This window comes from Camelus bactrianus, chromosome 3 (genome assembly GCF_048773025.1).
Source record: "Camelus bactrianus isolate YW-2024 breed Bactrian camel chromosome 3, ASM4877302v1, whole genome shotgun sequence".
Taxonomy (NCBI): domain Eukaryota; kingdom Metazoa; phylum Chordata; class Mammalia; order Artiodactyla; family Camelidae; genus Camelus; species Camelus bactrianus.
In genome coordinates, this window is record NC_133541.1 from 12422841 (window position 1) to 12567019 (window position 144179).

At 40.4% G+C, this 144179-nt stretch overlaps 1 long non-coding RNA gene across 17 annotated transcripts; it reads left to right on the forward strand.

Annotated features, from left to right (window-relative positions):
* Positions 1-12949: 12949 nt before the first annotated feature.
* On the forward strand, positions 12950-80113 carry LOC123617468 (uncharacterized). Of its 17 annotated transcripts, none has more exons than XR_012503680.1 (11): positions 12953-13554; positions 31371-34262; positions 37290-37337; positions 40194-40387; positions 45625-51050; positions 63106-65113; positions 67473-67706; positions 68279-68429; positions 69940-70230; positions 73318-73413; positions 74634-80113. It is a non-coding gene; the product is annotated as an uncharacterized LOC123617468 (long non-coding RNA). The 17 variants fall into 17 exon arrangements; XR_012503681.1 differs by having other exon boundaries at positions 78047-80113; XR_012503682.1 differs by having other exon boundaries at positions 78277-80113.
* Positions 80114-144179: the final 64066 nt, after the last annotated feature.

The window sequence follows — 144179 nt, forward strand, 5'->3', positions numbered from 1 at the left end:
TTGCAATATACTGTTTATCTGTGTCGTCCTTTTCTTTTTTCTTTTTTCATTGAAGTACAGCCGATTTGCAATATAATTTCTGGTGCATAGCAGTTACACCTGTATACATATATTCCTTTTCATATTCTTTTTCATCATAGGTTACTACAAGATATCGAATATAGTTCCCTGGGCGATGCAGTAAGATCTTGTTTATTTATCTATTTTATATATAGTACTTAGTATCTGCTAATCCCGAACTCCCAACCTCCACCCCCCTGAGTCATTATTGTTTGATGTCTATCTCTCCTATTTGTCTTTTGTGCTCCACAGGCAAAGAGGTGGCTTTTCTTACCACTGGAAGTATGATGGCCAGCACAACGTGGGGTAGACAGGTGCTGAATGACTGCTTGTCAAATGAATAAATGGAGGCCGACATCACACTGCTGATGGCTTGGTTGGTTAGTGCAGTGGCTGAGTATCCCCATTGTCAGTTTCCTTGCAAGGGGATGAACTATTTCTTATACTATAGAAGACAGCCACTCAGGGTAGAGCCTTTAAGATGAATGGGCAGGTTTTCTCACCTGCTTTTTTACCTGTTAGTGATGGGACCTTGTTCCTACTTTTGCCTCAGTCTCATTTAAGTATGGGGACAATATCTTCACTTTTCTTCCATCCTAAGATACCATTATTGAATAACATCATTTAATAATAACTTTTCACTGGAAAAACCCAAATATACTGGAAAAAAAAAAAAAGCAGCATTGTTCCCACATTAAGTATATAAGTATAAAACTCAATCCTGGATTCGTTAACATGTTAAAAAAAAAGACATCTTTTAGAATTTAGACGAAATTTGGCAATCCTACCACACAGGCTAGTTAAGACTATTAAAATAGATGAATACATGTTAAGTGTATTGCTAAGTGTCTGGCACATGGTTCAATAAAATATTATAATAATTATAATATAATATATAATATAAAATACATAACATAATATGAAATAATATAATATTATAACATAATATTATATGTAACATATTATATATAATACATATTATATTATGCATTATATTCTACATAATACATATATTACATAGAATATCATATTATAAATAATATGACATTATATATATATAATATTATAAAGTTTCTTACTATTTTTATTGTCATTTTACTTTGAGAGGATTAACTTGATTTTAGCCTGTGGCTTGTATATCTTCAAGGACATTGAAGGGCCCATGTCTTTGTCTGGGAGGAAGAAATTTCCTTTACCCTTCTAAGGTTCTTCTGTCTGGCCTAAGAATTAAATTGGCATGAGACAGATTAACAGGAGAGAATCAAACAAAATTTAATAACATGTATATAAGGGAGAGACTTGGGAAAACTAACTCACTGAAACAGCCAAGTCCCTCACCTTAAATACCATCCTCAGCTACAAGCAAAGGAGGATGTTGCAGGTGCGGAGAGCCAGGGACAGCACAGTCAACGAGGGTGGGGTTGCTATGCAGATCTGTCTCTAGAGATCGGGTCATTCTTCTCTTCTGCTAGCAGTGAGGGAGACACCCTGCCACATGGAGAGTTCCCTTACAAAGGTAAATATTTCTTATAAAACAGTAACTTCGACTCGGTTTGCAGGGTTTTCCCCATGTTTGCTGTTTCTTAGAAAATAACCAAAGAGACATATTTAAGGGTGGCAAATTCTGCTTGCCTATGCCATCTATTTCTTTATGAATTCAATTTGCCCTAGCATTTGGTAAGGCACCCTGAACACACAGCAGACAGGCATCAACAGTGTAGATAACAGAGGAATTCAAACCATGAAGACCAAAGCTGTTTCCGACCTTGCCTCCTACGGGATCTTGAATGAAGGGAAAGCAGTGTGGGCCTCTGGTCTTCCTCTGGCTGCAGGCACTCAGAACCCAGCTCCTTTCTTAAAGAAAAGCTCCTGTTGGGCGGGCCTGCATCTGCTGTTGTGGTCAGGATGTTACTGTTGTCTTTTCTGTGTTTTCACAAAATAACATCGGGGCATGTCTATTCCAAGAAATCACTGTTGGGCATTTCCGGTCCCACGGCCACCCCCTGGCCCAGGCCTTCATTACCTCTTGCTTGTCCCCTCGTAGTCACCTCCCACCAACCTCCAGACTTTCCTCCCTGCAACCCATCCAGGTTAACTCAGTTCAGCACCAACAAGCGACCTGCTGTCCCTGGAGTCATCCGTCTCAGTTAGGGATGTGCTCTTCTCACTCCCCGTGAGTGTCTGGCTAAGCAGGAAAAGCTCATGGTCATGTAAAGCGTTATTCTTACTAACATTTGGGGAATAAAGTCACCCCTCTTGGTTAGCCTGGTGTACGAAGCTGTCACAAGTCAGTGCCTTCTAACTTCCCAGACTTTCTTCTGCTCAGCCCTGCTTTGTTCCTGATTCCCTGCCAATCGCATCCGTCAGTATCCTCCGCTTTCTGGCCTAATCTCCCTCACTGACCTCCCTGAGCACAGCCTGGGCTTATCCTGCAGGACTCGACTCCAAGTTTCTAGCTGGGGGTGTAGTCAGACATGCACGCATCTGGTTTCCCTTCTAGACTGGAAACTCCTTGAAAGTAGGAACTCCACCTTACTTCTCCTTATACTGTAGTTTTTACAAATAGTACACATAAAATAAGTAAATTATTTTTTGGTTACTGAAACATCAAAAGTAATTAGATGTCCTGTATGTGTCACAGTAACTCTGCCTGCAAGAGAGAAAAGGTGCCCAGTGAAGGCATCTTTCTTTTGCAAGTAATTTTCTTCTTTCGTGTGTTCTTCCTCTGAACTAATGTGATGGTGCAGAGGGGCTTTTCCTTTCTTTGACGTGCAGAGAGAGGTCTAAGCTGACAGATGATATTTTAGCTATGCATTCATTCATGCATGGATCCCCTGCTCAAAATGCAGCCAGTATACATTGTTAAACTGACACCAGTGCTTTACTGTATGAATGGTGGGTTGAATTCAGATAGGAGTGTTACCCAACCAAACTTGGGTCTGCTTGGCCACGCAGTAAAGCTAATCCACCGACACCGGGTTATGGCAAAGGAAAGGGCAGCATTTACTGTGAAGCTCCAGGCAAGGAATCTGGGCAGCATTAATGCTCAAAAACCCAAACTCTCTGATGGGTTTCAGGAAAGCATTTTTAAAGGCCAGGTGAGGGAAGGAAGTCAAAGGGTATGTGATCAGCTAGGGCACGTCTCTGATTGGTTGATGGTGAGATAACAGGGTGGGGGTCACAGGGGCTGACGTTATCAATCCTTGGGCTCCAGTAGGTTTGGGGACTATGCGCTCATGGTCATCAAGTAGTTAACATCTTCCATTTGGTGGCGGTTTTAGCATCTGTAAAACAACTCAGGAAATGTGCATTGGGTACTGTTACCTACTTCAGAGAGGAACTAAAGCAGAGGACATGGGGGCAGGGGTCTGTCCCAGGAAGCCCCCATAGAGTCCTGCTCAGTTACCTGAGGACCAGGAGCTGAAGATGGGATCAGTGACCTGGATTGAAGGCACAGCTGGGCAAGGTCACCCCTCCCCCCATCTGCCCGCTCCTTAGCTGCGGCTCCCAGAGCAGAGTAGCCACTGAACATTCTCATCCTTAAGAGCTGGGCTGATGCTACCAGCTTTCAAGAAACAGGTGTCACAGAGAATTATTCTAAGCCAACGACACTGTGATACCTAATGATGGATTCTTGATGGCATAGGGCACCCCACCAAAATAATTCTGTACACAACGTAGCCTATTGGTTTTCCATATCGTGTTTTATGGCTCCCTTGACTTTTAGGTGTTCTTTTGCAAGTAATGACTTGTTGCCTGTGTGGACTGAAAAACACACACACACAATGTGAGAGCAGTGAGTTTCAGTTTTATTCAGGGACCTAACTGAGAACTACAACACAGGAGACAGCCTCTCAGATAGCTCTGAGGAACTGCTCCAGAGAACTAGGGGAAGAGTCAGTGTAAATATGATTTTTTTTTTTTTTTTGGGAAGCACATGTAGTCAAACATCAAATGAAGACTGCTAGTCACAAAGAACAGATATCTCAATGAATGATTTTCGTGTTTTTCTGTGTATGGGAAGATGCAAAAATCTGAGGTTATTGAAATTCTTCCTTAGAGGTGCATCTTGACTACCTAGGGGCCCATTTATCCAAAGCACAGAGGGGTTCATCCTGTTTTTTTCCACCTTGAATTCCCCTTAGAGAGCACACTGTCCTGGGTGATGCAATGGGTTGCAACTTAAGCTTTTGTAATAAGGGGCTGATGAGTGGCACTCTTTGTTTTTTTGTTTTTATTTTAAATTGTCTACATATTTTACAATTGTGTGCAGGATATAATTTCTAAATCCAGTTTCTTTTCTTTTTCAGTCACTGATGACATTCATGTCTTTATTGTATGGCAGATATGTCCGTATCAACAGGCTCTGAACAATAAAGTCAACAAGATGGTTTTCCAGATGGACAGATGATTTTCTGGTTGCTTTTAATTACTGAAGAGTTAAAACAGCAATTCTGAATGAGCCAAAAAAGAGCTGAAAAGCCCCAGTAAATGTTAGAATAGGCTCAGGCGTCCAAGAATGTGGATTCCAAGCTCCATCGGAGTTGACTGAACTTGGTGATCTTGAGCACACAATTTCTTCTCTCGTTACTGGACTCTCCAGCTATAGAACAGAGACATTGCTGACAGTACCCTCCCCCACACCTCATCCCTCAAGGATGTGAACACAATGTATGGAAATATATCCTCAGACTAAAAGGTCACACGTATGTTTGAATTAAGTAGTGAGCCTAAGATGTTTTTAGGTGCTGGTATTTCTATGTAGATCCCTTATAAAAAAGGTGCATCTCGGTGACAGGTGGCAAGTTGCTCATCTGTCATAAACTAGTCCATAAAAACCATTTATCTTTCCCTCCTTCTCTGCATTATCATCTTTATTTTCAGGTGCTGCTGAAATGCCTTGTTTTCAATAACAGACATAATCTGAGAGGTCATTCTGTCTGTGTGTTCCATGTCACCCCACCCCCTTTGAGCTACGAGCCAGTCCCCAGTGTTGAGGGTGAGCCTCCCTCCACAGTGCTGGCCTCCTGGGTAACGGTCAACCACAGAACTGTTCCAGGGCATGAGTTACTGAGGCAAGGTGCCCCTGAATCTCATTTTTCTTGCTTTATTTTAACCAGATGTTAATAGCAACTGATGGGAGAGTGACCTGTCATCAAGCTTTGGGAAATTTCTTAGGTAGAAGATGTTCAATGAGAAATGTCACTCTCCAGCAATTTCAGAGTCTTGTGATTTTTATTTTGCCTTAAGGATTTTTATAAACCCATTACTTTCCTATAAAAGACTTTCAACTGAAATAATACATTTTTCATCATATCGTTACTTTCATTGCTGCAGACTCTAAAATACTTGAAAAAATATTTTAAACTCCTATTCAAGGACCATTTTCACCATTGTGAAATTGACATAGGGTGATATACAGTGACAATTTTAATACCTTACTGCCATAGTAATAAAATCTTGATGTAGTAAGAAAAGAAAAGATCCTGTTATTTTAATAATATGACAATGCTCTTTTAGAAATGCTGAATAATCACTCTGGCTGGAGTTGGGAGAGGCAAGGGCATTCCATTATTTGAAGAGCATCACATGGTGCCTAATGACTTACTTAGAGAAAGTGTGAGCGTACTTTCTGTCTTATTGAAAAGGTACGCCTCCTTCAGATTGGCTTTGTGAGAATGATCCTTTCTCATCATTTTCATGAAAGACACCGGCTTTAGGGTGGCTATCACATAATCACTGGTGGCGTATTACATATGAATCCCTTACCCCTAGATGGTGAAGCTCATCTTTGAAGGCTTGCAACCTTAGCTACTCAAAGGTCTCTTAATCCATTGGAACTGCCAATGTTGGCAGTGATCTGCAGGCTTATATAGCTTTGCGCTTTGCATACTGCTCTAGTCTGGATAAAATGCTACCATCACTCAAAATAATACTTTGTAGAATTTCAGAATCTTTTATGAAAAGTTTCGTAGGAGGTAATTTTTTAGTCTTACTTGTAAAATGAGAAAACTACATTGTTAAAAAAAAGTCTCCATAAAGGATTGTTCCAGCAAAATGAGATTTCCTAGAACTGATGTATTTTTACTTCAAAATAGTTGATAAGCTTATGTTTAATTTTTCCTTCTCCCCTTCACAGGAAGGACTTCCTGAATATTAATCATATTTTAGGCACACATGGTTATTTTATTCCTAAGGTGTCAGTGTCTGAAACAATCCGTTTCAATATATAAAGGAAATTTCCTCCAGCTGGAGAAAATAGGGTTAAGTTATTTGCTTTAGATTCTAGTAAATTTCATGGTAATTGTGTCACCGAAATGCTTAGAGTCTTACGTTTTTATCACATATTTTAGCAAAGGATTCACATTTGTCTTGGTATTATTGCCCAACTGGTACATGTTCTGCCCTGCTAGTAAGGTATTTGGTGGCTAATGGGTCAGGAGAACACCTTGAAATTCCTTTGCAAGTTGCCTCTCTGCATGCGGTGGGGAGGGCTGGGAGAGCCCAATGCTCTCACCACAGGAAACATGCCCGCCATCTGGAACCGACACGGAATGCCTGTCAGCATCCATTGCGTCACAGATGTGTTGCCACTTTTGAAAACAAATACACAAAGAAACACTGTGACACACATGTAATGGAATATAGGTGTGTCAAGCGGGACACACCTTTCAAAGATTCCTGGGTTCATATTTCTAGTTGTATTACAACTTATTTTTTTGAGGTATGGGGATGAACAGTTATTGAGTGACAGAAAAATTATCCTGTGAATGACATCATTCATACGAAAGCTTGCTAACACCTGGTGATAACTTCTTTAGGTTTCTTCACTTTTTAAAGATCCCTTTCTTACCAATATTCTGCATTTGTGAGACAGCAAGACTTCTAGGAGTCTAGTCTGTGGCAGCATTTCCTTAACTGATTCTTCTTCTTGGAACTTGAATGTCTCACAAAATTCAATAGTTATTTCATGAAAAAATGGATTTTCCTGGGTAGGTTAGTCAGGGTTCTCCAGAGAAACAGAAGTGATGGATGTGTATATAAATAGAAAGAGATTTATTGGCTCACGTGATTAAGGAGACTGACAAGCCCCAAATCTGCAATGTGGACCGGCAGACTTGAGACCCACGTGAGCTGATGGTGCAGGTGAAGTGTGAAGGCATTTTGCTGGAAAATTCCCTCTTGCTTGCTGAGGAATGCTGGTCTTTTTTGTTCTATTCAGACCTTCAACTGATTGGATGAGGCCCACCCACATTGTGGAGGTGAATCTGCTCTGTTCAAAATTTACCAGTTTAACTACTAACCTCTTCCAAAACACCCTCCAAGCTGACAAATAAACTTAACCATCACACGTCCACCCCTTGTCAACCTGGCACCCATGTGCATCTCTAAATCACAGATAAGGAGATAAGAGAGGAGAATGCAGACATTTGCTTTTACAAACACACACACACACACACACACATTAATAACAAAATAATGTGAACAACTCATGACATTTGCAGCTCTCATTTCTGTAACTGGCCACATACGTGGTAGATGTTCGTATTCATAACTACTTTCCCCCGCTACCCATCCTGTATTCCCTCTGCCTTCAGCGAGTGCCTCTGTTGGTTGTGGTTCTGTCTCTGGTGGGGGTGAGCCAAAGCTCCACTCCTGAAGGATCTAGGCCATTAGGAGTTCTACCTTAATTGGGATGCTACAGATTTTCAGTGACCTTAATCACAGGGTGTGGTTAAACTAAGAGAAACCTTAAGAAATCTCCTTCATTCCAGGCATCCTCTTCCTTAGCAGCCCAATTTCTTCTGGCAGTCAGGATCAATCACTCTAGATGGCAGACTAATTCCCTTCTTTGCCTATTGATTCAGAGGCATGAAGAGCCCAAAGGGGCGGGTGGCAGTCTTCACTTCCGGTTCAGTGGAATCATTCCTGTGCCTTCTGGTGGAAGCATTCCTCTCTTTGGAACTGAGGCCTCTAGGCATGCTCGCCTAGAGTATAAGGTCATGAAGACAGGATGCAAAAACTTCCCAAGTGGGTTGCAAGTGGTAATAGTGGTAATAGTGAGTGATGCCACTCCAGTTTCTACCCATTGATTCCTGGACCCATGAATCTTATCAGAGAAATAGCACCGTATGTTGGATACTGACTCAAAGCAAATTCAGTACAGCCTCCTGGAGAACCTTGCCCCAGCCCTGCAAGGTGTTGCCAACTAGCTGGCACTGTAACTAGGTATTTTTTTAAATTGAGATATAGTTGATTTATAATATTAATTTCAGGTATACAACATAGTAATTCAAATTTTTAAATGATTATACTCCATTTAAAGTTTTTATAAAATATTGGCTATATTCCCTGTACTGCACAATATATCCCTGTAGCTTATTTACTTTATACACAGAAGTTTGTACCCCTTAATCCCCTCTCCCTTCCCTCTCTCCACTAGTAACCACTAATTTTTCTCTTGTAACTGAGCCTTCAAAAGGCCATCCCACCATTCTATTAAGCCATCTGCTTCAGGATGATGGGGAACATGGTAAGGCCAGTGAATTCTACAAGCATGAGCCCATTACCTCACTTCATTTGCTGTGAAGTGAGTTCCTCGATCAGAAGTGATGCTGTGTGGATATCACACTGGCAGATAAAGCACTGTGTAAGTTCATGGATGGTAGTATTGGCAGAAGCACTGCATGCCAGGATGACAAATCCATATCCAGAGAAAGTGTCTATTTCACTAAGAAAAAAATGCTGCCCCTTCCATGGTGGAATCGGTCCAATGTAACCAACTTGCCACTAGTGGCTGGCTTATCACTCTGATTCTGGTACCATAATTTGTATTAGTTGGAGGAATACAGTTGATAGAATGGAGAGAGAGAGAGACAGAGAGAGATTTGTGATAGGAATGAGCTCATGTAATTATAAAGGCTGACAGGTCCAAAATCTACATTATGGCCTGGCAGCCTGAGATCCAGGAGAACAGATGATGCAGTTGCAGTCTGAAGGCTGGAGACTAAGGAGAGCCAATGATGCAGATGAATCCTGAAGGCATTCTGCTAGAGAGTTCCTTCTTGCTCAGAGAGGCCAGTCTTTTTCTTCTATTCAGGCCATCAACTGATTGGATGAGGCCCACCATATTATTGAGGGCAATCTGCTTTACTCGAAGTTCAACAATTTAAATGTTAATCTCATCCAAAAATACCCTCCAACTTAACCATCACGCTGGAAAAAAAGTGGGAGGAAGGAACCCTGCATGTTACAGCTCCCCTGTGGAGGGAGAATCACAATACCCATGAACAGAAACACCCTGAGAAGTCCTGCAGTGAAGGTGCTTTTTCACATTTGTATAACCCTGTCTTGCTTAAACTTATTTGCTAATAGGAACTAACCTCCCCCTCTACTTCTTTTTGTGTGAAAGTGTATTGTCATCTTGCTGGATACCAGTGTCTAGAGAAACACAATTAGGTAAAATGCTAGTCTATAGAATGGTGTCAATTTAAGTTAACTAGCTCATTTGGGGATTAAATTGGTGATTTCCACTTCACTACCTGGCTTCATTAACTGACTCTGGTAACCTAAAAGGGTATTTATGCATTTGATTTGTTGGGAGATTAACATAGCTCTGTTGGCTAAAGCATGGTGCCAATGGATGGGAAGTGAGGGATAGGAATGGACGTGGGAGAGTGTCCTGTCAAGATCGTGGACATACACGGTAATGTCTAAGCAGATCAGGAGAAGGGGTCCTACTGCTAGTTTTGCCTCATTCCTTATGAAAAGCCCAGTTGAGGTAAAGAACAGTGAGGGCAGAGAGGGCATGATGGTTGTCCCCAACTCAGTCTGTAAAGACGGTCCCCTGTGTGGGGACCGTGAAACACCTGGTGCACTTAAAACCGTCGTCAGCACTAACACAGAGCCACCATCCGAGAAAGATATGAAAAGAAGGCGAATCATAAGGAAAAGAAAACAGCCATTATTTTTTTTCCACTTGCATATTCATAGGCTTGTGATTTCTTTCTTAACTCAAGGAAAGAATGAAGCATCCTTAATCCTATCATCCTGGAAAGCTTGATGAGTAAGCGTCTGAGTGTTGAAAGGCATGGAAATGTGATGTTATTTGATAAAAAATTTCCCTAAGTCTGCATTCAGAAATGTGAAATCCTAGGTCAGTCACAGGAAACTGTCAAGCTGTATAAACCAAACACTAAGTTTGTCTAGTTAATCCATTGATGATTATCACCACAAGTGTTACCCCTTTTCTCTACTGGCCCAACCTCAGCCAAACATGCCTCGTCCTCAGTGGAAAAAGTGCTACCTGGTTTCCACCCAGGTGTCTGTCTCCCTTGAATGTGATGGTCAGGTTGGGGGCAGCAACAGTGCTCAGTCTGCCCAATGGGGCAGTGCCTTGCCGCTGCCTGGGCTGAGAGTGGGAGGTATCTGGAAGACAGAAGAATTCATGTGCCTTGAGGTAAACTTTACTAAAGAAAGATAAGAGACAAAAAGAAGCTGGCAGAGACATTGCCTACCTCCCTCACCCACTCCGGGCATCCTTCCTGAGATGCCATGGTTTCCTGTGACCCAGAGTCAGGGATGTCTTTGTGATGCTGCGGCCATTTTGGTAAGAATCTTAATTTTTCTCCCCCTCCTTTACTGATTCATTTTCCTTTTCCCTTCACTTGCAACCCCTGCACTCAGTAAGCTTTGTTCCCAGGGCTCTGTTTTCCAGAGAAGTCAGCCAAGACACTGCCAGCATACCAACATGGAAGTCACTCTGGGTCACTCCTGATTATTCCTGCAGAAGAGAAGCCAGCATAGACAACGGGAGAGGAATTACAGCCTTCATCGGGTAGCCGGAAGGCCTTCAGCTCAGCTGCTGGGGCCCAACACCAAGAGCCCTTTGGCAGCATTTTAAGGGGCTCAAAATACGTGCCTGTGTCTGGGGCTCCCTCCCTCAAAAGACACAAGCTGGCTGCGTGTGACTCTGGGCTGGGTCAGGTTGCCGTGTTTCCTGGGCTCGTCTTCACGCATCCCTTCCAGCTCAGCGCTCCCCTCCCATCAGCCCTGTTCGTGCCCCAGCTCTACTCTAACCAGCGTGCTGCTAACATTTTCACCCTGATGTTTCTGGGCATTTTTTAATGGCCCAGTGGCAGCCTCCAGCCAGGCTGAGCCGCCTACCTGCTCTGTTCAAGTTATCTCCCCAGAAACCAGTGAGTGGTTTTTGTAAGAACTCAGGTTACAAAGTTGCACAGGTTTGGTGTGGTCTGCCCAACCCGATTTTTCTCATAAACTCTGTCATTTTAGTGCCTGATTTTAGAGAATGTGAGGTGTGTTCAGGTATGTCTATGTTGCAATCAAGCAGACGTGTCAGTGTCTCTTTTCAAGTAGACATGAACTAAAGACTTGTTGAATGAATAAAATGCATGAAAGTATTTCTAGGGATGTAGAAAGTGACATTCATATCACAGTTTTTTTTTTTGTTTGTTTGTTTTTTTTTACTTTTTTGTTTATGTCAAGGAGGATTTAAAGCTCTCACATTATAGCTGATTTAAAAACAGACTTTCCCATGGCCCCTCGCTGGCCTGGCCCTGATCAAGTCTCCGGATGGGGCGGGGAGGGTCAGCTCCTTCAAGCAATTACTTTATTTTTCTTCTTTTTAATTTTAACCCTAGTGCACATACCAAGGAATGTGTCTTTAAAAACAAAAATAAGCCCTGAAATGTGTATTTGGGATTATGATAAGGCAACCAAAGAAATGAAACCTCAGGCATCCTGCTTTAAGTTGATGACTCCTCCTCCCCAGGAGACGGAGAACCGCTCTAGTGGGTCAGTGTACAGATTGCATACAGTCTCATTTTTACGGAAACCCTTTTGGTGTGCATAGGAATCACTGTGTACAAATTGGCCAAGTGCTTCTGTAGATAATGTCAGTGGAGTAAATATTCGACAGACCATTAAAAAAACAAAACAAAACAAAACCAAACAGACTTTCCCCACGGCAACAGTGTTACCTGCAGATAATGCGATAAGCATGCTATGCTGAGTCTTCTCTACCGTCTGAACCTACGCCTCTTCCTTCTCCATCAGGTTCTGCGCCCCGGGAGGCTGGACTTCTTAGGCTACATCGGTTGTGATTCTCCTGCTCTCTGGCCTCCTGTTGGGTCCAGCCAGTGAGATGCAGAGGAGGGGAAGGGTGGGTGGGAGAAGAGGTGGGGAACCCACATCTTTGTTAATACTCTCAGTTTATGGGTGCCACCTAGTTCCTGCTGTGATCCTGATGGCTAAACAACTTTCTCTGAAGGTTTGTGTATTTTCCAATCTTTAGTAGGTGAATGAGTGAGGCAACTCATTAACTCCTTGTTATATTCATCCTTGACTAAGAAGAAATTCACAAGAGATTTCACTTATGTCTTTAACTAAAAGTGAAGAGTATCTCTTCCTTGGCAAATCTGTATCTGAAAAAAGGGACACATAAAATACATTTGGAAAAGTGCCATTTCACACAATTCCATCTGTTTTTTTTTTTTTTGATGATTCAGAAGTTATTTCAGTAGACAGCAGTGTCTCAAGAGCAATGATTATGTAAAAATTATAACAGTACTAAAGTATGTATGGGAAGTCTGGTTAATAGAAAACCAGACAGTAGAATTTACTACACTTTGGGTAAAATAATCGTGTATGTGTCTGCTATAAAATTTCCCTGTGAACATGGCTGAGTTACTAACAAAACAGAGACCCAGAAAAATGACTCCAGGGTAGGTTTTACGTTTTTAAAATAGCATTAGAAATATTTGTTGATTTTCCCCTATGTTCAGACACCATTATGGCATGTGTATCATATTTCCTTTCATCCTCAGGGCAACCCAATGAATTGGGTTTTGTTTTATAGATGCTCAGAGAAGTTAAGTTACCAGCTCGAGATCACATACCTGGGAAGGGTCAAAGCCTGGATTAGAGGCCAGGTCTGTTTGATTCCAAAGTCCAAACTCTTACACTAGACCAACTGTCATTTCACGGATCGTTGAACGGGAGTTCGAGAATCCACAGCTTGGCTTTTCTGAGCCTTCATGGAGGTGGAAGTTCATCCCAGTCGGCGATGGCAACTAGTGCTTTGCTTTTGTGTTTTTCCCTGCGAGGTGGGACTGATTCTTATGATTTAGGCATCGCTGTGTGTCATTACCCACTGCAACAGCAAAAGGCGCCAACATAGGCCAGCAAGACCATCCTTCATGGTAACGGCAGCAGTCACCACGCCGGGAGATCCTGGGACTGAACTCTTTTTCACCTAAGGAAACAGTAGGAAGCCATGCTTTCAGGCAGTCACGTTCAGCACCGTGCATTAAATCATAGCATTTTAGAGCTGGAGGGGAATGCTTATAATGAAAGCAATAATTTTTACTTACTCTTGAAGACCTGTCTGAAAATAGTAGACTATCCTCGGCAGGCAAAAAGGCAATCTTTATTTTTCATGTCCTGTAAACAAGGCCACAAACGCTGCATGAGAAGGTAAGATAAAGGCTTATTTTTCAATAATTTATGTGTTATCTCCGAGTATGTGTTAAATCCCGAAGGGTGACCCAGACCACTGGACCGGGGTGGTCCGGTGGCCGGGGCGGGCAGTGGTGGAGGGGGAGGAAGGCCCGGCAGGGGGAGGTGTGTTGGTGGGGTCTACACATCCTTTGCTTGGTGAGCAGCTGCCCTGAGTTTCTTTGGCAAATTAGTTACATAGGGTGTAAAATGAATGGGCAGAATATTCATTGAGGAGGGGAGGGCTTGGGGTCATATTTCCTGATTATCATCCCAACTCCACCTTCCTAAGGGAGGAGAGATTTTTGTCCTTACTTAGTCTGGATCAGAAGTGTCATGGCGTTGGTGCATGATGGGTACTTCTGACCTGCAAGGCTAATTTTATTGAAATGAGGGCATAATGAGCAAAAGGTTACCTTCAGACCCTGGAAATTCCTGCCTTTTCTGACCTTTCTTTGTTGGTCTCCAGGCCAAAAGGTGTGGCCCCTTATCAGCCCAAAGATTCCTGCTTTTCTTTCTTTGCCCAGGGGCCCCTGGTGCTTACGTAGGTTTCCTGCATTTGGCCTGTGCCCCTCCTTTTTGCCCAACTCCTGCCATTTGGTCTGTGTCCCCCTTTCTCTGCTCATATCTAGCTATCTGCCTGCTCTAACAGAGTCAACCCTGCAAACCAGACCCATCTGAGAGCCCACTCAAGAGAATTCTGCCGACATGTGGCTTCATTGCAGGACGATTTTGGAATACTCTTCCTTTCTGGGTCTGTCATTCTCGCGTTTAAGGTGTTTAGGAATTTGCTCTGCGGAGAAATTTGTGGGTCCTGGCGGTGGGCTATGAAGGATAAAGACGTTCACAATCTCTTCGATATGATATTTGCTGTGTTTTATCTCTAGCTCCTAGAACAGTGCCTGGACCATATGTGGTGCTCACTGAATATTTATTAAATGAATGGATGAATAGATGGAGGGAAGGAAGAAGAGAGACGAATTCTTGAACAAACTTTTTGCATGATGAAGGAGAGCAGAGAGGAGCTTTCATGAGCCCCACCCAGTGTCCTTCTCCAGGCTGGGGCCAAATGGGAGCCTCAAGGCAGTTGGCGGGGAGACTAAAGCAGGCTGTGTGAAAGGGCGAGGGCTCTACACGCCTCTGCACACTTGCCCTTTGCCTTCTCCCCGTTGGGCACGAATCCACCCACGGGAGGACCACAGGGGCTTTCAGGACACACAAGTGTGAGCCCCTGGCATATCCATTTTTCACTTTCTTGGTCAGAGTGACTCCTAGAGGGTTAATGAAAACCACATGGCGCGCCCATCTGGAGACGTGGGTGGAGGAGTGAGCTTGGCACCAGAAGACTGGTTGTGAGGCGGTTTTACTAATTCAGGTGAGGCCTGTGAGGGCTCGAATTCAAACACAGGTGGTGAGAATGGCCTGGAGGTGATGTGTTCTGGAAATATTTGTCGGGAGGATCAGCATTACTTATTGGACTCATCATATCCTGCCCCGAGGCCTTAGATGTCCCCAAATAAAGTGACTTTATAGTTTCCAGCTGAGAATGTTGGCCAGCCACCAGCTATTGCTAGGAGCTGGCTTTTTCAGAATGGCCACTATATTCATTGTTTTTGAATTTCCGAGTCCCATCTGTTTGGTTCTGCAGTGTGTTTCTTTCCATACTTAATAAAGACCTGTTGAAATGGCATTTAATTCAGATTTTTTTTGCACCAATGAAGTCAGTGTGGCTTTTCTCACCACCCTAGCATTTCAGCCTCTCTCTGTCTCTGTCACTCTGCCTGTCCCCCCCAGTCCCCTCTTATCTCTCATCTTTCCGCTTTAGCCACGACTGGCTCCGACTTCATGACTTCTGATCTGTGCCTCCCAGCTTACCTGGACTCCTGGGTGCTGGCTTCTGGGACTCAGCTTTACCCACGCTCAGACCTACCACTCACTTCCCAGCTTGGACTTCCGATGCCATCCTCTGACTCGGAACCGTCTCTGTGCCCTCTGGTTTGGTCTGGGGACCCAAATGTTCATCTTGCCATTGCCCTTTCCCAGTTGGTCCTGTCCTGTGGCACTTCATGTCCCCGGGTGGCATGAAGCTTTTGGCCTGGCTGTCCCCACTGGAGAGTCTGTTTGGCTAAAAGAGTTTGCGCCCTATTTCCCGGCATTGTTAGCAGGACACCCCTTCTGGACACCTTTCAGTCATTCCATATTTGGACCTGAGATTTCTCAGCTCTACCTCTTCCCATCCTTCACCAAAATTTGAAACTCAGACTTCTTACACAGAAATTTCATTCAACGAATCCCATCACTTTGATCACCCGTCTTAGATTTAAGCAGTGCTCGTTGGTCTGTGTTTAAGAAACGCATCATCTTCTGTCCTGGAGGGCAGGGGTTAACTGTTTGCTTAAGCAGCTTTATAATGTAACAAAGGCCACCACTTATGTTGTAATGCAACCGAGAATAAGTTTAGAAAAAATTAATGCTATTAGTGATTACTGAAAGATGACTTCTTTGTGAAATGGAAGTAATATTAGGGAAAATATTAACGCGCTTTATCTTCTGCACTTTCGGGTATGTTACCTTATCCCTGATCACCCCGAGGAATCCGTCTTCTTCACGAGTGTGGTGCTGGGGTTCTCATAGGGATTTGTTGACATTACAATGGAAATGTCAGGGGAAATTAAAAAAATTAATAGTCAGTTTCTGACATTCAAAATAGGCTTTCGCTGCCAAGCAGTAGGCTTGAGGTTTTTGCTGCGAGAGGTTTCCCAAATTAGCATGTCAAGTTCAGAAGCCCAGCCCTTGGTGCTTGAAGGAATAAGACGCGTAGTCTTTTTCTCCCCTGATTCCTGCTTTATTGAGGAATAATTGACAATTATATGTTGTATATATTTAAGGTATACAATTGATGATTGGATATATGTAGACATTGTAAAATGATCACCATAATCAAAGTAGTTAACGTATCCCTTACTTTATATAATTTTTTTTTTGTGGTGAGAACCTTTAAGATCTGCCTTCCTAGCAAATTTCAAGTTACATGACAGTATTGTTAACTATGGTCGCATTGTTGTACATTAGATCTCCAGAGCTTACTCATCTTACACAACTGAAACTTTGTATGCCTTGATCACCACCTCCCCATTTCTCCCTGCCCCCAGCTCCTGTATCATTCTACACTCCGATGATTTTAGATTCCACGTATAAGTGAGCTCATGCAGAATTTGTCTTTCTGAGTCTGGCTTATTTCACTTAGGATAATGTTTTCTAGGTTTACCTATGACCTCATAAATGGCAGGATTTCCTTCTCTTTTTTTTAAAGACTGAACAGTATTCCACTGCATATACATACCATCCATTTATCCGTCAGTGGACACTTAGGTGTTTCTGTATCGTGACTACTGTGAATAATGCTGGCGGTGAATATGGGGTGCAGATATCTCTCTAAGATCCTAATTTCAATTGTTTTGGGTATATGCCTGGAAGTGGGATTGCTGGGTCATGTGACAGTTCAATTTTTAATTTGGGGGGAACTTCCATCCTGTTTTCTATAGTGACTGCACCAGTTTACATTCCTACCAACAGGGCACAGGGGCTCCCTTTTCTCCACATTGTCTTGATCACATCTTCCTGGGAGAGACTCCAGAGAAAGGAGGGGTGCTGTATAAGCTGAGGAGATGCTGAGAGTGTGGGTCTTTTACTCCAGCTTTCTGTCTGGAGCTCCAGGAGGAGGCTGTCTTGCAGACTGCTCCCTTGTGAACCTGGGGACACCCCCATCGAAGTAAGCTAGGAAGCACAGAGTGGGCTGGGATTCATTAGCTTGAGTTGCTTTTGCTTCTGGAGGGGCATGAATGGAACCTAGAATTTCCTTCTTGTTCCTGGTGTTTGGGGTGGGGTGGGAGACACAGAAGGTAGCTGCGTTTCGGGCCCTCGGGTCAGCTAAGGTCTCCCTGAGGTGAGGGGAAGGTGGAACTTGAGCAGAGACCGGGATGGACCACTTAGGCCAAGAGCTGAAGGAGGGTGTGCTGGAGACCCGAGCCCTCCACCACCTGGGGGGCGGGGGGCAGGTCAGCGAGGGGGGAACGCCCGACCAGGTGTTATTAATGATTCATTTTGACCTGATAAAGGAAGATGGGCGTATAGTGCACGTGATCACATTTTCCTTAACAACAAAACCTGGAAGGTTGCGCTTCAGGACTTGATGGTGGTCGCATTGGTTGTTAGAGTTAGAATCTTGACTTTCTCTCTTCTGCTTCTCTCATTTTGAAACATATTTTGTTAAGAGAAAGGGTAAATTTTATACAAAGAAAAAAATAAAGCTATCTCTAGAAATTAAAAAAAAAAAAAAAAGGGAATCTTGCTGGACACGTTACCCTGCAACTTTTCTTTCAATATTCCGAAGCCATCCCTGTATGTCTGTAGACATAAATCTCTCTTTTTGAAATTTTTCCTGAACACACATATATAATTTTACACAAACTGAATCATATTTTTTCTCGATTCAATCTCCTTTTTCCTTTACCTTCTACCCTTTCCCCTCCCCGCTACCACCCCCACTGTCTACTTCCCCAGGTAGTGTCAGCAACCTGATGTGTGTGGTTTTGTACTTTTTTCTGTATAAACATACAAATACGTATAAATATGTAGACATGTGCACATGTAAATGCATTTGCAGGTGTTCCATTTCTGCATTGTCTTTTGTACTCACCTCTACCTCCTGGAAAACCCTGCCAGCCAACTGGCATAACTCCAATGCATTTTTTAAATGGTTCCACAATATTCTATGGTGTTGCCATATTATAAGTCGTTCATCCACCTGTGAGATTTCTGAGCATTTCTTTTTTCTTGATTCTTGGAGGTGGTGGCTATTTGGCTACTGTCATTTAAAGGCTTATAATAATAATTTTTTTCTCCATTTTTTAATTGAAGCATAGTTGATTTACAATGTTGTATTAGTTTCTGGTGTACAGTACAGCACAGTGATTCAGTTATATGCACGCATATATATATGCATATTCTTTTTCACATTCTTTTTCATTACAGGTTACTACAAGCCATTGAACAGAGTTCCCTGTGCTATACAGCAGGAGTGTTTGTCTATTCTGTACGTAGTAGTTGTATCTATGCTACTATGAAAGCTTATTATAGTTTCTATATTTCAAGTAAGTTTAGCAGTTAAGTTTTATTACTCTGATAACATTAACACACCTAGATTTTTATCCACTTACTTCTAATGACGTTCAAATGTGTTACTCTATTTTAAGGCCAAGACAATAGTCCTTGGTGAATGTAGGTGCTATGGAGTAAGATGATAGGACAATGAATGAATAAATGTTTGAGAATCTCTATTACGTAAGATACAGATTTCGAGCTCATTAGTGGGTTGCCACAAAACTCTTTAATAGAACGTGTGCAAGGGATTTCTGTGGAGGGGTTAAAGCCGGGCCCAAATCAAGGTGGTGACTTTTATTTGAATTAACCAGCTGTTGAAAAATGGGCTGGATCTTCAGAAGGCCATAAGGTTTTTACAGTTTTATTGGAATTTTCATTGCAATTATTGCATATGGTATCTTGCATTCAGGCGTAGGTCACACTGATTTTCAGAGGTTAGTAAGATAATGTTAGCTTCTTATTGTCGACTCTCCTTGACCTTTCTAGCATTATCTTATGCCCAGAAGATTTGTTACAGAGTCCCAATATTTACCCAAGGTAATGCTTCTTTATATATCTAGGTCCAAAGTTTCAAAAAGTTATAGACATCTAAACCCTCATTTAATTTTTGTTGTTGTTGCCTTTTTTGGGTTGTGAATCTCGCTCACAGTGGGTGAAGATGATAATTTTTATTTTCGTCTGCCAAGAGTTTTAAATCATGCCGACTAAATGAGGTAAAAGCCAACATTGCTTAGCTGAGTTACCTCTGATGACAGTGTGTAAATCACTTCCTATCATTTTACCTGCAGGAAGGGGAGGTTGTTATTCTGTTACACTTGCTTTAAATGTCTAACTGTGGCTTCTATTACCAACAGAAATTTGGAAACATATTGGCCCACTGCCATAAACTTTTGACTAATAAAAAACAAACACATAGTACAAGTTTTTCTCTGAAGCTTAAATTTAAAACCAGGTGTGAGGGCAAAGAGGTTTGCTAATGCTGAGCATGTCTTTGGTCACGTGGACACCATGTAGTGTATGATGAATAAGGTTGATTTTTAAAAAAAATTTTTACTTTCTTCTTTGTAGGAAATAGAACCAGAATTACCTGAAAATCTGCCCAGTGTTCTCGTTACTGTCTCAGTCATTTGACTGTGGATGGAAGTCAGGGCATCCTTAATACACAGTCCAGAGACTTAATAAGTAAAAGGGAAATTGAAGGGCAGATAAATCTAACTTAGAGAGTGGCAGAATCCCTTCTGTAATAACAGCGCTTAATCACCACTTCTGTCTTCAGGATGTTTTTGCACTGTTGCGTCTCATCGCCAAGGATGGCAGAGAAGGTGGGATGCAGGCAGCTGTGGTGAGAGATCTGGGGTGAGAGAGCTCTCTCCACCACCCACACATCCTTCCCAGTGTGGGCTGAGTTCCGGCCAGCCAGCCATTCTTAACCTCCAGGCTGACTCACTCAGGGCTTGTAACCCAGTCATAACCCCTGACTCTGCATTGTGTCCCACAGGCTGGGCTGGGCTGGGCCCCTGCTTAGCAGGACTGGACCAGGCACCACCGTCCTCTTGGGGTCTTCAGGTGTTAGAATTAGCAGAGACCTTGGCACCATCCCCTCACCCTCCTTGCTTTGCTGATGATGGGACTGAGGCCCAAAGAAGTTGAGTGTGTTGTGGTTAAGTCCTAAGGGGGTCCACATTCCCTACCCTCCCGATCTGTGGGGCTCTCTGTCTTCACTGTCAGGCACCTGTCTTTTTAGGGAAGATGGCTGTGCGTCAGGATGCTGAGGGTACGGGGCTGCTGTTGAATGGGATGACAAGATTTCCGCTGGGGCATGAGGCACTGGCCTGGGGCGCTGCTGAGAGCATGAGGGTGGGGGCTGCAAGCCAAAAGCAGTCCATTTTCCTATATCACTGTTTCTTCGATGGCATCCCTACCTCCAAATCTGTCCTCATTGTCAGCCTTCTCCACCTGAAACCCTGTGCATTTCAAGTCTGTGCATTTCAAGAACGCTGGTATCTCTGACTACATTCAGCCTTGAGCTTCTTGGCTGAGAGATGTTCCCTAGAGACAAAACATTAGTGTTGATATTTTTGGATCATTAAGATGTCCAGCTGCGTCAGCTGCTCAACTTCTTTTAGCCTCTCTTGTCCTGCAAGATCTTCATTACCCGAGTGAAGGAAAACTGGCTTCTAATTCTGGATAATGTCAGATTGTCACAACTCCATCAGGATTTAGGTAGAATTAAATTTCTTTGTATTTTTAATTTAATTTATTTTAATTTTGTTTTTTAAATTGAGGTTTTTTATTGGCTTTTTTAAAAAAATGGAGGTACTAGTGATTAAGCCAGGACCTTGCGCATGCTAAGCATGTGCTCTACAACTGAGCTGTACCCCTACCCTCTAAATTTCTTTTTAAATAGTTTAAATTCTGAATGGGCCTAAATGACTTCCTCAAGCTTTTTCTTTACTTCAAAAAAAAAAAAAAAAAATCAGAAAGCGAGCAACCTTTTTTACCTTCTTTTCCTGGAGCTTCCTGAAGAAAATTGGCAGAGCGGCCCACCAGGTACAGGTAGTGAGTGAAATAATGGATCTTTTGGAAATATACAGCCCTTATCGTGAGACTCAATAGCGATGTTTTAAATGGAAGGTGTAAGCAAATCTTAGCTGGAGGCAGCATCTGAACTCCCTTTTCACCAGTGTTACTCACTGATGGCTTCTCATCAAAGAGAATTATAATTCAAATTACTTTCAAGATTTCCCTATTGGATTCCATGAGATGCCACAGGTTTTTCTGTAAAAGGAAATACTAGCCGTAGATTTTTTTTTGCCCTTTAAATTGTATTTGAAAATTAGATATAAGAAGACTGTTGAACACATATGACATTCCATCCATCACTGACATGGAGACAGGCTTTTATCGACTGTCTCTCAAGTTGACACGAGAGCTCTTTGCAGATCACTGATCTGTGCTGCATATTCGGCCTCTCAATTTCAATACATATCAGTCCTGTTACTTCATGCGTTAAGGGTACGAACCAACATCGTTACTCAGACTCACTTCCCAAGATCTATTACTGACAGGGGAAGTTGAAACAGAAAAGGGAAAAACTGTGGTACTCAAACTGTGTCTACTGTAAGTGAGCTGAAACAGGACTACTTTACAGAAAATATTAATAACCACAGTCTTTGTTTTCTATAAAAATTACTCAAGATAAGCTACACATTTTAAAACAGTCTAATTCAGGATTACCCAAAAACTGTAACATCAGCAGTTCACATCTCTGCCTTTGCAATGGTGTAAATAGGATTTTTAAATCCTGCAAGCAACAGGAGTTTTCAAATTACAGCACTGCAGTGAAAACAGAATATGCAAACCTGGAGTACTGCACAGGTGCTGGGATCCTGGGAGTCAGAATAACAAAATGAAGTTCAAATCCGGACTCCTGCTACTCACTCTTACTTTGAGCATTATTTACTCTCACTAAGCTTTTTTTTCTCATTTATAGAATGAAAAAATCTGCCGCGGATATACAGAAGGGTTGTTTTGAGAGTAAATGTGAAGTGTTTAGGGCAATGTCTCGTGTGGGATAATAGTCAGAGCAGATCAGCTATTTTTATTAGTTATTATTCATGCTGCCTCTTACATCAAGATTGGCTAGAAAAACATCATTCTTCCTTCTAGCAGCATATTTAAAAATTAAAAAAATATTTCCCAATTTATTTTTGGTTCTTTTACAAAGTTTACAAATTGCAGTTAAATTTGGGATCATTGCTGGTAGCAACTCAAGCTAGTATTTTATCTCAACTCCTGTTAGGATTTAAGAGTGTTTCTTGGTCAAATGATCTCGGGAAGTGGTGCCATAGCCTACCATTTATCTATACTAAAATGAAAAAATTACTAAGTGCAGTAAGAAGATTGGACAGTGGCTTTTCTAAGCCATTATATACCATATTTGATTGAAACAGCCTCATGTAGTTGGGCATTCAAGTTGTTTCTCACATTTTGCTATTGTAAATAGTGCAGAACCTGCATCATTGGTAGACAACAAAATTTAAAAATAATATTGGTTGAAAACCCTTTCATATAGATGACTATAAAATAGACCCCAAAACTTAGAGACATAGAAAGTGTGATGCATACATGACTAGTGGGAACATAAAAGGGTTCAGCCACTATGGAAAACAGTGTGGTGATTCCTCAGTAAGTTAAACACAGAATCACCACACGATCCAGCAATTTCACTCCGAGGGATATGCTCCCCCAGATTGGAAACAAATGTTCAGACAAAAACTTGTACATCAATGTTCATAGCAGCACTATTCACCGTCGCCAAAAGGTAGAAACAACCCAAATGTCCATAAGGGGATCAGTGGATAAACAAATGTGGTATATCCATACAATGGAGTATTATTTAGCCATAAAAAGGAATGAAGTACTGATGTATGCTACAACAGTGATGCACCTTGAAAACATGCTACGTAGAGGATGCCGGACACAAATGTTCACATACTGTATGATTCCATTTATAAGAAATATCCAAAATAGGTAAATCTATAGAGACAAAAAGCAGGTTAATGGTTGTCCAGGGCTAAGGGGAAGCAAAGAAGGTGTGACTGTTTAATGAGTAGGGGGGTTCCTTTTGAGGTGATGAAAATGCTTGCTTTTGGCCAAATTATTTCCTCCTAAACTATGAGGAGCCCCTTTTTAAGGGATGGTGTTGGGCATTTTTGCTCTGTCCTCCTGGACTGGACTTGATGGAAAGGCATTTTGATCAAGATAAAAAATTTGTAGCTTAGCTAAGGGGTTGTCATCTAATAATCATCTCTCTTTTTTTTTCTTGTAACATTTTTCATTTTTTTTTTTTTGAAGGAAGGCAATTAGGTTTATTTATTTATTAATTGTTTTTTAAAATGGAGGTACTGGGGATTGAGTCCAGAACCTTGTGCATGCTAAGCACACACTCTACCACTGACCTATATCCTCCCTGTGCCATCTCTTGTTCATAGTCTTCTTTTCATCTTTTTCTTTTTCTTTCTCTTTCCATTTTTTTCTTTTTCCTATCCTTCTTTGCATCTTCCTCTTAACTGCTGCCTATATTTCAGGCTTTCCAGGAAGACTGAAGCACATTCACTTGGTGACAGAGGTGGAGGTCTTGCTTTTTTGCTAGATTTGAGACAATCAAGTCCTTAAAAACATTCACTAGACATATTGGGCTCTGCTAAAAAATTTGCCATGCTTGGATTCATGTCAATATGTGTATTGTGAACATAACTTTCTTCTTAAAACAACAGCAGGGAATTGCCTCTATTTTATCATCTATTTTTGGCTAATTCTTTTGACAAATTACTGTCAAATAGCTTTAAAAGAGACATGTTTATCACTTTTTAAATTTTTGTCCTCAAGAGTGATTTTTTTTTTAAAGCCAACATGATTGATATTTAATGTGAAAAAGTATGAGAACTAAGGACATTGGACTGGAATTTAAGAAATATGTTATTATTTACCGACAAAGCAATGGCTTTTTCCCCTTCAATTGAAGTAAAGTCCACAAGCCATACAATCAACCATTTGAAAATACACAATTCAGTGGCATTTAGTACATTCACAATGTCATGCGAACACTACGTCTCTCTAGTTTTAAAACTTTTTTTATCACTCCAGAGAACAGCCTGTACATTAAGTAACACTCCCCATTTCTCTCTCCCTCAGTCTCCTGGGAACCACTTATCTGCCTTTATGGATTTACCTATTTTGGATATTTCATATAAAAGAATCATGTTATGTGTAACCTTTTGTGCCTGGCTTCTTTCCTGGAGCATAATGTTTTCAAGGTGCATCAATGTTGCAGCATATATCAGTACTTCATTCTTTTTTTCTGGCTGAATAATATTTCATTGTGTGGACGTACCACAATTTGTTTATCCATTGATATCTATGGACATCTGGGTTGTTTCCACTTTTTGACTATTGTGAATAGAGCTGCTTTGAACATTGGTGAACACATCTTTGTTTGAACATTTGTTTTCAGTTCTTTTGGGAATTCCACCTAGGGGTGGAATTGCAAAATTATATGGTAATCTTGTGTTTAACTTTTGGAGGAGTCACCAAATTGTTCTCCACAGTGGCTGCAGCATTTAAAAATTCCCATAAAAATGTATGAATGAGGGTTCTTATTTCTCTATGTCTTTGCCAATGCTGATTATTTTTCTTTCATTTCCCCCATTATAGCCATCCTAGTAGATGTGAAGTAGTATCTCACTGTGGTTTGATTTTTACATTCTTAATAACTGATGATGTTGAAACTCTTTTCCCATTCTTGTTGGCCATTTGTATACCTTATTTGGAGAAACGTCTATTCAAATTCTTTGTCCAGTTGTTAATTGGGTTATTTGTTTTTGCTGTTGAGTTGTAATAGCTGTATATATTCTAGATACTAAGTCTTTATCAGATATATACTTTGCAAATATTTTGTCCTATTCTGTGGTTGTCTTTTTTCTTTCTTGATAACATCCTCTGATGCACAAAATATTCTAATGTTTGTAAAATTCAACTTATCTATTTTTTCCTTTTGTTGCTCATGCTTTTGGTGTCAAATTTAGGGTCCCATTACCAAATCCAAGGCCATAAAGATTTGCCCCTTTGTTTTCCTCCAGTAGTTTTTATTTTTAAATCTTATGTTTATTTAAGTCATTGATCAATTTTGAGTTCATTTTTTTTATTATGGAGTGAGGTAAGACTCCTACTTTTTTCTTTTGCGTGTGTTTATACACTTTTCCCAGAACCATTTGTTGAAGAGACTGTTCTTTTCCCATTGATTGAGCTTCGCACCCTTGTCAATAGCTATTGGTTATAATTTTTGGATTTATTTCTGGACTATCAATGCAATGCCACTGGTCTATAAGTCTGGCTTTGTGCTAGTACTACACTGTTTTGATTACTGCAGCTTTGTAGTTAATTTTGAAATCAGGAAGTGTGAGTCTTCCCACTCTTTTTTTCTTTTTCAATATTGTTTTGGCTACTCAGGGCCACTTGGAATACCATATAGATTTGAAAATAACATTTCTATTTCTCAAAAAAAAAAGCCATTAGAATTTTAATAGGAACTGAATTTAATCTGTAGAATGCTTGGGGTGTATTGCTGTTTTAGCAATATGTATAAATCTTCCTATCCAAGAATACTGGCTATTTTTTTCATTTTATAGGTCTTATTTAACCTTCTTCCATAACATTTTATAGTTTCAGATTTTGAGTCTTTCAGCTTTGTGATTAACTTTATTACTAGGCTTTTTTTTTTTTTTTGGATACTATTATAAATAGAATTATTTTCTTAATTTCCTTTGTGGATTGTTCATTGCTAATGTATAAAATCACAGCTGATTTTTGTGTGTTGGTCTTCCACTTAACTTTGCTGAATTTGTTTATTAGCTTTTGCAACTGTTTGGTGTATTCATTGGGATTTTCTGTATATAGAATCATGTCATCTGCAAATAAATATAGTTTTAATTTTTTCCTTTCCAATTTGGATGGCTTTTATTATTACTTTTTCTTGCCAAATTACTCTGGCTAGGACTTCCAGTCCAGTATTGAATAACAGTCTTGAAAATATGAATAAGACAAAGATGCCCATTTTCACTACTGCTATTCAACATTCTACTGAAAGTAATGGATTTTGTAGAACATTTTTCATTTATTCCAATTCACAAACTAAAGTCAGTGGTTTAATAATGTCCCACTTTCCTGAGGTTGTTTTTGGCAAATTTGCTATCTAGAACTTAAAAATACTGAAATAGTCCTATTAGGAGGAAGATGGTGACTACCATCTGTCTTACCTGACTAGATCTGCTTTCTGTTAAAAGCCCATTGACCAAGAATCACGTCTAAAATTAGGGCTAATGATTTAGTAAGCTTGGTGTTTTCCTTAGTGACTTGTGGTTCTTTCTAGTTTATAACACATAATGAATTAAAAGTAGTGGAGAGAGTAGGGAACTGTCAACAGCTGACACTTGGGGAAATGACAGTTGACAACAAGAGAACAGAAGAAACGCAGAGAGAGAGGGAATTCAGTTAAATGCTAAATGCTAACCACTTCAGTGACCCCACTGTGTCATCAGTGAGTTAGCAGTGAGAGACCGTATAATTTTTAGAATAACCCATTCAGTTCATTTAACAAAAAGTTTTATAAACATGAAATTAAAATGTCTTCTGAAGGGAAAGTTTCAATTTCATGGATTTTGTATTTACATTGCATATCTCCTTGTCAATGCCAGGGAAATGAGTCATTATATGAAATAATAGGACAATTTTTATATATTTTTTTTATTGAAGTATAGTTGATTCACAATATTATATTAGTTTCAGGTGTACAACATAGTGATTCAATATTTTAAAGATTATATTCCATTTAAAATTATTATAGAATATTGGCTATGTTCCTTGTGCTGTACAGTGTATCCTTGTAGCCTATTTATTTTATACATAGTAGTTTGTACCTCTTAAAAGCTTACCCCTCTCATGCCCCTTCCCCCTCCCCTCTCCCCACTGGTAACCACTAGTTTGTTCTCTGTATCTGTGAGTCTGTTTCTGTTTTGTTATATCCATTCATTTGTTTCATTTTTTTTTTTTAGATTCTACACGTAAGTGATAACATGCCATTTGTCTTTCTCTTTCTGACTTATTTCACTAAGCAAATACCCTCCAGGTCCATCCATATTGTTGCAAATGGCAAAATTTCACTCTTACAGCAGTCTTTTCCAAGTGAGTTCTCTGACATATTTCTGGTGAAGGGGATATGGAAAGGATGTGAACCATCACGGTAACTCACCCCCGTGAAAATAAATTGATAGTTTTATTCTTTGAGACCCTTCATGGGGGTATTTGAGTATAGCTCTGCCAGTAAGTATTAAGCCAATGAACGGATGGTCATTTCCTAAACAACTAGATCTATGGGGACCACGTAATTTATTGTTCAAACCAGGACCCTTTCAAGAAAAGGATGCACTATTAATTATACCAGGACAAAAGGTATAAACCGGTACTGTCTTGGGCAGACTGAGATGACTGGTCATTCTAATTAAAACCATTAGGACCACTTGAGTTTTTATTCTTAATGTTCTTGTTAATTTACCATGGGCAAAATTAGTCACAAGAGAAATTTTTATTCGTCAAAGCTACAAGCCAGATTTTCAATGGAGAGGAAAATGAGCTAAGGGCCCATTGTTATGGTGGTTGCTCTTCTAGACTGGCCTATTCTGGTGATGTGAGGCTAGACTGAAGTCAACCCATATTGGTTTGATACTGAGTGTGGCCAAGACAGACCTGTCTGGTGGGTCTGGGTCCAGGCAAAGGCTGGGGTGAAGGGGACCTCACTTCAGCCAGGATCTTTTGGGCCGTTCTTGTGCCCCTCTCAGACTTCATATCAAAACAAGGCAGCCTGGGACCACCTCGGTTGCACCAGGGCTCACACAATAGGGAGGAGTCCTAAAGTTTGGCTATAACTGGACTCATTCCAGGGATTAGCAGGAACTGAGCAAGAAAACCCTTCTCATTAGGAATAGTTAGTTTCACTCCCTGCCATTTCCTTGATAAGTAAATTTCACAGCCAAGCAATCACCACATAATAAAAGCTATTACACGAACATACTCAATCATGTGGATGTCATCTACGATTCCAAGGGCTAAAGGTAGAGATGATTGAAAACCAGAAATGATGCAGTTTAGGTAAACATGGTGAAAGTCATCTGTTGACTTCAGCAAGACCTTACGTTTAATAATTCTTCTCCAGTAAGTGAGCGTGAGTTTGTCCACCCCTACGATGAAGACTTACAGGGAAAAGGCTGTTGGAAAATGGTAAAAGTAATGCAGGCCATCTGTGAGCATTTATTACGTAGTAGGCACAAGTCGTTTGCCTAAAGCAACGTGGTTAGTAGCAGAGAGGAGCAGAGCTGGAATTAAAATCCCATGTTCGAAACTGACATAACATTGTAAACTGACTATAACTCAATAAAAAAAAAAACTCATAGTACCCTGAACTGAAAAAGAATATAAGTATGTATATGTATGACTGAACTATCATGCTGTACACCAGAAATTGACACAACATTGTAAACTGACTATACTTCAATAAAAAAAATTTAAAAAATAGCAAATAAAGTACGATCCAAAAAAAAAAAAAATCCCATGTTCTTTTCACTCTGCTGTACTGACCCCCAATTGTAGACAATGGAAAAGCGTTAAGATACAGATCAGGAACCTGGGTCCTAGTCATAGCTATGTCTTTAATAAGGGTAAGTCAGATGATTTTTCTGACTCATAGTTTCCTCGTTTGTTAAAGGAAGTTAATACAGGACCCATCTGAATTCCAGGGTGGTGGTGAACATCAAATGTGATGTGCTTTGAAAATACTTCTCATAGTATAAAGCACTGTGAAAGCAGTTATTCAGATTCTGTCTTAATCACACTTGTAGAGTGACCTTTATGAAAAATTCTTTTAGTTTTTTCTGGATCTTCTTCTCTGTACTTAGAGATGCAAAAGATAGGGAGAGAAAGGTCACCCCCACCACCTCCCACATTCATCCCAGGAATTTCTTGTAAATACTTTTCAAAATGATTTCTATGGAGGTGCCTTTGCTGGCTATTTTAGGAGTTGTTTGCAGGTAACAATTTCTACATAGATAAGCATAATTCTGAGTTATCTCCTACATCTTCAGTCCTTACTAAGAATTCCTGAGATTTTAAATGTTAAGAGATGCTGATAAGACAACTTAAGTTTTAAGTAATAGAAGTCTTCAACTCAAATTGATTCAAACATAAGGAAACACAAGGGAGTTTTCCATCTTACTTAATAAAAATTTCACAGGTAAGGCAGCTCCTGCTGTGGTATCTCAAAGCCTTAGATCTGCTTTCTGGAAATTTTATTTACTTTGACCTTCACCACGTGTTGATATCATGGCTGTGATTCCAGGTCTTAAAGCATATAGGGCATCCTCCAAAGGATAAAATGAAAACTTTCCCCCAAAGTTCTCTGGCCAGGATTGTACTGAATGCCACCTCTAAGCTAATTACCAGCAAGAGGAATGGGGTCACCATGGCTCATCATTTGAAGTGGGATGGATCTGAGGGAGTCAACCACCAGTACTACCGTAATAAGAGATTGGAAGGACTGAACCATTTGACAATAAGTAACTTTCAGGCAAACTCTTCAGAGTAGACTTTTTTTTAAACTGAAGTATAGTCAGTTACAATGTGTCAATTTCTGGTGTACAGCATAATGTTCCTGTCATACATATATATGCATATATTCCTTTTCATATTCTTTTTTCATTATGGGTTACTACAAGATATTGAATATAGCTCCCTGTGCTATACAGTAGGAACTTGTTTATCTATTTTATATATAGTAGTTAGTATCTGCAAATCTCGAACTCCCAGTTTATCCCTTCCCACCCCCTTCCCCCCTGGTAACCATAAGTTTGTTTCCTATGTCTGTCAGTCTGTTTCTGTTTTGCAGATAAGCTCATTAGTGCCTTCTTTTTTCTTTTTTTAGATTCCACGTGAGTGATGTCGTTCAGTATTTTCCTTTCTCTTTCTGGATCACTTCACTTAGAATGACGATAAGGCTGTTTCATTGATGGGGTGACAAAGCTTCTGCCATTTTGCACACATTATCACCCACACAGATCACAGCCAGTGTGAAGAAACAGATAGCATTGTACTTGTTCTGTTGCCACATTAACAGATTTCATGATTTCTTTGTGACTTCTCTGGGGAGGTATGTGAAGGATGGAGTGTACCTGTCTCTTTTTCCCAACTGGAATATCCACCACAATGCAAGTATATTCATTCCAGTAATTTTGCACACAAATTTCAAGGTAGGCCTTTTGGGAAATTCTCTCTTAGCTTCCAGAAATGTATGTGAGACTCTAATATGTTTCCAAGCATGAGTATTAACAGTATTTTGTTAATGTTGGCATCCTGGAAACTCAGAGAACGTTGATGATCACCAGGGAAGCCTCTGGAATGGCATTTTGTAGGCTCCTCTTCCTCTTCATTGATGCATTTGCTCAAAGTGGTACATCACAGCTGTGAAGAGTGGGGTGCTCTGGAGTTGGTCTACTTGGATTCAAGGCTTGGTGTTCCATTACTTACCAGCTGTGTGACCTTGAGCAAATTAATTAGCTCCATATCTCAGTTTCCTCTTTGGAAAAATAAGCAGAATAATAACACCTACCTCACAGGGCTGTGCAGCTTCAATTAGATAATGTACAAAAGGCACTCGGCCTAGCATCTAGCCAGGAGATATTAATTGATCTTTGTAATTAATCTTTCCAATCCGTGTTTGTTACTACTATAATGACTGTATTACTGCTGCCACCGCCACAACTATTACTGTGTATCAATGGCTGTATTGTCCCGAACAACAGGAAAAGGGTGAAACTGGTGTATTCTCATACTGTGATTTGGTGGGGCAGAGGCTGGAGAGAGAAAAGTGCGAGTTAGCTCAGTATCACGATCAAACGTCTTATTTCTTTGAGGAAATAAGAAGAAACTGAAGTGGAGACAAGGAATGGGAGACTTCCTTTCCTCTGGATGGGATGAAATACAGGAGTGATAGATTTTAAACCATGCACCCTGTCTCTGTTTTTCAGTTAGCTGAGCCTGCAGTTCCAACTGAAAACATTTGAGATGAAAGAAAATTAATCTTTTTGGAATGGCAGGGGACAGCTGATGTATTCCAAGAGGAGACTGGTTATCCCTTACGATGATGACTTTTGCGTGAAGAAATAAGCCTCAAGGTCTTGGCAAGGGAGAAATGGTAACTCTGAAGTCTGGCATCTCTCTCCTGAGTGATTTGTTGACTCGGTTTTAGCTGAGTGTTTTTTGTATTAGCCTGTAGTCAATCCAGCTGGAATACTATGACCTAGTGCCGAAAAGCCAACTAACTAGTTGGAGACATTCCTATCCGTTCCTTGACAAAGGAGACAATTCTCACCTGATGAAAAGAAATAATTAGCAAGACATTATGTATGTTTTGGTGGAATGGAACGTGCTCTTCTTGGTGAAAGCTTGTTGGAATAAGACATTAAATTCCTGTTTATTTTGTGTCTTCATCTACCAGTCCACAATGGCAGCTGTTTATCGTGTTCATAATCAGAGCCACCCTCGTTTGAGGAACCGCTTCTTTTATTCAATCCCCTGAAGGAAATATTTGAGAACCCTAAGCTTCTGATATCAACTGAGATAATCTGCTGATGAATTCCTGATCCGGACAACTCGCCCAAACTCTCCTGTAACTTGTTCCCCTGAATGAGTGGCATCTGTTTAATATATCGTGCGATGCTTACCCTCTGCGTTTTTTTCCTTTTCTGACTTCTGTCCCTTTTCTTACATTTGAGTGAACATTCGATGTTATGGCAGGAACAACACATTATGCTTATGATGAAGCACAAAAACTGTCTAGAAAAATATCTACTGACCATTTACCCATGAACCATGACTAATACTTATCTAAATGGAATGAAGGGTAATGACTCCAGAAGTTCATAGGAAAAAAGGGAAGGGCTCAGTGTTTCATAGCAGTAACAGTTGAATAGCTATTTCCTCTTTTTTTTACAGAATTTTTTACCCTTTAGTCTCAAATTGCTTAGCAAAAACTCTCTTACATACCCTAGAATAATTCCTTTTGAAAAGCCTTATAATACTGTCCTCAGTAATATTTAATATCATATTCTCTATAATATTAGAGAAGTAAAAAAACGCTTTGTGCTGTACACCAGAAATTGACATGTAGCTGACTATACTTTAATTTAAAAAAGCACCCTTGAGGGTGACCAAATTCATCAAAAGAGATCATTTTTAAATTCTCCTAGCGCAAGTCTGTGACGTCACTAGCTGCTCACCCCGACTCCCCGCTCACCACGTTAGGAGCAGCAGCTGTGTTATATGCTTTTGTGAAAATATTTTCTGGAATTTAAACCTCAGGGTTTCTTGCCCTTGATTTTAGTTTTTTAATATAGTCAGAGAAGGCAGAGATCTTCCATAGAGGCTGAACTTCTTTTATGCTTTGGAATTAAAAAAGGTAAAAGTGGTAGATATTCCTTTCATTGACTGCAGTCATTTCTTGAACTTAATATTTCACTTCGGGGGAAAATTAATTCCTCAGAGAGCACATTTTGGCTTCAAGGTGCAAGGCAGTGAAGCACCTGGTGTAACATCCTGACACGGGCACCTGGATGCTCTGCTTTCCCCCAACACCTCTGTGGACAAATGAAGAGAATCGTCCAGCTGAAAATCCCACCTTCTATATTTATAGACCCAGGAAGCCTCAAGCCGTGACCTGCCTTTCCTTCATTTTCTGTGGAAAACTAACCTATCAAACCACATCAAGTCAAATCAAACGTACTTTTAATCTTAGACATTATTTCTGGGTTATCTTTTCACTTCTCTGCACATACGATGGCTCAGCAGGTTAGAAACTGTGACCTTAGCTTGGTTCAGAAATAACCCTCTGAATTCATTATCCTGCTCCTGTTTAACAAGCAGGATTTGAGGAAAAATCTCATTTGATGTATTTTTATTCTCTGTTTGAATTCTATTAAGCACCAAACAAAAATAAAAATAAATCGTAGTTAAGACGAACAGAAAATCTTAAGTCTATTGGACACATCCAAATCCTTATATTCACAGAACTCTTTCTTCCTAATTTCATGGTCTCAGAGAACTGCATGATCTCTAGATATTCACAGAGACAGGCATGAGCTCCAGGATCACCTGACTTCAAATCCCAAACCTGACAGCTACTTACACTGTCATGTTAAATGTAGTTCCGTTTCTGTACCTTACTCACCGATTTGACATTTATCAAATCCTCACACAAAAGTGTAGGTTGGAGAAATGACAAGATCATATTATTTAATAGACTCTTAAAGTCAACAAATAATAATGAAGTTTAACCTTAGATATCTTTTTGTTTGTTGGGGGTTCAAATGAGTGTTGGCTAATATGCAGATATATTGCTTAGGATGGGCTTCCATTTCAGGACAGGGATTAATTGTCTGAAGTCATGTGGGGCTTGAAATAGTGTATGAAAGGGAATTGTGTCGAAGCTCAATTTTTCATAGAAATGACAAGATACCCTGTCTAATCAGCTATAAATGATGTATCTAAGGAGAAATATTACAGCCTGAAAAACACATGCATTAGACCCTGTAGCCCTATAGTTAATCATACAAGGCTGCGTTTAGAGTTATATAGTATAATGCATTGTTCAAAATTCTCATTTTCACCAGCCCTGCCTTATTTTACTGTAGCATGCGTCGAGTGAGTAAATAGATACACCGGGGTCGTGGAGCCGAGAAGGGATTTCTGGAGGAAAATTTCTCAGGCAGCTTTGATTATTCAAGCCGTTGGCTTTCATCTGATGTCATACCAAGCCTATCTGTTATCTCCATAGACTTGTTTAACTTTTGATCTCTCCTTAGGTAGCTGTTTCTTCCAAAAATCAAAACTCCCCTTCTACTTAAACGATGGCTGACTTGAAGGTACGTAGCCTTGAGCGCGAGCCTGCGTCTCCAAAGCAAGGCTTTCTGTCCAACTCAAAGGCCAGTGTTGTTTTCTGCAAAAGCACAGCTGTCAGCGGAGCTGGGTTTTTCTGCTGTTGTTTATGATTAGAGACATATATGACTTAAGTGATGGAATTGGCTTTAAACAATCATAACAATAGATGCATCTATCCACAAGGTGGGCATTAGATTGGCTCAAATAATAGAACATTTTCGGAATTCCCTTGGGAGGGTTTATTGCCCACACAAGGGAATGAGTCATTGTATTATATTGAGGGTTTGGTCCCTGGTTCTCTCATTTTCTTTCTCTGTGTCATCACCTGACTTTCATCCGGTCTTACCCTGCTTTCTTGGTCACTGTAGTTCACTGTTCATGAGTCTGTGAGCAAGCCAACCCTCTCTCTGGACCCCTCTAGAATCTGCAATCAAAAACTTCCTGGATCTCATGAATATAGAAAACAAACTATGGTTACCAAAGGGGAAAGGGCGGCGGGGGGATAACTTAAGGGTTGGGGACACACGTTACTATATATAAAATAACAAGGACCTACTGTATAGCACAGGGAACTATATTCAGTTTCTTGTAATAAGAGATAGTGGAAAAGAATCTGAAAAGAAAATATATAAATGTATATGTTTAACTGAATCACTTTGCTGTACACCTGAAACTAACATTTTAAATCAACTACACTTCAATAAAATTTTTTTAGAAAACTTCCTAGTAGTAGGGATAGATTGGGAGTTTGAGGTTTGCAGATACTAACTACTGTGTATAAAACAGGTAAACAATGTTTCCATTGTATAGCATGGGGAACTATATTCAATATCTTGTAGTAAACTATAATGAAAAAGAATATGAAAACAAATATATGTATGTCTATGTATGACTGAAACATTATGCTGTACACCAGAAATTGATGCAACATTGTAAACTGACTATACTTCCATTAAAATAACTTCCTGAGAACTAAATCAATCTTTTTCTACAACAACTCAGCCCAAATCAAAGATCCAAGAGAATGATTTCTCTCCATTCATCAAATTATCTTCTGAACTCAGTTTGTCTAAATGTCTTCGATTTCCCATATCACAGGTTTCTTTCCAGCATGTCCATCACCCACCCAGAAAGGTGATGTAGTCTCCTACCTCTGTTGTACATCTCCTCTTGTCTTCTTCAGGAAAATGGTAGCGTTTCTAACTCTCAGTTATTATTACCTGATTAACAGTCAAACTGAGAGTACTTATACTTTATACAGGATTGCTTCTCTGTGTATTGAACTTTTTCATTGACATCCTTAAATTTTTATCTAGCAGTTACCATTAATGTGTGGTGGCCTTAAATAAAATTAATAACTAACGTCCTTGGAATGATCCCTCCCCATCCCAAGTCCTTTCTATACAAAATTAATGAGATGTTTTTTTAAACTGGAAGTATTTGAACGGCTTTCACATAGTTAAACTTCATAGGGAACTTCTGCTTATCTAAGACTTTTAAAGATTGTCCTGGAGTGTTATTTCCATGAAGTCACGAGTCCTCCTGCGCACCACTGCATTTCCTGTGCTTAGAACGGTGGTGGGCACACAGTACATTCTTAATGACTATGCAGTCTGCCCTTTGGCTGTTTTGAGAAGTTCGAAGATGTTGTTGATAGCGCTGGTTTATGAATCCGAGCATGGGAGAGCAGGCATTCTGTACCTAGTCCTGAGTAACTGGGAACTTAGAATCATGTCCGTCACATCATGCTCTGAGCCAGTAACTTGGGAAGCTGTCTAATGAATTTGCACAGTGAGAAGTAAACAGGGAGAGTTTGCTTTCTAGAACACATTAATTGGATGCAGGTTTTAAATTTTGCCCAGAACAACTTTAAATGCCTCTGATTGGAAATCACATCCTGTCCAAACATTTGGGAAAATAGAAGTAAAAATTTCCTTCCTGTTTATGACCATCTAACCGGTTAGATTAAAAGAATCATGTTGTTTTTTGGCTCTGTTTTAAGAATTTTATTTGTTCCTGTGCACTGTTACATTCCCTGATATGTGAAAAAAGAAGAATCAAAAGTCGTGGGCTTAAACAGCACCATCGCCGGGTTAAGCCTCTTGCAGAGGGAATATAACCTTCAGTTCTCAAGATGCAAGTTCCTGGCTGGTAATGAATGAAGAACAGCAGTTCCAGAGTGCCCAGTTAACATTCCAGTATGTGTAATGAAGCACCAGCGTGTGCCCCTTCCCCCGGGAGGGCAACAGGACAGAGTTCCGCCCTAGAGTCCACGGTATCAAAATGGGCTTTGATTTTGTTTTGATTTGTTTTTTAATCACTTTAAAAGATTCTTCATAGTATCAAAGAGCTTTTGCTCTGTGACAGGGTTAAGTAACCATCCAATCATATATACATTTTGCAGAGACATTAAGGGCTGATAAGTTCCAAGAGCAGGCTGGCACCAGACAACTCGTTAAACACAGAGCCAGAGTTCAAATTCAGTAGCATTTTCCCAGCTACACTCTTACCTATTTCATTCTTTACTCCCTCCTCTGTGAACATGACTTATCCGGACTCTAACAGGAAAAGAACTTATTTCTGCAGTATAATCTACAGAAGCTGTGTTGGAATAACCAGGGTGAGGCAAAATTCTTCCTGTTGAGGGATTTTGCCCTGGAAGCCTTGCCCTCTGCAATGCCACAATCGGCCTCTGTGGTGTTCCACTGGGAAATGGTCAAGACGTTCACTTCCATTTCTGGGCTATTCTGGTGCTTCGCATGGCACCGAGGAAATGAGGAGGAGATTTGGGTTTAAGACTGTAATTCTTTTTGCTTAAGCCTTGATGTGGTATCAATGGGTGAGGAGCAGACAGCACAATTTGTTGACTGTATTATGCAGGTTTCTTTAGGACATTTAGAAAACAGAATGGAAAAAATGGAATGAGACATAAAGCAACAAAACATTGTAAGTGCTCAAAGAAATTGGATAATATCTTTGGAAGTAATTTTTTTTTTTTTTTTTTTTTTTAGCTTCTGTGAAGTCCTCTAGCCTTGTGAAACCCCCAATTCAAATTCCAGGTAAAGTCAATCCCTTACATAGTCCAACACCTATATATTTTTGAAAAACTAACTGTCCCCCTCCACATTTTTTGTTGTTTTCATACAATAGAAAATGTACAATTTTTTGTACATTAAAAAACAAACTTTTAATTAAATTATTACAAAAATAGAAAAAGGTATGTGTTAATTTTCATAAGGTGAACAGAAATTATAAATACCATCCACGCCAAGATAAAAAACATTACTGGTGACTCAGAAGACTTTTCCAGACCCTTCCCAGTAAACCTCCTTCTCCCCGAAAAGGTAACCAGCATCCTTATTTCAATCACTGATTGAACTTGGCTTTGCAAGTTTTTGAACCTTCTGTAAGTGAAATAATACGGTAAGTACTCTTCAGTGTCTGGTTTCTTTCATTCAACATTTTTTTTTTTTGTTACCTGTAGCCGATTTGTTCATTCTCATTGCCAAGAGTTCTCCATTACTGAATATACCTCTATCCACTTACTGCTAATGGACTTTGGAGCTGTTTCCAGTTTCTGGTTACTAAGGGGAGGCTTCTATGAGCACCTTGTGCACGGCTTTGGGTTCACATACGTGCTCGTTTCCTTTGGGGATATACTGAGGAGCAGAATTGCTGGTCATAGAGAAATCCTAGGTTCAGCTTTAGTGGGTTTGGCCCAACTGTTTTCAGTTGATTGTACTAATTTACATTATCAACCATGGTCTATGGAGAATCCAGCTGCTTAATATCCCCACCCGAAGTTGGTGCTCTGGTGGGTCCATGCTGGCATTTCACTGTGGCTTTCATTTGCATTTTCCTGATAACTAACAGTGAGCATCTGTCAATACCCTCCAGCCAAAGACCACCAGGAACACACCTGAAGTTGCACAATTTGGGTTTACTGCTGGCTAGGATGAGGGAAACTCCCCACAGTGGGACTGATGGTATCTCAGTAAGAGGGAGTTAAGAAGGATTTGCTCTAAGATTTGGTGTTTTTAGGGAGAGTTTATGGAAGTAGAACTTTGCTCCAATCATGCTGTCAGGAAGCCAGGGCACTTCTATAATTGGGGGTCTTAATCAATCTTATCCCTAAGGCAGGAGGAGTGCACTGGGGCTATTAGGCAGGGAAGGGGGTTTGGGTTTAGTCATTTTTGTGGTTTGACCGACAGACTTGGTCTTGTCTGTGTTCAGACATGATTATCTCCGTTTGTCTTGATCCATCTCTGGTTACAGGGCGAGCTTATCTGATGCTGTGGACCTGCGGACTGGTTTATGTCCCACAGGGTAGCCCCGGGGCAGGGCTGGCGGCAGCAGCCTGCTCCCAGAAGTCAGGGGCTGCTTTTTTCCTTTCTCACACCTGTTTGTCAGAGAGTGGTGTGTGGTTTTCCTTCCTATAATGTTCTTTTCAGATTTTGGTCTCCAGTTTATGCTAGCTTCATAATACGAGTCAGGAAGTGTGTGGTCTGTTCTGGTCTGTAGAAAAGTTTATATAACATTGGTGTCAATTATTCTTTAAACATTTGCAGAAAATCTGCTGGTGAAGTTGTCTGAGCCTTGACAAGACTCGCTCCTTGACCAAACTTTGGTCAGGCTCCTCTGAGCCCTTTCTCAGTGAGGCCTCTGCCTTGGCCACCAGCTTTGCTGGGCCTGCTCGGCTCAGTTACAGCGAGGATCCTGCTAAGTCAAGTTAGGAGGAACCCCCAGCCTCGATACCTGAGCACGCTGGCATGACTTCAGCAAGAATCTCGTTACGTTGGTTTAGCAGGAACCCTCCTACCCTTGATTTTCCATCCACTGACTCCTTCCTTCTACTTCTTGGCTAAAAATGCCCAGCTGTCTTTACTGTATTAGGAACGGAGCCCAGTTCTCTCCTGAGGTGTCTTTTCCCCGATTACAATCATTTCTGAATAAAATCTGTTTTTACTGCTGTAACTCTACGTCGTTCTAATTTTCTCTGACAGCCTGGAGGTGGTGCCATGAGGTTAACATTGGGGTTACGCTTCCAATGGCTTTATTAGATATCTAACTATTCAGATTTTCTGTTTATTTTAGTTTCACTTTCAGGGTTTTATTTTTTAAAAAAAAAGGAATCTGTCCTTTCATCTGTACGTTCAAAAACAGTTTTAGAATGATGTTTGCAAAAAAAAAAAAAAAAAAAAGAATGACGTTTGTAAGAGCGTCTTAAGATCTTTTACATGCCTGTAGCATTGGCAACGATATCCCATTTTCCACTCCTTATGTTTATATTTTGTAGCATTTCTCTTTCTTTTAATCAACCTTGTTAGATGTTTATGGATGTTGCTGACAGCATCATATTTACTTTTTATTTTTGTTATTGAAGTGTAGTCGATTTACAATGTTAGTTTCAGATGTGCAGCAAAGCGATTCAGTTATACATAAGCATACATACGTATATATTTTTTCAGTTCCTTTTCCATTATGGCATCATATTTAAATTTCCATAAGACATTATTATTATTACTGTTTTGTACAATTAATTTTTACTTAGGTTTACATAAATTTACGTTCCTCATTATTCCGATGTATTTTTGTGTTGCAGTCTTCTGCTGACACACTGGGGAAGACACTGCTGAGTGCTGGATTCATTCTTGGTGCCTTCTTCTTGTTGGTACCTCAGTCTCTCAAGAGCTCTTTCTTAGCCTCAAATCCCATTTTGTCTTCCTGACTCTGTAAAACCACTTAAAGCTCTGTTCGCATCTCTGCCTCCCCGACCCTAGCCTGCTATTGATGCCAGAAACCCTTCCACAAGGAACAGATTCTGTCAGTAGAGGAAGTTTAAACATTTCAGAACTCTGAGAGCCCAGGATAACACGCTGACTCTGGTGAATGACAGATATACGATTCTTCCTTAGGCACAGAACCGGGACAAGCAAGAGACAGGCTATGGCAGCGAGAAAGAGGCAGAGAAGAGAAAAACAGTCTGAAACACTTTGATGATGTCTCTGGCAGTGTCTGGAGGCCAGAGGCCAGTGATCCTTCCATTGCCGCAATAACAAGAAGCACCAGATGTCTTTATCTCCTCCTCTGACCCACCGTCCTCAGGCAGGTGTGTAGCAGAGAGGGCGTTAGCCGATGCACTTTCTGATTATCTTTACCCCCGTGCCGCTGCCTCCCGGGATGCAGTTGTGGCCCAAGGGAACACAGGTGGCAGGAAAATCGAAAATGAAAAATGTGCTCTTTTGATCTCTGGTATTTTATTTCACTAATAATCTTTCGGGGTCACAGTCCTTCTGAAAAATTGATTATTGCTAAACCTTGGTGTGCTTCTTGTGTATAAAAATTCTCTCCTCATCTGTTGTCTGTTTGCGTCAGTGTTCTATAAATACATTAATTGGTGCCGCTTTTCATTTAACTGTCACTGCTGTCTCTCTCTCTCCTTTTCTGACAAGCTTGTATGAAACTCTCTTACGATGGAACAAAATAAAACCACCCAGTCATAGGGGTCTATTTTGGCAAAAGAGGAGTGTAACAGGAAGAAAATTTGTAGTCTTTTGTGGTGAGCAAAGGGCTGTTAAACTCATCAGTGATAAGTTTGCATGAAAAATTTGGAATACAATTCTTTCCTAGATGTAGATTGAAAAAAACAAAACAAAACCCTGAAGGAAACCACTGAAATAAGGCAGGTACAACAGAATTATCAGAACATTGCACCGTGGGAAATGGGCTGAAACCAATTTCAACCTCATTTTAACATTCATCAGGTCATACTTATTTTAGATGACTTTGGCTTTAGTGGTGTTTCAAAAACCATATTCCATGTGTGCTCCCTTCTGCCTTGAAAAGCGGTAGCCATTTAACAGTGGAAACCGAATGAGCATATCCATCAATTTCAAGCATCTTTTCAACGTGATAGAAATTGGGATTAACTAGTTGCATGGTAGAGTATATTCTTACTAACTCCCATCTACAAGACACTTAAGGACACAGTAGCTAATCATTTTAAAGGTCTGCTACTCTGTGCTCTAAAGCTTATAAAACCAGTGTTTTGGAATTTGTCAACGGACTAAAATTTAGGGTATAATGAGGCCCTTTATTTTCAGATGAACTTAGATGGATGCCATCCCAGACCAGTTGACTGGAATATCAGCCAGGGTTCGACCAGAGAAACAGAATGAGTGATTGTAGGAGCTGGCAAGTCTGGTGTCACTAGGACAGGCTTTAGGATGAACTGTCTGGAAACTCTTGGGGGAACTAATGTTGCAATCTGCAGGTGAAATTTCTTCTCCCATCAAGATACCTAAGTTTGGCACTTATGGTCTTCAGTGGATTGGAGAAGGCCCCTCACATTGAGGGTAAACTCCTTTCTTTCAAGTTAATTGACTATAGACGTTAATCACATCTACAGAATACTCTGTCCTAGCCCAGTGTTTGAATGGCTGGCTACTGTATCCTTGCGACGTTGACACATAAAACCAACCATCACAACCGGTCATGCAAAAGTCTCCTCTGTTTGAAAGGAATTAACTTGAAGTGACATGCAGTGTCTTCATTATAAGCAACATATACAAGCCTGGCTTGCATGGGTTGCTTTTTGACCCCTAAATGGGGTCCTTCTTGTGGTGTGAGAAGAAGCTGTTCTGTCCTGCTCTCACAGTTCCTGATACTTTGGTAGGGGACATGTAGTCAGGACACTAGACAATCAGGCAAAGTTTTCTTATTTTTTGTGAAAGGTGCACAGAATGAAGATCCACACTCTCAGTCAACCATCTCCTTGCCTCTTTTTGCTTCTGGAGAATGGGGCAGAGGGAAAGGCCTCTGAGAATTTGTAATCAGTGTTCAGTTCTGAAGGATGCTTAATTCAAAAGATAACTAAAATGAATACAAGTTCTGTAAACATGGATTCTTTAGGAATGGAGAATGTTTCCTTTTAGGACAAAATGTGCACTTGGCCAGTCTATATTCGTTCATAGAAACTTTCATTGTGGCTTCATATTTTTAATAACTGAAGTAATGTTTCTCATGGCTCATATGGCTTCTTTAGTTTGTTCAGTAATTTTATACTTGTAAGTTCTGCTGGGCCATACTGAATGCGTGTTATGAGAAAAAATGTAACACTTTCTAATAAGAAAGAAAATGACTTTGTACTTAGGTCTCCATTCCATTCCTTGGTCACTGACAATTGACCAGGCAAATTGAAATACAAAGGGGAATAATTACCTAACACATCGGTTCAGTGTGATCTGTCACGGGATTGCAGAACTTGTCCTCCCACCAAGAGCTCTTTTGATCCTCTTATTTCTTGGCTGGCCTGGTTTCATCAAACGTAACTTTAAAATTCAGGTTCTGTTGATAGGAACGTGTTAAACACATACTAAGATGCTTTGGTGTTCTCTGAGAATGACAGATATTCCTTGTAAAGCTTTCACTTTTTATTTTTTTAAGACCTCCAAATTCTATTACTGTACATGAAGAGGGTAGGGAGGTTTACATATTTTGATTTTTATTCTCACAATATAATTATCTCAAGAGAATTCTAAGGGAAAAAAACCCAAACAGCTTGACAGTATTATTTGTTGCCTGAATAAAAAGCAACATTGTCCACATTTTGTGCAAACGGGAGGCGACTCCAGGTGTCCCAGTGCACAGCCCGCGAGCCGACGACAGCAGGACCCACAGGAGAGCCGTCCGGGGGCAGTGAGGGCGGTCAGGCTGGTGGACCAGGGCATCCTTTCAACTTGTGGTGGTGAAACTCAGGGGTTGGAACCTGCTGCATGGAAAGGAAAATTTTCCTCCCAGCCCTTTTCATCTTGATTGAGGTTAAAATATAAATGGGAGTGTTTGTGTTAGAGCCTCTTGCAACCATTTTCTTGGAGACGAACACTTAAGTGCTTTTCTAAAACATTTGAAATTGAAAATGCAGACTGTGGGCTTCGCTGGTTTGTCCATGGGTGGTCTTCAGAGGCTGGACCAAGACTGGGTGTTGGGTGTTTGCCTATACGGGGCAAGTGAGGTGCTGGTAGACCTGGGCATAGTACTTCTGAGAAACCTTGAAAAGAACCCACGTGATTTTTCTGCTTTCACCTTCCTTCAGCCCCAGAACATTTGGCCCCTCAGTATCCCAGCAAGGCCACTCTTCAAAGAGTCACAGAGCTAGGGGCCCTTGTTCAGCAAAGACAGACTTACTCTTGCCTCTGAACATTGCTCAATAAAGAGTTTTGCTGAGATGCTAAGCCAACAAGGGCAGTTCCTTCTTTATATGTGAGAAACGGGCAATCACGGGGTTTAGGTAGAGAAGTCTCATTTCTATTACAGTAGTGCTCAAACTCTTTGATTATGAAAGCTACAATTGACACTGTGACTTAGAACACAATTGCATTTGCACGCACACACACACACACCCACAAAACTTAAACAGAAATGTTGCAGACCAGTTCCCAACATTGTTACCCACGATTGGTTCTGATATTTTCTGTCCAATCCTATCCATCCTATCCTGTCCTGTCCACTCCATTCCCTCCCATCCAACCCATCCTATCCTCACTTCCCCATCCTTTCTTATCCTATCCTATCCATGCCATCCCATCCCACGCCATCTCATTCTATCCTACCCAATCTATATCCAAAACGCTAGTCATGAGACATTAAATTGATCTGATGACACTTTAACGCCAGGTGGAAAACACTTGATCTACTCCTAGAAAATAAAATCAGCGGTGATGCTGCTTCCTGCTCTTTGAAAGAAGCTCTTCTGTATCGAAAAATCTGTGGCCCACAGATACACTGATTTCTGCCCAGCCCTCCTCCTCCCCAGGAGGAGGAGGGGAAAGAGGGTAAAAAGTAGAGCTGTGTTCTTTCAGTGCGACACAGAAACATGCAGGGATGTGTGTGCTCTTCATTTTTTACCATCCTTAGTTCCCAAACCTGACTTTCCTTTCCCTGCAGTGGGATGAGAAAAAAGAAAATCAGTGTCTGTTGTAACTGGACAGGGCATGGACTGGTGCTGGGAATGGGGACTCTTTTTTCAACTCTCACACCTCATCCAAACTGGGAGTAAACAGAAGTTATTACCAGGCAGAGCTCTGAGTAGACTGATTGGTGATCTGCATTCATGTCTTGATGTGGTATGAGTTTGCTCTCTGTGGTCAATTCTGGTAGGCATTCTAAAAGCCCCCAGAAGAGAAATTAATTGCCTACTATTCCTGTGATGTTAATGGTGCTCCCTTGGGCTTTCAAAAGCAACTTTCAAAGGGGAATGTGATTTAGTCCGTAGTTATGTTTATGTTTTGGTTTTCCAGTGTCTGGAGTTCTTTATTAAAGGCTGTCAACCTAGGGTTTTAACCGCAAAGATTTAGCACCATGTTTTTAAGAAAAAGAAAGTCAAGTTTGGGGTTAATGAAAGTTAAAAATCTTTGGGTCTCCTGGTGGGTCTCCTGTACAGACACTTGTTTTGCCACCGTCTCTTGCCCGGGTACGCCAGGGCTTTGCAGACCAGCTGGGCCAGAGGGAAAACAAAGTAAACATTACCAACGGTGACTGTCAGCCTCCTTTTTTTTTTTTTTTCCTACCAGACAAACCTCTTTTTTTTCCCTTTAAAATTTTGTCTGCATTTGACATTTTGAATCACCCCAGAAAGTAGGATATTGTTTTTACTGAAGACACTGACTGGGTGAGCATCTCCTACCAACTTGTCTGGAAAAAGCACCAGACGTCCCCTTCTCATTTGCCTCTGGCCGAGGTAAATACTGCTCCTCCTGACCTCACAGGGTTGAGACTCTGAGGACTGCAGCTCGTGTGGCCCCAGGCATGGAGAAGTTCCAGTATGGAGACAAGCACCTAAGCATGATGGAGCCCGCGTGTTACAGATGGGCCTGACACCTGGTCTAGGGGGACTGTTCACCTGCAGTGGGCCTGCCTAGACTTCAAAGCTCAGAAGAAGTGAAATGTTCTAACCATGAACATATTTGTCACATACTGAGCGAAAGTACAGAGATTCTTGGAGGAGGCAGTGGTTGAAGTATTAGAAGCAGACTCGTCATAACAAAAATATTTTGTCATTGTTGCTTTGCCTAATGGACAGGTGTGTCCACACTGGGATATAACACGGAGGCTGAGTCTCTGTCTTTATATCTCAAACAGTCACCATCTACTTTCTCGTTCTCCCAAGAGTCAGCTCCAACTCTTACCTTTCGTTTTCCTATATATCCAGTCTCTTCTTTGAAAATGCTAGTTCTTCTCCCCACAGCATGCAAGCATGCTCAGAATCTCTCCCATTTTGGAAAACAAAATCCTCCCTTGATCATTCTCCTCTTCCTCTCACCAGTGGTTTTGTCTTCCTCTCTCCAGGTGTACGCTTCTCTGGGTGTCTGCATCTCTGGCACTGGCGGGCACCAGGATCATCTAGAGAGCCTGTTAAAGCATCCATGACTGGGCTTCCTCCTCAGAGTTTCCGACTCAGTGGGCTTGGGGTAGGGTCCAAGATATGCATTTTGAGAGCTGAGGACCCAGGGTGAGACTCATCTCTCTGAAGAACACTCTACATTTGCTGGCTGCACTCGGTCTTTTTTTTTTTTTCATTCGCTACGCAATCTGCTGCACCGTGGACTCTGCCACACCACCACCGACATCTATGTGTTGAATTCAGTGAACACTTTGTGTCCTGTCCTACTTGAGCCCTCTGAGACATCGGTCACCCAACTGCATCCCTCTCTTTCCTCATTTGGCTTCCATGACATCACTCTCTCCCCAGTCATCTCCTTCCTATCCACTCGTTCTTTCTGAGCTGCCTTTTCAGGAAGCTTTTCCACCCACGGTGTGTTTCAGTCTTCCTCAGAGGGCTGTCCTCGCCTGCTGTATTCTCCCTGAGATGCCTCAGCCAGCCCTGGAGCTTTGACGGCATGCCAGTAACCCCATCAACTCCTCCACCACTGGCCTCCCTTCTAGCTCCGCATCTGTACATCCAGACTCTTGATGTTCAACGTGTTCCCAAACAGGCTTATGATGTTTACCTGAGGTCTTCTCCTCTTGTTTTTCTTATCTCCTCAAGTGACACCCATTTTTCCTGAGCCAGAAATCTGTGTGCCATTCTCAGTTTTTTCTCCCTCACCCTTAATCCTGACATCCAAATCATCATCAAGGTATCTCTTACATCCTGCCTTCTTTCATTTCCCATTGGTAATGGTTCACTATGTTTGCATAAATTACTGAAACAGCCTCTCAAGTGTTGACTCCGTTTCCAGGCTGGGAGGAATATAGGGGCAGCTCATCGGATCAAAGAAGCAAAGGTAAGGATATTAGCTTTCTGGTGTCTCCAGGAGCTTTTTAAACACTGGGCATATACGGGTCACTCAAATAGTGGGCATTTTGCTATAACATAAATTCCGGTCTTGCCACTGGATGCACCAGCATTTTATACAGTGAATCACACATCTGGAGCAAATACAGCATTGCCCTTCATTTCTGGAAACCTATAATTTTTCTTTAGTACAGTGTACGCAAACTTCTGCACTGTCTGGCTATTGCTAGCTTCCCCCCCCCCCAAATGACCACTGCTGAGAGGGAAGGGGCTCAACAGGCCCTCTCCTAATTTGGATTCAATGCTAGGAACGGACTTTAAATACAGCAGTGCAGGTGGTAGGTGTTCCAAGCTCCATTTCACAAATGACACTGGGGCTCTGAGAAGGTAACAGAGTTAAAAGGCAGTGGAGCTAAAGATGCAAACTGGGTCTACAACGAAGCGTGTTGTAGGACATGAGAAACATCTAGCTCTTTCTGGGTAGAACCTGCAGTGTGTAGATTCGTCTTCTCTTTTTCTTTCAATGGAGACACTGGAGATCGAACCCAGGACCTTGCGCATGCATCCTTTTTTTTAAATTGAAGTATAGTTGATTTACAGTGTTGTATTAGTTTCGGCTGTACAGCAAAGTGATTCAGTTATACATATATATGTATATAAATTCTTTTTAAGATTCTTTTCCATTATAGATTATTATACAATATTGAATCTAGTTCTCTGTGCTGTACAGTAGGTCTTGTTGTTTATTTCAAGTGTGTGTCTGTTAATCCCAAACTCCTAATTTATCCCTCCCTCACTTTCCCCTTTGGTAACCATAGATTGTTTTCTAGGTCTGTGAGTCTGTTTCTGGTTTGTAAATTAGGTTCATCCTTTTGTTGAAGTGCTGTAATTTTAATAAACTCAAAAACTGCTATAATAAAGCACAAGTAAGAAAAGTACTAAAGCCAAATATAACCTGGTGGTCCTTTTCTATATACGACTTTGTTCTTTGTGTGTTGGTGTAGGAAAACTTAAAACTTTTTATTTGGAAATAATTATAGATTCTCAGGAACTTGCAAAAATAGTACAGAGATTCTGGGCACCCTTCATCCAGTTTCCCCCAGTGGTTACATCTTACACAACTATAGTGTGATATCAAAGCCAGCAAATTGACATTGGTACAATGCGTGTGTGTGTATTTTTTTGCCTTTTGTCATATGTGTATATTCATATAAACACCATTGCAATGAAGATACAGAATTATTCCATCACCACAAAGATGGCCCTCGTGCTTCCTTTATAATTACCTCGCCCCTCTATTTTTAACCCTTGGCAACCACTAATCTGTTCTCCATCTTTATAAACTTGTCATATTGAGAATGAGCATGAGGGGAAATCTGGGCTCCCGCTTGGCCTTAGCTGATGGAAGAAAGGGTGGGGCCATGTCTTTTCCATGGTGTTGGCTGGGGTAGGGCGGTTATTGTTGAAACTTTCTCTGTCTTGCTAGGTTATCTCTTTCCTGGTCCTTCAAATAGAGGGAGCAACCTTTTCTTTTTCGTCTGTTCCCCCTGTGGTTTCTGCATTGCTGGCCTCTCCAGGCAGCTGCCTGGGATTTGTGAGGCAAAAGGAAAGCCCAGGGCGCTAGGCATAGTGCTTCCCCCGGGGGCCCCGGGCCTCTGTAGGTTGTCCTTTCCTCTCTACTTTCTGGGCTCTACTGCCGTTTGTTTTACACACAATGTGCAGGGTTTTCAGCTGTACTTCAACTTCCTTCCTTAAGACAAGCTGTGGTTGTGCATTCTTAGGAATGCTCCCTTAACATGTACGAAGGACCAATGGGTGCTAAAATGCACGACCTCTGCTCTGGGCTTCAGACCTTCGTAAGCTTCTACCCTGGGTGTCCTACAGGCACGTAAACTCAGCAGGTGGCCCTCAAATTCCTTCTTGTTTTCACTATCTCAACTAGTGATACTACCGGCAACTCAGTCATCTGAGGCCAAAACTTGGAAGCCGGTTTAGACCCCTGCTTCACACATGTGATCATTCATCACGTCTGACTGATTCTACTTCTTAAATATCTTCTGAACTTAACATCTGCCGCCCATTCCCTCGTCTTTATCTGAGACTTCACCATCACTTGCCTGGACCATTGTTGCCGGAACCTTGTACCGTAGCTCTTTGCCTCCAAACTTTGCTCCCTCTGAGCCATCCCCTCACTGTTCTGAAATGCGTCTTGTCTTTCTAAAATGAGCATTTGGTTCTTACTTCCCCTTCAAGTCCTTTTCCTGGTTACCCAAGCCAGTTAGCCAAGGGCTCTTGTGATTAGGTCTTAATCTCCAGCCTCAGTCGTAGTCGTGCCCCTGTGGAACGTTCCGTCATTTGTACCACTTGTCCCTCCTCGTACCTGCCAAGCCGTTTCACGTCTCTATACTTTCCCCTGGGCCATCGCACACACGTTTTCTTCTCTTGAGAATGTCCCCACTTCCTCTTTCTTCCCTTGTCTATCGATCTGATCTGGAAAATTGAGCAGATGAATCACTTTATTTGTGAAGCTTTCCTCGATGCTTAATTCTATAATTGTACTTAGTACAAGGTGTTGCAGTTATTTTAGTTGACACGTCTGCCTCTCCTAGAGATGATACATGCCTTTCTGAGACCAGATCTTACCAGACAGCAGCATAATGGAATGCTTCAAAACAGGGATGCTGGAGTCTTGAGTTTAACTCCAGACTTCTAAGAATTAGTGCTGTGATCTCAGGTAAGTTACTTTACCTCTTTGTTAAGATGTTTGTCCTCTGTGAAAATTCATCGAATGTGAAATGGGGATTACTGTGAAGACTGGCCAAGATAACCTAAATTGCACAGCATAGTGCCTGGCACAAAATAAGCTCTCAGAAGCTGTTAGTTATTATGATTATTTTTACTGTAATTTACTGGACTATCCTCCTCATTGTTGAATACTTGGGTTGCTTCCATCTTTTTTCCTCTTTTTGCTATTGTAGCTAATACTGGTAGGAAATGTAAATAAATAACAAGAGATGACTAGAATTGGGATTATTTCTATGTCTTTATATCTGAAGTCAATGAAATCGACATAATTTTCCATCTGTGTTTGAAATAGTTGTTGAAAAAGTCTCCGTATTACTTGTGATCTTTTTCGTATCACACAGCTCTTTGGGTCTCCCGAAATTGATGAAATATTTCTATCCTACAAGCCTTTGGAAGAGAAAGCTGCAGAGAAAGCACGTAATGGGTGAGTTTGTACCTGTGTCCTGGGTAAGGTGACAGCCCCGTAACTTTGTTTCTCTTTGCCTTGTTCTGCTCTTAGATGGGTGTACTTGAGGTTTTGAAGAACCTTTGTTTCTGCTGTACCTTCTTTCCTCTACCCCATATAGCCTGGTTTGTAAACACAGATAGAGTGACAGGCACCATTTCTCCTAAGAAATGGGCTAAGGGAAAGCCGATTTGAGAAGCTGGGACTCTACTTTTAGCATCAAAGTGGTTTTGGCTTTAACCTCTCTGTTAGTCCATTCAGGGTGCTCCAGCAGAATGCCATAGACTGAGTGGCTTACACAACATTTATTTCTCACGTTCTGGAAGCTGAGAAGTTCAAGATCAAGGTGCTGGCCAGTTTGGTTCCTGGTGAGAGCTCTGCTTCTGCTTTACAGGTGGCTGCCTTCTTGCTGTGTTCTCACACGGTAGAGAGAGACCATCTCTCTTCATGTCTCTTCTTATAAGCGCACTACTTCCATTCATGACCTAGTTACCTTCCAAAGGCCCCACCTCTGTTCATCTTCACTTTGGGGATTAAGTGTCAACATCTGAATTTTGAAGGGACACAAAGACTCAGTCCAAGCAACCTCCTTCAGGATGTGGAGGGGAGGGTGGGGGGTCTTCTGAGACGATCATCTGAAGTGGAAATGTGGCCTCCAAAGACAACTGCATTTTTGAAGGTGATGCCAGCTGATTTCAGCTTATCCTACAAAAGCATGATATGTTTAAAATAGGAGTTTAAAAGGATCTACCAAAAAGACATGTTATATTGCTGCCCTGATGGTACTAATTAGCAGCCCCGAAGCTTTCTCATTGTTTCCTGTTCTTATTAGTGAATCATCCCCTAAGATTTTATTGTGCTTAACCAAAATCTATTCTATTATGACTTAGTGGTTTTATGTCGTGTTAGAGTGGAATGGGATGAGGATAAAGATGAATGATTCTCAGCTTTGATAGTTCCCTTAATACACTCTTTCTAGATAGTATAAAGAGAATTCTTAGAGTGTAGTTCTGGTTTTTTCCAAGGTAACTAAGCTCAGACTCGTTTCATCCATCTGCAAAATTTCAATTTTAGAACTGTGTAATGATCCATGACTCTCTCCTCTGTAGTCTACCATTTGGTCCTGGGCAGCATTTGGGATCTCTTCTTTTCTAGGTCAGGACTGCAAGTTCCACAGACTCAAAATCAGTGTGAAGAGGCATTTTCCAACTGGATGCTCCATCATGGGTAGATTATCTTTCTTTTTCTATGAATGATACTGGGAAAAGTTCCAGCTGTTTCCCCAGACCAAAGACCCTGAGATGAGGGCATTCATCTAGTGTTTAGGGACAATGAGAGGAGAGGTAATACACCTGGGGGCAGATACAGAAGGTCTAGATAAAAGCAGTCAAGGTGGTTAGTGTAAAAGTTTAAATCACCAAAATCCAAAATGTGGGATATATTTAATATCATTTACATGTGCGCTGTGCTTTTACTTCTTATTAACTCTTAATTCAGGTTAGCTCAGCTATTGGAAATCCAAAATATTTATTCACTTTTATTTTTGGCAACGGTTAACGCAGCGGATTGTATCGACTCAGCCTATTGGATTATATAATGAATAACACAGTATGGACTGTAATATTCATTATATAATATTTATAACTGTGGTATTTGTTATGAAATATTTATCACCTCACTTAAAAACACGGGAAATGATTTCTGATGAGTTCATGTTTGGATTATATGCTAATGCTTTCCAAAATTCCATACCTTAGTATGAGGAGAAATGAATCAAAATCCACTGCTTTAAACAACATGAGTTAGGTGCTTATTTATTTCTGTAAAACCTCTCAGTACTTTGAGCAGATTTCATAGCTTTATGAGAAGAGTGACTTTCTATGCTAAACTGCTATGGCCAAGGCACATTTCCCAGACTCCTTTGCAGTCACATATGGTCATGTGACTGAGTTCTAGTCCATGGACTGTGAGTGGAGGTGAAGGGTGCCATTTCCAAGCCTGAGCCCTAAAATCCCCAAGCTCCTTCCTTTTCAAAGGCAACCTTGTCACAGACATAGAAAACAAACTTATGGTTTCCAGGGGAGTGGGAAGGGATAAACTGGGAGTTTGAGATTTGCAGATACTAACTACTACATATAAAAGAGGTAAACAACAAATTTCTTCTGTGTAGCACAGGGAACTATATTCAATATCTTGTAGTAACCTATAATGAAAAAGAATATGAAAACAAATATATATATGTATATGTATAACTGAAACATTATGCTGTACACCAGAAATTGATGCAATGTTGTAAACTGACTATACTTCAAAAAAACAAAACAAACAAACAAACAAACAAAAAAACCAAAGGCAACATTGGAGGGAAAATGTGGAAGACAGTGGAATCAGAAGAGAGAAGAAGCATAGATCATTGAATAATTTCTTGAAGGAGAATCTTGATCAGAAATATCCATTTCAGAATTTTCATGAGCAGAAATAAAGCTCAGCTATGCTAATCTGCTGAGGTTTGGGGGTTTGTCTGCTTATCAGCTGGCAATCCCTCAACCAATACAATTGCCCTAGGTTTTCCGCTCAGATTTAGTTCTCCTTTTTCAGTTTTTAGGATGACACTGTTGTTAAGACCATGAGCTTTGGAATCACATAGACCTAGGATGGAATCCTCTTACTGGCTATGCAGATACTGTAATTTTCAGAACTTCAATTTCCTCATTAAATTGGGGATGTAATCCTTACTATTTGGGATTATTGTGAGGATTAAACAGAAAGTATTTTGCACAGTGCCTGGCATATCATAAATGATTTTTATATTTTTATTTTATTTTTATCTTTTTCACATTCATGGAAAAAATTGTTCTAATTAGTGAGTTTTAAATACTTTCTCTGTGATTTCTAGATTATTTATGGTCCTGTAACATGCTGCGCAGTTCCATCCACATGGTTGTGTTCTTTGCCTTCTCTCTGTCTAAACATTCCTGTCTTTATCTGGAAAAAAATTCTCATCCTTCAAGGTCTAGTTCAAAAATTACCTGCTGTGTTATATTTTACTTTTCAAAATTGGCCGCAGCAGTATTTCCGATCCTGCAAGCTCTTTTAGAACTTCACCATTTCTCCCTCAAGTGGTGGACAATATTTTGTGACCATGTCAATAAATAGAATGTGGCAAAGTTGAGGTGTGACTTCTGAGGCAGGTCATAGGTCATGTGGCTCCCACTGATTCTCTCTTTTTTTTTTTTTTTTTGAGTAAATGTAGATTTATTTAGAGAGATACATACTGCATAGAGTATAAGGCAAGAGAAAGGAAAGGAAAGAGGTGTGGGGATTGGGTGCTTAGATTAAAGTAAAAGTAGGTACACACTCCATAGACAGAGTGCGGGCCATCTCCAAAGGGGAGAGAGCAAAAAGGGCGGACTCTCTTTGAAGGAAACTCACCCTTGAAACTCAGCCCCCACGCTGTAAGAGAGCCCAGGTAGCGTGGAAATGCTATGCATAGATGTGTATTCTAGCCATCCCCAGGTAAGGTCCCAGGCAAGGATCAGCATCAGTCTCCAAAGATGTGAATGAACAAACTTCTGAGAAGGCCCAGCTGACACTGAGTGGAGCAAAGATGAGCTGTCCCCACTGAGTCCGGATCAAACTGCAGACTCGGGAGCAAAATAAATGTCATTATTGTTTTAAATGACTAAATTTTGGCGTAGTTTGTTAAACAACAATAAATAGCAGAAACACCTCCTCTAGAAAGCCATCCTTACAACCTCTTGGTTTTTCCCTTGGCCCTGAATTAGTAGCTTTTTTTCCGTGTTCTCTTAGCATTTTATTTACTTCACTAACACTTAACAATTTGTTAAAGTTTATAAAATTTTTGAGGGAAAGGTCAATGCTTGTTCTTCTTCTTTTTTTTTTTTTTTTTGGTTACTTGTAGCGTCTAATGCAGTACCTAGTACTGTGCAGGTGTTGAGCAGACGTTTTTAAAATGATGGTTGAGTTTACGTTAGTTTTCTTTGTCAGAGCTACTATGCTCCATCTAGAAATTTCCACACTATATTAACTTCTGGGGTGAAATGCATCTGGATCATAAGTAAGTTGCACAAAACTCAAGGATGGGGATGACTATCCTGGAGGTTTTCATGAGAGTGGATGGAAAAAAAAACCCAACAGAATGACATGAGAGAATGTCTAGCTGTTATTAAGCAATATTTGCTGTTTTTTCTGGGACTCTATATAGCAATTTAACTTGTGATCATTGCTGCCAGGGGTTTAAACGTCATGGAAACCTTGATTACTCTTACCAGAATATCTTTTGTAAGCTCTTGTGACTTTCAGTGATGCTCTCTTTAACTAGATGACAGAAATGTGCCACAAAATACCTCGACATGCTTAGAATGTATAAGTCGCAATTTCCATATCTGTTTTCCACATCCTATCATTAGCAGCATTGGTACAAGGAAGCATATCTAGTTCAAAAGCTTCAAGTGTGCTTATTTCTCATAAATGGAAGGAATATTCAGCTAAAAGTCTACAGACCTGATTTTTCATCCTTGTTCTGCATATGGCTGAGTGTGTGATCCTTAGGAAAATCCTTTTCTTTTCTTCAGGTTTCCATTTCCTCATTTATGAGATGAGATGAAGACTGATGTTCTCCAGGGACATGTCCAAGTCTAGCTCTAACCATTCTATGAGCAAAATGATAGCACAACATTTTTTACAGAGATACAGATGGAAACTCAACGTGCTTGATACTTCCTGACCCATAAATAAAACTGAGGTTGGAGGGAGCGTTAGGATTCTGAAATGATGACTACCTTTTCAGTGGCTGCACAAAACTAGCCTGTTCATCAGCTCTTCTTTTCATGGGTTGGAATGATACATTTTAACCCCTAAGACATGCTTATGGAGAGGTACCGTGCTGAAGAGGAAATCACAACAGTGCTTTTGGGGGCGAGTCTTTGATCTGCCATATCAGATTCCTGTCACTGTGTACATTCACTGTGCTGTAAGATTAAAGAAGCTTCTGTGACCCCTTTAAAGCTAAATCCACCTGAGGTTTGTCTTTAAGAGAGACTGTGCAGAGGTTAAAAAATCACCCTAGGGTTGCATTTTGAGACAATGAGAATACTCAGCAATATGATATAGATAAAAAGTGGCGAGCAGGATTACATTTCTTTTTCCTGGCATGTTCTTTGAAGGTAGTTTATAATAAGGCAGAATGGAATTTGTCTCTCTATGACATTTTCCAATTTTTCTGGATGGTCAATAAAAGATAACATCACCACTATCATTTCTTTTCACCTGGTCTGGGAGAATTTTCTTTCTTTCTTTCTTTTTTTATTACAGATGAGAGAGATTTATTTTGTTAAGTAATTGATTATAAAATTTTATTTTTATATTCATCACAATTTTGTATATTTTTATAACAGATGAAATATTTATATTTTACTTATAGGTACTTTATAATTCATATCATTACTTTTTGAATAATATATTTTCTTTTATATTTTCTTACTGTTTCTGGTGTATCAGAAACATACTGATTTTATCTGTGCTTTTCAAACTGAAAATAAATATATAATTTTCAGTTTTAATAAGCACTTTACTTTCTTTTTTGTTTTACTTATTTTCTTTTTCTTTTTTAAAATTTTTAAAACTTTTTTTATTGAGTTATAGTCATTTTACAACGTTGTGTCAAATTCCAGTGTAGAGCACAATTTTTCAGTTATACACGAACATACATTCATTGTCACTGTTTTTTCACTGTGAGCTACCACAAGATCTTGTATATATTTCCTTGTGCTATACAGTATAATCTTATTTAACTATTCTGCATATGCCTGTCAGTATCTACAAATTTTGAACTCCCAGTCTGTCCCTTCCTACCCCCTTCCCCGTTGGCAACCACAAGTTTGTATTCTATGTCTATGATTCTGTTTCTGTTTTGTATTTATGTTCTTCTTTTTTTTTTTTTTTTTGGAGTCCATACATGAGCAATTTCATATGGTACTTTTCTTTCTCTTTCTGGCTTACTTCACTTAGAATGACATTCTCCAGGGACATCCATGTTGCCGCAAACGGCATTATGTTGTTGTTTTTTTTATGGCTGAATAATATTCCATTGTAGAAATATACCACATCTTTATCCAGTCATGTGTTGATGGACATTTAGGCTGTTTCCATGTCTTGGCTGTTGTAAATAGTGCTGCTTTGAACATTGGGGTGCATGTATCTTTTTGAATTAGAGTTCCCTCCAGATATATGCCCAGGAGTGGGACTGGTGGATCCGATGGTAAGTCTATTTTTAGTTTTTAGAGGAACCTCCATACTGTTTTCCATAACAGCTGCACCAGATTGCATTCCCACCAGCAGTGTAGGAGGGTTCCCTTTTCTCCACAGCCTCTCCAGCATTTATCACTCATGGACTTTTGAATGATGGCCATCCTGACTGGTGTGAGGTGATACCTCATTGTAGTTTTGACTTGTATTTCTGTGATAATTAGTGATATTGAGCATTTTTTTCATGTGCCTATTGATCATTTGTATTTCTTCCTTGGAGAATTGCTTGCTTAAGTTTTTTGTCCATTTTTGGATGGGTTTGTTTGTTTTTTTCTTATTAAGTCATATGAGCTGCTTATATATTCTGGAGATCAAGCCTTTGTCAGTTTCATCATTTGCAATAATTTTCTCCCATTCCATAGGTTGTCGTTTTGTTTTATTTATGGTTTCCTTTGCTGTGCAGAAGCTTGTAAGTTTCATCAGGTCCCATTTGTTTATTCTTGCTTTTATTTCTATTGCTTGGGTAGACTGCCCTAGGAGAACATTTTTGAGATGTATGTGAGATAATGTTCTGCCTATATTTTCCTCTAGGAGGTTTATTTTATCTTGTCTTATGTTTAAGTCTTTGATCCATTTTGAGTTTATCTTTGTGTATGGTGTAAGGGAGTGTCCTAGCTTCATTGATTTATATGCTGCTGTTCAGTTTTCCCAACACCATTTGCTGAAGAGACTGTCTTTATTTCTTTATATATTCTTGCCTCCTTTGTCAAGATTAGTTGACTGAAAGTTTGTGAGTTCATTTCTGGGCTCTCTGTTCTGTTCCATTGGTCCATATGTCTGTTTTTGTACCAATACCATGCTGTTTTGATTACTTTCTTTTTTATTGAAGTATAGTCAGTTTACAATGTTGTGTCAATTTCTGGTGTATAGAATAATGTTTCAGTCATACATAGACATACATATATTTGTTTTCATATTCTTTTTCATTATAGGCTACTACAAGATATTGAATATAGTTCCCTATGCTACAGTAGAAACTTATTATTTATCTATTTTATATGTAGTAGTTAGTATCTGCAAACCTCAAACTTCCAATTTATCCCCTTCCTGCCTCCTTTTCCCCCAGGTAACCATAAGTTCATTTTTTATGGCTATGAATATGTCTCTGTTTTGTAAATAAGCTCATTTGTGTCATTTTTTAAAGATCCCACATATGAGTGATATCATATGGTATTTTTCTTTCTCTTTCTGGCTTACTTCACTTAGAATAGTGATCTCCAGGTCCATCCATGTTGCTGTAAATGGTATTATTTTATTCTTTTTTATGACTGAGTAGTATTCCATTGCATAAATATACCACAACTTCTTTATACAGTCATTTGTTGATGAAGATTTAGGTTGTTTCCATGTCTTGGTTATTGTAAATAGTGCTGCAATGAACATTAGAGTGCATGTGTCTTTTCAAATTAGAGTTCCCTCCAATATATATGCCCAGGAGTGGGATTGCTGGTAAGTCTTTTTAGTTTTTTAAAGAAGGAAATTTTTCTTTTTGTTATTTTTAATGCTTTACCCTAAAATATAAAAGTGTTTCCAGCTCTTGCATTCTGCAATTCCTAATAATAGGAAATGAACTGACAATTTGTATACAGGCCTCATAATAACAGGAAACTGATTAAATACATGGTAGATTGCATGGTATCTATTTTTGCAACATGAAACCATTTCAGGTTTCATGTTAAACCTTCAGAATCAGCTCATCTTTGCCCCATTTCTATTTCCTCATTGCTCCTGCGCTCATATATGTTTATGGAACATTGTGTGTATTTTAGCAGCAACAAGGATTAAAATAGTTCAGGCTCCAAGAACAAAACTGAAATGATGTTTTCCAGGGTGCAGAACGGCTACCTAGCTTGACAAAAGCGAGCGCAATGGGCTTTTTTGTGGTGGGCGTCGGGCCAGGCTTGTTCTGCTACTTCTTCCTACTTTATGATCTTGTTAAGATTGACCTCTACTTAGCATGTGGTATTTTTTCAACTAAAATAAAATTCATAATTGGGCTCATTTTCATGAGTGACTATAAAAGTTTTACTTTCAACCCTACCCGTTAACAGGGAAACAACCCTGCCTTCTCTACACTTGGAACAAACAAAATAAAAACAACAAACAGAATAACTACTGGAAATATTGGACTAACTAAAAAAAAAGGTATTGAGTTTAGTCTTAAATGGTGTGAAAGTCTCAAACAGTCCACAAATATAGTGCTTAATTTAATTTAAATATGCTGTGTTTCTCTAAAACCCGTCTCCCTCTTCCTCGCCCCCTCTACCACCTCTCTGGGAGGTCTTTTATAATGAGAACTTTCTGTGGCAGAATTGTCATTGCATTCGTTTCAGGCATGGGTTATTTCTGGGACAATGGCAGATTAATTGACAGGAGGCTGGGCGAGTCTTTATTATTTAGTTTTGTTATCCTTAAATACTTACTGGGTAATTTTTTGATTAAATTTGTCTATCGGATACAGTAGATTTGATCAACATTGTGCAAGGGTACAGTAATGCAATCTTTCTTATAGTACTGTATTTGATTTGAATGGATTATTTAATCAATAACGATCAGTTCGGTCCTCAGAGATCCACAGGCAATTCCCATTTTGTGTGTGTGTGTGTGTGTGTGTGTGTAAGAGAGAGAGAGAGAAAGAGAAGAGAGAAGAGTTGGGGAGAGAGGCAGTTTAGACCCTTGGATCCAGTTATATCTAAAACCATACATGCCTCCAAGCTTTTTAATTTCAGCAGCCGTTGCATTCCTTTTTTATCTGAACCAGTTTGAATTGGGTTTCTGTCATATGTTACTACCATGAGAAAAGAAATGAATAGAAGTTTTTAAAAACAATTGCATTTAGAGGGCTGAAGACAAATAAGAGTGTAGGTAATAAAAGCCTGCGGAGGCAGGAAATCCAAGGCGGGGGAGGAGACTAACAAAAAGCAGGAGAAGGTAACAGTGTCCTGTCGTCACACATCAGGGAGCAAGGGCTCTGCCCAGAAGCTTGACTTGGGGTCCAGGAAAAACTCTGAGGGAGCGTTCTTGGCAGCAGAGGGGTGGAGAGGAAGGTGCGTGGCCAGGAGCTGGGGAAAGAGTGGGCGGTTTCCTTTTTCCATAAAAGGGACTTCTAGTCACTTGGGCTGGAAACCTTGGAATCAAATCTTCCACCTCCCTTGCCGCAGCCCACACATCCAAACAGTCATCTCGTTCTGTAAATCTCCCTCCCCAGTGACTTTCAGACTCCTGCCTTCCTTCCTATTCCCACTGCCAACGGCTTGGTTCAGGTGCCCAGTATACTTTCCGGGAACCTGTAAGGACCTCTGCGCAGCTCCCGTGCCCACGGGTGTTCACCTCTGTCATCTGTGTTTTATTCTGCTGCCAGGTTATTTAGTCCTAAGTCTCGGTTCTGATTATAAAATAGCCACACAGGGTGAGGGGGCCTTGGACTAGAAACCCACAGCCAGCTCTGACTTGCTGAGGGATCTTGGGAAAGATTTGTAGAAACCTCGCTAGGTCTGAGGATCTAATCTTTGAAGTGAGGGGTTGGACCAAGCTCTCTGACATTCATTGCCTCCCTACTGTCTGTCAAAAAAAAAAAAAAAAAAAAAAATCCTGGCCCTATTCTAACTCTTTCAGCCCTAACTCCTTTAACATACACACACCTTAGCCACAGTGAAATACTTTTTGTCCCTTGGTGCCTCCACCCCTCAGCTTGTATCTTCCTACCTCTGTTCATTCCTACCTCTGTTCATTTCACCTGCAATCCTTTGTCTGTTCATAGGGCATCCTATCCAGCCTCTGAGCCCAAGTTCAAACGCTGTCTATGGACGTTCCTGGACTCCCAGCTGAGAGCCATCTTACCCCATCTTCTCTGCAGGATGCTTTGCTATGTCCTATTGTCATCTGAGCATGCACCTTGCTTCCCACCAAGTTATTCACAACTTGAGGATCGAAACATGGCAGTATTCATCCTTGTAGCCATCAAGGCATCCAGCACAGTAGTTAGTTCTCAGTAAATGTGAAATCACATCCTTTATTCTTGTGTGGCCAACTCAGGCATCTTGCAGAGCTCCCCCAGATCACTCTGATGTGTAGGTCTGCTGAATAGGGTTAGGTAATAATAATAGAAGAGCCTTTGCCATTTGTAGCAATGTGAATGGACCTGGAATTGTCATTCTAAGTGAGGTAAGCCAGAAAGAGAAAGAAAAATACCATATGATATCACTCATATGTGGAATCTTAAAAAAAGAAAAGGACACAAATGAACTTATTTACAAGACAGAGACAGACTCACAGACATAGAAAACAAACTTATGGTTACCGTGGTAAACAGGGGATGGGGAGGGATAAGTTGGGAGTTTGGGATTTGCAGATACATACTACTGTATATAAAATAGATAAACAACAAAGTCCTACTGTGTAGCACAGGGAACTATATTCAATACCTTGTAATAATCTATAATGAAAAATAATATGAAAAGGAATATATATATGTACAACTGAATCACTATGCTATACACCACAAATTAACACAATGGAAATCAACACAACATTGTAAGTCAACTATACTTCAATTTTAAAAAATTAAAAAAGAAGAAGAAATTGTGGGTGCCCTCTAGGAACCACAGCCATCCTCCAGGAGCGGAAGGTGGCCTCCAACTAACAGTGGGCATGAAGCTGGGGCCCTTAGTCCTACTTCTGCAAGGAAATCAATTCTGTCCATGACCTGAGAGAACCTGGAAATGGATTTTTTTCCTCCAGTCCAACCTCCAGATGAGATGTAGCTTCGCTGATCCTTTGAGGAGAAGGAGAAGGAGGAAAAGGAGTAGACCTTGGGCAGAGGATCCAGCTAACTCACTTCTGGATTCCTAGTCCATAGAAACAGAAGTTAAAAATACATATTTAAGCTACTAAAAATGGGAGGGCCTTTGAACTTCTTGGTAAGTCTCACTTGGAGCAAGCACTGATCTCATTCCAACCCACGCCAGGTAGGGGTCAGCAATGTGGAGTGTTGGGTGAAAGTTTCATTGAGAATCCTATAGCTTCACATTGAGGCCAGTCTCGCCAACACTCTCCTTGTTGTTTGCAAGATAAGGATGAGCGTGTTCTGGGCAGAAAAGAGTGGTCTCTGTGTGGTACAGCTCCTGATGGTGGAGTGAAAGGTGGAAAGGCTAGTCTGGAAGGATAAAGAAGAAATAAAGGGAAGGAAGAAAATCCCAGGGGAAAATAACGAACAGTGTAGACCGAGACCATGACAATGGTCCCAACATCCTTTTTATAGCAAGATTACCATCTCCAGATCTGTCAACTTGTTGACATGTTGTGGCGAGACTGAGGCTTGGCCAAGCCAGTGCCCATGCCAGTAGCTAGAATTATGTGGCTCTCTCGGACCTTACACGATGAACTTTGAGACCTTCCTCCGGAATGCCGGCTTTCCTCCAGGGCTGAGGGGAAACGGGCAGCTGTACTTGGGTGAACCTTTGCTCCCTCCTTATTGGCTTCCTCTCTCCACCCACAGCAACTGAAATCATTAAAATCCTGTATAATTAAAATTTCATCCAAGTTACACCAGTTATGTCTGCTGGCCGCAGTGAAGTGTATAAATATCTTAGAAAGACATAAAGACAGAGGCTGCTTCCTGCCCGCGGTTTCCCCTCACACAGGATGCTGTCTGCTACCCTGTCTGCTATGGACAGCCCAATGAAGCCTGAGCTCCCTGCTCCCACCAGCCTGCTCTCACAGGACCTCGGTTCCACAGGTTATTTACAGGGATAGGGTCTAAAGGCCCCAAGTTGTCAGATTTGGGAGTTTGCTCTTTCGGATCTCCCTCTTAATCTCTTTCCCTCCCCTCTTCTCTCTCTCCATTGAGATTGTGATCTCTTGGTTTTGCATATATTTACATTAAAATGGCTAAATAAATGCCTCATCCACTCATTTAACTAGAAAACTGGAGTTTATCTCCTTGCCTCCCCATCCTCTATGCCAACATCACATTAATTTGTCTGAAACAAATTTGCATTGTTATTTCGTGGCTCAAAACCTCACAGTGGTTTTGCATTACCGACAGGATGATGTTGGAAGTCTATGTAAGTTCATTCACTGAATGATGAATTCTGAGCATGTATCTCATGCCAGGCACTGTCAGGGCTCTCTTGTCATAGATTCTCCAGCAGCTGCAGGAGGCAGTGAAAAGATGATCCTGCAGCTCAGTCACTAGCATGGGGTCCTGGAGACCTGGTGTTGTGGGCAGTGTGTGCATCTCTGAGTCACGGAATACCTTACCTAGTGTGGGTATCATTGAATTGATGATGGCTTTGCTGTCACGTCACATCCACTGAGATGCTTGTGGCAGGTCTGGGATCAGCATGTGTCTTGATTTGAGTTCCCACATAATTGACTTTGAGACAGGGATTTGAGTGCAAGCAGCTTATCTGGGAGATGGTCCCAGGCAAGTGAGACAAGAAGGGGAGAAGCCCCCAAAGATGGCATCATCAAGTCAGTAACTTTAGGCAAGTGGAGCTCAACTCCCCTTGGGAAATCCTGGAGGCAGTGCAGAGCAGACCTCAGACTCATCCCAGTCGAGGCTTGGGAAGCCGGGCATCATCCGACATGAGTCCCCAGAGGTCTCTGTGGAGAGCGGTTCTGGGGTCCTGAACGCGATTTTATGTCTTGCTCACCTGCACGTGCCTGGGGTTGCTGGCGTTGCTCTAAACAGCCCTCCGCATGGAGAGGCGAGGGTTGTGGGTTATAGCAGGGGATTGATGGATTCACTACAGCCCGTAAGACCCCTGGTTCCTGCCTGAAGAGCGCCTTGTGTGGTTCATTCTCATTATTTGCGGTGATGTTCTATAAAGTCACCATGGACACCAAAGGATCCAATACTGAGCCATTACTCATAGAGGAGACAGATAGGTAGCTACGAGCTGTCAGTCAGCAGACCAACACATAACCCCATTTTATGTGTTTCTGTTTAAAGACAGCTTATTTCTATACACTGTGCATGACTGCTGGGCTCAAGGCCAACAGCACTTTGATTCGTGCTGATGAATCTTGTCGAGCACGTCTTCCTCGTTAAGGCTCATCGCAGCCTTCTTGATCTGGGACACTGGACGCTAGACAGCACTCTGCTTGGGGACCATTTTAAACAATGAAATCACCAACGATAAGTAGAAAAATGACACTAAATAGACGGTGAAAAGGACACCTATTTACAGTGCGAGAGCTGAAACAGGAAGGCAGAGCGCAACCTTCTTCGACATCACCCGGAACGTGGACATCACGGAAATCAGGTTTTTTGCTGTTCTGTACGTGTCTGTGGGTGATCGTGAAAGTGCCTCGAGTTGCACTGATTGCAGGCTGACAAATAAAATTTTTTAAGTAGACGAATTCGCAAAAGCAGAATCAGTGAATAATGAGGACAAACTGTATTTCACTGTAGGATAAATATGGTAAACACCTACCATAAGGCTTAGTGGGGTTTAGTAAATTGCATCCCATAAAATGTGGCCTGGTATTTTTGTGAGACTAAAGAGGGTGACTAGAGTAGGCCTGTGCAACTAGTCGGAAGCCTGTTAAACAGTTATCAGTTATCATTTAAAAACACCAGGAGCTTATGCTCCTTAATAAAGAATACTTTTGGATCGGAACAATTTGTCTCTGGCTAATTTGGATTTTCTTCGGGACACCAGTATCTTTCTTTGTACTGACACAGAGAAGTCAGTAGCTGAATTAGATGAATAGGCATAGAATTATTGAACTAAGCATGTTTCAGGTCACCTTCCATGCGTGTTGTACATGAAAGAAGGGTTTTAGAAATATGAACTTGTTTGTAAAATAAGAAAGGGAAGCAAGAGGTATTAATTTGTAGAAGTAAGAGAAGAAATAAGAAAATTTATGTCTGTAGGACTATATTATACATAAATTTTTATAAATGTTATATAAAATATATACTAGACAAGTATATTTTAAATGCAAGCTAAAATAATTAGGACTGATGCAGTATTTGCTGGAAGCAATGGAAAGTATTGGGCAAAAGGAACTAGATTTTGTGGCTGATCTTGGCCGTTACTGAATGGCATATTGTAGGGTAAAGTTGGATAAAAAATTAGAGAAATGAAAGTGCTCAAAATGTGTCCATTTTCTTTGGAAGGATTTTAGTTGTTTTTGTCTACCATCTCTCTGGGTTTAATTATAGTCAGTGCTTGGTTATGGCATGGGAGAAAAATGAAGAATTATTTCTGGATGGATTTTGAGGATAACATGATGATGCGTGGTAATAAACATCACCTGTGAGTTTCTGTTCATTGCATCCCACTAAGGTACAGTCTTTTACAGTGTTTCAAAATGAATGCTTGCATTCACTCATTCACTCACTCATTCATCGGTCTATACTGAATCTTCACTCGCTGGACAGCCTTCTGGGTGTTGGAGATACAGCAGTGAACTAAACCTAACTACTTCCCTCATGGAACTTACTCAGTAGTGGGGAGAGATGGACACTGAATAAATGCATATGCAAAGCAGAATTTCAGATGCTGGTAAGAGCAAGGGAGAAACACGGAGCAGGGAAGGGAGATGGGGCTCCTTTTGTGTGCTACTTCAAGTATTTGTGATCCTCCCTTTGACTCCAGATGCTCCTGCCAAGACCAGTCCCAGCAGACTTTGGCCAGCTCTGTGCGGCTCTGGGGTTTCCATACGCTGAGCCTGGGACACTCCATGGAAACCAGCTCTATATTCAGACATGCATAACCCCAAAGCGCAGGCAGGAGGGGGTCAATCAATGCTTCTCGTTTTTGTCCCCTGGAGCTTTAGTTCTGATATATATTTCCTACGCTTTCCTCAAAGGCACCGAGAAGGATCAGTCATCTCAGCGAGACAGCAGCTGGTTTGCACATCCTTGATGGCCCTTCCCTCCTTGCCTGTTTCACTCACCTGCTCCTGCCCTTCTGCTCCCTGGGATTGAATTCTCAAATAACTCCCTGCATGTAAGCCTTTGTTCAGACTCTGCTTTGGGGGATCCCATGGTAGATGGAGAATGCAGAGGTTGGAATGGTGTTGTAAGTATAAATGGGGTTTCCAGGAAAGGCATCGCTAAGAAGGCATTTTTGAGAAAAGACCTGAAGAAGGGAGGTAGGAATCATGCAGGTAACTGGGGGGACAGCATTCCAGATTCTGGGGATGACAGCAAGGACAGGGATGGGCAAGAGAGAGTGAGGAGTAAAAGGAGATGCAGCCAGAGGGATGACGGAGACCCAGATTCCATCCCATGGCACCATTGTTAGGATCTGGGTTTCAACCCAAGTGAGATAACCAATTTATTCTCAGAAATTCTGCCTGCTTTGCCCCTTTTATATTTTATTTTTAATTTTATGTTTGTTTGATACACTTGGATCCTCATTTTCTGGGCAGGTACGTTGAATCTTTTAAAAGTGAGCTTCACTTGGTGAGAGCTGCATATTCCTATTCTCAGCTTTCTTGGGTTGCTACCGAAGTGGTGACTTCTTTGAGGACAGCGCTGCAGGTGTTATTGTACTGGATCCATGCATGTTGAACCTAGAGTGTCATTCCTAACTCCATCTAGTGAGCAGATACTTACTGAGTGCTGCTCTGTGCATGACCCTGTGAGGCAGCAGGAAGATGTTTAAGACTCTAAGGAGCTGAGAATGTGATAATGCCTGATGGCATCTGAATCAGCCGGATCGCGATCCTGAAAGTCTGCTAATTAAATATGCCACGTTCATTTTTTCCCCTTGTACATCATTTCCTTTAATTTTGCTTCTTTCCCCCTCCCCCCTTTTGCTTTTACGGGAAGAACTTCTGTACATCAAACCATATCCCTACTTATTTCAAATGTCATAAATCCTATTGCTGTTTTCAACGGTCTTACATTTCTTCTCTAATTTATCCCTACTGACTAGAGATGTAATTCTTGGGACTATTTTGACAGAGAGAGAGAGAAAGAGGAGAACTAACTATAGAGTGGGAATTCTTCTTCAATGGAGAGAAATGAGTAACTGGCCATGACTGAAGAATTTGGAAATTAAAGGAATAATGTAGATTTACGCTCAGCTAACTCTTCCACTTCCTTTGCTCATTCGATGTGTCAGGGGTGAGAGGAGTTCTCTAAGCGGTGGACATGTCCCATGAATGTCTTCTTCTTGCTCCAAAGAGAGCCTCCCTTGTCGCTTTAGACGTTCTCTGGCCTCACCCTGTCTCGGCGTTGGCTCTCTGGTCTGTACTGTTTAGTATCGCACCCTTTATTGTGCAGAGATCCTTTGTGTTGTGTCGTGTGATTTTCGTTCTCACGGGCTTCTCTTCCTTCTTGAACCGTCTCGGTCGCGGGATCCTCCCTCTCCTCCCCTGGAACCTGGGGATCGGCAGCAGGTCACACATCTGAGCATGCGCAGGATTTCCCGTCTCCCGGAAGTTCCTCATTATTAACGCGAATCACATGCATAGTAGCATGTGCCTTGTCACTTCCTTTACTTTCTGAGAAGTGAAATGGTAAGGAAGGCAAGTTAAATGCAGACATTTATCAGATGACCTCCTTTCAGATGGAAATTTCCAATATTTCTAGATAACTGAACTCTTTCCTTCCATAACTTGCCAGTGTGCCAATTTAATGATCAGTTTCAAGATTAACTAATTTCTTCAGCATACTTCTATTACTGTGCCTCCTTTGGTCCTCCCTGTCTATACTATACACACCTATATGTGTATGTACATGTGTACATACCTTTTACCATTACCTAGATTTCACTACTAAAATTTTATTCTTGTATTGACAGATTTCCCCAAAGACTAGAGTGACCATATGTCCCAGTTTACCTGAAACAGTGCTGGTTTATCTGTTGTTCCTCTGGTAACTAATAATTAATACCTCCCCTTTTGTTTTCAAAACTGTGCTAATTTGGACTCTAAATTATGGGATTACCCTATCAAAGTTGTTTTTTCTTCCCCTCACATCCTGCATGCTCTCTCAAAGTCTGAATCCTAAGTTGGAAATAACGTAACTTAACAACATCTGTGCCCCCTGGACCTTTAATTTCCTGCCCCACACTTCCAGCCTGTGGGGATTTTCCCTGTCACATGCTTCTGGCAATGTCAAGTCCACATGTGGCTGGACTGTGCCATCCACCCGATGGGTTTTTTTTTTTCTTCCTGGGTCTTTGACCCCTTCGTTTCAATGTGCTGCTTCCTCTGACTCTTCCCTGTAGGATGTGTTGTTTTGGCCGACCCTCATCAGGTCATGGTTGATGGTCTGTGGGAGGATGGGCTATACCTTTGGTACAGGTGAACTGGTTCTGAGTCCCTTCTCTTCCTGGTCCTCTTCTTTTTCACCAGCCCGTATCCTGAGAATCTTTGATATCTGGAATTGTTAGTTTCTTCCTGGAACACTTTGCTGTGTGTAACCAGCAGGCATGCAGAAAAGAGTTGGCTCCAACTTTTCCACCTGTTCTTCAGACAGAGAGGCCAGCTTGGCAAAATAGTGGCCTCCAGTAGAGAAAAAGAAACCTAGCAAGTTTCCGCAGGCCATAGAAACAATCCTCGCTGCTTCTCTACTTTTTGGAAAACAAGGTATGTTGAGTGTCAAACCCTTTGCGTCTCTCTTAACACCACCCGGAGCGAGCTCCTCTCTACCTGCTCCAGGTGGAGGAAGGCTGGTCATCTCAGCGGTCAGTCATAACCTTGGAGTCAGACAGCTTTGGGTTTCATTCTTTACTCTGTGGCCTCAGGCAAGTTACTGTATTTCTAAGTTTCCTTGTTTGTAAAATGAGAATATCAATTCCTATCTTGTTGGCTTTAGGGGAGAGTTAGATGAGATCATGTATACAGTATGCTGAGAATTGTGCCTGGCAATGAGTGTAAACCTAGTATATAGTTGTTTTTCTTACAATAATGACTGTTAATTTTAGTATCAGAGTTATAGTGAACCATCAGTTCATCAGATTCTATCTTATGAAGTTGACAGCAACAACTAACACAATGACAAGAACTACTGAGTGAGGTTCTAAAGCAACCTCGCTCTGTTCTCTTGGGTGGCTATTGGTGGCTGACAATACCAGAGTCAGCGGATCATCCCGTAGACCATGTGATGGAACAAAAATGATCCTGTGAGTAATTAGGCAGCTTTGATTTTTGTTTTGCAGATTCTTCCCCCTTTTAACTCAACAAGGGATAACGTCCACCATAGCTTTTCTTCTTGAAGAAGGACAGCATGGGGAGAATGAAGGGTGAAGAGAAACCAGCATTACAAGTAGCTCAAGTTTGTAGGCTGACCCACTGGGGACTCCCAAGAAGGTCTGTTGGTTCGCCAAAGAGTGTGACCCCCAAGTGAAATTTGAGTGCTTCTGTTGAGTTACTTCTTTCCTTCTGGAGGCCAGGGGCAAATTCCTGATACTCCTCCCCTCTAGATTCTTAGTTCTTTGATTTTCTTCCCATTGTAAATTGTCTACCAGACACTATCTCAGTCCAGACCCATAACCAGCTGAACCAACGCTTCCTAGAAGATGACTATGATGACTCTTTTCAGCTGGTAGAGTTAGAGGATCCTGTTTTTCCTCCATAGCCAATATTTCCCTTATCACGAAGACTTGTATTCAAATGGTATTATTTCTTTTTAGAGCCAAACGTATTTCTCATTTCATATTGTCAGATGATCTGATTACTTCTGAGCACCATCCCTCGGCAGGGGAAAGAGCAGATAAACTGAAGCCCACTGTGCTTAAGTGACTCTCCAGGATCTCATGATGAGTCAGGAAACCAGACAGGAATAGAAGCCACGACTCTAGCCTCCCAAACTGTTTTTCTGACCACCAGACCACACTTCCTCTCCAGACTATGAAACACTGGAAAATGGGAGTCAGGCAGAGAGTAAATATGGAGGCAAACCCACAGAAACACAATTTTACTTGTACCCAAATCATGTCATTTAGCAAAGGAAAACAGAAAAACACCCCAATCTCTTTGCTGTCATCAAAATTATAACCTAAACCCATAAGGGATATAGAATAGGAAATGAGTCTGCCCTAAATTGACATACTTTTTCCGTTTAAAATGAATTTGAAAAGATTGTCCATCTTTCAGTCCTGATGTGTTTTTCCCTTATGCAAAAGGAGAACCTAAGCATTCAGAATAGGTTTTATTTAGGTTCAAGTGCATATAAATAAAATACCTGTATTATTCTTATTCTTTACATGATCAAGACTTTAATTACTACTTATTGCGTGTTTAAGGCTTTGTGGGAGCAATAGGCTTATTAGACATAGTCACTGTCTATAAACTTAATATTTAGTTGGACAGAGACCGTATATACCCATGAAGAACTGAAGGCAGTTGGTGATGAATACCAAATGAGCAGGAGTGATTGAGAAGCGGTGCCTGATGTGCAAAGCTGGAATCACAAAGCAACATTTCATGAAGACTTGGGTTTGAGTCTCAACTGTATCACTCGTTAACTCTTGGACAAATCAGATTCTATGCATCGACAAGAGGCGACAGCCATTGCCTGGCTGTCTTCCAACAGCGTTGGTGTGTAGACCAACATGAGACAATGCATGTAAAATGGGCTGTGAGCTGGAAGATTAAAATGTGGGAGGAATTCAGATCGTAGGCGTTGTCAGAATCAGGCCAGGGTTGCACAGGTAGGCCTTTCTCCTTTGTTTCTGGAGTCCTCAGTGATACAGTTTTCAAGGGCTACATAGCCTGCCCAAATGGAAATTAAAACAAGAAATTAAAAGCAGGGTCCCTTTGAAATTGTTTTTGGCTATGAAAATAGAAAATAACATAATATTTCCCCTTTGGCAAATAGCTCCCTGCCGCATCCCTTTGGAATACGGGCGAGTGAGAGAGCAGAACACCTGCATGAAATCAGCTGACGACGGTTGTGTAGAGAGAACTTTTCCATTTGGAGGAGGAAGACATGCAACTCAGAGGAGCCAGGTCCTCTGTCCCGTGGGACACAGAATGCCAAAGCCTTGCCCACCTGTGGTTCCCAGGAAGCAACAGCATTTCATCACCCAGACTATGTGGCAACCAACTGGAATCCTTGAATGACCCTTCCATGGAAACAAGCCTGACACTGTGTTCAGGGCTTCCATCTGTGGGTGAAACTGGGTATTGTTGAGATGGGAAACTTGAGAAAAGGCAGGAATTGACTTTTAAAATTAGGCAGAGAAAATTGACCGTAATTATTGTTCAGTTAGAGCCCGTGAGGACATTTTAATTCCAGGAGGTCATGTGAGTTTTCTTAATCCAGGAACCAATTAATTGTAAAACTCTTGTCTAAGAGTCTTTATTAATCTCTGTATCAAGTCATTCTTTTACAGCAATAATTCATTACCTTTTACACTGAGCAAAAAATGTAGATTTCTGCTGTTGACTGTGTGACCTCATTATGAAATCAAAAGACAGCTATTTAAAATTGTCTTCTATCTAAAATACAGCCATTAGAATACAATCCCTGTCTTTCTCTCGGGGTCATGCATGGCCTAATGTAAGTAACACTGTAGAGTCCCTGTGCCAGAAGTAGAATAATAGGCAACTTTTAGACCATAATGCTCTGGCGCCAGCCAGCCCTCAGGCGCATCATTTTTGATTGTGAAATTTATAGGAAAAGCTTTGTGGGTGGTTGTAATATATTAGCACCACCTAGTGGTGATGGGCAGAGCTGCCTTTCTTCACTCCCCAGGACCCCACCTCCATCAAATTACTGCCCAAGCACGGCTGACGGAACTCTATTTATAGTCTTTTATCTAATTTTGTGGCCACTTTCCACTTTGAAAGTTAAAGGTGCTGCACAACTGGGGTAAAAAGATGAAGAAATGTACAAACTATTATAATAATAGTAATAATACTAATAATCAATAATTTATTGAACACTAACATGATAGGCTGTAGTAAGTGCTATGTTTTGTTTTAATTTTTTTAAATTGAAATGTAGTCAGTTATAATGTGTCAATCTCTGGTGTACAGCATAATGTCCCAGTCATGCATATACATACATATTATTCATTTCCACATTCTTTTTCATTAAAGGTTATAACAAGATACTGAATTTGGTTCCCTGTGCTGCACAGAAGAAATTTGTTTTTTATCTATTTTTCTATATAGTAGCTAATATTTACAAATCTCAAACTCTCAAATGTATCCCTTTCCACCCCCTCTCCCCCCATAAGATTGTTTACTGTGTCTGCAAGTCTGTTTCTGTTTTGTAGATGAGTTTATTTTTATAATCCTTTTAGTCAATCCTCACAAGACCAGTGAGGTAGATTTTATTCTTACTTTCCCATTTTGCAGGTGAGGAAACAGACAGAGCGCTCAAGTAACTGGCCTTGGTTACATACCTGGTATTTAGAGGCTTTAGGTATTTCCTTGTCTCACTGACATTAAATTTTCAGGGGTTTTCATGTTGGTACCATCAGAAGCATCTCTGCTATGATACTATGAGTAGGTGGAGCTCAGAATTTTTCCCAAACTGAGAAAGAACCAACAGCGAGGGAACCAGTGGGGCATACTGATTGAGAATGGGTGCTGCAGGGTCAGACTAGAGCTGGGTTCAAGGCACAAGCCAGCCAATTATTCCTCCTGTGTCCCTGGGCAAATTATGGTTCCACTCAGAACCTCGGTTTCCTCTTCTACGAAATGGAGATAATACTATCCTACTCATGGAGGAGGTGGCAGTGTTGGGTGAGATATGTATGCATAGATTCTGGCTCATATTGAATGAATATTGAAGGGTTATGACTAGATTACTATTAAAATAATTTTTTTTAGATTTTGTGGATTTCTATTTTAATTTCTTTGAATGCTGAAGTCATCCAATGATTAGAGTTTTCTGCTTCCCTCCCAAGTTATCAAAAGATTCATTTTGTGGATGGAAAATAATGAGTTAAGAAGCCTATGTCTTAAGGTTCAATAGCAAATCTGGGGTAGAATGGAAAGTAGTGTAAACTCGTTTCTAATTTGTCACATATTGTGGAAGAAAGGAGTGGCTGGTTCACAGTATATTGTGTTGCCGCCATTGGCAAGCTTGCTCACATGAGGCATCCAGAGAAGTTTCAGATGGTGGCCAATGGCTCTTCCTGTCTGGAGGGCGGCTGTGGATGGTGGAGGTTTGAGAGTAGCCCCTCTCCCCCCCCAAGGATGCACCTCTGGTCCTTGCAGAGGGCACCTGGCTTTCATTTTCAATTCTCAGGGCTCTGGGGGTCCCCATAGGTAACAGAAATCTCTCTCAGGGCTCTTTCTTCTCTGTGACTTGTCCCTGCTTGTTCAGCACAGTCTGGGGTTGCTGCTGGAGGGGCTGAGGATGGGAAAGGTGAAGAATTTTGATTAGAGGATAGAGGACCGTGTAATGGGAGGGAGTTGGACTCACAGTGGCTTATGTGAAAGAAAATCAGATTCTCCCACTGCCCAGGGTCAGCTCGGAGAGCCCAACTCCTTTCTCCTTTGCTTGGCATGACTGCAACCCTGTTCCTGTTTCTATCATCCTGCTCTTCCTATAGCTCTGAGCTCCTGGAACATAGAGAGAGGCTTGGTTAATATCATACCACCCCTAACAAACTCTCTGCCCTGCAGTCGGAGCTGCCTTTTATAAACAAGTCTGATGATTTTACTTCCTTATCTCAAGCCACAGAGTGGCTTCCACTGCTCTTACCAAATAGTGTGAAATCTGCAGCCTAACTTAGCAAGGCCATATGTGATCCAGCTCCTGCCCCTTCAGGCCTCCTGTTTACACTCCAGGTGCTTCATTTCCAGAATGTTCTAAGCTCCTTCAGACCCCAGGGCCTTTGTACATACTGTTGTCTCCACTAGGACCATCTTCACTGGACTCCCTCTTACTTATTTATCCATAGACTTGGGGTCCCAAACTTTGCCACCTGTTTGAATTGCTTAGGGAGTTGTAAAAAATTCTGATGCCCAGGCATCATCCCATACCAGTTTAATCAGAATCTCTGGAGGTGAGACCCATGGAAAAGGATTTTTGAAAGCTCCCCACGTGATTTCAATGTGCAGCCAAGTTTGCGAACCAGTTCTTAGATGAAGTACTTTCTCCACGTAGTTGCCTAATTTCTTAATTTTCCAGTTTAGTTTGCATCCTTCATTACGTGTTCTCATAGTTCTCTGCACATTTTGCATTTGTTGACTATGTCTCCCACCAGACTGTGTCTATTGTGTTCTCTATTCCTAGGGTGTGGCTCGGGGCTTGGCACGTAGGAGGACCGGATGAAACTGGAACGTGGATGTATTAGTGTTGCCACCACCAGCGGCTGGCACTCTCCAAAGGGTAAGAGGCTGCACTTTGACTTGGCTCAGGCACCTGCATCCATGTGTTGAGTCAATGAAACAGCTGCTGAGAAGAGGAGGGCGCCCTGCTGGGAAGTGCCCACAATTCCATTATCTGGGGAGAGTGTTTCCCTGCCTTTGGAAATGCTTCGATTTCTGGGTCACAGCAAGAACCAGAATTATCAGGGCTTATATCTGATCATTGGGCAGTCCTCCCACAAAGGATTTGCCTATTAACTTACTTATAATTAATTGTCTTCTGGAGTGAATATTTACCAAGAAAAACATTCTCAATACTCAACAGTCAAAGGATATTTCCAATGACGGGTACTAAATTTTTTTTTTTTTTGATTGAAGCACAATTGAGTTACAATTTTGTATTACTTTCAGGTGTACAACATAGTGGTACAAAATTTTTATAGATTATACTCCACTTAAAGTTATTATAAAATATTGGCTATATCCTTTGTGCTGTACAATATATCCTTGTTTAGTGTATTTATTTTATACATAGTAGTTTGTACCTCTCACTCTCCTACCCCATCTTGCCCCTCCCCCTTTCCTCTCCCCACTAGTCACCACTAGTTTGTTCTCTAGATCTGTGAGTCTGTTTCTTTTTTGTTATATTCACTAGTTCAATAAATGATAACAGGTTATCTGTCTTTCTCTGTCTGAATTATCTTACTAAGCGTAATACCCTCCAGGTCCCTCTATGTTGTTTCACATTGCAAAATTTCATTCTTTTTTTATGGCTGAGTAGTATCCATTTTGTATATATATACACACATGAAGTCTTCTTTATCCATTCATCTGCTAATGGACACTTAGGTTGCTTCTATACCTTGGCTATTATAAATAATGCAGCTAATGAACATTGGGGTGCAAACCATTTCTCAAATTGACCATGTATTTCTTGGTGAATATTCACTGGTATGGACTATGAACAAAAAATAAATTAATAGAGCAATATATTAGCATAAGAGCAGACTAACAGTATCAATATAGCCATAGAATGTACTTCATGGAGAACAGAAATGAGTTTAGTTTATGGCCTCCAATACACTATATTGAGGGATAACCTAGATACGATGTCAGAAGGATAAAAAAATTAAAGACATGGTGTCCGTGTAAAATGCACTCTATAATCAAAGCACAGTGACAGGACAATCCTGACATCCATCTCAATGCTTTACTTTTTCTTTTTTGCATTCACTTCTACAGATTTGTTTCATTATATCACAAACAGGGAAAAATCTCTTATTGAAAGGGAATGTAAGAAGATGCAACATCTAATGAATGGAAATCTGAACTAGAATCTACCAATAGATTTTGCATCTAACTTTTTCTGCAGCTGTGGATGACTCATTTTAGTGTCTCAGTTTCTCCACCCTTAGAATGAGAGTAATAAAATTTGCCGTTAATTAAAGTCTCTATTTTTTTTAACTGTTTGGGAAGTTGGGTCCAATGGAAAAATGAAATACTTGAGGATATGACTTAGCCTGTGCTAGGAATTTTATAGGCAGTTCACCAAGGATTTTTTTCCAAGTGATTTGCACGATATGCAAAATGTATTTTAAGCTGAATGCCTTGGACTGAAAGCCATGCACAATAACCTGTCCCAAAAGCAATTATCACATCAAGACACACCCGTTGGGATTCAACGTTCCTATTTAAAGTCTGTCCAGACATCACAGCCCACATGTATAATGGCTTTGGCAGAAGAGTGAGAGCCAGCATTGGCGGGAGCCTCGTTTAACTGAGCAGGAAATAGACGTTTTCCGAACCAAAGTTTTGAAAGTTGAGAAATACCTATTTTGTGAGCAGAATTTACGGCCTCATTCCTACGAGAAGAAGAAGTAAAAGCAAATGGACGACATTTAATTCCATAAAGAAGTCACAGCTCTGGAGCCCATTTTCCAATGGGACCTGAGGGTGTTTGTGGAACAAATGAGCATCTAAAAATATTTCGATCTCTTTAGATCCCTGAGATTTCAAGTATAACATTCAATTCAGGCACTGATTTTTCAAGAGGTCTTTGCTTCCTCCTCTTGTTTTCTGGGTTAGAAGCTCCCTTGTGAATGCTGGTTACTGGGTTTCCATATTGTTTTGGAATTGTCCTTTTCGCCATTAGATTGTGAGTTATTGATGGATGACCATGGATACTGCTTATTCATCTTTGTTCCTGTTGTAATCAGCACAATTTGAACAAGAATCAATCTTGTTCAAGAGTGGGACCTAATTAAACTTACAAGCCTTTGCACGGCAAAGGAAACCATAAGAAAAACAAAAAGACAACCTATGCAATGGGAGAAAATATTTGCAAATGATGCAGCTAACAAAGGTTTAATTTCTATATAAACTGCTCATACAACTTAATAACAAAAACAACCAAACAGCCCAATCCAAAAATGGGCAGAAGACCTAAACAAGCAATTCTCTGATGAAGACATACAAATGGCCAATAGGCACGTGAAATAATGCTCAGTATCACTAACTGTCAGAGAAATGCAAACCAAAACTACAGTGAGGTATCACCTCACACGAGTCAGAATGGCCAGCATTAAAAAGTCCACAAACGATAAATGCTAGAGAGGGTGTAGTGAAGATGGAACCCTCCTGCACTGTAGGTGGGAATGTAGTTTGGTGCAGCTGTTAAGGAAAACAGTATGGAGGTTCTTTAAAGGACTAAAAACAGACTTACCATATGATCCGGCAATCCCACTCCTGGGCATATATCTCGAGGGAACTCTAATTTGAAAAGATACACACACTCCAATGTTCATAGTAGCACTATATACAAGAGCTGAGACATGGAAACTGCCTAAATGTCCATCAACAGATGACTGGATGAAGAAGCGGTGGTATATTTATAAGATGCAATACTATTCGGCCATAAAAAAGAATAAAATAATTCCATTTGCAGCAGCATGGATGGACCTGTAGATCATCATTCTAAGTGAAGTAAGCCAGGAAGAGAAAGAAAAAACCACATGATAGCACTCATACGTGGAATCAAAAAAAGAAAAAAGAAGACACTAATGTACTCATCTACAACACAGAAACAGATCCACAGACATAGTAAACAAACTTATGGTTACCGGGGCAAAGTGGGTGGGAAGGGATAGACTGGGAGTTTGAGATTTGCAAATATTAACTACTATGTATAAACTAGATAAACAACACATTTCTTCTGTACAGCACAGGAAACTATATTCAATATCTTGTAGTAACCTATAATGAAAAAGAATACAGAAAGGAATATATGTATGTACATGTATGGCTGAAACATTAGGCTGTACACCAGAAATTGACACACTGTAAACTGACTATACCTCAATTAAAAAAGAAGAGAGATGATTGCTACCTCAATTGACAAAGGAATGAGCACTGTCGTCACCATTACAGGCCTGGTACGGTATAGGTGGTGATACTTGGAATCCAAGCAAGAAAAGCTAGTCAAGGGCCACTCTTGTTTGTGCATGACTAAATTGCACCAGGATCTTGCGTCATCGGAGGGCTGAGTGTTTGGCGTGTCAGGAAGCGCTGTGGTTCCATTTGGCCAGTGGATTTTGGCAGTATTGGGTTCTTGTTGCCTGCTGCAGTGATGCAGGGAGGCAGGGAGGAGGGCGGAGGGAAGCCCCAAGTAATTTCTCAGTAATAAAAGCCTGTCTTCTTCAAAGGCTTCTCTTTCCTTACCTCTCAGAGAAAATACTACCTTAACACATCATTCCCTAATTCACCTTCAAAGAGGAGAGAGACACAGAAAATTGCTTAACAGAGATGGCCAAGAGTTATGCTGGTTCAGTGTGATTCCAGAGGAAAAGCTGTCTTGGCTCAAGGCCCAAGTGGCCTTCAGTTTTTCTGTGCAAGATGCTCTTAGGAAATCTGAGAGTTATGGGTGGAATGTTTAGACCAACCAGGCACGTCCGCAGGTGGGTAGGGGGAATCCCAGGTCAGAGCCAGGCGCTTGATGCGATAATCAGAGGTGGTTTGCTGAGGCCTGGAGGAAAGGTGCAGAATCCTGCAAAACCATGATGTGAATTTGAGAAAGGAGATCTAAGTTAAAATAAAAAAGCAGCAAAGATGACTTGGTTTTTTGAGCAAAGAAGTGTGATGTGTAATTCCACACCCCCTCCAGGAAAGCTCAAATTAGCTAAAAAAAAAAAAAAAAAAAAAAAAAAGAATGATTTACATTGCAATGATGCACAAAATTATTCCAGTCCTTAAAATACTGAGGTAAAGTTTTGTAAGAGAAGAGTGCCTTTATTTGAAACTGTTGTTCCCCCTAACTATACAGAAATAGGTGACTTTATATAATAATAGTGGAAATGCCCACTTGACAGCCAAGAAGAGACCCTTCAGCTCAGCCTTCTCTGTGGTGACTCAGCTCCCATGGCCTGGGACCCAAGGAACTCTCTGCCCCTGTCCACAGTTACTTTCCAAAACCCTGCAATGTTCACTGAAGGGATAAATAAAACCTAATATCAGCAGCTAAACTATTTGCTCATAAAAAGATATCTATTGAGTAGAAGATTTAAAAAGCCTCCACTGAAATGTCCTTGTGGCAACAATAAAGAGTAATTTAATTTCTGTGCTCATATTGCAGCCTCCTTTTTATCAACTTTATTTTTTAGGTCCAGTTCTTCTCCCCAATCAAGCAGCGAAAAGTAGGACAAAACAGGACCTCAGCCAGCTTGCTTTATACATCTAAGATATGAACCTCCACTCAGAGTATGGGATTTCCTTACAGAAATGTATTGGGGCCACGGCAATAAAATATCTTAAAATTTTTTCGCTAATCTCTACTGTGTATCAGGCACCACCCTAAATATCTTGTGTTTCATTTGTTCTTCTTCCCCACAAGCCCTTGAGAGGTGTTGCAAATCTGGACACGTTACAGACGTCCAGATACGGAAACTGGCTGAGAGAGAAATCTGCCCGGGACACGTGTCATGGTTTGTCGGTAGAGATGCTGAGATTTGAACGGAGGTCTGGTAGCCATCAAAGCTCGAGTTCGCACCCACTTCAGTATCGTGCCTTCCATCAGCGAAGCCCTACGTGGGGCCCAAAACATGTTTATAAGAGTCTGCACTCTAATTTAGAAACCAAACCCAAATGCAAAACAATGCGTGCGTATGAGAACAAGCCGCGCGGTATCTCCGCTTCCCCACCGCCGATCTGCAAACCAGCTCCAAGCGAATTCCAAGCTACTTTAGGGGCCATGCTTTTTCTTCCCGGAATATTTACAAATAGAATCACTGGAGGCCTAAGGCATTCGAGGAATTTACATGTTTGTGCTTCTCATAAAGATGGGGAAGCATTGGATTTCCATGATGGACACGGATGGAGGGAGGTGGAAGGAAGATAAGGGCCGAGGAGGAGGGGGCAGGAGGAGTTTGAGGTGTCAAGGCCTGAGCTCCTTTCTTCCTTCCTAACTTGGAAAGTGAAATTAGGGAGATGGATTGATGGGCATGAGGTCCCCACGGAGCTCTTTTCAAAATGAGATGATTCCTAATTTAATTAGGAGTTTGGAATTCGCAGATACAAATGCCTATGTAGAAAATAAATAAACAGCAAAGTCCTACTGTGTAGCACAGGGAATTATAGTCATTATCTTGTAATAATCTATAACTAAAAAGAATATGAAAAAGGATACATATATATGTAGAACTGAGTCACTATGCTGTACACCAGAAATTAACACATCAAAAATCAACTGTGCTTTGATTTTAAAAAATGACATTACTGAGTTCAACTGTGTTTTAAAATGTACTGCAAAGACAAGGCATGGCTTCTTTAAGAAGAGATTGTATGAAGTTTTGTCAGAACCAAAAAAGCTATTGGGCCATTAAAAATGCTCAGCATTGAAACAGCTCACCTGCTGTTACTTGAAAGCGCCACTGGGAAACAACGTGCACGTTAAGATTCCACTGTTGCAAAAGGCACACATATAGCAGGACTGATGCATGAATATTCTTGTAACCAAGTGCCATAGATGGAGCAGCTTCAACAGATTTGGAGGCTGGAAATCTGAGATCAAGGTGTCGATGGGGTTGGTTTTTCTTGAGGCCCCTGTTCTTGGCTTGTTAATGGCTGTCTTCTCCTTTGTTTTTACATGATCTCTCTGTGTGTGTCTGTGTCCAAAAACCCTCTCCTTGCAAGGACATCAGTCATATTGAATTGGGGTCCACCTTCATAATTTCATTTTAACTTAATCACCCCTAGAAAGATCCTATCTCTGAATATAGTCACATTTTGAGAGACTGGGGGTTAGGGCTTCAACCGATGAATTTTGGAGAAGACCAAATTCAGCCCATAGCAGGCATCCTGAGTGAGAAACATGGGTATCAATTCTCCCTTTGCCAGGATGATGGGCAGCACTGTCTGTGGGGCAGTGTCGTTCCGGGCAAGGAGAATTCAGTGCATCTCCCCCTCCGCTCTTGACTTTTCCAGTCCAGGAAACCTCACGTGTTGGTAAGCTGACTGGAAATCCAGTCAACTCTTGGTTCTCAGTTTTCCCAACCCAGTTATTACAATAAAATTTTGATGTGTACTTCTACTGCATAGCACAGGGAACTATATCCAATTTCTTGTAATAACGTATAACGGAAAAGAGTCTGAAAAGAAAAAATATATATAAGTATGTATATGTATATCTGAATCACTTTGCTGTACACCTGAAACTAACATTGAGTCAACTACACGTCAATAAATACATTTTTTTTAATTTTAAAAAGTTTAAAAAACTTCTTTAAAGTCATTTTGAAGGTAAAAATTCAATACTTCATAAGCATTAAAAGCAGAGGAACAAAGGAAACTAAAAGCAGGGTGGGGTAAAAATGTAGACTCATAAATGAAGGTGTGTTCTCAAGCTACACTTCAGCAAATATTCTTCAAGGGCCTGCCGTGGCAGAGGGGCCAAGTGAGGCTCTTGAGACACAAAGAGGAAACAGAGAATTCCTGCCCTTGAGGCCCATGCGGGGAAGGACAGGGAACAGAGCGTCCTCGTGCAGCGACGTGGGCTGTCAGAGGTTTGTCCCGGTGCCATGGGAACATGAGCAGGAGCTGATGAAGCAGACCGGGACAGGTGGGCGGGAGGGCTCCAGGTGGAGGGCAGAGCACAGGTAGGGTGTGGAGGCAGGACAGGGCTTGCTGAGGAATGGGAAACATGATTGCTTTTGGCCTGGTTGGGGAAGTGAGGCTCAATGGGGAGGAGGTGATGGACAAAGTTGGAGACAGGAAGAAGAGGTGATTAGAGAGCCATGCAGGAATAGAATCAGGGGCTTGACGACTCTTGGAAAATGAGGAATGAGAGAAAGGGAGGAATCTAGAGTGTATTCAGTGACATGTGTCTAATGAGGGTTTATTAAACTCCCACCACGTGACCGACACCATGCCAGGCGTGGAGTACGTGACGGTGGGGAAGAGAAATCAGGTTCCTGCTCTCACTAAACTAAAGTCAGGCCAAGATGCAAAGCAACTAAACACACATTCAAAGTGAAGGGAGATGAACATGATAAGGGTGGAATGTCTTCTAGATGTGTCTCTGGGTGTTTGCTAGTAATTTTTCCCAACCTAGTCAGAAAGCCCAGAAGATAGAAAAGATAAGAGGTCTGGTTTTGGACGTGTTGAGTTTAAGGTGGAATATGCAGAATGTAACGCATTATTTCCTGGTGCCACTGGAGAATAGGAACGCTTCCCCAAAGGGAGGCGTCTTCACATACACGTGGTGAGCGTTACCTGGCAGTCCCTTCTCTAACCCCTGGTTTTGTAAAAGAGAGAATTTTCCGAGTTTAGTATGAAGTGAATGAAGCAGACAAAATTACTGGCATGTGTGGAGCCTACTTTCTACTAGAAAAATATAGTTTATAAGAAAAACATGAAGATAAGTAAAAAGCAACATAATGCATGGAGGAGGAATATGGCCTACGGTTGTAATTTTTATCAGGGTGGCGAGGGAAAGTCTTTCCTAAAAAAGGTGATTTTCAGAAAGAGCTAAAGGCATGTTTTGGAACAGACAAGAGGTGCCGGGAAGTGGCAGATGAGGAGAGGGTTTGGCCAGCGCCAGGAACCGAGGCCGATCGTCCACAGCGTCTGGGAAATGTGGCAACGGAGAACAGTATGGAGTTTCCTCCAAAAATGAAACACAGAGTGACTCTAGGATCCAGGAAGTGTACACCCCAAAGAGTGAAAATCAGCATCTCAAAGAGATAGCTGCACTCCCAGGCTCACTCACTGCAGCAATATTCACAGTAGCCGAGGGGTGGCAACAGCTTAGATGTCCACTGACAGATGAACAGATAAAGAAAATGTGGTCTATACACACAGTGAAATATTCCTCAGGCTTAAAAAAAAAAAAAAAAAAAAAGGAAATCCTGCCACTGGAGACAACCTGGATGTAACTGGAGGACACTGTCCTAGTGAAATTAACCAAGCACAGGACAAATGCTGCCTGATCCCACTTACATGAGGTATTGAAAACAGTCAGCTCAGTGCCTGAGTAGAAGGGTGGTTGCCGGGGCACAGTAGATGGGGAAAGTTGTTCAACAGGCATGAAGTTTCAGTTGTACAAGATGAGCAAGTTCTGGAGATCTGCTCTACAGCACGGATCCGATAGTTAACCATGCTGTACTGTGCACTTGGAAACTTGTCAAGAGGGTAGACCTCACTTTAAGTTCTTATCACAAAAAAAAAAAAAAAAAAAAAAGGCTGGGGGTGGGGAAGGGCAGGAGGAAACTTTGGAGGTGACACTGTTTATCACCTTGGGAATATGCATGCCTCCAAATTCATCAAAGTGTGTATATTGGAAAGGAGTCTTCTTAAAGGGAAGAAAAAAAAATACTGAGGAATTTTATACATCCCTAGTTTTTCCTTTGCGTGTGTTTTTGAGGAACAATGTTGCCCTCTAGTGTTCAAGCTTGTTTCCTTTATTTCACGCTGGGAGGGGCGGCAAAGGGTTCAAATGTGACTGCATGACAAATTCACCTTGTTGTTTCAGTCCCCTGTGGCGTTTTTGGTTAAGGTTTTCAATTGAAACAAAGGTGAAAATACTACTCGTTCTTTTTTTTTTTTTGCTTACTAGAAATAGTGCATTAATTAGAAGAACCCAGGCAGGCAAAGACCAGTTTGAAAAATGGCGTAAAGCTTGCATAGTACATAGCAGACCCTTGATTCAGAGTCCCGTGTCCTATGACAGTCAAACACAGTTTCCATTACTTCCAGGCATTTGTAAAATGCTCAGCGTTTCCATTAACATGATGTGACATTTATGCAATACACACACAAGGCAAAAGTTTATACTCAGTATGTATAGTCTGGGTTTTTATTAAGACTATTCTTTCAAAACAAATTTCTTGAAATAAAATAATTTTTAGCCTTTTTTTCCCCTCAACTTCCTTCGAGTGTGACCAAATAAACTTCTAGTTTGAACCACAAGGATGCTGTCTTTTGGGAAATCAAAGTCAAGAGAATGGAGTAAGGATGGTAATATTACTCTCTATTTATAAATTGAGAAAAAGAGCGTATGAATTTTTAAAATGACAGCATACGGTTAGTGTTGGTCTGCAGTGCGTAGCTCCCCTCCCTTTTTCACATATTTTCTCTGGAAGCTGTGCTCATCCCGGACCTCTCTGGCTTGTGAGAAATTGCGTAACACGAAATTGACAGTGTGGGCAGTCAGACAAACCTGGGTGAGTCCTGGACTTGCTAGTTTTCCCTGAGATGTTGGGTAATAAATCTAACCTCTGAATCTCAATTACTGTAAAATGGGAGCGGTCGTCTACTTTATCTCTTAAGAGACATAAAAATTAAATGGGATAAAGTATGTGTAAGCATCTAGCACAGTGCCTAGCACAGTATATACATTAGCATTAACAAAGGAGATCACGATGTAAAAAAGCACGTCACAGATTCTTTGCAATAGTGAGTTTTGCTATCAAAAAAAAAAAAAAAAAGGTACTCTGGACCCAAATAAGAATAGACTTTTGCCTTTGGAATTATTTTCAGCAACGATGTGTCAGTATACAGTCCAAATCCCAAAGCAGAGTCCATAACCCAAACGGCAAAGCCCTCCAGCCATCTCGCAGGCAAAGCAGTCATAATTTTTGTTTTCTGGACTGAGCAATTTACTCTTTCCTGTTCCATCCAAGATTGCCTTGAAACTACTACTATAAATTGTGAATCATTTATAAAATTCAGAGTGCACCCTTCCTCACGAGTGGAGCGCCTCTTCCCGTAAATGTTATTACTGAAAGGACTGCTTAGAAACTCCTTTTTCCTTTTAATTTCCAGTGAACCAGTTGTGTAGGATTACCTTCCTATCAAAGCTGGCCTCCTGTCTTGTCTATTTTTATTATTCGTGGTGGATTTTGGAACAAACTTTACATTAACTTAAATTTTCCTTTGAGTATAACCTTCAATCAATGTGAGACGGGAATCCAGGGTCCCAGCCTGATCTGATGTATTGGGCATCCCCTCTACCAAGCCCCATTCTTGAAACTTACGAGAACTCCGGCATGGTGAGGGGTGAGGCGAGAGGCGTGAGGCTGGGAGTCACCCTTCCCAGCCGCCACCAACCTCAGAGCTCTGTACAGTTCAGGACTCTTTCAATTCAAAGTTGCAGGAGCTCGACTCAGATTTGTTTAAGCAGCAAAGAGAATGTATTAGTTTGCGAGACTCAAGAGTCTAGGGTAGATATCTGCGTTAGCCTTTCGGAGGGATGCCTCAGAAAATACGACCAGGACTTTATCTGGGGCTTGGCAGTTTGTTTTATGCATTACATGCATCATATGCATTATATGAATACATAGTCAGAATTTTGTCTTCATTAATATGTTTCAAGATTCAGTCTCTGGGAGACCAGTGAATCTCCTGTTGGGTCCCTTCCAGCTTTGTGCGTGGACCCTTCATCTCCCTGAAATCCCTTGAACACGGATCACTGTCTGTGGGGGAGCTTTGCTTTCGAATGTTCTAGGCAAGCCTGGCTACGTTATCTGCTGGGCTTGGTGTGAAATAAAAATGCAGAACCTCCTTTTCAAAAAGCAGGAAAAAGTGCCACTAAAGTACTAAAATATAAACCTCTTCCTTTCTTCCGTGGTCTCTCTCCATCTTTCACGGTGTTTTTAATTCTCTATTTAATGTCATGCTCCTTTGGGCATGGGGATTCTGGCCAGGAGACGCTAGACTTTCAAAGGCACTGGCACCCCTAGTGCATTCTGTAAAGCAAGTGGGAAATGAAACACATTCATCAGCCATTTTGACATTCTCTTTTTACTGGCATTCCGCTTTGTTCTTTAACAGAGGTTTTGAGTATATTTTTTAAACTGTATCACTGAGTCATTTGATTTTTATTTTCTGAGACATACCTGTAGATTTTCAAAAATATCATGTCTTGTTTCCCTAACTTCTCCCTTGACCTTAGTTGACCAGGCCTTTTGAAAGGCTTTTTTTTTTTTTTTTTTTCACTGTTTAGTTCAGCATCTTCTTACTCATCATTCTTGAGTCAAGACTTTGGGAACGGAGGGCATGAGAGGGACATGATTTCTGGGTTTTGTGCCAACGTTGCCATCTCTTGGCAACATTGAGGTCAAGACAAATGATGTGGTGACCCAGACACTTTCTCATTTTTGAGGCCAGTGCTTTGTGTTTAATGTCTTATTATATCTAACGCCTGAGATTTCAAGCGTGTTGAGTATTTGTGGCTCTGCTCTGAGTTCCCAACCTCTGAAGAGAGCAATAAAAATAATTTAAAAAAATCAAAGCATCTTTTCTTCCACTCACTTGAAAGACGATGTGACAATTGGAGAGTTTTCCTTTATGAGTAGACTCATACACAGACCTGTACGTTGGAGTTAAAGGGATAAAGCAGTTAGATCTGTGTCTACTATTTGCCTCGTGTCAGAATGACTCAAATAGCCCACATTCTTGCTCAGAAAGAATTCCACTCCCCCTTGAGCCTTGCTGTAGATTTCTGCTATTCAGTTCACTGCTGATTCCATGCACACATTTATGCCTCTAGTTTCCTGATGCACCAATAAATTCTCTTACAAAAGCCAGACCTATCTGATGGCTTATACATTAAGATCGTTTTAACCTACTTTTGTCCTAAGCTCTCAAATAATCTCCCACTGAAGACCAATTTTCCTTAAGTAGGTTTTGTAAGGTTTTCATGGAAAAATCAAATCGATATTTCACCACGATTCCCCCTTGTCGTTGCACATTTTACCTGAACAGTCATGTATTTATTTAACTCATTGGATAGCAGACAAGGTAATTTGAATATAAAATTTTTAAATTTTACATATTTCTTTCAGATAAAGATTTACAATGATGGACGTTTGTTATCTTTGTCAAAGAATAATCCTTGAATTTTTATTTCCAATGTATGCTCTTCATTTGGAAAATAGAGCCATTCAGAAAGCACATGCAATGGTTAATAATGGTGTTAGCATAACATTCAGAGTGATGGAGAGATTGTATGAATCACATGAGGATAACTGTGGGAGAAGGAGTTTGGAGAACTGAACTAGAGTTAGAGTGATGCCCCTGATCGAGTCTTTATAAAAGTTTCCTTTTTTGTAAAATAGAAAAATTGACAACGTCAGCTTCCCAACATTGGACCATGTTACAGAAAGAGAAAAGGTAAACATGAGTTTTATTTTTTAAAAACAGGCATAGAACCAGAGTAATCTTCAGATGAATTCAGTGGAACGAGCTCAGTGGCTTTTTTTTAAAAACAAAACAAAACAGGATCTTCTTGAAAAATATATCTAATACATGTGTTGTTGCTTTATTTTCTAGATTACTAGGTACAAAACATTTTTTGTGGGAAAAATCCTGTTGAATGAGACACAGGGGAGTGTCCGTTTAGTGGACGAGGCTCTGACACTTCTCCTGCCAAACGTTATCCCTCTGTTTCTTCCTTCATATTCATTAAGCAGATTCCTTCTGTTCCCCAAGGAAAGGTTGGATTCCTCAAGTTTGAAGTAAAAGCTGAAAATAGAAGCAGAATGTAAAGGAAACTACAGGTGGACCATGCCACATGTTCTTGGCAATGAAAAAAAAAAAAGCAGATCTTCTAGGTGAAAGTAATTTTGATGGAGCAGAGTTTCTTTGGCAGCCGTCCTCATAACTGGATTTTAATTTTACTTCTTGACTTTTGGGTCATAGATGTTTTCAACAATAGATTCAGTTGGAATTGAATTAACAAACCATTGACATGAGTTCACGGGCTCTTTATGCAAAGAGGTCAGCCCCTGAAGTGCAGGTGAGTGACCCTTAGGTCAGCCCTGGTCTCTCTAAGGAGTAGGTTCAGGTGTCACCTGATACAAGACACCCAGCAGATCAGCACTTCCGGCCAATGTTGTAAAAGCCAAGAAAACGATTCTTAACTCAGAGAAGACTGCAGGATAGGCTGCTGTGTGTGGCATTTTGAAGAGTGTGAAAAAGGCCTTATCTACTACAATTTCTAGCATGTGGGGAAAAAAAAATGTAAGCTGTTCTTCCAAGTGACCTCTTTCAAAAGGAATGGAATTTAGATCCACATCCAAGATTAGTGAGAGGCACCAGAAAAAGCAGACTTCCTGTACCTTTTCTTTGGCTCGGTTAGAAACAACTCTTGCAACACTAAGGCTGGGCTGTGCTTTATTGTGGGCAATCGCTCTGCAGCTGAATTAACTTTCTTCTTGAAACCACAGAAGTGTCCAGATAGAATGTGTATCGACATAAAAAAGACATTAGCTCCCGTGACTCCTGTCATCTTGTTCTATTGTCTCTACTACAGTGGTTTTATCCCCCCCGGGGACATTTGGCCATTGTCTGGAGACACTTTTGGTCGTCACAATCAGGGGGAGGAGGTCCTGCTGGCATTTAGTGGGTAGAGGCCAGGGAGGCTGCTAAACATCCTGCGATGCACAGGACAGCTCCCCCCACCCCCGCAAAGTATCCATCCCAAATGCCAGCAGAGCTTCTGCCGAGAACCCTCGCTTCCTTAGACACTTTTCTTCCATCCTTTACGCATCTCCTCCAGTAGCCAATTCAGTGACCACATAGGGAAATGGAGGATGCCAAACATGTTTTGCCACCACTAATGGGCTTACTATTTATTATCAGGCTGCCTAAATTAATGTTAAGCAATAAACAAAAACAATTTGTTTAACAGCTTATCCTTTCTTTTTAAACCATCTTTAAAAAAAACTTAGAATCACAAATAGTAAAGAAAATGTAATATCAAATTTTGTTTAAAGTCCAAATGATCCTCATTAACATATGGACCAAAATCTAATTAAAATAAGATCTAAGATGCTACCCATAATTAGAGATAATTATGTTGTGTAGATCATTATTGCAAATAATGGCACTGAGAGTACTTTGGTGGCCAGTGCCATCCCCGGCTGTGTACGGCTGCCCTGTCTGTCGGTGAAGGGATGCACCGGAGCAGGGGGATGGGGATGGGAGTCGGGGTGGGGTGAGGCACAGCCACAGCAGGACATTTTACTTCTACTCTCATGTTGCTTAAAATATTTGGGTGAATATTGCATTTTACTTCCCAATGTAAAGATAACACTTTAAATTGCTTATCTTTGGAAAAAAATGGATGCTCAAGGAAGGTAAACTCTGTATTGGGGCTTGGAGTAACTGAGCATATTAACATGCACTCCTGGGGGTAAACTCCTCTCAGTTTGAGAAGCACAATTACAAGGAGGGAAAACAATACAAGAAAAGGCAGAAGACTTGGATTCCAGTCCCAGCTTCCACACTTCATCCATTCATTTATCTATTCATCCAACAAATGCTTGTTGCTTGTCTACAAGGCACCAGGTACTATGACTCAGAGGTGAACAGGGTCCCCACTTTTTGTGGCAATCTGTCAGGAAAGACAAAACAGCGACAACAATGGAAATACCAATGATGAACATTTGCTGAACATTTGCTGTGCTTTGATTATTATAAGGGTTTATGTATATTACGAGTTCACTGAATTCCCACACCAAAATTTCACCATTATTGGACTGGAGTTGGTGTCAAAGGAGTCTGAGGGGCACCTGTTCATAATCCAGAAACATCTTATTTCTACCTTCTGGATTTGCTTGAGCTCAGTCTTTTATACACCCTTATCAACCAGGACGCAGCCAGAAAAGAACCCGTAGAAGTTTATGGTGCTCATGCCACGTGGAGCTGGTTAAGCAGTCTCCCTAAGGCTGTTGTCCCTGCAGACGCACAGAGCTCGTAGTCAGGAAGGGAAGATCTCAAGTAGACTGAAACCTTGTGAGCGTGAGCTGAGACCTCGTGAAGACAAACTGAAACCTCTGACTTTGATGACCCTTTATCATGGAAGTAAAACACACACATACCTGGCCCAGGACTCAGAGAAACTAAAGGAAGATGTAGAATAAGATGGAGTGTTTGCAGCGCCAGATGCTGCTTCATGTAACGAGGTGAGTCAACAGATGAGCAACAACTCGACGTGCATTACAAACAGCTGCACCTTCCTTTCAGCCCTCGAAATGTCTCAAGAATCTCCCTTGTGACCCTCTGTAACCAGAAACATACACGAAAGGGAATTCTGGGAAGTGTGCTCAGCCTAGTCCAGTTGACATCTTACAAAGCTATGATAACATCATTTCCATTTGATGATAGATCCCTGCACACCCAAACTTATGACTATTAGGTCAGACAACACTTGGTTCATGATGGGAAGTTCTGGATCCACGATCACCTTATGTACCAAGGTGAGGTCTTCAGTCTGTAACAAGACCCACTATCAAGTCAGAAGCATTTTCTCAAAAAAAGAAGAGTTCAGATCTCTGATTTATCACATTATCTCTTCATATGAAATGTATCTTAATGTAGACTTTCTGTTTTTTTATATTATCTATGTTTTTTCACTTACCAAGACCAACACACAGTCACCATATTATATTAGCTGGTGGAACTTTATAGCTTGTTTTGATATTTGTAGGTGAAATCCCTCTTATTGTTCTTAAAAAAATTTTTTTTGTTCTTTTTTATTCAACATTTTTGTCTTCTACTTTATAATTAACTTTTCAAATTCAATAAAAGGTCTGTTGGAATTTTGATTTACATTGCACTAAATTTTTCTAATTCAATGGGTTTTTTGAACTCTTGCAAGCAACCTTCATATTTTAGGTTCTTATTTCATGCCTTCTTTTCTTTTTGTCCTCCTGTACCAAATTCTGAGAGAACTTTTCAGCTCAATCCTTCAATTTAGTAATTTATTCCTCAGGGGTGCCTCTTTGGATATTGGGCTATTTTGATAATCATGTTCTTTTACTTCCAAGATATCTAGTTGGTTATTTGTCAAAAATAACTCATTTTTATTTCATAGATGAGATAGCCTTTTGTATATCTCTGAGGTTATTAATTATATTTCATTTAAAGTCCCCTCTTTTTGGTTCTACTGTGCATGCTTTTCTATTTGCTTCCTTTTGTTCCTTTCTGTCAGAGTATTATTTTTCTTTAAATATTTTCTTTGTTTTGCTCATGCGCTCATTTAAAAGCTTGAGATTCCCCATTGACACATGTGTAACTGTGTTTCTGTTGGTTGCAGCCTGCCTCCAGTGATTCTGGAGGAGGAAAGAAGACGAGCTCCCTGGTGGAGCACTTGATTACTCTGTCTTTCGGGCATGGGGGCTTCCTGTTTCTTCTGTTTGTCAGAAGTTACTCTCCTAGTGCCAACAGTACCAACTTGAGCATTCAAACTAACTGCTACAGTTCAGGAGAAAATACTTCCTTGGCACTGAATTGGAGGTGTGAAGTAAAGAGACAGTGAAGGCAGGATGGCCCCACCAGGCTGCTCTATACGCTCCAAATGTGATTCTGTAACCATGATGGCTTCCCAGCTCCCTGTCACCACCACCTCCATGCTTAGAGCACACCCAGATCTGCTTTGATTTTTCATAGCTGCCCTGTTCTGGGTTGAATTTTGGGCTCCTGTTACTCCATTAAACCAGCCTCACTTGCCTTCCATCTTTTGGGAATTAGCCACATTTCTGGTGTCCTGATATGTATTTTTTCTATATACAAGCAATTATTATACAAGCTGTGGTAAGCAATTATTCTCTTGTACACACACATGCGCACACACACATTTTCCCAGTTTCCCATATTTCTGGGAAATCTGGGATAGGGGAGGAAGCTGTCTCTGCTCAGTCTGCCATCTTGATCTAATTTGATCTGATGTTCTTCATGTGAATTTAGGTTGTTGCCTTTTGTGGTTCTATAATGCCTCTAACCCCCACGTCCCCGAGTTGTCCCAGGACTGTTCACGTCAGATGAAATATTCACAGCCTCGCAGCTTAAAAGCACTAGAGATAAAGCTACTGGAACATAATGACTCATAGTAATGAGGTTTCATTTGAAGGTAATATGAACAACTGGGGACTTGCGTCTTTGCTGTCTGAATTCTGGAGTGATTTCACATTGGAAAGCAGGAGGCTGTGGCTGGTTCCTTGGCTTTTGTTCACAGACTCTCCAGCACTGTCTGCTTGATGGATGTGTTTTCTCATCGCTGGTGATAATTCTATAGGGGGCGATTCACTTGCAAACGGGGGCGAAAGCAGTCCATTTCCCTCCTTCTGCTCGCTCATGCTCGTTCACTTTGCTATTTGCTCCCAATGTCCATTTCCTTTACTCAATAAATCATGTTTTGATGAGAAAAAAGTACAAAATATTAGTCATGTGAGGATTTGGATCATATTTAATTTAGCACCAATGAAAAAGTTTTCTCTTTAATCCAGTAGCTGTCTGGAGCCAGCGACGGTTCTGTCCATGCACCAGCTGAAGGCCAGACAGCTAGCTCCCAAACCAGCTCGGGGCTCAAAGGATTCATGCTAAATTCATGTATGGGCTGCGACTCTAAGCCTGGGGGTTCAACTGTAAATCAGGAATGACTCTAAGTAACAATAACTTTGCTAAATCCAATCTTCTTCTTCTTTCTATGGACTTCTCTCTTCTTTCACTTTTCTATTCTTTTATTGCTGAACAGACCACCTTGGGTTCCATGCTACACTCACACCTCAGGTTAAGAGGCCCCAGGGAGCTGTGAGAGCACCCAGCTGCCCCATCACTTCCATAGAGAAGGAATGGATGGACTCTTCCTTGGGTATTAAAGCCATCCCTGCATATCAGTGACCAAGTGACAGAGCTGTCACTTGCTCATCTCCATCTTAGGTCTTGCCTACATGCACAATTAATCAAAGAATAGGCTGATCACAATGGTTAGACTGGTGTGTGTTTGTGTGTGTGTATGCATATGTATGTGTATGTGTGCCTGTGTGTTCAGACTTGAGTTAAGGAAGTGAGAGGTGAAGCTGTGAAACAAGAGTGTATTCATATTTATGTTGACCAGTCTGTCATCTGTAGGACTAAGACCCTGGGGCCAATAGCAGACAGGCTCTGAGGTTAAGTCTCAGATTGGGTTCTCCAGAAGTGGTAGCCGACAAGGAGTTTGGGGTGCAAGATTTTATTAGGAATCAGCAGCTATGAAATGAAAGGGAAGGAGGAAAGAGTGAAACAGTGCTATAAACCTGAGAAATCTTGCTCAACCTTGCAGGCCCCCTGAGGGGAGAACTCCCATCAGTGTTGTCCTTATCAGGTCAAAATGGTGATGTCTTCATACCCCTGCCTTGCTCAGTTGCTGGGCCTTGGTTGACCAAAAACAGGTGGAACCTGGGGTGTGGAGGCTCTGAGCAGCTAGGCAGAACCCAAAGGAGCCGACAGTGGAGGCTGTCTGCTCACTGTACTCCCTGAAAATGAGAGCAAGTCCTTCTTTGAAGGGCCGTCTGTTCAGCACATCCTCGTGTCTGCCTCAGGTAGAGTAGCCAATGGGGAGAACATTGCCTTGGAAAGAGAGAAAGTATAGGTACCCCAACTTTTTCTGGAGGTAGTGGAAGGGATCACAAGGGTGGGACAAATATGAGTTCTTGAATTTCAGTTATTTCTCAGTCCTCTTTTTTTTGATCAGTTTCCAAGGAAGAAAAAGGTTATAGTAGGAAGCAAGTCACGTGAAAGAATTATACTATTTTAAGCCTCATTAAAAAAACGGATAAGAGACAGCTGTGATTTTGGCCTGAGAGAAGAATTCAGAAGAGATGTACCAGAGACTGAATATACAAATGGCCCGTGGCCATGTTATAAATACACATAAAAACAGAACTCTGATCCAACTGACTCGGGAAAGCACCCCAGGGTAAACAGCCCAGGAAGCCAGCGTGCTATCTATGTCAGACTTGTAGGAAGTCAGACCACTATCTAGAGATAGTGGCACCACTTGAGGAAGCCAAACAATAACTCCTGTAGTGATCAACCCCAAATGGCCAGGACTTGATTAATAACTGACAGCCCTCTGAATTTTTGTCCCAGCTTCCAACTTGGAATTAACCAAAGAAAGCCAAATGTGCACCCCTGACCAACCCCACAGGGTGTCCTGCTTTGCCTTAGCTCCCCTCCAGTTTCCCCAGGCCAACAGCCTCCAAGCAGGGCCGTCCCTGTTTCCCACTATGAAGTCTTCCCACTCCTCTGCCTGCCGTTGAGTCTCTGCCAAAACAGAAGTGGTGGCGAATGACTCCCATGCTATAGAGCAAGCTCTGAGTCGATAGCCTTGCTTGTTCTCATGTGGGTGGTCTTCATTTATTTCCACTGGAGGGAAGGCTAACAGACTGTCAGGGGATCAGGGGAGTCCTGAGAAGCAGCAAGACCAGCATCTACCTTTCAGAGTCAGGACTCGGAGTGAGGGGCTTCTGAGAACCATGTAGGAAACTTCTCTGAACCAGAGCAGAGGGCTTAGGGGCTGTCAGTCTGGCAATCATGGTGCAGGAACTGAGCCCCAGAATCTCCTCGTATTTTAAATACACTATTGCCCCCCAAATGCTACCATCTGGGAAAAAGTGGGACATAGCTCGCAACCAACATCTGACTGAATATTTACTGAGTGCTGAATATGCCAGGCTCAGTGCTAGGCACAGGGGACAAAATAATGAACAAAAGAGAAATCTCACAGGCTTTATTTTCTCCACATACAGTGCCCAGCACTAGTAAACATTTAATACTATTTTTGCAATGTCATATAAAAAATCAGATTGATAGAAATGTGCATTAGAGTGGCTTTGAGGAGAAATTGCCTGATTGAAAATCCTAAACCATACAAGTAGATGCCTGAAGGAAAAAATGCTTTCAGAATCTAGTCCTAACTCTGGTGTGTGTGTACTTTGTGTGTGTGTGTGTGTGTGTGTGTGTGTGAACACACACTTGGATGCTACCTTGGGCTACTGAGCATTTCTAAGCCTCAATGTCTTCATATAAAAATGTGATTAATAATAAGTCTCTTAATGCAAATCAAAACTACAAAGAGTCTTCACAGCAGACTTCACAGCAGAATGGTCATCATTAAAAGGCCCACAAATGATAAATGCTGGAGATGGTGTGGAGACAAGGGAACCCTCCTGCATGTTGGTGGGAATGTAGTTTGGTGCAGCTGTTGTGGAAAACAGCATGGAGGTTCCTCAAAAGACTAAAAGTAGACTTAGTGTATGATCCAGCAATACCACTCCTGGGCATATATCCAGAAGGAACTTTAATTCAAAAAGATACATGCACCCCAATGTTCATAGCAGTGCTGTTTACAATAGCCAAGACATGGAAACAACCTAAATGTCCATCAACAGATGACTGGATAAAGAAATTATGGTATATTTATACAATGGGATACTACTCAGCCATAAAAAGAGTAAAATAATGCCATTTGCAGCAATATGGATGGACCTGGAAACCATCATTCTAAGTGAAATAAACCAGAAAGAAAAAAAATGATATCATTTATAAGTAGAATCTAAAAAAAGACAAATGAACGTATTTACAAAACAGAAACAGACTCACAGACATAGAAAACAAACTTATGGTTATTGTGGGGGGAAGGGATAAATTGGGAGTTTGAGATTTGCAGATACTAACTACTATATATAAAACAGCTAAACAACAAGTTTCTTCTGTGTAGCACAGGGAACTGTATTCAATATCTTATAGTAACCTATAACGAAAAAGAATATGAAGAAAAATATATGTATATATATGTATAACTGAACTATTATGCTGGACACCAGAAATTGACACAACATTGTAAACTGACTATACTTCAATAAAAAATAAAGAAAGAAAAAAAATTAATAGATCTCTTTTCTCTCAAAGATTTGAATAAAATGATAAAGTAAATATAGATGTGCAAAAGAATTTGCAGATACTGTTAATTCCCTCTCTCCCATCACCTAATGCAGAGCTTGGGGAAGAGTGTGTGCATGTAAATATTTCCAGGGCCAATTCTCCTTAGATTCCAGTGTGTGACAGTCACAACCCTACAATCGGATCCGATTCATGTCTCTCCCTGCCATGATGGTTTCTTGTCTTCCTGGCCTCTTTCTTTGCCGAATTCCTGTCACTCTTGGGTTCAGTGTCCCTTGGACAGGAGGGTGATATGACTGAGACAGGATCACTGGATTGGTGTGGTTGGCCAGATGGGGTCTGCTTCCCTTCTAATTTCCTTGTGCCTCCCTCCACAGCTTGACCCTGAGTGGAAGAATGTAGTGTTTCCCAAGGCAAAGGGCCATTCTTGGGGCCAGGGTATAGAAGGAGATACAACCCCCAGCTTGAATCACAAAGCAGTCTCTTGCCCGCAAGACTTCAAGAGCCTCAAACTGGTCTCTCGGAATCCACTCTGCATCTTTCTAACTCATCCTGCCCAGAGTTGCCAGCTTTGAAAATATAAAGCTGTTCACATCACACCCCTGTTCAAAATGGTTTAATGACTGCTGGCTGTTCTTATCAGACCAAGCCACCAGGGAATTCTAAAATTCAACCTGATGTTACTTTAATGTCTGTAAAAATTGTGGTTCTAAAAGAGAGGGAGAATAGGACAAGAACAGAGGGCAGACTGAAGCAGTATATAGACTTGTTAAACGCAATTAAGTGGAGAAGCCAGTTGGATGGGGGTAATAGATTGAACTGACGTGCAAATTCGGTAATAACTGTGACTCAGTTTCCAGTCATAAAAAGGACGACAGAACAGGACTTGGCTTGGCAGTAAGAGTGGGAAGAAGAATTTCCTTGGAAGTCTGCAGCTTTGGATATGGTAACACCCAAGACTTGGTCTGGTTATTAAGCATTCTCAGTATGCCAAGAAATCTTAAATAGTCCCCTGGGAAAGCAAGCTCAAAATTGTTTGTGGTGGCAGGATTTCTTCTTTTTTATGGCTGAATACCATTTGCAACAACATGGATGAACCTGGAGGACATTATGCTAAGTGAAATAAGCCAGACAGAGAAAGGCAAATAATGTATGATCTCATTCAGATACAGAATCTTAAAAAAAAAAAGTCAAACTCATAGAAACGGACACTGGAATGGTAGCTACGAGGGGCTGGGGGAGACGGGGGGATGTTGTTCAAAAGCGTACCAACTTCCAGTTTTAAGACGAGTAAGTTCTGGGGAGTCTAATGTTCAGCATGGTGATACAATATTGTATCATATACTTGATATTTGCTGAGAGGGAAGATCTTAAGATTCTCACCACACATACAAAGAAGCAAACTATGTGAAATGATGGATGTGTTTATTGACTTGACTGTGGTGGTCATTCCACAGTGTACACCAAATCATCACATATACCTTGAATATGTACAGTTTTATTTGTCAATTATATCTCAATAAACCTGGCTAAAGATTGTTTGAGATGACACAGTTTTTCCCTTAGCAGATAAGCCCCTTCAACTCCAGGGAGGTTTAGGATTCAGTACAGATATGAAGAAAATAAAAACTCATAGTAGTTAGTCCGTTTGTTAGACTAAGTGTCTGTAATATTTAAGAATATTTGACATATTAAAGTGTCAATAGCTTAACCATGTGGTTTCAGTTAAAATATGATAATGAATGGTTATTTTAGGTTTGTGATTAATGTGAAATCACACCAAGCTTATACATGTTATTGGGACATTTAAGAGAGTTGAAGAATCATTGTATTTCAGTGCATTTTCACTAACTACTTGAGTACTTAGGAAAAGTTGTCAGACAATTGCAAAATTCAAGAAAATCAGATACTACATTTGTAAATACAGTGTAAGGTGTTTCCAGGCAACAAATTGAGCTTGTGAGATCAAACAAGACCCCTTAAGTGATTATTACAATTTGCTAGTCTTTGAAATTGAACAATACATTTTTTTTAAAGCTTAAAGTAGCACTAAGTGTATGACCTGTAACTTTGATAAGTGCAGTATTAATTTAAAAATGAAGTACACTCATTTTTTGTCAAAACTTCTCATTTCTGGGGGAGGGTTGAGCTCAGCAGTAGAGCTCATGCTTAACATGCACAAGGTCCTGGATTCAATCCCCGTACCTGCATTAAATAAACAAATAAATAGACCTAATTACTGCTCCTAAACACTAAAAAAACAAAAAACAAAAAACAAAAAACAAAACTTAAAAAACTGAAAAAAAAATTCTTATTTCTAAGCTATTAGAATAAACTCTTATAAATTCCCCAGCAATGTCTTTCGGGCCCTGCCCAGTCTGGTTGCACTGGGATACCATTTACATCTCCTGTTCCTGTCCTTCCCTGTAAACATGCTCCAGGTAGGCACATGGCCCCATTTATTTACTTACTTTTCAAACACACTGAGTCCTTCCCTACCTTCTGGCCTTTGCACTTGCTGTTTGATCCATGTGCAGAGCCTTCCCTAGGACACAAGGTGGTTCACTGTCATCCTTCCAAGCTCACTGGAGCCATCTTTCTGGAAGTGAGGTCATGGCAAGGTCATCCAATTTACCCTATGTGAGCTGGCCTCTGTTCTTTGGATCCAATCACTTTATTTCTTTCAGATGAATCATCTCAATTTTTAATGATTTAAAATGATTACATTATTTGTTTCCTTTGATCACTCTCCCCCAGTAGAGTGTACTTACCATGAGAGCCGGAGGTTTGTCTCATTTACAGCTGACTTTGGCAGATAGGAGGTGTTAAATAATATTTTTTGAATAAATGATTGAAATGTATGTCTATACTTATAGCAAAGACAGGCTCATTCTATCTCTTCAGGAACTTCTTTTCCTCATCCAACAATGACTGAATACTTTTCTCCAAGTTAAATATTTCTATGTTCCTCATAATTACTAAAGACTATATAATATACCATTATAAATGGATACATTCTTGTTGGAAGAATGATGAGCAGAAGTTTTAAATTTTAATGAAGTCTAATCTACCACTTAAAAAATAGAGAAATAGAGAAAAAAGAATATATTTAAAATAATTGATCCCCAAGGAAGAAAAAATACTTAAAAATCCCTTATTTTAAGAATCAGAAAAAGATGTTAGAAAATCCTCTAACATCCTCTCTTCAAAAGGACACTGGAGGAATTCATTGTTATGTAACAAAGACAGTAATTATCAGGAAAAAAAGGCAGAGTTTAAGAAAAAGCAGGATAATATGAAAGTAGATATAAAAGAGAAAAGAAAATTTTAACGAACTAAATCTATAATACCACACTTAAAATTCAAATAGGCACTGTAGAAAATAAAATTTAGAAGCCTTTAAAGAAAAAGACCAAGTTGAGGAAATAATGACATAGAAAATCACAAATAGAGACATCCAACATAAAAATTATAGGAGTAAATCAGAATAACTGGAACATAGCTTCCATATAGGAGAGACAATAAAGATTATTTTCTTAAATGTTCTCACTCTATTTCAGATTAAATAACTGAAGAGAAATACATACCTAGAGAAATCCTGATTAAAATTTTGAACTGCGTAGATGGAGGAAAAAAATTACCCAAGATTCCAATAGAAAAGTATTACTTTTCTGCAAATCTAAAGACTATAGACAGTGGGGAGAAATCTACAGGAAAACTGTGTGATCAAATAGTTTTATGCATGGAGAAGTTGTCTCTCATAGGAAAGGCATGAGAAATACACTATCAGGTATGCAAGCTTTCAAAATATAAATGAAGAACTCAAGAATGTGGATGTCATATTCTTTTTTTGTTGAAATATAATTGATGTACAATATTATTTTCGTTTCAATTATACTACTCAGTGATTTGACATTTGCATACATTATGAAATGATCACCACAATAATTCTAGTAACCATCTGTCCCCATACAAAGTTATTACCATATTATTGACTATATTCCTTATGCTGTATGTTACATCCCCATGTTTTATTTATTTTGTAGCTAGAATACCTCTTAATTCCCTTTACCTATTTCATGTATTTTTTTAAATTGAAGTATACTCAGTTACCAATGTGTCAATTTCTGGTGTACAGCATAATGTTTCAGTCATACATAGACAAACATATATTCATTTTCATATTCTTTTTCATTATAGGTTACTACAAGATACAGAATATATTTCTCTGTGCTAGACAGAAGAAATTTGTTTTTTATCTATTTTTTATTTTGTATACGTTTGAATTGAAAATTGGAATGTTAAACCAGGAACCCGTTGTGTTACTTGCTGTTGTACTGACTCAGGAGGTCACGGGTGAGACTTGAGATTCCTTGCTTTCTTCTTAGCTTTGAGGGAGACTTCTTTTTCTATATAAGGAAACGTGTTTCCCAATGTGCCTCTTTGTCAACCCACTGTTCAGATTGACTTCTTGACATATTTGATAACTATGTTAAAAAAAAAAAAAAAAGGAATTACTGTGCTTTTCAGTTTCCAGTGCTTGCTAAGAATGCATCAACTAATAATACAGCAGGACATACTGTGAGGAGGATTGTTAAACAAAAAGCCTTTTTGCTCTCACAAAAGCAGAACTGCAGAGAATTCCACAATGGTCATTTAGTTGCCAAGGAATTTTAACAGTTTTTGGCATATTGTATTACATAGGCTGAGTCATTTTTAAAACTATTCAAATAGCAGATATTTATAGGCACCAAACTCTTGTTCAAATAATACTCAATTTGGATCTGTGTATATTACTGACTATTCTTAAGTATCTATATATACATTCCTGAGCTATAATCTCAACCACGTAAAAAAGGCATAGAAAGCACTTTAAGGAAATTCACTGAAGTGTTGTTATCTTGGCAGTTTGAGGTATAAAAAATTAACAATTTTTTTTCCCCTGCATTATTACAGCAATTTTCCCTCTCTCTTAAGTGATACATTTCCTGGTGCTGTTCTGATCATTCTCATCAGAGTATAAACATGCTGGTGGAGCTCCTCTCGGCTGAAAAGCCTTGTTCTGACCTTATTTCCTACCTAGCGGTCACCCCGTTTTTCTGCTTCCTTTTGTATCAAAACCTTGGGAGAGCTGTCGAGGTACTTGCAGTCTCTGATAACCACTCTCCAAGTCTGTCTTAAATCTTCCTAATCAGGTTGCTTCACTGAATCTTTCTGGTCGAGGTCTCCCATGGCTCCAGGTTGCCAAGTCCACCAATCAGCTCTCCTTCCTCATCCTATTTGACCAATCAGCAGCGAGGGACACGTCAGCCAACCCTCCTCCTTCACACACTCCTACAACCGCCCTTCCTGGTTTCTTCCGGCATCCCTGTCCTTTCCTAAGTCCTCCTTCCCTCCAGCCTTTCACAGTTGTAGGGCGCTTAGGCTCAGTCCTGCAACCTCTTCTCTATCTATATTCACTCCCTTGGTGGTTTCATGTGGTCGCCGTGTTTTAAACAAAGCTGTACCAGTTTCTAAGACTATTGTAGCAGATTACCACAAACTTGGTGATTTAAAAGCATTATTCTCTCTCAGTTCTGGAGGCTAGATGTCCGAAATCCAGCAGGACTGGAGGTAACAGCTCTCTGGGTGAAAAACTTGTAGATAACGCTCAGGAAGAAATAGACTCCCCCTATGAGAACAGCTTTCTAAATCCTGACTCCAGGGGTCTCCAGAAGGTAAACATAATCAAAAGCAATTCGCTCCCATTTCTCCCCTTATTTTTGCAAGAACAGAAGAACCCAGAGCATGGGCTATGCAGGTAGGAGGGGCTTTATCTGCTGGGAGAGACTTCTAGACTCTGCTGCCCCAGCATCTAATTCTCTCTGAGGTTACCACCAGGTAATCCATTAGTGTTTTCACTATGTGTACTCTTCAAAACTTTTTCATTGTAAAATGACTGTAACTCAATAAAAAAGTTAAAAAAAAAAACCCAACTTTTTCATTTGCAACATTTTCTTTGAGTCTTATAATAGATTTACCTTGCAGTTGGTAGGACTGAGGATTTCTGTGGCATTCTCCAGACGGAAAATCTGAACTTCAGGGAGGTGAAGTCCTGTCCAGTCCAATAATAACAGGTCGAGCCAGACCCCAAGTTCTGACACAAGCCCACTGATCCTCCCTCTCCTAGGATGCTTGTTGCTTATTTATTTTGTGTTGAACCCGAACTCCATGAGTACTATTTCTGTGTTCAAATTGAGTTACAGTACATGTTTGCAAAAGGTTAGGGAAATTTTCATCTCCTTTCTCCACCCACCATATTTAAACTTGACAGTCCAGCTGTAACACATTTTACTCTTTATCAGCAGAAGCCTCTTTATTTTCTGTTTAAATCAAAACAAGGGTTCATCAAGTGAGTCTGCAATAAGCATGCTGTAAATAAACAGCTGTAAAATGAAGATGTATTGAGTTGAGAACAGTGGGAAATTGATCTGACTGTATTTTATGAATTGTGCTAGAATTTTCAGCATGCGTTATAGAAATGATTTACAATTTCTTACACATCAGTGTAGAATAAGTCATTGAAGCAGGTTATTTGCTTGGATTTTCAGAGGGGTAGTAGTTCATCTGCTTGAGGTCTCAGAAATGAAGAACTTACGATTCAATTTTCTAGTGGTGAAGAGCACAGACTTTGGACTAAGACAGAACTGAACTTGCTGCTCAGCTGTACTATGAACAAACTATGACTCTCTAATACTTTACTTAATCCTCAGTTTCTCCATCTGTAAGATGGGGCTAATACCAGTACTTATCCTATAGGATTATTAATATATAAAAAGAAAGTTCGGGTACAATTCAATGGTATTGAGGCCACGGACTTAGGATGCTGAATCCTGTCCTGGTTGGGATCCTTCCTGGCTCACACGTTTCCAGAAGGTTTATAAAAACCAAGAGGAAGAGCAGATGAGTGATTTTATGTTTTGGCCAGATTTTGTTTTGCTTTCATTAGGAGAATTAGTCCAAATAACTTAGCCTGTAATTAGTTGAACCGAGTCTTAGTTGTGCTGGTTGTTTTGTTATTGATTTTGATGGAGTTACCTTTTTCTGAAGATGGACAGTAAAGCCAGTGAAACCCATGTTTACCCCTGCAGCTGTGTTTCTTTAGCTTTAAGATGAATTTCTTGGCCAGAGGCAACATTGTGTGGAATCCCACGTGATGGACAGAGCTCAGTAGGAACCTCTAAGTGCTTCTCCCCCCCCCCCCCCCCCCCGTGGCCTGAAAACTTTGACCTACCATGAGGACTTGTCCTTCTGAAGTGTGGTGTCTTATTCCAGGCCTGGGCGGGAAAATCAGGAACTTGTAGTCACTGTAGCCAAGTTGGCTTTTGAGAGGAGCCTTTTGTTGTTATGAAGACCATGCACAGTCCACTCTGCTGTCCTAGGTGCTTTGTTCATGAGTCCACTGAGGGAGGAAAGTGGCAAACATTTGCAGAGTCGTTCATCTTGGTGGATGAAGGCAGGTCTCTTTGCTGTAGACTAATGGAGTGAAGTGTTATAACAGTCTTTCTTAAAGATTTTTAAAACCTTTCTGTTTAAGAGATTCCAGTTAGTAAAATGACACATATTTGAAAAGTGTATAGAATAATAAACTCTCCAGTTTTTGGTTTTAGTCCAGCTCCTGTCCTTCAGACCTGGAGTTCTGGCGATATCAGTTGTGGCCGGTTTCATTATAGGCCCCAGCAAGCACTTCGTCCTTCTCCGCATCCCTCATTCATCATGGTGGACAGTATTTCCTTCCCTCTTGACTCTCAGCTTGCCCACATGATTTTCACTGGCCAGTGGGTGGAAATGAAAGTGTGCCAGTCCCATCCTAGGCTTCAAGGGGCCTCATGCTTTCCCACTTTCCTTTCCACACCTCTACTGTGTTTTGAAGAGATCGTGTCCTGCTAGTCCACTGGTACCAGGAAGATGAGGGACGTGGGGAGCAGAGCCATTCCAACTGTGGGGCCACCCAAGTGAGCTTAGCTTACATCAGCACTCTCCCAACTGGCAGGGGGATGGATGAATGATACCACATGATTGTTTTAAGCTGCTGAGTTTTGCAGAAATGTCACACTAGTACAGAAATTAAGCAGAACCTTAGTTGGCTCCATATATGTTTCATTCTCACAAACCTCATGTACTGGGGTGGAATCTCTTTAGGCATCATAGGGGTTCCCATCTCACCTGACTGCGTTCATGTGGATGTAAAAGAATGAGTGCGTGTGTGTTCTTTTGACTCAAGTCTTATTTTCATCTCTCCTTTGCTTATAATCATTGCTGCTTGGGATCAGTCATCTCCAGCACCAGCCATCTCCATTGCTGTCAATAATCTCATTTTGATGACTTTTCTATTGTTGTTATATTCCAAGTCACATACAGAGGGCTGCCCATTACCCATAGTCTCTTAACAGCTGGGAAGAGGAACAGGTGGCAGGGGTGGGTGGCAGCCTCTCTCCCACAGTCTTTGTTTTCTGTCTGCCTCCTGCATCAACCATCAGCCAGGGTTTGATTCATTATCCAGTCACTAAAATTCGTCTTAGGTAAGCTTACTCCATTGTAATGAACTTGGCTTGATCTGAATTTGTACTTTGTCCTCCTCGGATGAGCTTTTATAAATTCTGTAGCAGCATGTCCTCTCTCTAGTCTTCAACAATCTTCTTTATACCATACCTATGATTTCTTTTGAGTATTATTCTCCTTTATCCAATTAAAAATTCATTCCTAAGCCTTATGCTGTGTCCGTATCCTCTTGGGCGTGGATAAGTCACAATAAGGCAGACTGACTCATTTGCTGATTCGTGGGGAATGTCTGGAGAATCCCATGATTTGGGGCTCTCCCAGTGTGAGACTATTGTTTTTGCCTTTTTCTTTTTACGTGAAACCCTGGACACACAGGAGTCCAAAAGACTATGATCATTAGTATCTCTTCATGATTGTCATCAACTTTTGGCCTTGGTTTGCTCCCCAGGGCTGTCCAGCTGAGCAGGAAACTTTTCCTGAAGCAGAGTTACACAATGGTCAGCTCCACGTCCTCATATACGTCCACTGGGCAACTTGGGACCAGCTCTCCTCTGGCAAGCAGTCTGATACTGTGGGAGGTGTCTTCCAGCCCTGATCGTTTGTGTTTCTTATTGCTTTTAAGTTGGCCCTTAACACAAGGGATTGGAAGGCACAGCTGTCGATTGCTTTGCGTGGTGAGGAGTGGACTGTCTGCTTTCCATGTAGGGAAGAGGAGAACCTCACAGCCCGCTCCTGTTTCAGGCCTTAATGTTCATTTTATATCTTCTTTGAAAAGTTGTTTAGAGTCTGCATCTTAGCAGTCTTTTCTGTGTCTTAAGGAACTGAAAATGACACACATAAGCTGCTTCCAGAAAAGGTTGTTTACTTTAAGAATATAAGTAGCCTCAAGTTGGAACAGGACACTTACTGGGAATTGCAGCCCTCTCGGGCCCCTGCTGGTCTTCTCGTCTCCTTCATGGTTCACATGACCTTTTTTCTTGTGGCATCTCTATTTTCCCTCAGAGTCTGCTCTGTTTTCCATCTGCTGCCAACTAGCCAACCCTCTTCTTATACCAACTAGCCAATCCTCTCCTTAACCTCTAATGAAAGTACAGTTGACTTGTTAACTACCATCAAAATGGTTCCCCTTATGCGAGGCCACCGCCTTGGTCTCTGGCCTGCCTCGGGTCAGACACTCACACCTGCTCCAAGCAGTGTCCCCCAAGTACGGACCAGTTTAACCTGGAATGGGGAGGAGAGAGTGGGGAAGCTTGGTGGGCATCACAAGGGACATGTCCTCCACCCTTATGTCCCAACATGTTCCCAGAGTCACCTACATTCCCTAAATGAAGAATAAGAATGAAGACTATTTTCTGCGTTGGTGCATGGCCTGAAACATCCCCTCTGAGCATGACTGTTGGGGCAGCTGGCTTCATGCCTCACTGGCCTAGGGGTCAGTGGGGGCACTCTGACCGCTTTTCCTGGGCACTACAAGGCCATCGCTTCTGACATCGCACTGCTTTTCCTTACTTGATCTGGCCATTGATCCTGGCCCTCTCAGTTCTCTTAGCTAGTGATCAAGACAGTGCTAATGAATCTATGCAATTTTTCTTGTCTACCTTTACTGCCCGAGACTGAGCGTCAAATCCATCATCAAGATGGATCCTGTGGGTAATCAAAGTAGGCAGTTCATTGATTCATTTTCACTCAGTGCATATTTAAAGAACACTTTGAACGGCATTGGGGGTTTACAGCAGTGAATGAAAGCCACCGTAATCTATCAGAGAATAAAAATGCCAAGTATTTAAAAGGGTTGTGAGTGTTGTAGAGGTCAAATAATGGGTATTTCTATCAGAGAGGGAAGCATTTGGCAGCTGATGCTCATTCATTCACTCATTTGTGCATTTATGAAAACGTATTCGCTGAACAGCTACTATGTGCTAAGCACTGATTGGGTTCTGGCATGTATTAATGAACAAAATTTATGTTAAAACAAGAAAAACACGAACATTTCAAGGTGTGAATGAGTCTCATGAGGAAAGCAAGGTGAAGGGCAGGATAGTGATGGAGGCAAGAGGCCACTTTTCACGTGTGCCCACAGCAGGCTTCTCTGAAGATGGGAAAGTTGATGTAAGCCCTGGTTGAAGTGACGGAGGAAACCCTGTGAGTATCTGGGTGGAAGTATTCCAAACAGAGGGACTAGCAAGAACAAAATCCTGAGTCCGGAGTGTGCTCAGCACGTTTGAAGACAGCAAGGGGGCCAGTGCGGTGGAGTCGGGTGCCGAGAGGAAAAGGAGAAGAGACAAGGTGTCCACCTGGAGACATTGTCTGGGACCAGATCCTGCAGGACCTCCTAAGCTGTGGGAAGGATGCTGTTCTAGTGAGACAGTTTTGAGCCGGCGAGTGACACAATCTGAGGTATGTTTTAGAAAGATCATCACAGCTATCTTGTGGAGAACGCATTATACTCCTGAGTCAATTTACGGCTGTTTGTTTGAAGAAACTGTGCATTTTACTTACTGGCTTGCAAATCCGAATTATGATCTATGAACTGCAGAGTAGGCTTAGATCCACTTTTCTCTTAACCAGAAATTTTCTGAATTGCTATACCGAGGTGAAGGCAGATTTATTGGTGTGAAATAACTAAACCATGACAATTCCATTAGGAAGATCTGATAGTATCTTTATAATGGCTGGGACTTTCTAAACATAAAAGGACAAAATGATATTACCCCCTTTTTCTACTAACTCATATGCTGTTTGGCTCCCATCTGTGAACACTTTATTGGTTCTCTTGCTTATGAGGGTATCAAAGCAAGTCAGCTTCAGTTCTCATCAGTCATCCAGCCATATTCCATCCAGCAGGTCATGAAAAAAATGAAACAACGGACCCAGGAGAAAAGAAGACTTCTACTGCATTTGCCCAGACAGCGTATGCTCTAGTTCAATGTAAAAAAAGTGGCTGGGGTTAAGGGCTGACTGTCCAGAGTGGGTCTTGACCATGTGCTAGGTGAAGAATCAGCAAAAAACAAGAGCGTTTTGCTGACTAAGCAAGTATTTTGTCAAAACCAAAGTGCTTTATGAAAAGCAGCAATTTTTTTTGAAAGGGCTGCCAAATGACATTTTGGGCAGACGCTATTAATTTTCTTTTGAATAATTCACTAAAGGAAGAGTCTTACCGTCCTCAGTAAGTAATTTAACAAAATCCCAAGCAGCAAAGCCATGGACAATAAAGACCTATGCCGATTTAACAACTCTTTAGATTGGGCCCTTTCTTTGGGTTTGGTGTATCCTGGAGGCATGGCTAAGTTCTACTGAAGGTTTTCTAGCATGGACTAGGTTGTATTTTGGTAGCATTCTTGAAGGATCGATGGTAAACTTGGAAAGGATGATTGGATCAGATGCCTTCTAAAGTCTATTTCAATCCTGAGATTCAATGATTATAGGATAGAATCTTTCAAGTGCAGAGGTCTTGAGCTCTGCTTTCTATGATCTAATCTCTTGTGATTCAAAATTGATCTGTAGAACATCTTTTGAGTTTCTACATGAGTTAGAGAAAAGCAATTTTCCTTCTGAGAAAAGAATGCTTCCACCCTTGAATGTTTCATCTTTTTTTTTTTAATTTATAATTATTTTACAATGTTGTGTCAAATTCCAGTGTAGAGCACAATTTTTCAGTTATACATGAACATATATATATATTCATTGTCACATTTTTTTCTCTGTGAGCTATCATAAGATCTTGTGTGTATTTCCCTGTGCTATACAGTATAATCTTGTTTATCTATTCTACAATTTTGAAATCCACCTTTTTTTAATGATGGAGAAATATGCCTGTGAAAACCTTGTGAGACAGCAGCTGCCTGAAAAGACTGCAATGACAAAACGTTCTGTATCTGTGCTGTTGCAGGCGATTGCCATTAGAAATGTAGGGATATTGAGCTTTTGAATGTGGCTTGTGGGATTGAGGAATGAATTTTAGTTTTTATATAATTTAATTAATTTAAATTTAAGTGTACGTAGCCACAGGTAGTTGATGGCCCATCTATTGGACAGTACAGTTCCAAGATAACCTGAAGAATTGTTCTATACTTAATAACACAGTAGGATTGAAAATTCAGACATTTCTATTTGCCCCTAAGACAAGTAAGCATGATTATTTACCCACATTTTAGCTCCAGTCCTGGTATGTATGTCTGCATGTACATATACACTACTCTCTTTCTGTCTCTCAATCATCTATTATCTGTCTTTCTGTCTGTCTGTCTGTCTGTCTGTCTGTCTATCTATCTATCTATCTATCTATCTATCTATCTATCTATCTATCTATCTATCTATCTATCTATCTAATGTTTTCAATAGCACACTTTGTAACACATGGAGGGAAATGTGAAGGACTGGAGGACACAAAGAATATGATGAAGGTTCCTTGTGTGCATTTTAAAGATAAAATTACCATTTTTTAAGTGAGCTACCACAAGATCTTGTATATATTTCCCTGTGCTATACAGTATAATCTTGTTTATCTATTCTACATTTTGAAATCCCAGTCTGTTCCTTCCCAGCCCCCACCCATTGGCAACCACAAGTTTGTACTCTATATCTATGAGTCTGTTTCTGTTTTGTATTTATTTATTTTTTTAAATTCCACATATGAGTGATCTCATATGGTATTTTTCTTTCTCTTTTTGGCTTACTTCACTTAGAATGACATTCTCCAGGGACATCCATGTTGCTGGAAATGGCATTATGTTGTCGTTTTTATGGCTGAATAGTATTCCATTGTATAAATATATCACATCTTCTTTATCCAGTCACCTGTTGATGGACATTTAGGCTGTTTCCATGTCTTGGCTATTGTAAATAGTGCTGCTATGAACATTGGGGTGCAGGTGTCTTTTTGAAGTAGGGTTCCTTCTGGATATTTGCCCAGGAGTGGGATTCCTGGGTCATATGGTAAGTCTATTCCTAGTCTTTTGAGGAATCTCCATACTGTTTTCCACAATGGTTGCACCAAACTGCACTCCCACCAACAGGGTAGGAGGGTTCCCTTTTCTCCACAGCCTCTCCAGCATTTTTTAATTTGTGGACTTTTGAATGATGGCCATTCTGATTGGTGTGAGGTGATACCTCATTGTAGTTCTGATTTGCATTTCTCTGATAATTAGTGATATTGAGCATTTTTTCATGTGCCTATTGATCATTTGTATGTCTTCCTTGGAGAATTGCTTGTTTAGGTCTTCTGCCCATTTTTGGATTGGGTTGTTTGGTTTTTTCTTATTATGTCGTATGAGCTGCTTATATATTCTGGAGCTCAAGCTTTTGTCAGTTTCATTTGCAAAAATTTTCTCCCATTCCTTAGGTTGTCGCTTTCTTTTACTTATGGTTTCCTTTGCTGTGCAGAAGCTTGTAAGTTTCATTAGGTCACATTTGTTTATTCTTGCTTTTATTTCTATTACTTGGGTAGACTGTTCTAGGAGAACATTTTTGAGATGTATGTGAGATAATGTTTTGCCTATATTTTCTTCTAGGAGGTTTATTTTATCTTGTCTTATGTTTAAATTTTTGATCCATTTTGAGTTTATCTTTGTGTATGGTGTAAGGGAGTGTTCTAGCTTCTTTGATTTACATGCTGCTGTCCAGTTTTCCCAACACCATTTGCTGAAGAGACTGTCTTTATTCCACTGTATATTCTTGTCTCCTTTGTCAAAGATTAGTTGACCAAAAGTTTGTGTATTCATTTCTGGGCTCTCTATTCTGTTCCATTGGTCCATATGTCTGTTTTTGTACCAATACCATGCTGTTTTGATTACTGTAGCTCTATAGTATTGTCTGAATTCTGGGAGAGTTATTCCTCCAGCCTCTTTCTTTTTCTTCAGTAATGTTTTGGCAATTCTAGGTCTTTTGTGGTTCCATATAAATTTTATTATGATTTGTTCTAGTTCTGTGAAATATATCCTAGTTAATTTGATAGGGATTGCATTAAATCTGTAGATTGCCTTGGGCAGTGTGACCATTTTAACAATATTGGTTCTTCCAATCCAGGAGCATGGGATATCTTTCCATTTTTTTTAAGTCTTCTTTAATTTCCTTAATCAGTGTTTTATAGTTTTCCATGTATAAGTCTTTCACCTACTTGGTTAGATTTATTCCTAGGTATTTTATTACTTTGGGTGCTATTTTAAAGGGAATTGTTTCTTGACTTTCTTTTTCTGTTGATTCATTATTAGTGTAAAGAAATGCAACTGATTTTTGAATGTTAATCTTGTATCCTGCTACCTTGCTGGATTCTTTGATTATTTCTAGTAGTTTTTGTGTGGTAAAATTATCATTTTTAAAGGGAAATACAAAAGAAAGTGGGCATAGAGTTGTGTAAGCAATCTACTTGTTTTGTTTTTAACACTTCATTAGGGCAAGTCAGGTTTAATGGTGCCTGGAAATTGACTTGGAAGATTGAAATCATATACTTCCTAGAAGCAATTCAAGATCTCAAAGCAATAATTTCTAGGCCTTATGATCTTCACAGTACTTTGTGCTCTGTAACATATAGACAAAGATAAAGAAAAAGTGTTAACAACATTTGAGTCCTGTGTTCACTTTTCATAATTCTGGTGCTTTTTTCTAATGACTTTGAAGAATGAGAGCTTTTTTTTTTTTTTTTTTGAATGTTATGTCCTGTTTTAATAGTGAAAACAAAGTGCAACCAAAACCAATGGAGAGAAATAATGAATAGACATTTGAGTACTTTAATTTGTATGATTTCTAAAAATAGCCTCAGTGCTAATAGAAGCATGTCAAACTATTAAATGGTTCCAAATCCTTTAACAGTGGCGGAGAAAGATAAAGGGGCCCATGAGGGAGAAATTCAGAAGTGACCATCTGAATTTTCAATACTGTCAAAAAATGAGAGCTTTTAAAGGGGGAAAAGATTGATGGCTGGAGTGGATTTTGATAAGAGCTTATAAGAGACTATTAGCTTAGTGGGTATAGAGTAGAAATAAGAATATTAAAATTTTTAATAAGTTCTTCATTTAACCCCACTGAACATGCTATTCTGCAAGGAACCTTAACCTTAAACTCAAATCATTGCTGCTCCAGTATTTCTCTTCTTTAGCTGATTCTCCTCACAGGTTGATATTGAACTTGAACTTTAAATGGCTCCTTACTGCTTGCAAAATCAAGACACTTTCCATAAATACCTGCTTCTTACAATTTTTGCTGAAGTATATCTAATGGTGAGGACTTATGTAATAAAGACATAAATTTATTTTAAAATTTATAACTATAATTTTATAATTATAATAAATTTATAATTATAATTTTAAAATAAACAATGGGTTTTCTAAGTACTGGACTGTTTTAATGTGTTAAAAAAAATAAGTATCTGGCTTACTAAATAAAATTGGAAAACTTTCTCAGTCCTTCCAAGCACCTATTGATGTTTTTTCCATTTAAAACTGCAAATAGTCATGTGAAAAATCATAGTTTTTGTGGAATTGAATGAGACAATACATATTAATACACTTTGTATAATACCAACATATTATGCATATTCATTAATTCATAGTATAACTCATTATGGGATGAATTGTGTCCTTCTGAAATTCATATGTTGAAATCCTAACCCTCAGTACCTCAGAATTTGACTGCATTTGCAGATAGGGCCTTTAAAGAGATAATTTAGGTAAAAAGAGGTTATATTGGTGGGCCCTAATAGAATGTGACTAATGTCTTAGTCTGTTCAGGGGGTTTTGACAGAATACCACAGACTTGGTGACTTAACAACTAGAATTATCACCTCACACTAGTCAGAATGGCCGTCATTCAAAAGTTTACAAATGACAAATGCTGGAGAGGCTGTGGAGACAAAGGGAACCCTCCTACACTGCTAGTGGGAATGCAGTTTGGTGCAGCCAGTGTGGAAAACAGTATGGAGATTCTTCAAAAGACTAAAAATAGACTCACCATAAGACCCAGCAATCCTATTCCTGGACATATATCCAGAGGGAACCCTAATTCAAAAAGACACCTGCACCCCAATGTTCATAGCAGCACTATTTACAATAGCCAAGACATGGAAACAGCCTAAATGTCCATGGACAAATGACAGGATAAAGAAGATGTGGTATATTTATACAATGGAATGCTATTCAGCCATAAAATGACAACATGCCATTTGCAGCAACATGGATGCTCTTGGAGAATGTCATTCTAAGTGAAGAAAGCCAGAAAGAGAAAGAAAAATACAATTTGATATCACTCATATGTGGAATCCAAAAAAAAAGATAACAAATGAACTTATATATAAAACAGAAACAAACTCACAGACATAGAATATGGACTTGTAGTTACCAGGGAGGAGGAGGAGGGTGGGAAGGGAGAAACTGGGAGTTTGAGATTTGCAGATATTGACTGGTATGTGTAAAATAGATAAATTTATACTGTATAGCACAGGGAAATGTGTTCAATATCTTGTAGTAGCTCATGGTGAAAAAGAATATGAAAATGAATATATGTATATTCATGTATGACTGAAGAATTGTGCTGTACACCAGAAATTGACACAACATTGTAAACTGACTATACCTCAGTTAAAAAATTAACAACAACTAGAATTTATTTCTCACAGTCTTGGAGGTTGATTAGTCCAAGATGAAGATGTTGGCAGATTTGGGGTCTGATGAGAGTGCTCTTCCTGGCTCATAGATGGCCTTCTTTGTTCTTGTGTGATGAAAGGGACTAGGGAGCTCTCTGGATCCTCTTAAAAGGCACTAATCCCCACGTCCATGACCTAATCACTCCCAAAGGCCCCATCTTCAAATACCATCACACTGGGGGCTAAGATTCAACATAGGGATTTGGGGGAACATATCCAGACCATAGCAACTGGTGTCCTAATAAGAAGAGGAGATTAGGACACAGACACTTACAGGAGGGGGACCACACGAAGTCACTGGAGGACGATGGCCATCTACAACGTAAGGAAAAAAGCCTCAGAAGAAACTGACCCTACTGATACCTCAATCATCATGGACTTACAGCCTTAAGAACTATGAGAAAATGAATTTCTATCAGTGAAGCCGTCCAACTAAGTCTGTGGTCCTTGGCACGGAAGCCAGAGCAAACTAATATAACCTTCTTACTGAGTTCACCCCAGGAAACTGTGGACTACAGACAAAAGGCTTTTGAGCAAGGTGACTGTTATATTCTGGATAAAGGGTTTTACCCCCTTGTGAGCCCATTCTAGAAAAGAGTTCTTTTTACAAATACAAAGCAGCAGAGAAAACAAATATCCAGCTTTCCTGTCTTCACTCACTCCCAGACTCTCAGGATCTTCTGTGTAGGTCTGAATCAAATCATTTTGTCACCATGTATGTTTTAATCTTCCTTTTGAGTCTATTTTTATTGTTAGTTTTGTGCAGGTATTTTCTGATCCTATTTGTCTCAGTACCGGAAATTTTTTTTACATGTGTGCAAACTTAAACACAGAGTGAAGTGAGACACTGAGCTCTTGTGACTTCTTTTTAGCAAGAGTCCAGGCCATGGGGACACCGAATCATGAGGGACCAGCCCCAGGGAGCCCTCCCACTGCATCTCTCCCATGCAGGGATGATGCTATTTCCTTCTGACCAGAGAAGATCAGCCCCTCATTGTCTTCTCAGAAGGGCCCTTCCACAGAGGCCACTACTCTTGGGTCTCCTTGCCCCAGAGGTGGTCTTTCCCCATGCCCCTTTTGGCAACAAGCTGAGACCTAACTGAGAGTTCAAATATTCCTACACCAGGGTTAACAAGTGTCAGTGCCTGGAAAAGGGAGAGGACTCGGGGGTTGGGGAGCTGATGCTGGGAAGAGCTTCCTTAGAAAGAAGGCAGTGGAAGTTTCTTTTTAAAAGTTGCAGGTACATGACAAGATGCTCAGCCTTCGTCATTAGGGAAACACAGCTATGAGATGAATAAGTCTGAGAATCTAAGGATAACGTAGTGACTCTAGTTGATACTTGACTGTATAATTGAAATTTTCTCAGGGAATAGAACTTAACCTGTCTCACCAAATTAAATCAGAAAGAGATATGGGAGATGATGGATGTTTTAATTAACTGGATGGGAGGAATCCTCTCACAATGCATATGTTTATCAAATCACCATGATGTATAGTTTAAATATCTTAACAATTTTATTTGCCAATTACACCTCAATAAAGCTGAAAAAAAAAAGGAAATGCAAACCCAAAGCACAATGAGAAACCACTTCACATGCACTGAAATGGTTGAAATAAAAAAGACAGATCATCTATAAAGAGTGTTGCTGAGGATTTAGAGAAATAAGATCCATCATACACTGATGGTAGGAATGTAAATTGATGCATCCACTTTGGAAAACAGCCTGGCACTTCCTCAGATTGTTGGATGTAGAATTACCATCTGGCCCAGCAATTCCACTCCTAGATATATACTTAAGAAAAATGAAAATCCGTATCTATACAAAAACTTGTACATGGATGTTCATAGAAGCATTATTTCAATAGTCAAAAGGTAGAAATAACCCAAATGACTATCAACTGAAGAATGGAGAAACAAAATGTGGTATGTCTATACAATGGAATATTATTCTGCCATAAAAAGGAATAACTTTCTGATATATGCCACATCATGGATGAACCTTGGAAACGGTATGCTAAATGAAAGAAGCCAGTCACAAAAACCCACACATATTGTATTATTCCATTTATGCAAAATGTCCAGAATAGGCAAATCTATGGAAACTGAAAGGACACTGTGATTAGGGGAGAGACAGCTACTGGGTATGGGGATTCTCTTTGGGGTGATAAAAATGTTCCAAAATGGCTGTGGTGCTGTTTGCATATATCTATGTGTTGCACATATCTATGGGTTTTTCAGCAAAAACTGTTGAACACTTTCAATGGGTGATTTACAATATGGGAGTTATATCTCAACAAAGATGAAAAAAAAAAAGTATAGTAGGGACCAGGCCTTCCAAGAGAGGAGAATAATGTGCTGGCCAGCATTTGGATGTTAAGCAAGATGATTTCATGAACAGCAAAGTCATAACCTTAGAAATCTTGGTGAAGTGTTCCCGTGCCCATGCTTAACAGAGGGGCATGCGACCACCAGCATTTGAGTGAACCATGTAGGCTGGAGACTGGAGCCTCTTCCCTGTGTCTCCCTGAATTTTTAGCCTCTTAAATTCCCACATGACATAAACGAATGTCATTCATTCAACCCCAAACACAAATTAGGTTGGATTTAGATAATGCTTGAAGAAAGGAACAACGTAACAGCTGCAGTATTATTTTAAACTTTTATTGAAGTATAGGGGCTTTTTTTTTACATTTTAAAAAAATTGAAGTATAGACAGTTACAATATGTCGATTTCTGGTGTATAGCATAATGTTTCAGTCATACATATGTATAGACATATATTCATTTTCATTATAGGTTACTACAAGATATTGAATATAGTTCACTGTGCTATACAGTATAAACTTATTGTTTATCTATTTTATATAAAGTACTTAATATTTACAAATCTCAAACTCCTAATTTATTCCTTCCCATCCCTCTTTCCCCTGATAACCATAAGATTATTTGCTATGTCTGTGAGTCTGTTTCTGTATTGAGGTATAGTTGATTTACTATGTTGTGTTAATTTCTGGTCTACAGCGTCATGATTCAGTTATACATATACATTCCTTTTCATTATAAGGTATTAAAAGATATTGACTATTAGTTCCCTGTGCTATACAGTAGGACCTTGCTATTTATTTTATATATAGTACTTAGTATCTGCAAATCCCAAACTCCTAATTGATGCCTCCTCTCTCTTTCCCCTTCAATAATTGCATAGCTTCAATTTTGAATAATGCTTTCAGACCTATGGGTTTTGCAACTAGATGGCATTTAAAGAAATTTTACCTATAACCTTATTTATTACATTCTCCAAGTCAGTATTTGATTCCTGTGAACTTCCTTTCATCCATCCCCTTCTTGAAGAACATATCTACTGCAGGCTTCCTATTAACTTTGCTGTGACATTCTAAAATAGGTCTTGATCAATTTGACATTTAAATAGCCATTGGGCAGAGATGTAACCTCATGCTTGAATAAATACTATTTAATTATGGCTTTATAGAAATGCAATATTCTTTAATTACAAGAATTATCTCCAAGGTAGATAAAGAAGTCTGCTCTAGATAGTCTAAGACACTAAAATATGAAAAATGGAAAAATGGTTATTGAGGCTCTGTTGACTGAAGGATTAACTGAGAAATGGGAACTGACTAGTGTGAAACATTTGGGCAACAACTTCCAGACAGGAACTCAATAAGCTTATGTAAAATTAAAAAAAAATATGCTCTCCTTTGTAACAGAACCCGCCTCCCACTTTTAAGATACTGTGATGCAATGCTGAGAAGGACACACAGAGGTGAAAATTGATTTTCCCTGAAGAGCACATTGTAAATTCAAAGCCAAAATTCTTTCAACAAGATTAGTAAGTGCTATTCATGGCGTTCCCTGGGCAGATCAACAGTGTGAAAAGTATGTCTACAAAATCCTCTGTTGTCTTCAGATGTGTATGAGGGGCAGCCAACCATAGGAGGAGCTCTGATCATCTGTTGGTGGAGAGGGGGCACAGTGTGGAGGGCCAAGTTGTAAAACGCAACTCATTTTTAGGCAAACCTGGTGGTTAATTAAATGGCTGACTTGTAAGCTAAAGACCTTTACTTGAGAATATAGAACTTCCCTAACTACTAACTCACAACCCTTAGAAACATAATAAGTGAGAAATCCTCCCTAAGTTTATAAACATAGAGTAAGCCAAGATGGGCCCCGGTCTGATGGAAAGGTCAAAAATTAGAAACACAGGGAAAGAACATAGCAGTTTATGCTTCTTTTTGGTTAGTGATTAATCATTAAATACTTAATAAAATTCAGCTAATACTTTTATTTATTTAAAATAAAAACCAGAATTAATTTCTTATTCTGGCAATAATGTATTTGAAAAATAAGGAGACCCGGGTTTGGACATGCCTGCTTTCAACTTTTGTGACTGGGCAGTTCTTTTCACCTCTCTGGGATTCAGTTTCCCTATCCATATAAGGACAGCACTTAAAGATCCTAAAATGCCTTCAACTTCATGATTTAATGATTTATGAATCTTGGGTTTCAGAGTTGGCTGCCTCACTGATGATTTATCCGAGTAAAATAACATTATTGACTCTCCAATGAGAGACTAATATTTCCTGTGGGTGAAAAATTAATTTTTAGCTATCACTAATGTCAAACCAAAGAAAATATCCTGACTCCAATAAGAAATTTAAAGAGTCTGCCCAGAGATAGATGGCTAGGAACTAGCAGTGTGTGAGTTCCCATAATTAACTGAAACTCCACATAGGAATCTTTCTTAATTTATGAAAAAATTCTGTGGTTCCTTTTCTTTTCCAAACTAAATACTCTTAAAGAAATGAAAATATGCTTAAGGAGAATACTTAATAGGAGCAACTCTATTATATTTTCTTATGAATAGTGTCTAACCCTTTAAATGATGAAACTAATATTACAAAGTGATAATAACATATTACCATATGCTAATCCACCATTCATAATTTCTATTTAATCTCCAAGAAGGAAATGAATTGTCAGACACTTGAAATGCATACCTGAAAATTGGGTGCTCTGAAATTTGGATGAACTAAATAGCTTTTCCTAAGGCCATTTACGTAACCAAAAGTGACCACGTAGTTATAGTTGTTTAGATCAGTGACTAAATATACTACGACAGCAGATGTTTGAGGATTTATCAGTGAGGATGTCTTTGGATGTAAACATCAACAACACAAAGACCTCGAACTGACTCGTACAATGAGGCAAGAAGAAGGGAGGGATGTGGGGTGGATGTGACCCAGACTTCCGTCTCTGTTTCCCAATATTCTTTCTTCTCTCCCGTGTGTTGTTCCATCCTCAGTTTGGATGCTGGCTTCAGAGTCAGGTTGTTGTAATTCCTATTTTGCTTCTGTCACAGTGCCTGGAACATGGTGAACCTGCCATGAATAATAAAATTTGTGATAAGTACTGGCATTTATTAAGCTCTCATTACATGTATTAAGTGTTTTGCATGTATTGATTCATTTACTCTTGACCATCACCCTGTCAGGCAGTGTGGGACTTTAAAAAATATATCCACACATTCTTTGAGACGCCTCCCTTCAAGAGGCGAGGTCTAATTTCCCACCTCTTGAGTGTGTCTTGGACTTAAAGACTTGTTCTAATGAGTAGAGTAAAGCTAAAGTAATGGTGGGTGGCTTTGGAGACTAGGTCACAAAAAGGCTGTGGCTTCCATCTCAGTTTTTTTTTTTCTCTTTCTTTCTCTCTCTCCTCACTAATTCTGGGAGAAGCCAGCTGCCACATCTTGGAGACACGCATAGACAGGCTTGTGAAGAGGACCATGTGCCATAGCTGTGAGGCCTGCTGACAACCACATGAGTGACCCTGAAGGCAGACTCCCCACTGACCTTGGAGGTGACTGCAGCCCCCTGTTGGCAGCTTGACAGCAACCTCATAAGGAACTCTGAGCCGGAGCCACCCAGCTAAGCTGCTCCAAGATTCCTGTTCCTTAGAAACTATGTGAGATCATAAATACTTGTTGTGAACTACATTTTGCTACATTGTTTTCAGCTGCATTTCAGCTAAGTTTTGGGTAATTTGTTACATAGCAATAGGCAAGTCCTACTATTACCCCCATTTTACAGATGAGCAAATTGAAGCAGAGGAAGGTTAAGTAACTTGTCCCAAGTGATGCAGCCAGGAAGTTACAGAGGCAAGAAGCAGACCCACACAGTCTGATTTTTTGAAATTCTTGATCTTTTAAATTGCCCCCAATTTCAAGATTGGTGAATAATTTCAGGAGGATTGAGATGAGTGATTAAAAGAGACTGTCAATATGGTATATTTCTTCATCTTTCTGGTTTACTTCACTTAGAATGACATTCTCCAGGTCCATCCATGTTACTGCAAATGGCATTATTTTATTATTTTATACCATATGATATCACTTATATGTGGAATCTAAACAAAAAGACAAACAAACTTCTTTACAAAACAGAAACAGACTCACAGACATAGAAAGCAGACTTACGGTTACCAGCGGGGAAGGGAGTGGGAAGGGATAAATTGGGAGTTTGAGATTTGCAGATACAAACTACTATATATAAACTAGATAAACAACAAGTTTATACTGTATAGCACAGGGAGCTATATTCAATGTCTTGTAGAAACATGGTTAAAAAGAATAAGAAAATGAATATATGTATGTTTCTATATGACTGAAGTATTATGCTGTACACCAGAAATTGGCACAACATTGTAAACTGACTATACTTCAATACAAATATATGTTTTAAAAAGAGAATATCAAAAAATCTTCTTAACATTATTTTATTTGTAGCTAGAAATAATGTTTCTATGTCTTAGAAGCCGTCAGGCATTTAGATGTCTTAGAACCTTAAATCACAGAATACAGATGTGAGAGGCAGTTCATGGCTTTAGGAAAGGGGTAAGGAATTTGCTGAACTTCCACATAAGGGGAGAGCTTTGAATTCATATTCCGTGTAGACACAGTTGCTACTCATTGAAACTAGGCAGTGAGACAGTAACGCATTGTAAGTATTTACTTTTATAAATTCTGGTAAGTGTAATTCTAGCTATGGCAGATGTGGGGCGATTTCTTCAGGCACCAGGATGAGACTTGATGAAGCCACTTTGTTCTGAATTCATGTGATCGTCGATATGAAAGTCAAGAAAACCTAGGTCTTAATTCCTGTATCTTTGCTGAGTTATCCCGGTGAAGTCCCCACTCTGTGTTTTTCCTTATCACTTGCAAATCGCTCAGTCCTGCTTCTCTGAAGGAGAAAGAGGTGTGCGGCTGAGTTCCTCCTGAATTTCTCAGTCCTCCTTACTTTCTTGTTTCTGACTCCTCAGTTGAATGAGGGCGATGTGAGCTCCTGAGGCAACAAGCGACCGTTCCTGTTTTTACATGGAGGGTTTTCTAAGGAACCAGAGCCCAGGGAGGGGAAGTTGCCTGCCTGAAGTCACTCTAAGAATGAATGATAGGGCCTCAAACACTGGTTATCCTTCCACTGCTGTGTTTAGAATTTGCTCCAGCTCTTACTCGAGGGTGGGATGACTCCTTACTCAGCCTTGGGAGGCAACCTATACAAAGTCTAATATTCCTTGTACCCTGAGTATTCAGGTCTCTCTTACCTCCTTAATAGACTGGAAACTCTTAGAGGCAGAAAAATGAGAATAGTGCCTTGCCTTGAGCTTGCCTCGTAAGTACTAATGTTACTGACAAGCGAGAAAGAAAGTGAAAGGATGGATGGACAGATGGGTGGGTGGATGGAACTATAAAGCACACTGAATTTGCTTACTAAAGTTGCCTTGTTAGATGTGCATTGAAATAAGGAAACAAACTTTTATGTGTATTTTGAATTTGCAAAACAGGTAAGTTTAAAACAGTTATTTTACTTTAAATAAAAATTGCCTTAAGAATAAAGTCCAGTTTTAAAAACTCATTTTACAGTAAACTTTTTAGAAACTGATCTATTGATGAGTTTTACAGTAAACAATAAAGTACTGATACACAAAATAACTTAAAGCAAACTATTTTCTAGCTTGGTCAATGTCTCGTTTTAACAAAGCTATTGTATTCTGTCTATTTCCATGTGCATAAATCAGTATTTTGGCTGGGAATGGAAAGTTAATTGATGATTGATTTGCAGTCTACCTTTCCCCCAAAGGATTAGACACTGTTTACTGCTAAATCATAATGCAAAATATAAATGCATATGACTCGTAAACACGAGGTGCTTTTTTGACACTTATATTATTATTCCCCAACAACACAGGCCAAGTTACAATTCATCAGGTTAGAGATGAGCAAATGAATGGCTTCAGAGTAGGAAGAAGCAATAAAGGAAATTTTCTACAACCAAAGAAATAAGATGGGTTTGGGGCGGGATGATTGATACTGATGCCCAGTGATCACAGAGAGATGGAGAGTTATGCTTTGGCTGGGTCCATCTAAGCGCTGACCACTGAATGCAGAATCATGGCTTTGAGACTCAGATTTGGATAGTAGTATTTGCAAGTAATTTTATATTGCGAAAATGCCTTTCTCAGTAAGATTTAATTGACATCAAAATTCACTATTTACTAAATGCCTAGGGCACTGTGTGACCTGGTAAGCCAGTAGCAACTTTATTCATGGGTTAAAACATACATACATATAAGTATATATAAGTATGTACACTTTATATGTAATACATTCTCTATATATTTTATGCGTTAAAATAAGAAAAACATGAGAAAATAGTTTCACATCATCAGCAGGATATGAATAATTATTGATGCTGTGAAACTGTTCATGTTCTGTTTCTGAAATAAATGATTGGGGAATATAATCTGAAATAGCTAAATCAAAATACTGAATTCAAAAAGATAACTGTTTATATGATGTTGGACAAATGGCTGAAACTTTCTGTGCCTCAGAATGTTCATCAGAAAAATGGAGCTGATAAGAGCGGAACTCACGTTAGAGGGCTGTTGTTTTGAATGGATGTGGCAAAGCACATGATACAATAAATGCTCAAGCCCTACTAGTTATGATGCATACACAGCCATGCCCTTCTCTTTATCATAACATTTACCATACCTTTTCCAACTGCTTGTTTAATTATCTATCTTCCTTTCTTGACCGTAAGCCTCATAAGAGCAGGAATCTTATCTTTTCTCATAGTATTTCTAGCATTTGGTGCTGGGCTTGGCATGTATAAGGATGCTCAGTAAATATTTGCTGAATATGTGAATGAATAATTTGGAGGGAAAGCCCTCAATTATTTTTAACATGGTGTGGGTCAAATAAAACACATCGGAGGACTGCATTTGGCCTATGGACATCCAATTTGTGATTTTTGCTAAGAGTATGGCCATGATAATTTAGCATGGAAGTCTTTCAGACATGTGTTATCAATCTTTTATATGACTCTGGAAGACTCAACAAACATCCATAGCATGTCTAATTTGGGACAATAAAGATGCTAGTGAAACCTTGACATTTCAATAGTTCAGATGATTTCAAATATTTCTCTCCCAAACTGAAAGAAGGACAAAGTTGTTTTATTTCCTCTCCCTTTAAGTTAAAAATAATTCTCCCTGTTTTAAAAAATGACAGTGTGTCTTAACAGCTTCCAAGTTATAGCTAACAACACTTTGCTGTTTCTTAGGGATGTGTTTCATCTGTTATCTATTCATAACCCGAAGTTGCTGTCCTTGGAGGAAGACCAGAAGCTATACGGAGGGAGTCTCCTCCAATAAGTCCTTGATGTCCATGCTCTGTGCTCCCTACTGGTCCTTGAAATGCAATCTCTCCACCCAGTATTTAACTTCATGGCATTTGGTACTTGGAAACTATTTAAAAAGAAAAAAAAATGACTTAACTCCAGTCAACGTTGCATTAAAAAAGTTTCCTTTGGATAAAAAATTAGGATAGAAATGATGAGACACATTTCCCCAGGCATCATTCAGAGTTCACTATGAACAAATGTTAACTGTAAAAAAAAGTTTTTGTAAATAATGCAGTTTCAATAACCGTAACACATTTCTTATATAAGCATGGGCACAACTATTTTAATCGAACTTTAGTGGCTGTCTAGACAGACTGATAGAATATCTTGATCTGGAATTTAACTAGAGATTAAAAAACTCAGAGGAAAAATGCTTTGATGTCTTTTTTGGGAAGATGTGGTTTTGGAGGTGAACAAGCCTATGGAGGGAGGATGCAAGAATGCTGGTTTTAGAAATGAGATATTAGGTAAAAGAGAGAGACAAAGAACATGGTGAGAAGCTGTCATATTTGTGAATCCACTTTTAGGGATTATTCTGTAACTCAAATTTGGAACTAGGTCCATAATAGATCTCATGTGTTTGGCAGTAAATAGTACCGATGTTTGAAAAATGGGATTAGTCAGCTCCAGCACCAGCTATCTCCATTGCTATCAGTAATCTTATTTTGATGACGTTTCTGTTGTTATTACATTCCAAGTCATGTCTAGAGGGCTGCCCATTACGTGAAGTCTCTAAACAGCTGGGAAGAGGAAGGGGTGGCAGGGCTGGGTGGCAGCCTCTCTCCCACGGTCTTTGTTTTCTGTCTGCCTCCTGCATCCACCGCCAAAATGGCTCTTCCCTTTCCTGTTCATCGTCTCGAGACTTCAGTGTTGCCTTTTCTGCTGTTCTTCCAAGAAGGAGGTCTCTGCAATTATGTCCCATCTTTCAGTTTTTAACCCCAAACGTCACGCTTTAGTATGTGATTTAAATATGGGCCCGGTAAGAAAATAACCCTGGCTTCACCCTGGGGTCTGGAAGAATCAGACACAATTAGGTACTCTGCAGAGAGAAACTGGGGGAAAGCCTCAATCGAAGTGTGAAGCTTTACAGTTTATGATGGAACGGAAGGGTTGGAACTGCTGACATAAGGCTGCGAGAAATCTTCTAGCCTCTGTCTGGAACTTCTGGAACCCATTTTCTGGAGGAAGCCAGCTGTCATGTATGGAGACTACCCCTGGGCTGCTCTGCTGGGAGGAAGTCCAGGCAGTCATATCCTTGCTCATTATGTCATCTATTGTGACAACTGCCAAATATATACATTTGCCCCCTCTCCTCTGAGCCTCAGAGTCGTGCACCCACAGGTCCACTTCACATCTCCGCTTGAAAGCCCCATCCCGCAAGCATCACGATGTAAATGTTGGAAACGGAACACTGGATTTCTAGTCTCCCCTGCCCCCCAAATCTCTCCCTTCTTCAATTTCTCATCTTGGGAACTGGTTCCAACACCCACCCAGTGCTTTAGCCTTCATTTATCTTCTTGCAAACCTCACATCTAGTCCATCTGTAAAAAACTAGCTGTTCTGTGTCCACTTGTGTCCCTTGAATTTTTTCCAGTTTTCTCCACCTCCACTGTCTGCATCATCATCTCTTTCAATGGCCTCCACAGTGGACTCCTGCCTCCTTTCCTGTCACTCATCTGTCCATCCTGCACTCACCAACTACCGTTATGTTTTAAAATGTCGGTCAGATCTTCCCAGGTCCCTGTGTGGACACCTGAATAGCTTGCTAAGGCGTCTGAGTACCACCCCAACCACAGAACATGATACGTGTGGTCCTCCATGGTCTTCTACAGCCTCATTTCGTGGCCCTCTCCCCTTGCTCAGTTCTTCCAGCACACCAGCCCTTTCTCACCTAGGGACCTTGGTAATGACTGCCCTTTCCTTGGACCACTCCCATCTGCTCTTCACATTCTCAGCTTAAATATCATTGGAGAACTCTCACGACTGCCCCACCTAGTGTAGTTTCCTCCAGTGTCTTTAATCATGGCATCCTATTTGTTTACCATAACGTTTGTGACCACTGTAATTATTATTTTTATTATTGATTTATGTTGAAGTAGAGTTGATGTACAATGCTATGTAAGTTGCAGGTGTACAATAGAGTACAATGGAGTTTAAAAGTTAAATTCCATTTATAGCTATTATAAAATATTGGTCGTATTCACTGTGTGGTACAATATATCCTTGTAGCTTATTTTATGCATAAAATTTTGTACCTCTTAATCCCCGCCCCCTGCACTGCCCCTCCCCCTTTCCCTCTCCCTACTGTAATTGTTTGTGTTTTCACATTTAATATGTACCATCTGGCTCTTTATATACCCTTTAAACACCACAAACTTATGGCCCATGTCTATTTTCTATTCTCCATTTTGTCCTTGGTACTTATCATAGTGCCTGTCACAAACCAGGTGCTCAGCTAGATATTCTGTTGAATAAATTAACAAATACCAAAGCCTTGGGAAATCTCAAGAGAACCATGTACTTGATTTAGGGGAGAAGCTGTGAGAAAGCGTTCTCTTCCATAGTGAGACAGACTAGAAAACCAGGAACGGAAGCCTGTTTTGAAGGGTATCAGGGCAGCATTACACCAGGGAGACCTGGTCCCTACCCATCTCCTGTTATTCCTCTTGGACTAGCTCCCCACCCTTTCATCACTCAAGTTCCCATTTTTCTCCTGCCCCTGGAAATCCCACTCTCAAGTCTGACTCTTCAGCAGTCCCGCCCTCTTCTCCTTCATCTCCACCTGTGACGCCCCCCCTACCCAAGTGCAGTTCTCACGTCAGAAATGCCCCTACCCGCAGCCTGAAACCGGAAGCCCCCACTTGCCCCACTCAGTGAATGGGGGAGGCCTGGGGCAGGGGAGGGAACCCTCAGTTCCTTGGTTCTACAGCTGCGCTTCCAGCTCCCAAACTGAGTGAGGAAGAGATGGCAGTGGAACCCTCAAGCAAAGAAGTTCAGTAGACAAGTGGGTTCAAGACTGAGCCTCGGAGGAGAGTTTCAGGCCAATGTACACATTTGCGAGTTGTCATAATAGATGAAACCTTGAGAAAGGATAAAACCCACAGGAAGAGGCATTAGAAGGAGGAGGAAAGAGGATGGCTGACGGCAAAAAAAAAAAAAAAAAAAAAAAAAAAAAAAAAAAAAAAGAGTAACTGGGAGGAAAAGAAAAGTTTTTCTTCTCCGACACTTGGTCCAGATGGGAAGAGACTGTCTCCAAAGCACATCAGCTCCTGATGTGACCTCTGCTCCCCGGACGTCAACCTGAGGAAGCAAGATGAAGGGACCTTCTGACTTTGGTTCCAAATATTACAATATCCCCCGTCTCCCACATGTTGCCCATTTCTTCCATGAAGCCCACAAGGGCTTTGAGAAGTGTTTGGGAACTGGTCCTTTTTGCTACGTGGAGCTCACCATTGCTCTCTGTCTCACCCTGGCTGCCTGGGCTCCTGCAGGCAGAGTGACCCCAGTGTTATACCCCCGCCCCAGGCCACCCTTCTGTGAGCTCCAGGCCTGGGAGCAAGCCCCTGGACCTTCCTGTGATGCCCCAGAATCCTAGTTACCAAAACATTTGTAGGTTCTCTTTCTCTTCTTTTGTGTTAATTTTGTTCAGAGAGTCACAACTACAGGATTTCTCAATGATTAGCTGATAACTTAGGCATGGAACTCACTGCAGCCATCAGACTTGAATTTTGTAAAGGGACTCGTGAGATCCCCAAAGTCGAGCCCTTTACCAAAGGGAAATCTGTTCCACATGAGCCTTGGAAAGAAGATGCATAAATGAAGACTCTGAAGGCTCAGCACCTGCTGATCTAGGACCTTCCCCACAGGGTGACTCCCTAGGATGGGAGTGGAGCCAAGTGCTCTTTGGGGGGAGGACTTAACTCATTCTTTTGCTTCTCTCTGAGAGAAAGAGGGTTTGGGGAACCCATGGTTAAGGGTGTCTGAGGCTGAAGATGGAGGAGAACAAAGAAACTTCTGGTTACTTCACAGCAGGACTAAAACTCAGCACACAGGTTTTACAAAATACAAACAATGCTTGTATCTCACCCCTAGAGATTCTGATGTGATTTTGTCTTAAGTGCAGCTGGAATTTTAAAAGCTTTTGAGGGAATCTCAAAAGAGTCTCAAAAGAGGGAGTGTCTGTAATCGCCAAGACATGGAAGCAATCTAAATGTCCATCAACATGCAAATGGATAAAGATGTGGTATGTATGTGTATATATATTTATGTGTAGATGTGTATACACATATACGTGTATATATGTATATATACACACAATGGAATATTACTCAGCCATAGAAAGGAATGAAATAATGTCATTGGCAGAAACATGGATGGAACTGGAGATTATTATATTAAGTGAAGTAAGTCAGTTGAGAAAGACAAATATCATATAACTTATGTGTGGAATCTAAAAAAAATGATACAAATGAACTTATTTACAAAGAGAAATAGATGCACAGACATAGAAAACAAACTTATAGTTACCAAAGGGGAAAGGGTTTGAGGGGAGGGATAAATTAGGAGTTTGAGATTAGCAGATACAAACTACTATACATAAAATAGATAAATAACAAGTTCCTACTGTATAGCACAAGGAATTATATTCAATATCTTATAATAACCTATAATGGAAAAGAATTTGAAAAAGAATATATATGTATTTATAACTGAATCACTTTGCTGTGCACCTGAAACTAACACAACATTGTAAACTAACTCTACTCCAATTAGAAAAAAAAAAAAAAAAGAGGCAGTGTCTTGGGTAGCTCTTCAAATATCCACCTCATGGATCCAAAGTTCCCTCCATCTGAAATCGAGACCTTCAAAGCACAAGCTTGAACTGAATCACGGAAATACAGCACGGCTAATAGGTGCATTTTAGACTATGGGTGAAGAAAGAAGATAAGGCCACAAAAACACGAATACCAAAAGCTTTTCATACCATTTTTCTCATGGGTATGGGTTGTTGTGTTTGTGGGAGGCAATGGAACTGGGAGCAACCAGGAGAAAACATTATAATCTAGGGCTGGGGTGAGTGATCTTTTTTTTTTTTTTTTAATTTATTTTTATTTTTGGGAGGGAGGTAATTAGGTTTATTTCTTTATTTATTTCTTAGTGGAAGTGCTGATTGAACCCAGGACCTCATGCTTGCTAAGCAGGCACTCTACCACTGAGCTATACCCTCCCTCCTTGAGCAATCTTATGTACAGAATTTTTGTGCCCTTCCTTTTCATTAATCCAGGCACGAGGTGGGTCCCAGTTCTCTCTCAAGGTGCCCCAGACTCGCAAAGCCAATAAAATCTCCTGAGAATCTCTGAGCCACGCTGATCTCTGTTGTCTCTCTGTGACAGTTTTGTCCAAAGGGCTCTGGTGCCTACATGAAAGAAGGGAGTGGCACTAACGATACAGTTCAACCTAAATTTTGTGCTTTAGACCCTCTTGAAACAGCCTAGCTGTTGAGGAAGAGTGAATTGGATTAAGTCACAAAAAGATACGTTATAGTGTAAGAAAAATTAAATTGGAGAGAAACATGTCATAAAACTTTTGACAAGAATTATAAATCCAATTTATTTATCCACAAAAAAAAAGGACTGTCAGTAGTGGACATGGTAATAAATCAGCCTAGATGATTAGAAATAATGCAGTGAATAATCCGCAAAGGAATTAGGAACCAAATAGTAATTTCTGAGTAATATATTATCAGGTTGCATTGGTTGCAAAACCGATGTGCCCCTGAACCGCTGTGAAAAGCTGCAACGACTCTGGAATTAAGAAATTTGGGCGTTGTGAGTAGGAGTGGTATTTACTTGGTTTTCAGCTCTTGAAAGAGGCAGCTTGATTGGGAGGTGGGTGGCTTTGTGTCCAGCATACGTGACATATTTAATTCTACACACCATGGATAGAATGCAATTGTTAGATTGACTACTTCGTATTCCAGTGCGTCCTTGCTCATCATATTTCTGTTTTGGCTCTTGTGGCTGCCTTTGCCTTCTAACCTAAACATTTTACCCCCTTTGGCAGCATTAAGAACCCTGATTGTTAGACTTAACAAGAGGATGTGCCAAGTGCTTGATCAAAGCAGGTCATGATTTTATTAAGTTGCATTAAACCTGACAATTGTCAGCCTTGAGTACTTTCCACCTCCCTGTCTCCCCGAGGTCAGGAATAATGTAGGAATTTTAATGTGATTCTCCGCGGTGGCTGATTTGAATTTCTAGGACAGTAAGAAGAATTTCTAGGATGTTAGGGAAGAGGGCACATTCCTAGGGGAAGACTGCCTCTCCCAGGTGTTATCTCAAATGAAATGGCCTCAAACTGTATTAATATGCCACCAGTTGTATCCTATGAGAACTTATCAAGAAATAAATTTAGTAGCCATGGTGTTCGTCTTTGCTAAGTCAGGAACTGTGTAACTTGTGGGCTTGCGTCAGAGGTTGAAGGAAATCTGCAAGCCTGCTAACCCTCATGCAGCAGACAGTCACATGGCTTGTTCTTCTAAAGTCCAGCTGGCAACCTTTGAAAAGAAACCTATTTGATTGGCAACCGTGCAGCTTTGCAATTTCTTGTGCCATCCAGGTCAGAAAATCATGTTGGAATGAGCAGACATAGCTACCATTAAAAAAAAGTTAGAGTTAATGAGTGCTTATCAAATGTTTATATAAGTGATAATTTGACATGGTGAGGAGCTTTTGGACAGAAATGCATGGGCTGGTGATATCTAAAAGTCAAAACTTCTAGATTGGAATCAGGGCTATAAATATGCTATTATCTTGGTGTCTGTTTCAAAAATTGTGTATAGTTTCATTTGAAAGTTTAGTCTAAGTTCCAGTGACCTGATACGTAATAAACCATGTATGCATGTATCTATCTATATGTATATATACGCACAGACATATGTGATCTGCATATATATACATAAAAGGATATAGATATCAAAGGAATATATAAAAAATCCATCTATATATCATTTTATATCCTTTCTTCCTTTCTCTGTCTCTGTCTCTCTTTCTCCTCTCTGTAGACATATGTGCATATCCATATACGTATTTTTTCCTTCTTACGCATATTTTCCTTAGAGAGAAAATCATCTTGATGTGGCTGGAGCAAGGTAAATGTAGATACTCCTCAGCCAGCTTTCAAGGTCTAGGATTGAACTCTTTGCATGCGCCAAGAGAGACACAGGAAGAGACAGAGAGATTGCTCTTAAAAGCATTGTCCACTCAGCAGTTCCATTGGAGAGTAACATTGCTCATTGTAAAGGAAACTGAAAGAGAAAAAGAAACATTGGACTGTAATGGTTGCTGCATCAATTTGCTGACATTTCACAATCATCTCCCTGCAAATTGGACTCGTTGGCATCAAGGAACACGTGGGTGAATACCAGATGCAGAAGCATCTCAGCTTGGCTTCTTCTATGACGGTGAAGTCTAGCAACTACTTTTAGTCCTGAGAAGGTAGCTTAAAGTGGTAACAGACTTACACTTGGTATTTCTTTTTCTTTCTTGTATTAAAAAAAAAAAAAAGCCCTTCTCTCTGGAGGGAGTTTAAGGTACTTGAGACTTGTATTTACTGCTGATTTTTAACTATGACATTTACCTGTTCATTGCCATGTTTCATCTTGGTCTTCATAATAGCCTTATGGTGTCCAGCCTCAGAAGGGCCCCAGTCATGTTCAGTGACCACTCCCTTCTCCTTTCCAGGATGAGGCAAGTCCCTAGGACCATCTGGGAAAAGATGGGCTGTTTCCTCCTCAGTAGTAGAGACATTTGATTGCTTTTCTAGTATTTCGCCATTTTGGTAACTTGACCACTGTTCCTCCATTTCTTCTGCTCCTACTGCCACCTGCTGACCAACTTTCTCTCTGCATAGCTTGGGTTCCCATTCTCTAGGCAAGATCTGATCCCATTAGCCAGTCACCACAGGCCTATGCCCACATGCCTGTTGAACAGAACTGTAAGACTGTATGGCATTGGATGAGACCTTCATCCCTGGTCTGACATGGATGGGATCTGAGTGGTGGGGTCCTGGTGGCATGGCACAGATTCCCTTGTATGAGTTGCTGTATCTGACTCTGACCCCATATGGGAGATGATAACCTTGCCTTACAGGGTGGCTGTCAGGATTGAAAAAGAAATCCCAGTGTCCAGCATGGTAGGGTAGCTGAGCTACAGGCTTTTCCTGCTCTGCTGCTATCTTTGGACTTGAACCTGTGGCAGATAGTAACTTTTTTGGATTTTTATTTTCTCACAATCTTTTTTGTTTTTGCCTTTTTGATTTGTATGTCCCAGAGTGATGCAGATGAGTCATATTTAGGGTCCAGCTGTAGAAATGACATGTTTTATCTTTGGATGAGGATGTGATGATGGTGATAATGATGGTAATGAGGATGAGGATGACGACCGGGGCCAGCCACACCGACTGCTGGCCACGTGCCAGGCACTGTGTGAAGTGCTTTGCATGAATTATCTTATTTCATACTCATCTTGATTCTACAGAGCAGGTTCTGTTCTTGTCCCTATTGTACTGAGGCCACTGAGAGTCTCAGGAAGGTTAGATAACCTGCCCAAAGTTACACGCCTGTGGACCCAGTTTTGGAGTGGAGTTCAGTTTTGACCTCCACTGAAGAGCTGAGCCTTCCAGCAGCCAGTAGGTTGAATTTTTAGTTTCTGGAGAGTAATTTTGGCAGCTGTCTTGCTGTTAGAGAATCATTATGTAGCTTGCTAATTTATAATATCATCCGTCCTCAAAGTGGCCAGCATATAAGTGGTGCATGTGAAACTGACTTTTAAAAATTAGTGACCAATCAGTTTAAATGATTAGAATATTGGCCAAATCAATGTTTAATTGTGACAAGAGAACTTATGACAAGTGCCCTTGGGGGTATGTACATATAATAGAGGAACTGATAAAGTTATATTTTAAGAAACCAACCAAAGATAAAATCTGCAAGCCTTGTTCTCTCATGGTGGTTATAGAAACCAATGCTCCGAATCAACTGCTAATTCGGATTAATTTATATCCCACTGGTAGCTCATGAAAAAATGTTCTCTGTGTTTTATTTTTTAAAATGTGATGTACAGTCATTGCAACCAGTATATTTGATACCTTATTTATAAAGAATCTTAAATATGGAATAATTTAAAATAAACGTCCCATTTTTATTATTTGATTCTGTCGTCAGTGGCACACACACACTTTGCTTATTTCAATATCTGGAAGCTTCTGCTCTAAGGACAAATGTGAACAATTATATCATCCTAACACCTTGACCCACTCTTTTTTTCTTGTTTCTTTTTTTTAGGTTCTTCCCAGGATTGCAGGCCCATCTTTTTTTTTTTTTTTTTTTAAGAAAAAAATAGAATGATTAGCTTTGTCCCTCTCCTGTCTACCTGCTGTTAAGGCACTGATGTTTATTACTTCTAAATGAGGTGACAAACTTGTCAATAGCTCTCCTCTTCGAGAAGGTCAAAGGGTGTGATATTTGGATATTTTTAAGAACATTTGAAATGGATATTTTAATATTTTGGGTAACAGCTTTCTCAGCCTTCATTGAAAGAAAACCATAAATCATTCCTTACATTTAGTAATTTAGGTGAATTTATAGCAAAGAAGTAAAAGTGGCATCGGTCTAGTAGTTCTGGAAAAAGATGAAGAATGAGGTTATCTATTAAAGCTCAGTATAGGTAATTCAAATCAAAAGGACAAGGGACAGAATTTGCATAATATTAAAACATGATCAGTGTGAAATACGCTCCTGTACCTTCTTATAATAAACTGCCATGGCAAGCTTACAAATCAAACCCATGAAGTTGTGTAAGTAGAATTTACATACCCATGTATACAGCCTCAAATGACAAGTGCATATGGAATGAATGAATGAATCTAGAGTGAGTAGTGTTTAATTGCACAGACTCAACTCCTTGGATTCAGATCCTACCTTTGCCACTTCCCAGCTGTGTGACCTTGTGCAAATTGCTTAATTTCTCTGTTTTTTTTTTCTTTTATGTATAACACTGATAGTAATGGCACCTACTTCATAGCATTGTTTTTTTTTAATTATCATTATCATCATCATTTTTTAAATTCTTATTTTTTATTGAAGTGTAGTCCACTTACAATGTTAGTTGCACGTTTTTAGCATAGCATTGTTATGTGGATTAAAGGATTTAACAAATAAGCGGTTTAGACCGTCTCTGGCACATGTGTGCTCACATGTGTTAGCTCTTGTGATATGATTGTTTTCCATTCTCATTCTTATAGAAAGAAAAAAGTAAAGTCGAAGGTAATAATAATGAGACTATTCCATACTGAGATGATGAAAAACACTCAAACATCACAAGGATAGACTTCTGAAATGGGTCCAACTTCAATGAGTTAATGAAAATCTCCAATACCCAGAACAAGTGACCTAAGAGCCAACAACTGAATGTCAGCTCGTCTGTTCACTCCCATCCGTTGATAGTGATGACTCGAAATGATGGATGGAGACGTTGGCGAAGCCAGTCTGAATGGAGGGGAGGAGGAAGGTGTGCCTAAGAGAGGCTGCCAAGCGCCCTGGGGCTGGGAGTGTCTCATATGCTCCGCGCATTTTCCTCCCCCACCTACTGCAAATCTTGCACCCAGACCTGCTGATTGAGCCAAATCCACTTCTTCTGGAAGAATTCAGAGTAAGAGAGACAGTTTATCTCTGTCATTTTGGCCAGGACATAGGTCTACGTGCTTCTATCAGCTGAGGCCAAATGTTCAGCCAAGCACAGTCAGGAAATCCTGCAGCTGCTGGCCAAATAGTCCTTTATCCTGTGAGGTGGAACCACTTTACTAAAATTTCCCCTTCCTTGGCAAAGGTCTCTGTTAAATGTTCCTGGACAATGTGTGTGCAATGCCCTTTATTATGGACTTTTAATTTTTATCACAAAGTAACAACTTTTATCATCCATGAAGAATTTCTGCACCACCACCTTCCAGTTCCCAAAGAATCTCGTCTAATTCTACTATTCATTCTCCCTAACGGCAACTCACCAAGCAGTGAAATCTGCAAGTCTTTCGAGTCATCTTAGCAATGGCTGCCACCCACTGAAATCAGCATATCAAGCCCGTTGGGATAGTTGAAGGAGCCTGACAAAGAAAGCATTTTATATACTTTATCTCATTAAGATTTATCAGCATCCTAGAGGGGATGTATTATCAGTGCTCCTATTTCACAGATGAGAAAACTGAAACTTAGAGAGATAAGTATCTTTTCCCAGATTAACCACCTAGAGGTTGGTTTAGCTGGAATTTCACGTAGATTTGACTCCAGAATCAGAGCTCATCAGTTTTTTTTTTCTTCTAATTAGTCTGTAGGCACTCTTTCTCTTGTTATGGGAGAGTGATTTTGTGCCCTTGTGAAATTTAGTTCCATGAAAAAAGAGAGCCAATCAGAATAGCTAGGTTCTAATTACTTGGTAATCAAACATTACAAAAAAAAAAACCTGACTAAGTGCCAAAGGTAGGAAAGACCGACTCTCAGCCCGGGTCATGTCTCTGGACAAGTAGGTGTTACTACCCCTGGCAAAAGCAGCGTGTCCCCGGGGCCAGCACAGCCTTCCTCCCAGATCTGGGTATCAGATTTTGGCTGGAGTAGTCGAGGAGGACTGTGCGATGGGGTGTTGGAAATGAAGCAGAATCTGGGAGTAGGAGGAACTAGGTAAGATTGGGGGTCTATGGTCTCTTGATATTGGTAAGTTCTATGTTATGTACCCATAAAATAACTGAAGGGGCTTATCAGGGTCTCATTTTATGTAAGACCTCGAACAACAACGCAAGTGAGCACAAAGCCAAACCTGCAAGAACTCCCTCTGGAGGCACTGGGTACCGGGCTGAAGGCGGATGCACAGTTCGATGGTGATGGGAAATACACCACTGTCTGCAGCAAAGAGCTCTCCCTCTCAGATGCAAATGATCACGACTGAGAAGGTGGAAAAGGATCTAAAACAGGGTGGGGTAGTTTTTGAAATTTGATAGATTTCAATCTATTTTTGCATGCTTAGACCATATTAATGTTATTTTCCTTAAAGACAAGTTTTGGATGAAATATCCATTAACATGGGATTGAAAATAAGAGGATAAGCTTTTCATTTCTGCTTGTGTGAACATGGCAGAAGAGAATGGAGCCTCTGAGAGTCACTGCCAAACATGAGCAGAATGGCCCTCCCCCATCCTACCCTCTCTGACAGTCCCAGAACCTCCGTGTTGCTCCCTTGAGATCTGGTATAGACAGGCTGCCTGTTTAATGAGTTATCTCTCAGTTCCTCACAGAGGGACTCAAGGGCTCATCTTAGAAACCATCAAAAATAGTTTCATAGTTAATGAAAATGAGAGCAGACATGAGAGAAGGTGACATCAGTGAGCAGTGTCCTCTGAAGTCAAAACATGTGAACAACTTCAGAATGTTGAAAATGATGCAGAAAGCAATCTGGACTTTTCAGACACATCAGTGTCATGAATGACAAAGTGTCCTGGATGAAGCTGAGGTGGCATAATAATCAAATGCAACATGTGAACCTCGAGTGGAGCTTGGATCAGGAAAAAGAAAAAGTGTGAAAAAATGTTTTGGGGGAATAATTGCAAATAACTGAAATATCAACTCTGTATTACATAATGTTATTGATTTGATGTTAATCTTCTCAAGTGTGGCATTGATATCCTGGTTAAAGAGAGGAAACTTATTCTTGGGACATAAATGGAAAAATTTTCAGGCTGAGGTCTAATGACGACTGCAACTTGCTGTCCCATCATTCAGAAGAAAAAAAAAGTAGATGGAAAATAGATAAAACAGCCAAATATTAACAATTGGTGAATCCAAGGGGCAGGATTACAGGTGTTTCATGATATTATGTATTCAGCTTTTTTGAAAGATTGAAAATTTTCCAAATAAACAATTGGGGGGACATGGTCCCTAATGCTGTCCCTCTTTTCTGGAATGCCACGTACAGGACTCATCTCACAGATCAGCATCACCATCCGAGTGTCCTCCATGCAGGTGTTGTCTTGACACATATTTCTCTGTTTGTTTTATTAAATCATTGCAGAAAAATTCTTTTGGGCAGTGATTCTTCTTCTTCTTCCTTTTTCTTCCTTCTTTTTCCTTCTTCTCCTTCTCCTTTTCCTTCTTCTTCTTCCTCTTCCTCTTTCTTTGATCATCTTTTGTTTTTCCCAGCATGGTGCCTTGGCTGTGCACACACTTAGCACGCTGGAAATAACTATCATACTTTTGAAAAAGTGAAATCTATTGTAAATACATGTCACGAGTAAGATGAGTCACCTTGGGCACGTTTCTTCACGTTTTGGAGTGTATTAACTTCCCCAGCACCCAAAACGCCCATGTGTGAGAACTTGATCTCCAAGTTCCCTTTTGGGTGGTTGGTGTCTAAGGAGCCCAGCGCTCCTGCTCGCTCTTGGTGTGGCCACGAGATGGCAGTGTTTCAGAATGTTGTTCTAGTTGGAAGGAAGGTGTGAGCGTGGCTGACGGGCTGAAGGGGCATCAGTGGCAGAAGGTTGGCAGATCTAATGCCGTGTTCATCATCCAAGAGCTTTGGAAGCATGTTGGTAAAAAGACACTGTGAGTCGCCCTTGTTACACCCCTTGGCTAGAGCTCAAGTAGTTTATAGAGCAATAATCCCACGGAACTCCATGAAATATTTTCTCGTCTGTGCTAACACTGTCTGTCATTTCCCTCTAGCTATGTATGTGGTAATGTATTATTGCAAGGATGTCACCCAGCATCTCTCTCTGTTAGCCCATGACTCATTGCGTTTGCTTCTTAAGAAATGTAAACTACATTCAGCTCTCTGTGGCATGAATTCTAAACACAATCAATTACCAGCGACTATTCATCCCTCTTCTGGGTGTCTTAAGAATTATGGATGTGTGAGTGTTTCCATTGCACTTCCATTAACCTTCAGCATCAAAGAAAATGTTTCTCACTTAGAACCTTGACATCGGATGTAATCTTTAACGGGTTCAATCTTTAATACTGGGCTTTCGTATCATGGTCTGTAAGGACCTAATGATTGAATTCTATGATTCCTACGTTCCTGTGACAAAGAAAACCAAGGTCATTTTTGTCCAAAGTCCAGTGCAGACTCAGTAAATTCCAGAGGAAGTCTAATAGGAATAAAACTTGATGGCTTTGCAGTTATCTTTGGATGCACTTCAGACTGAGGCTATAGATCACTGTAAATGTCTAGGCGAGTTCAGAGTTGGTGAAGCCAAACCCAAAGCTTGTGAAAAGGTGAGGAGGCTGCCCTGAGACCCTCTCAGCGAGTGTGGTCTCCCCACTCCATAAATCTGCTTGTAGGCGCGTCTCCGGTGTGGGCTGTTTGGCAGGAGCCCCTCTCAGATCTGCAGGGTGAGCTTGATGTCTGGAGAAGCATCATTTGGGTTCTTTTCCTCTGACAGCCTCCTGATAAATTCTTCCCCCAAATGGACAGACACTTGAGCAACTGTGCTTAATAGATTATCGTGTTAAGAGTGGTCCAACTTTAGGATTACCCAAGGCTGAATGAAGTGCAAACTCTTGTCTTTCACTTGGTGGGTCCACAAACTGAATTAAGCCCTAGCTCATTAATCAGGTCAACTGGCAAAATGGCTTCCTACTGGGTAAGGATGCAGTGATGTGCATGGGAAAGCCTGGGCTTGGGCTGGTATCTATGAACCTAAATTCTTATAGTCTGCCTGGTGGGTAGAGGGTATTTAGCTATTTCAAAATTATGGATTATTTTTTGTTTCTGTTTTTCTAAAAACTCCAGGGATTAATTGTGGACTGTGTATGAATCATTGTGGGGTCTGTTATTTTGTTTATACACATCAAAAGTCAGTACTTTGTCTCTGACATCAAGACATACTATTCTTATCAAGACTTGATTCCTAAGATCTGTATTGATTATAGATTAGTTCCTCCCCCACCCCTCACCATTGGAACTCACTTTATCACCCTGTAAAATGATGACCGGAAGTAAAGTTTTCATAACAAAGCCTATCTTTGCCAATTGTTTGTAAAATTTTAACACCAGGAAAGGATCGGAATAATTTAGAAGTGCTTTAAGGCAGCTATTTCTTGACTGGTTGCATGAAGCTACCACAGCGTCTAACAACTGTTCCTTTCAATATGTTAGCAAATTTCACCATGGTAGATCGTTAGGGTAGAAACTGTCCAGGGCACCCATTTTGTTTGTAAAGTGGCTCCAGTGTCCTGAAAGGTTTAAGGATTCCAACATTTAATAGTAGCTGGAGATAACTATGCTTTCAGAAAGAAAGATTTCAATACAATAGCTTCAGTGAGAAGATGTCCTGTTTTATAATTCAAAGAATGCAAGTAGAAGATGCTTTAGATATTGCATGGGTCAGAGTTGCCTTCACTTGAGTGGAAATCCAACACTAAATCCCTTGGTGTTGGAAATGTGAATGATTTCAACACGATTGCTACTTCTTTTAAGGCATGGGCCCCCACGGCTGTCAGATACGTTACCATCACCTCTTCGGACGTTTGCTATTTCAGATTTTAGTGCACAGAACAGCTCTAGGGGTCATCTTCTGTTTCTTTCTTTTACTCCTGATATTTAAAGAGGCGAATCCTTGGCACATTCCCCCTTTAAGAGCAGAAACATCGCAGAGCAGGATCTGGGACAATTTTTGACGACCCATCCCTGTACTCCTATGCCTTCTCCCCCACCCCCTGCTCTGAGGACACAAGAATGAATATGATGATGTCAGTCATAGAGTGACAGAGGGCCAGAAAAACAGTGAATGAGATAATTTTTCTAAATGGGATCATGAAGACTGTATTTCTGGATGACAGGCTATTTGATCCAAGCTTTGAAGAGTATGCAGTATTTTAAAAGGCACTTTGGGGAAACTGAGCCTTTAGCCAGTAGTGGCAGTAAGAGGGGATGAGAAGAATGCTTGGCAGGTTTGACTAGTGCCAGGCAGCCCAATGCACATGGATTAGAGTGTGCGTGCATCTGAAGCATAGACTTCAGGGAAACCTGGAAAGTTAGTTTTGGTCTAGAGCAATGGTGGCCCCCAATGCCATGTGGAGGGGCTTGATTTCCAGTCTTTCAGCAACATGAGCCAGTGGCAATACTAGAAAAACTGAGTGACATAAAACCTACGTGAATAGTCAGTAATAAGACACTCACTGGGTGCAGGCATAGTTCTAGTGCTTCTCAGACATGAATGCATTGCATTTTCTCAATAATCCCATTGAATAAATACAATCACCCCCTACTTAAGTGGAAGCAAGGGGAATTTGAGCAATTTACTCAAGGTCACATACCAGAAGTGACAGAGCCAGAAGCCACACCAAAGAAGACTGGCTCCTGAGTCTGGGCTCTGGACCATTACCTTGTTTGGCAGCAGTGTTGGCCTGGAGAGAGTCCAGAGGGAAGGAGAAGGTGTTGCAATAACAAGAAGAGACACGAGGGGCTCAAACTAGCTCATGAAGTGCAAGGGGCAAAGTGGAGATGACAAAAGAACTTGTAGAGGAAACAGTAACCTTGGCCTTGGTGGAGAAGTAAGTCAACTCTTCACATGTCATGGTTTTAAATCCCACCATCTCTTAATGCTTCCCCCTATTCCTACTCACCTTGTGCTTGTCTACTTCCCTCCACGCTCCAGGTAAGGTCTCACCTGGGCAGAGTCAAGGAAGGACACTACTTACTTCATTCTAAACATGTGACGTGTGTTGATGTATCACTTTTCCAGAAGCTACATTACCTTGTTTGGTAAAACTTCTAAGTCTGTTCCCCATGATAACTGTGATGTTTCTAGAGAGATGCAAAGGAAGGACCTTTTAATCCAAAGGAAGAGGCTTATATTTATCCCAGAACTGAAGTGTTTTTAGAAAATATCTGAAGACCAGAATAGAATGAGAATGTCATCTTATTCAGTTTGGGAACTCTGTACTCTGTACTCTCAACTTTGGATCATTGATTTGCCAAATGTGGTTTATTAATCACTCAGAACAATCCAACTGGTTTCTTTGCCATGTTTTGCTTTCATGTGAAAGCTTGGCTAGAAAAAGCCTCTCTCAAGCTAGGTATTTTTGTTAAAATCATTGTTCTTGTTAAAAATCATTGAATTGTGATGTGAGTGTGGTGTCTTCATTTATTAAATTGACCTTAGTAAGGGAACCGATATCATCATAACAGTATTGATGGTAGCATATCTTGGATTTATAAAGAAAGTTTTTACGTACTAATTGATTGGGAACCATCAGGGAAAGATAGGAAACCCAAAAATGTAAATCAATTTGACATCAGTAATTTCTATTCCTTTCTTGAGTCAGTCACATAAGAAAGTACATGATATTAATGCAGACATTGCACAATGAGCTGAAAAAGGGCTACAGTTTACCAAGCTTGTTGGAGCAATAGTCTAAGAAGAGCCATTTAAGGAATGTCCGGTTGTGCATCCTGTCCTAGGAAGTTAAGAAGAAACAATGCAATTGGGGTTTGGGGCATATAGCACTAAGGAGGACTTCATGGGGCTGATTTTAGTAGGAAGAAAAGTTACATTTATTGAGTATCTGTTGACAGCCATGCTTATTTCAGTGGTGTTAAACCTAACCACACTCTGGGAGCTGGATATTTTTTGCCTCAGAAGAGGGCGGTTTTCTGTGGTCGTACACATGTGGTAAGTGATGGAGTGAAGCTTATGATCCAGGTCTGCCTGATTCTGGAGCTAAGCCTCTTGCCTCAAGTAACTGAAGGTACCAGTCCTCCTTACTAGCACAACAGGGTCTTCAGCTGTGGAAGGGACTCTGTCAATCATTTTAACATCACTGCTCATCAGCGATAGAGAAACAGACTCAGCAGTGATCCAATTCATTCCGTGTCATCTCCCCTTGAGCTGCGATGCCCATTTTGCTTCCTCTCCTTAGGGATATTGATGTGAAAACATAATCATAAACATAAATAATAAAACATAAGCAGTTTAAAAAACCATAGTATTTGTTTCTTAACAAAGTAGTTACAGGAGAATCTGTGTTTGACTTGATTTCTCCCTGAATCCTGACATGGCGCTGGTGGAACCTAGCATTAGGTTGTAATTACGAGCAATGGTAATTGCCAACAATGTAAAAATCATGACAACAATGAACTGATTATTCCTTAGACTCCTCATGGACTTTTCTATCCAGTAACTCAAAGGGAAATTCATGTAACCCATGATTTATAGAAATGTGATGTTAACATATTCAACACGTTTCTTGGGTTGGTAACATAAAAGTAACTGTAGTGGGGCAGGAAAATTCAAAATTGGACGTAGAATCATAGATTTCAGATTCTTGCCAACTAGGCAGTTATCTAAAATGGCCAGTGTATTAGCTCATGAGTATCATGTAAGGTACTGCCATATGTAGTACCATATTCCACCTCTTTGAGTGACAGCCACACTCCATGGCAGCGCTTTGTCTTCTGGTCAGTCAAAAAGATTCATTTTGCTCTTCTCGAGAGAGGGAGAGGTTGGCTAGAGAGGAGAAAGATTCCTGCAAGCAGAAGGCAAGCAATTTCCCACATTTCTTGGTTTCTTTAACTTCAAGGTGTCTTCTGTTTTCTTTACCCAAGATTTCCTATCATTTCAGGGATAGGATGAAATTTAAGGTGTTATTGATAATGTTTGTGGCTTTGCTGAGGGAGAAAGAGAGACAGAAGTTTTTCAACCAAGAGCATCACATGGACCTAATACCTAGCCAGGAAGAGAATGGTGATATCCAGCATTTCACATTCCTGGCTGTGCTTACACGGTGCACTAATTATGCAGAACAAATCTGTTCCATGTCATCTCCCTTTAGCTTTGATGCCCCCATTTTTCTTTCTCTCCTAAGGAATATTTACATGAAAATATCTTTGTTTCTTGAGAGTTTGTTTTTCCTTCTCTTTTTGAGGGCTCCCCTCTCTTTGAAAGTAGTGACTTTCATCTTCAAGCTTAGAAGGTTGGGTCCATACTGTTCTGCTTGTAACAACACAGGTCAGTTGCTAGGGAAACACATAAATTCACAGTTAACATTAACAAAAGGCACTGAGTTAAAACAGAGAAGCTTTTAGTGTAATTGGAACCTACGATATGCATGAACAGTAACGTTTGCTAATAAATTCTGTATTAATGAATTGGACTTAGCTTCTTCCCAAAGGATCAGTGTTAGGCTTTTTAGCATAGAAAGTGGTTTTTGAAAAAATCTTGTAAAAAGACTTAAAAAAAAAAAAGATTTCTTGCATAAATTATTAAAGATCTTTTTAAAGACCTCTTTAAAGGATCTTCCTTCTTGGCAAATAATCTAAGGATTCTTAATAATAGTAGCCATCATAATAGCTAAATTTTGAGCCCTTGATTCAAGGGAGATATGATGCTGAGCACGTGGCGAGCGTTAACATGCTGAATTATTAGTTACTATGGTAGTTGCAGGTAGGTGTTTTGATTGTCTGCATTTTACAGATGAAGAACCTGAGTAAAAGAGAGGCTAAATGGCTCACTGAAGGACATCTGGGCAGAAGAGTGGCAGAGCGGTGATCTGAACTCAGGGAACGTGACATTCTTGGTGGTAGACATAAATGGCTGTTAAGCTATGCTACCTCCCAATCACAACCCCGTTGGTCACTCATGAAGTCAAATTTTAAAACTTGATAGTTTAAGAACCAGAAAGTAGGAATTTCAGTGGATAGGCAAAATTTTCCCACAATGGACTTTTCCCCCTCATTTCATCAATTGAAAAGCAAATTAGAGTCTGATTTAAAAAAGAAAATTGGTGGGGAAGCTCTTCTTCCTGCAAGGGCAGAGGAGTAAATTCTAGAACATCATTTATTTCTACAGTAACTTCAACTGTATCAACCCTCAGCAAAACAGGAGTCGTAGGGCTGGAAGTGACATTGGCCAACTCACAGGAAACAGACCTGCTCTCTCTTGTTTCCTACCCTCTCCTTTGCACTGAATTACTTTCTAAGCTATTTTTTGGACAAATCTTATTCAGTGATGAGACAGAATCAAGAACTGGTGGGTGAGGAACAGGCCTCCTAGAAGAGGTGTGTGTATGGGATTCAATAGAGAGACTAGCTGTTTTCCTCCGATGTCCTCTTCAGGTACAGCATTCTTTTCTCTGCCAAAGAAACCGCCTTTCTTCAGAGAGCTGCTACAGTGCGTAAGTGTTCTTGAGATCAAGTGGGCTGTCTTGTTAGTGGTGTGTTTCTGTATATACACGGGGATGTAGGAGTCCTTTCAAAATGGAAATCAATTGAACTTGCGATGACCTAAAGCAATAAATTAAACTGACATAAACAATGTTAACCTTGTTGACTTCTCAAGATTTTTAAATTAAAAAAGGTTTTTGTTTTTGGTTTTGATTTTTTTAGGAAGAACAGAATGATGCTGTCTTGTAGTTCATATTTTTCACTGAGAAATGCCTTAGGATTCATCACAGGCATATCGCTGAAGTCCTTATAAATATAATTTTCAATTTGGCTGCATTAGACTTGGTCTTTTCTCTCATCATCTCCACTATTTCAAAGAACACCATACATTTGAACTTCTGTGAAAGCGCCCCTTAATGAAAACAAAAAGAATAATTAACGGTCTCAGTAGCTCTGCTGCCAACAGTCCCTGCGGCTCTTTCCTGCTGGCATGTCAGCAAGGACAGACACTGCATGCCAACAAGTCTTTTGACACACTTTCTGTTTCCTCTTCTCTGTGTACCTTACAACCAGCTCAGGATTGCAAATGTCCAATACCAAGGTTAAAAGTATTTTTCGTTATTATAATAGAAAATTGACAGATCACATGTGTCTCTTAAATGCAAAACATGCTTTTGAGTAAGGGGCAGTTTGGTGGGATATGCTACATCAGGAGCTTGTCATCACATTGGCTTTGGAATGGCTGGACCAGTGTGTGTGTGTGTGTGTGTGTGTGTGTGTTTGTATGTGCACTTAAATGTGCATGAGTGTGCTGGCTCAGAAAGTACCTGTGCATTTGGGATTAACAGATACACACTACTATATATAAAATAAATAAATGACAAGGACCTACTGTATAGCACAGGGAACTATATTTAATACCTTGTTATAACATATAATAGAAAGGAATCTGAAAAAGAATGCATATATGTATTATACATATATGTGTGTGTGTATATATATAACTGAATCACTTTGTTGTACACCTGAAACATTGTAAATCAACTATCCTTCAATAAAATTGAAAGAAAGAGGAAGTATCTGAACACTCACAGTACAATATTTAAGGAGGTCCTCACTCAGGGTTGTGTAAGTATAGAGTTGGTACCTGGAAGTAACTGCCTCCTTAAATATCGGCCCTGGGTGGGTGGTCTCTCTCTTCCACCCCTGGCCCTGGCTCTATTGTGAATTCCTAAACAGAAAGGGGTGAGGGGTAGAGGAGTCACTGGCTTAATTTTCTGTCCCTTGTGACTAGTGAGGCCACACTTGGATAAGGTCTGTGAGCTGGGCTAGATGTGGCGGGGCTGTACCTCTCAAGAAATTTTAAAGTCAAAAAAGCTGAAGGAGAGTTGCAAAATTTATGATGAGTTTAAAATGCTCTCAGTTTAACTCTCTCGTGCTTCAAATATACCCCCAAATACAATGTATTAAAGTTGTGTTATTCAAAATAAATTTTATTAAAATTTATTAAAATATGATTTATTTAAATATGAATTCATGATGCACTGTGGGTGGTACAGTTTATTAATGGCATTCATATTTAAAACTGTCGTGAAGTATTCTTTCACGCCTGCCAGTGAATCTCTCTAATTGCGTGCATCCAGTCCTTTGTGGATGAGGCCAAGAGTCTGCATCTGAGGCCCTCCATCTACATGGGGCTTGAGGCATGTGGTCCATTAGCTCCTTCTTCTCTTCATCTGTCCTGTATCTGAGGCTGTAACTGGCAAACAGCTGTGGCAGTCAGTGTTGACAAACACCCAGTCCCAACAGCCTCTCGCTCAAAGCAGCTCTGCCGAGAAGCAAAGCCATGAGTGACTCCCGAGAAGAAGCAGCAGAAAGAAACTTCAAGATGAAAAGGACAGACTGACCAAGGCATTCCCCCTGAGGAACAGGGACCTTCAGATCAGGCAGGGACTCTCCACTAGCTCTGCATTAGGACCTCCTGGGAAGCTTGGAAAAAACACTGATGCCCAAGAACCTCCTCAGACTCATGAGGTCAGAATCTCTGAGATGGGTTGGACATTTCTATTTTTACAAAACTCTCTAGACGATTCTAATGTGTAGCTGGGTTGTCAGGTATCTTATAAGGAGCTAGTAGGCGGTTGACCAGATGCCCTTACTCATTCTTTCTACTAGACATTTGGGTGATTTTTGTTTGGTGGGGACAAGGAAGGATGGCTCTAAAGGGGAAGGAGAATGGAGAATTCCTAGAAAAGGTGCCATTTCCTGGCTTCTACTGCCTGGGGAGACAAGGAGCCATCATTTGGGAGTGAATAGGAAACCCACTAATCCTGTCAATGAGACATGAATAGAGAAATAAAACCATATTCCCCAGTTTTATTTCAGACCCTTGACTTCTTTTCTACAACTGCAGTCATTTCTGAACCCTATGCCCCA